Source organism: Drosophila montana, unplaced genomic scaffold (assembly GCF_035044405.1).
Source record: "Drosophila montana isolate Dmon_TW-CO22-7 unplaced genomic scaffold, ASM3504440v1 contig_3218_1, whole genome shotgun sequence".
In the NCBI taxonomy this organism is placed as follows: Eukaryota; Metazoa; Arthropoda; class Insecta; order Diptera; family Drosophilidae; genus Drosophila; species Drosophila montana.
Window position 1 is genome coordinate 113,753 of NW_026998098.1, and position 140,576 is coordinate 254,328.

At 39.0% G+C, this 140,576-nt stretch overlaps 15 protein-coding genes, 2 long non-coding RNA genes and 2 other non-coding genes across 24 annotated transcripts; 15 read left to right on the top strand and 4 right to left on the bottom strand.

Moving 5' to 3' along the window:
- Positions 1–25,376: 25,376 nt before the first annotated feature.
- On the top strand, positions 25,377–25,899 carry LOC135433597 (keratin-associated protein 19-2). The gene is made up of 2 exons (XM_064689748.1): positions 25,377–25,737; positions 25,826–25,899. The coding sequence occupies exons 1-2, from the start codon at positions 25,377–25,379 to the stop codon at positions 25,897–25,899; spliced, it is 435 nt and encodes a 144-aa protein (XP_064545818.1).
- Positions 25,900–26,606: 707 nt separating this feature from the next.
- P5CDh1 (delta-1-Pyrroline-5-carboxylate dehydrogenase 1) lies at positions 26,607–30,459 on the top strand. 2 transcript variants are annotated; one of them, XM_064689656.1, is made up of 8 exons: positions 26,607–26,738; positions 27,852–27,995; positions 28,059–28,520; positions 28,939–29,110; positions 29,170–29,357; positions 29,422–29,644; positions 29,710–30,077; positions 30,145–30,459. In XM_064689656.1, exons 2-8 carry the CDS (start codon positions 27,934–27,936, stop codon positions 30,377–30,379), a joined length of 1,710 nt encoding a protein of 569 aa, XP_064545726.1. In that variant the 5' UTR covers positions 26,607–26,738; positions 27,852–27,933; the 3' UTR covers positions 30,380–30,459. The 2 variants fall into 2 exon arrangements, with proteins under 2 accessions (XP_064545726.1, XP_064545725.1); XM_064689655.1 differs by lacking the exon at positions 26,607–26,738 and adding an exon at positions 27,356–27,774.
- Positions 30,460–31,361: 902 nt separating this feature from the next.
- Positions 31,362–32,206, top strand: LOC135433540 (uncharacterized). The gene is made up of 2 exons (XR_010437111.1): positions 31,362–31,635; positions 31,702–32,206. It is a non-coding gene; the product is annotated as an uncharacterized LOC135433540 (long non-coding RNA).
- Nopp140 lies at positions 31,876–36,262 on the bottom strand. Of its 3 annotated transcripts, none has more exons than XM_064689652.1 (4): positions 36,064–36,261; positions 34,414–35,817; positions 33,461–33,625; positions 31,876–32,486 (listed from the first exon to the last, which is right to left on the bottom strand). In XM_064689652.1, the coding sequence occupies exons 1-4, from the start codon at positions 36,160–36,162 to the stop codon at positions 32,334–32,336; spliced, it is 1,821 nt and encodes a 606-aa protein (XP_064545722.1). In that variant the 5' UTR covers positions 36,163–36,261; the 3' UTR covers positions 31,876–32,333. The 3 variants fall into 3 exon arrangements, with proteins under 3 accessions (XP_064545722.1, XP_064545723.1, XP_064545721.1); XM_064689653.1 differs by having other exon boundaries at positions 32,360–33,177; positions 36,064–36,262; XM_064689651.1 differs by lacking the exon at positions 33,461–33,625 and having other exon boundaries at positions 32,360–33,177; positions 36,064–36,260.
- Positions 36,263–36,556: 294 nt separating this feature from the next.
- On the top strand, positions 36,557–38,878 carry LOC135433538 (uncharacterized). The gene is made up of 4 exons (XM_064689657.1): positions 36,557–36,718; positions 36,770–37,361; positions 37,432–38,128; positions 38,181–38,878. Exons 2-4 carry the CDS (start codon positions 36,772–36,774, stop codon positions 38,295–38,297), a joined length of 1,404 nt encoding a protein of 467 aa, XP_064545727.1. The 5' UTR covers positions 36,557–36,718; positions 36,770–36,771; the 3' UTR covers positions 38,298–38,878.
- Positions 38,879–39,503: 625 nt separating this feature from the next.
- LOC135433539 (small integral membrane protein 8) lies at positions 39,504–40,030 on the top strand. The gene is made up of 2 exons (XM_064689658.1): positions 39,504–39,688; positions 39,754–40,030. Exons 1-2 carry the CDS (start codon positions 39,590–39,592, stop codon positions 39,910–39,912), a joined length of 258 nt encoding a protein of 85 aa, XP_064545728.1. The 5' UTR covers positions 39,504–39,589; the 3' UTR covers positions 39,913–40,030.
- A 127-nt stretch (positions 40,031–40,157) lies between these two features.
- Positions 40,158–43,593, bottom strand: eIF2A (eukaryotic translation initiation factor 2A). Of its 2 annotated transcripts, none has more exons than XM_064689650.1 (4): positions 43,343–43,592; positions 41,975–43,148; positions 41,639–41,913; positions 40,158–40,797 (listed from the first exon to the last, which is right to left on the bottom strand). In XM_064689650.1, the coding sequence occupies exons 1-4, from the start codon at positions 43,518–43,520 to the stop codon at positions 40,268–40,270; spliced, it is 2,157 nt and encodes a 718-aa protein (XP_064545720.1). In that variant the 5' UTR covers positions 43,521–43,592; the 3' UTR covers positions 40,158–40,267. The 2 variants fall into 2 exon arrangements, 1 of the variants encoding a protein (XP_064545720.1); XR_010437110.1 differs by having other exon boundaries at positions 40,752–40,797; positions 41,363–41,913; positions 43,343–43,593.
- Positions 43,594–45,828: 2,235 nt separating this feature from the next.
- LOC135433428 (uncharacterized) lies at positions 45,829–49,054 on the bottom strand. Its single transcript, XR_010437091.1, has 4 exons — positions 49,040–49,054; positions 46,595–47,626; positions 46,302–46,527; positions 45,829–46,235 (listed from the first exon to the last, which is right to left on the bottom strand). It is a non-coding gene; the product is annotated as an uncharacterized LOC135433428 (long non-coding RNA).
- On the top strand, positions 47,434–54,700 carry LOC135433427 (uncharacterized). Of its 2 annotated transcripts, none has more exons than XM_064689496.1 (5): positions 47,434–47,484; positions 53,083–53,279; positions 53,380–53,537; positions 53,627–53,810; positions 54,059–54,700. In XM_064689496.1, the coding sequence occupies exons 1-5, from the start codon at positions 47,452–47,454 to the stop codon at positions 54,240–54,242; spliced, it is 756 nt and encodes a 251-aa protein (XP_064545566.1). In that variant the 5' UTR covers positions 47,434–47,451; the 3' UTR covers positions 54,243–54,700. The 2 variants fall into 2 exon arrangements, with proteins under 2 accessions (XP_064545566.1, XP_064545565.1); XM_064689495.1 differs by lacking the exon at positions 47,434–47,484 and adding an exon at positions 47,771–47,821.
- Positions 54,701–54,921: 221 nt separating this feature from the next.
- On the top strand, positions 54,922–61,362 carry Srrm1 (Serine-arginine repetitive matrix 1). The gene is made up of 4 exons (XM_064689494.1): positions 54,922–55,369; positions 55,824–56,743; positions 57,380–57,829; positions 58,972–61,362. The coding sequence occupies exons 1-4, from the start codon at positions 55,358–55,360 to the stop codon at positions 60,770–60,772; spliced, it is 3,183 nt and encodes a 1,060-aa protein (XP_064545564.1). The 5' UTR covers positions 54,922–55,357; the 3' UTR covers positions 60,773–61,362.
- A 35-nt stretch (positions 61,363–61,397) lies between these two features.
- On the top strand, positions 61,398–63,209 carry RpS4 (ribosomal protein S4). Its single transcript, XM_064689491.1, has 5 exons — positions 61,398–61,530; positions 61,773–62,031; positions 62,094–62,191; positions 62,436–62,607; positions 62,836–63,209. Exons 1-5 carry the CDS (start codon positions 61,528–61,530, stop codon positions 63,087–63,089), a joined length of 786 nt encoding a protein of 261 aa, XP_064545561.1. The 5' UTR covers positions 61,398–61,527; the 3' UTR covers positions 63,090–63,209.
- LOC135433776 (small nucleolar RNA psi28S-3327) lies at positions 62,221–62,363 on the top strand. Its single transcript, XR_010437142.1, has one exon. It is a non-coding gene; the product is annotated as a small nucleolar RNA psi28S-3327 (small nucleolar RNA).
- On the top strand, positions 62,631–62,774 carry LOC135433777 (small nucleolar RNA psi28S-3327). Its single transcript, XR_010437143.1, has one exon. It is a non-coding gene; the product is annotated as a small nucleolar RNA psi28S-3327 (small nucleolar RNA).
- A 345-nt stretch (positions 63,210–63,554) lies between the features above and the next one.
- Syx13 (syntaxin 13) lies at positions 63,555–65,922 on the top strand. Its single transcript, XM_064689490.1, has 3 exons — positions 63,555–63,679; positions 64,019–64,847; positions 65,232–65,922. Exons 2-3 carry the CDS (start codon positions 64,187–64,189, stop codon positions 65,405–65,407), a joined length of 837 nt encoding a protein of 278 aa, XP_064545560.1. The 5' UTR covers positions 63,555–63,679; positions 64,019–64,186; the 3' UTR covers positions 65,408–65,922.
- Positions 65,923–66,164: 242 nt separating this feature from the next.
- Positions 66,165–80,767, top strand: LOC135433425 (uncharacterized). Its single transcript, XM_064689493.1, has 4 exons — positions 66,165–66,354; positions 66,608–67,027; positions 67,093–67,339; positions 80,309–80,767. Exons 2-3 carry the CDS (start codon positions 66,934–66,936, stop codon positions 67,320–67,322), a joined length of 324 nt encoding a protein of 107 aa, XP_064545563.1. The 5' UTR covers positions 66,165–66,354; positions 66,608–66,933; the 3' UTR covers positions 67,323–67,339; positions 80,309–80,767.
- Positions 80,768–84,364: 3,597 nt separating this feature from the next.
- LOC135433592 (uncharacterized) lies at positions 84,365–85,815 on the bottom strand. Its single transcript, XM_064689738.1, has 4 exons — positions 85,549–85,815; positions 85,372–85,491; positions 85,054–85,316; positions 84,365–84,973 (listed from the first exon to the last, which is right to left on the bottom strand). Exons 1-4 carry the CDS (start codon positions 85,663–85,665, stop codon positions 84,826–84,828), a joined length of 648 nt encoding a protein of 215 aa, XP_064545808.1. The 5' UTR covers positions 85,666–85,815; the 3' UTR covers positions 84,365–84,825.
- A 1,254-nt stretch (positions 85,816–87,069) lies between these two features.
- On the top strand, positions 87,070–88,010 carry LOC135433598 (uncharacterized). Its single transcript, XM_064689749.1, has 4 exons — positions 87,070–87,097; positions 87,149–87,240; positions 87,301–87,722; positions 87,780–88,010. The coding sequence occupies exons 1-4, from the start codon at positions 87,070–87,072 to the stop codon at positions 87,949–87,951; spliced, it is 714 nt and encodes a 237-aa protein (XP_064545819.1). The 3' UTR covers positions 87,952–88,010.
- Positions 88,011–88,625: 615 nt separating this feature from the next.
- LOC135433599 (uncharacterized) lies at positions 88,626–89,464 on the top strand. Its single transcript, XM_064689751.1, has 3 exons — positions 88,626–88,772; positions 88,828–89,231; positions 89,284–89,464. Exons 1-3 carry the CDS (start codon positions 88,626–88,628, stop codon positions 89,462–89,464), a joined length of 732 nt encoding a protein of 243 aa, XP_064545821.1.
- Positions 89,465–129,296: 39,832 nt separating this feature from the next.
- Positions 129,297–130,565, top strand: LOC135433513 (uncharacterized). The gene has a single exon (XM_064689627.1). The coding sequence runs from the start codon at positions 129,364–129,366 to the stop codon at positions 130,387–130,389; it is 1,026 nt and encodes a 341-aa protein (XP_064545697.1). The 5' UTR covers positions 129,297–129,363; the 3' UTR covers positions 130,390–130,565.
- Positions 130,566–140,576: the final 10,011 nt, after the last annotated feature.

Genomic DNA, 140,576 nt, shown 5'->3' on the forward strand with positions numbered 1-140,576 from the left:
AGAAATTATATATTTTAAACATTTTAAAGGTAGCTCAAGCAAAGAAAAAGCTGAAATAAAACAAATAAAAATGTCTTGACTAAAAAATACTCTCTAAAACAGAGATCTCCATTTAATCTGAGCCCTAAGCTAATTTTATATATACAATATATGAAATAATCCGCCTTTATTTTTATATATAATTTGTATGTATACTCTGTTCAGAAAGCAAAAAAGGTATGTCTGGTATTTGCTATTCGCCTTTCTGGTAGTACGAAGAAAATCTTAGGCTATTGCATAACTGAGAGGCAGAAGAAAAGCGATCGTAAGAGCGAGACAGTGAGAAGGAGAGAGAGAGAAGATAAAAGTGACTGAAGAGCGGAAAAAGCAATTTGCAGAACGGAAGAGAAAGAACAAAATAGAGAGAGAGAGCGAAATATAGAGAGAGAAAGAAATAGAGAGAGACAGAGACAGAGAAAGGACAAGAGAGTGACTGGCAGAATAAGCAATGGACAGAACGAGAAAAAGAGATAACTAGAGAGAGAGACAGAAAGAGAGGGAAATGGAGAGGGGTCGAGAAATCGAAACAGTAAATTGAAAGGCAGAAAAAACGATTGATGCAGAGAAAAAACGAGATAGAGAGAGAGAGAGAGAGAGAGAGAGAAAGAGAATCAGAGAGAGAGAGAGAAAGAGAGAGAGAGAGAAAGAGAGAGAGAGAGAGAGAGAGAGAGAGAGAGAAAGAGAGTCAGAGAGTGAGAGAGAATCAGAGTCAGCGAGTGAGTTAGATAGAGATTAATAGAGAAAGGAGAATTATTTATCAAAAATAATATAACTAATATATATATATAATCTAATATAACTTAAGAAAATAGATAATATAAATAACTAATACTACTTATACCTCATATTCTCACATACAACCTATATTTGAATATAAAATGTATGGATTAGCTTTCTCGGCGAAACAAAGTAAAGCCCAGAAACGGATTTCAGCCATGAGGATGTGTAGGCATATATCTGTTACGAGTTACCTGTGCTAACCCACGCCCAAATATTTTCAGCCCTAAAGCACTTTATGATTGCAGCGCATCATCAAACTCAATTTAGAGCCCCGCCCGACGCTTTCTAGACGCGCACAAACACACACAAACACACACACACACTAAACCACTTTACTGATATCGACTAAAAATCTCCACTGCGGAAATATTGAAATCTAAAAAGCAAATAATTTAATTCGCTTAAACTTTGGCGGCAGCCCGGGGTGGTACGGGGCACGAGTCCTTCATAGACAGAGAGAGAGCGGGAGAGCGGGAGAGAGTGAGAGAGAGGGAGAGAGAGTTGGGACACACGACATAGACAAACGCCAGGGAATTGGGAAAACTGGAACTGGTGGCAGGACGTGCGCTGTTCCATCCACATAGCCGCCGCCATCAAATTTGAATTCAGAAATGATGGGTCAAAGGGAGGGGCGGGGGTGGGAGTGTGGGGCGCTGCTCTGGTCTGGTCTGGTCTGGTCTGGGCCTGTCACGCATTACCAACCACTCGAAAAGCCAAGCCGAGACCGAGACCGAGGCCGACACTCGACACTCGGCGTTTTTAGCGCAAGCTGTCAGAGCTGGGAGCGGTGCGTTGGGAGGGGCTGGAAGAGAATGGTCTACGGTACGGTTCCTGGACCGGGACAGCACAGCGACATCCGTACGTCCCGGTGTCTGCATCCACATCCAGATTCGTCTCCTGCTACCGGGTCTCTCTGCTGTCTCATTTGCTTTCAATTTTTATTTGCCGTGTAACAACCGAACAACAACAACAGCAACAACAACGGCAACAACGGCAACAAAGTTGAAGTTGCCGTGAGGTATTTGACGCGTCGCCCACAGAGGTGGGCAGCAGGTGGAGGGGGCTATGTTTGTGGCGGGGGTTGGCACTGTCTGTGGCTGCGGCATTGTTAGCACTTTTGGACAGGCAAGCTCTGTACCTGCCTACCCCAGCCAGCTTCACTTGAGCAGATAATTTTCACTGTTCTGCTGATAATGATGATGTGCAAATTTCATAGCTTGGTTTCTCCTCAGATTGTTGCTGTTCTTCCTCTTAGGTAATTTAAATTTTTTCTCAGCATAGTTGCCACATGACATTCCTGGCTTAAGCTACGCCATCTCCTCGTGCTGGGCAATTAAAAATCGTCAAAGTTTGGCAAGGTCCTGAAGTCTGCAAGCTGTTTTGAATACGAATTAGGCAGTGGCACAGTTTTACGGTAGCTTCTTTTTTTCCAATGGACTTGCAGGTAAGAATTATATTGCTGAAAAGGCGAATTTTTGTTTCCTTAACTCAGATTTTTAAACTATTTCCTAGCGTCTGTAAATTTTCTATAGTCGGACCCAAGAAAAATATAACCAAAAAATTGGACCTAGCCCCGTTTGTCAATCGGATCCAGATTTACGCAAGTTCCAGTTCAGTGCGTTGGCAACTTGAAGGAATGTTCATAAAATGATATGGATTTTGGATTTCTAAATTTCAAATTTAGGTATTCTTGACCGATTTTGTATACCCTTGTAAAGTATATAAAGTCGATTTGATATATCCATGACCGTCTGTATGTTTCTATGCGAACTAGTCTCTCAATCTTACAGCTTTCCTTGAACCATTGCATAGGTCCGTCTTTATGTTGCACGCAGTACATATGTAAAAACAGGCCGGATCGGACCACTATATCATATATCTGCCATAGGAGCTATCGGTCGAATATTAAGCTATTTTTTGTTTATCTAGATATCATGGTTACATATGCGCTAAATCTTATCAAAATTGCACTACTATATTATAAAGCAGTATAAGAAGAATCGGTCGAAAAATGAATTTTTGTTGGGATATATATTTTGTTTCCGAAGAGTTTTTCACGAAACTGCAAAGCTTTAAATCAATTATATGGCTGTACTTTATCGTATATTTTTAAGCAGAGATGCTGCTCAGATAAAAGTAAGTATTAAGTATATTTAAACAAATCGAAGAAAATCTCGTGCATCTAAGCAAGAGCTGCTCTAAAACCTGAAAATCGATACTAATCGATTTCAGGGATATGAAGGAAGTTGAACGTTTGACAGACCCAACCCAGATGGGCTGTTGATGCTGATGAAGAATATATTGTTGTCGGAGATGTCTTCCTTTATCTGCTTCATCCTTTTGCCCAATTGCAACCAACGCTTTTTTACCCATTTTCAGTTGGGTACATGGTCTAATAATATCATATGGGTGGCAAACCAAGGATTAAAACGAAGCGAACTTCAAGTGAACATTTTTGTATGTCTATTACAGATGATAGATAAAATTCGTATTGTGTGTATACAAGTTATCCGCCACAATTGTCGCACAAGTTTTCAAGATAACAAAAGACACTCAACGAATACGCATCAAAAGACAAGTCGTATGTTTCCTTTGGGCAACATAAATAAAATTTGCAAGACATTTTGGTCGATTATTGCTTCACGAACAACCCTCGTTACCCACTTGTATACTAATAGTAGAATATCGTATTCTGTCAACTTGACTTTACGATTTGCCTATTCAAATTTTCTACGCGTTGACAGCAGCTGACATTTTCCATCGCTTCAAAATTGTTAACACCACCCACACACACACACAGTCTCAGTGTCCATTTGCCTACGTCTCTGACTTTATCCGCCCAAGAATCTGTTTACATGCCATCACGTCTTTTGGGCGGATACGGGGGGTATATGATGGGGCTCGGGATGTCCAAATGTTATGCCCTCGGCGATGGCCACCGCTTGCTGCATTTGAAATCAGTTTAGTTTGCACGTCCTTTGGCGCATAACAAAAAAGAAATTGAATTTGGGTTGTTTGGCAAAACGAGACCGACGAGCACACTTTGAAGTCCCTTTTTCCAAGAAACAAGCAAGCACAAAAAATAAACAAACAAAACAAGAGAATACTCCAAAGTCGCTTAAGGACGCCTATCGGATCCGTATCAATTGGGTATTGCTTAAGATTTCTGATTTTCTCCATTTGATTGACTGACCAAATGATTCGGTTAGTTGCCCGCTGATTGACTGACAACTAACCGAATCGTTCGGTCAGTCAATCCCTCCCTCAGCCAAGAAGGCAAATATGAATATATATATTTTCATCTGGACAAGTTAAAAGCTTTTCTGATAATCATAGTAATTGGTTTAGTTTAATACCTTATCTTTAGTTTCAGTTCGCGCACCTGATTTTCCACATTCATTATTCCAGCCTTTATACCAGCAATAATTCGGCACATATTTATTATGTTTATGTAAAAGGCTTTAATTTCTTATCGGGATTTACATATTTTCATTACCTAAAGTTAGTTTGTCTTAATAAAAAGTCATTATGCATCTAATAATAATAAATAAGATATGTCATGTGACTTATTTTGATTGGCTTTCAATTAACATAAAAATGTAATTGATGTAATTTTAAGCAAATATAAATGCTTTGTATACTATAAGAAGGAGAGGAATTACCCAGCAGTATATTCATTTTTTGCTTTTGTCTTTTTTTTAATTTTTATTTAAATAAATAAAATGTTCATCTCATTTGTTCTACTGAGGATAATCGATAAGGGCTCATTCAACACACACGCGCTATTATTTCTTGTCGCCTAAAAGTTTCCACGTTTTTATACTCTGTTCCCAAAAAAATGGGTAAAAAGCGTATTAGGATCTAGCCTTGTCCGTTTGTCTGAATATCCATCCACTTCCGCTTCTATCTTAAAGTCTAAAGGAGCTAGAGACTTGAAATTCGAATCTAATGCCATTTCCCCCATTTGCATGAAATCGCTTGATCGCCCATATCAGCTAAAGACACTTTTCACCTTATACCTCAATGCCCGCGTTTGCACGAAATTCATTTATTGATATTAAATAGATTTGAGACTTTTTAGATACCTCCAGATACCTCCAGCTCTCTTGAGCTATATATTTATAGAAATATATACATATATATATATATTTAAGTTCTTTGTAGAAAGATCGGATTATAAACACCGATTTAATTGAAGAGTGCATTCCTCTTGTGAGACTGTGTGTTTTAGTTTGTGTATCTTTTAGTCAAATACTCCTTTAACATTATTTAATTATTGTTAATTTTTTTGTGCTTTTGCCTGGCTTATTTATAAAATAATACTTTTTGTAATCAGAAATAAATGCAGTGCCCAAAATATATGATGGCTTAGATTGGTTCAGAAAAGTTTGCCATTATCCATGCAATAGATTTTAAAGTCTAAATCTCAAAACTTAATTTCAAAAGCATTTCACTAATTAACGTAGTACTAGAAACTTGCTCATTACTTATTAAAAGTGCACTTAGCTTAATTTATTGTTTGCCCGGCGTCCAAAAACGCCCACGTCTAAATTGAAATAAAATTTAAATTTAACATGACGTTCGCTCAAATTGTATCCCTCTCCCTCGCACTTGCTCTCGCTCAGTCTCCCTCTCCTGCAGCACTTCAGCTCTCTAAGCGCGCTTAATATGCAAATTGCTTCGTTTCTAATTAAAATAACTGTGCAGTGCTTTTGGTTTTTAGCTCGTTTTAAAAACACACACATTTTTGGCTGACTTTTTGTAGCTGTTGGCCCCAACACACAGATACCCCAAAACGAGGCATCATTCATTTTCCCCAGTAAAACACAGGTGGGCAACCGGGCAGAGGGGAGTACAGTGAAATGATGGCCAGGGCCCATTGGGCTTTAGCTTTGGGATCTATTAGCGGCAACATTGCAGCTGCCTGCCGCTGACATTTTGGGCCAACATCTTTGCCGCAAAGGTGTGTGGCTTTATTTTTATTATTTTTTTTTTTGTGGGTCTAGCGCGCGTTTTGGATTACAAAATATTTTTCATTAGAGCTGTTTTTAGCGACGATATGCGGCAATTATAAAGGGACTATGCGTGGCGTCGTGATTTCACCAAACAACTCTCCAGTATTCTGCGCTTTAATGAGCTCGTAATGAGTTTGGGCCAATAAGGTGCTGTCCGTTGCTGCTGGACAGCGCGTGTAATTGTGATGAGGATTAAGAGCTCATTATGTATGCGAACAGGAGCGACTAGTGCAATGAAATCGCTCAACCGAACAATTGAGCATAATTGCAAGGGTGAAAGTTTGTAATTTATGAGAGGAAGCAATTGCGAGGGCAAGCTAGAGAGCACAAAGAGAAAGCAAGACAACATAGACAAACTGTAAGTTGCATATATCTCTATGTATACAATCAACATAAATGTTTAATAAGTAGTAAAGGAAATTGGAAAAAGGCGTGGGTCGTCTTTTACGTGCCGGAATAGAATATCTCGTGCGTGTTTCATTTATCAACACACAGAGCACGATCTCTAAAGTCAAGCTGCAAAGCACTATCTCGTGCGTGTTTCATTTATCAGCACGAAGAACACGATTCCTAAAGTCAGACTATATCAAAAACAATCTTCGGGTAACTTTTCGATTCAAACTCAGCTGAAAGTTCAACTTTTTCGACTATTCCGATTGAAACGGATCAAAAAAAGAGAATTGGAGTGAACAATAAACGAAACTTCTCTCTCATCTTCAAAAAAATTATTTTAAAACTTCTCTATTCTCGACCGTGTTGGGCTGGGCTAGTCCGTGATATATTAATCCCATGAGCGTCTAAAATGTGTCTTTTCATGTGTGTTTTGTACTATGCCATTAAAACGCTTTTCTTTTTTGGTGTGCATATATTTGTATTAGCTATGCAGTCTGTGCAAATTTTGCATTCCCAGACTTAAAAAAGGAAGTAAGCTGGCTGCGCTTTTCAATTTCCAATATTTGCTAATTTTTTGCAATCAAAGGGCACATATTGGCTTTGAGCGAAATGAAATTCGTTGCGTTGATATTTACGTTTTTATCCAACGCAAAGCGATTAGAATAAACATTAATCGAAGCTTAAATTCCCATTTGAACTATGGAGCGTAATTAAAATTGCAATCTATAGTTTGCAGTTGGTGGACTGAAAAGCAAAATAAAATAAAATCCACCCCGAACTTTTCAATTAATCTAAGTAATTAAAGTTTAAGACCAAATGCGAGCAGAGCGACCACATGCCTGGCAATGTCTGACAAAAGCTGCAAAAGCCCAAACATCTGCAACAAATCAATTTGCAAGAACTTTTCCATTGTGTTTGCAACTATTTTTATTGGTCGCTTTAGTTTGGCTATGCTATTTGGCCAGAAGTCTGCTCATGTTGGCTTTTTCACAAAAATATACACACACACACACACACACAGAGAGAGAGAAGGACAGCCCTATATCGATTTACTTTTCCGATAAATTGACAATAGGTTTACACAAAATGGTTCCAGCAGGCGGCAGGCGCTGGTGAGGTGGTGAGGAGGCAAGCTGAAGTGGTCGCCTAACCATGTGGCGACCCAAGTGTATGGTGTCTTGTGTCGGATATCAAAGGACTTTAAATCAAAATTCAATTACACTTTTCACTGATGCTCTTAGGACTTAGGGCGGGCACGTCCGCCCGCTGTGAAAGGCAACCAGCACGAGCCCTTCACCTGTTCGTGATAGTGAAAATCAACAGCAGGCAGCTGAAAATTAAGCATCAATTGCAGCTAACCGAATATGAGATGCTCTTTTGACAGCGTAATTTGATAACCGAAAATAAATTGCACCTAACCGATTGTATGAGATGCCCTTCTGACAGTTGCAAAACAAAAAATTTATTTAAAAAATTTAGTTTTCAATAACTTTCTAAGTTTCGTAAAATTATAATATATATAAAAAAATGAAAATATTAGAGATTCATGGAGTTAATTAAATGAATAATTAACTGAAGCTATTCTTTGTATATATAAAATAATAATAATAATAAAATATAATTATAAAAATGCAAGTAAATTTACAATTGCGAATTAAACTGAATTGACTGAATATTTGGTCGAAAATAAAAGTCGAATTTAAATTAAACATAAACTGCCAACTTACCTGAGTTTTTATAATTATATTTAAATGTAATTTAATAAAGCAAAAATCAAATTCAATATAAATTTAAAAATTCAAGTATAAACATAATTATAAACATTCAACGAGAGTTCAGAATTGAGCTGAATATTTCTTCAAAAATAAAAGCTAAAATTATATTTAATATACATATAAATAAAATAAAAGTAAATTTTTCAGATATTTCCTGAGTGCAACTTTAACAGTCTACAATTCGTTTGATAACCTGTAAGCTATCTATATTTTAATGATAAATAAAATGTATATTTAAGCCAAAAAGCCAATAAATTTTCATCCCACAATATATATATTTTATATGATAATATATATATATATGTATATTTACACGCAACTTGCTTGCCCGGGTGTAAACAAAAAGCGTGTCAAGTGTTCGACCTGCTGGCATTGAGCTGAGCCTTTCGGTTGTCAGAGTTTTCAGGTTTTCGAGTGCTTTTGTGTTTGCTGTGGTCGTCAACAGGACACTGTCGGTATGCTAACTCTCTGGCACACCTGGACACGCGCCCAAAATGTAGCATTCGCAGCTTGCCGTCAATTTGTTTGATATGCAAACAAGAAAATCACCGACATGTCACCATTTGCATTTTAAAGCGCCAACAAGAATACATCTATCGATATATAGACATATATATATGTATATATGGTATATATATTGGATCGCAACGTCATTGCGAAAATTAGCCTCATGTGCGGAGCTCAGTTGAGGTTTTCGATTTGTTCCCGGGGGCAGCTTATGGCACAAATTTCAATTATGTTGCACATCGTATATATATAGAGGAGGGGCTTTCACGAGAGCCAATGCAATGGCGAGCACTTACAACAACTTATAAATAGCCTCAGTCTGTGCAAATTTTCACATTAATTAAATTTTAGCGACGACGACGGACATACACACACAGATCCCAAACAAAAAAAAAAGAAGAAGAAGAAATAATGTAGAGACCTGCGACGTCGTTGACATATTGAAGGAAAACGACAGATTTAGTACATAATATATAGACAACATATAAGCGCAGCAGCCATAGACACAAGTGCTGCCGTGCAGTAGGGTTGCATTAAACGCAGATACTTAGAACAGGGCATGCAACATTATGGGAGCAAATTCTTATTACACTTATCCTCACTTTGTACAAATTTGAAGATAAATGTGTGCTAAGTTAATGCACTTTTTAAAAATACTTTGCTTATTCTATTCGCCTTTACTTATATATACTTATTTTTTGCTTTTATTTGCTTGCAAAAAATATTTAAATAAAATAGAGACTTCCTTAAAAGCGAGAATAATCATAAAAATGAATGTTATATTATTAAAATAATATAAAATTGCAAGAATAACCCTAATAAAACATAAATTAATAAACCGTTAAACAAATATTTTTAAATAATACAATTAGCTTAAAATAAAACCTATAAGACTTTTAAATAAACACTTAAATAAATATTGTAATAAGTATAATAAAATTAGCTGATACAACAATTTTCATTGAATGTGGAGCATCATTTGATGACTATAAACTACAAAAAAAAAAAAAAACACATAAATATATATTGTTAAGTAATACAATAACAGCTTAATAATCAATTTGTTAACAAATGTTGTTAAATAATAAAAATGATTTAAAGTCGAGCCTTATTTGATGACCATTAATTTCAAGGGTAAAGATTTTCTTTAAGTTTTTATTTGATTATCATTCGATGCGTATAAATTTGATTAGTTCATATTTTCTTCAAGTTTTTCTAAACCAAAAAAGCCTATTCTTTCAAACACAAATCTAAACTATTTTAAATGTAAATATTGTTATTTCAATATAAATATTACTTACAATTTGCAAGTTTTACAAATACTTTGAACTTGTTAAAGCTGCTTGCACTTATATAAAAAAAAAACTTATTCTTTGAAAACTTTAACGATTTTCTACTTTTACACGCACTCAATATTTTGGCCAAGTAATATATTTATTAAGTAGTTTATGCATTGAAGAAGAGTCATAAAATTCATGTTAAACGAATAATAAATCATTCAGAGAACTTTCGACAATGTGCTTTAAAAACAAAAAACCCCCGTCTAAATAATAAAATAAACAACTAACCGAAAAAACATTGTTTAACATTGAGAGTATTGAATTGTTTCAATAAGTTGTTTGCATTCATAGCGTTATTTTTGCACTAATGAGTCGCTCTAAGCCGATTTTGAAATATTAAATATTTATTCATTGATCCCAGCTCTACTGCTTGAGTTCCATAAACATTTGAGCCGAGTGCGGACACTCGAGGAGACGAAAAGTTTTCAAGTTTTGTTCTTCGTTTTTTTTTGCCCGCACCAGCCCTGTGACATCTTGAGTGCCCTTGCCTCCGTCTCCCGGCGGCTGCATTTGGCAATGCGATGCGAATCTGTTGGCCGAGCCACTCGTCCCGTACCCAGCCGATGAGGAGGCACTTACCAGTGCCAACGTTGTCTCCGCCACTCGTCGCCGCTGACGTCGTCTAAATTTAGCTGCACTTTTTGCCTCTATTCTGCTGCAGTTGCTGCAACGCTTACAATGCTACGCAAAAATATGCGAAATTGCCAGAACAAAACCAACAACAACAACTACATTAAGAACAAGTGCAAAATATTTGCTGTAATTATTTTTGATTTTGCAAATGTGCTTCGAAGAGCATTTAGAAATGCATAAAAGCTTGTTAATTTAATTGTACAGGGACAGCTAACAATAATATGTATCCTATATGTAAAAAGCATGTCTCGAGTCTTGGCTGGCTAATTGGGCATTGGACTATGCCCGACAACAGATCTTGGGAATTATGTCACTTATTCATTATTCAATTAATTGCATTTAAATCATATTTGATTCGATTTCCTGTGTGCCTGTGCTTAAACAGTTTAATAATAAATTGTGAATGCAGTATTGCGCAACATTTTAACATGTTGACTATTTGTGATCCACAAACAACTCTGGACTGCTCCGATTTGGCACTTCCATTGCCGTATAATTTAATTGCTGTTGTTCGTTTGTTTAACTGGAAGTTTAGTTAGAAATTCCAAGGATTATAGCGCTCAATTAGCGACCACCTTTAAAAATCATTCCTTTAAAATCATTTTCAGTCTTTAGTCTTAGTCTTAGTCTGTTAACTAGACAAAATGTAGCTTTTTTATCTTCAGCCCTGTCTTATCTATAGCTCAACAATTACAACAGCTAATTCAATTATCTGGGCGTCCACCTGGACAGTAGGCTCATCTGGGAGTCCCTCAACACAGTAACAGTCGCTTGGCTGGCTATTAAAACCCCAAAACAAGCTACACATCTCCACGAACACCCTGCCCATCGAAACGATGCTGGCGCCCATCTGAAACTACGTTCAAGTCTGAGGCAAAGTGTTAGCACACCAGCTCCACCGCAAAGGAAGAGTACAAGCCAAGGCAGCACCCAAGTTGGCCGGCTTCCCAATATACGTGACAAATGACGCCATCGAATGCGATCCCCGCCTAACAAAGGTCAGAGACCAAATAAATTTCTTTAGCAGACGCTATGACAGCAAACTGCGGCGGCACCCGAACGCGGTTGCCTGGGTCTTGGCTGAACCCATCACCGGGAGACGCCTCTAGAGGTCACACGCCTGCGACCAACCTACAAGATTCACATGAATACTTCGCCTTAGTAAGCTTTGTCCTCAATCCCTTTCCCTGCAAATATCCCATGTAAATACCAAAAAAACTACCAGAAGTTGTAACTATAACGTGTTTCGCTTGGTAAAGATCAGAAGGTATTGATCGAATGCAGAGCTAGCTAAAATATATAAAAAAGACTATTTATATTTATACCATTTAAAAGGATAGAGTTCTTTCTGCTTTACATACAATTGATCCTAAGGTATAAATATCTAACATATTTAAAAACCTATATAAATATAAATCAAAATCTTCTGCATGCTTAATAGAAATGTTATTTCGTGTTAGATATATTCGTTAAATAAATAAATAGGTAAAAGTTCAGCTAAGCGATTCATTGGTTACCGATTCATGAGTTCACACTACATATTCCATCATAAATCATAGCATAGCTACAGTTCATCCTATTCGTATGCCCAATGCAAGTTGTCGACCTCAGTTTAAATGAAATGCTGCGGTTAGTTTACCTCCAGCTGTAGCTCTGGCTCGGCGGAGACCACAACCAATCGCTGGCTTCAAAACTTTTAATGAAGCCCGCCTGGTAACGATTGCCAGACACCAATCTGAAATGGCAAAAGAAGGTGCGATGGCAGCTACTGCTGCTGCAACTGCTGTGTGGGTTTTGGGGTATATTGCTCAACGCTAATCAAATTAGAATACCCCAGCAGGCACACACACACCTTCGAGTGGATATTGTCAGCGAGCTGCCTTTTGCGGTCAGCGAAAGTTCGTGGAAAGGCAACGTCTTGCATATTACTTATCATTAATTATTTGCCGCCCCAGAGTTGAGCATAATATTTATTTCAAATTTTAATGAGCAGGCGACAGCAGTCAAAATGGGTTTCAAGCAGCAGCTACAGTTTCTGCGGTTGCCTTGACAAATCGCAGATATGGCGGCAGGCATGCCACAATATATTGCCAACTTCTGCGGTATGCAGCAGCAGCAGCAGCAGCAGCAGCACCAGCAACAATAAATTCCACAGAGGCAACTAAAACGCACGCAGCAGCAGCTACTTAAGTGCAAAAGTGTAGCATACTTTTCTGCTGCACTTGCAGCAAAGACGGCACGTGATTGATGTGGCATGAACAGCCAGAGAGAGGGTTGGCAGAGGAAGGAGAGGAGTTAAGGAGGTAAAGTACGCAGAAGAGCAGCCAAAAAAAAAAAAATAACATTTACTTCAGTGTAGCGTAGCTTACATGCTCTTTACATGGCCATTAGATATTTTATACGAGCATATCTCAAAAATAAAAAATAGCTCAACGATAAAAGTTTTCGTTTCAAGAAAAAAACAATGTCTCTGTCACTTGATTCCTTGGATTTTGATATGATAAATTGAACGCGTAGCTTTACCTTGCTTTTGATTGCACGAATGATAATGTGTTGGAATATGGCGAATACTAAAGTTCACAACATTAAATATCTTTAGTCAAATATAATCTATCAATCAATTCCAATTAAAAAGTAGACTGTCAAAGAAATATTTCACAAAATCAATTAATTTTGGTGAATATATTCAAATATACTTGATTTCACAAAATAAAATATCTTTAGTTGAGTTTAATCTAGCATTCAAAAAAAAACCTGCCAAAGAAAAATGTTACAAAATAAATATAAAAATTAATTTAATATACATATAAATATATATAATATAAAAGTAATAACTTTAGTAAACCCTAAAATAATAAAAAAAATTAAATATCTGTTATATATTATCTATTGCAAATTAAAAAGTAATTAATATACTATACTAACAAAGCAAAATAATTATATTATATATTATTTAATTATATATTTTAATTTTTTTTATCAGATTTAGGATTTTGATCAAATTTGTTTTCTCATTTCGTTATTAATATTAAAATTATAATAACCATTATTTTTGCTGTAATGGAATTCGTATTTTTATAAAATTCGACTAATCCTTTCACTATTAAAATAAAAGTTAATAAATATATAAATATACTATGCCAACTCATAATATTTTTGCTTTAATAGAATTCGTTTTCTACCTTCATTATCACTAACTGTACTAACTACAAATTATATTTGCGTTAACAGATTTAGGATTTTTATCAATTTCGGTTTCCCCTTTCACTAAAATAGAATACAATAAATATATATATAAAAATATACTATGCCAACTACAAATTATAATTGCTTTAATAGAATTTGAATTTTTATCAAATTCGTTTTCTGCTTTCACTATTTTTTTTTTTTTTGATCTATTTTATTTCCGTCTAAAGCGCATTTAATTGGCATTATTTTTTTTGCTTATATATTTTGCATTGTCATTAGCTGGAATTTTAATTTTCCAGCATTTTTGGCATGGCAACGACTGCCAAAGATTTTGGGGAGCTGCATATATTTGTGCAATTGCGGAAGGTCGTCGACGGCTGTCAAAGAAATAACAAATAAAATAAAAGAAGGGAAACCAACAAAGTGCGCAAGTTGCAAATCAAAAGATGTACATGCCAAAAATAAGGGCGAAAGGAGAGAGAGAGAGGAATAGAGAGAGAGAGGGAACATCAGATAAATGAAAAGAAAAGCATTTGGTGCAGGAAACGATATGCAATTCTTTTTTCCTCTTCGACGCGGCAGCGGCGAGTGGCTGGGGCCTGTCAGGGACAGCACGAAATTGGCCAATTTACATGCGTTTGTGTTTTTTAGCCAAGAAGAAAAAGAGGATTGAACTTCAATTCAAACTTTGTGTGTGTGTGTGTGTGTGTTTGTGTGGTTGAAGGATACGAATATAAAGTGGCTTTGCAAATATTGCAGCTCCTTTAACTGTGCAGCTGCTGCTGCGTTCAAATGCCAGCAAAGAGTTTAAGCCCAGCCAAGCGGTGCACTCAACCGGCATTAAGAGATAGAGAGAAATGTAGAGAGAGAGAGAGAGAGCGAGAAAGCTGAGCACGACAGAAAGAGTTGATTCAGACAACGATTTAAAGCAGCTTCAACTATGTGGAGAGCCAGCAGAGCAGGTGCAAGATCTCGATGGCTTATTTACAATTTAAAGGCATTTTGTCGATGTCATACGCGGCGTATGCGTAATGCCACTTAACAGACATTATAGCTTACATACGGCTAATAAGCTTATCAAATGCTACGAACTGTAACGAATGACGACTTGCGCTCAAAAATATTTAATATCTGTTCGTTACAGTTGATGGGCTTAAGCACCATAGCAACAACGGGTCGTATGTGTAATGCGAATTTACTTATGGAAATATAACAATCGAACTTCAAGTCTTTCTGAAAAAGCCCATTGATGTAAAGCTGAATGCAGCATAAAACTTTTGTGCTGTTGTAAATAATAGCAAAACTTATGACTAATTCGCAGAAAGGATGGAAATGTAAACTACGCACCTAGTTCATAAATTCTCTGAAATCAATCTAAAAACGACCTTTAATATAAATAACAAGTAAGAGGTTCTAGTCGGGAGCTCCCGACTAGGGGATACCCTGAACCCTCTTCTTTCAACAGGCGATAGGTATGTAATGAAAGATACTTGATATATATATACTATTCTAGACAGACAAACATGGCTAGATCGACTTGGCTGTTGATGCTGATCGAGAATATATATACTTTATGGGGTCGGAGATGCTTCCTTCTGCCTGTTACATACATTTGCACAAATACATTATACCCTTTTTACCCATTTTCAATGGGTTCAGGGTATAAAAATATAGCCACACAGATTCAGTAGCTGTTAACTGATGTAACAAGACTTCACAATAAATTTGCATTTTTTATCTTTTTTTTTAGTTTCAATAGAAAGAACACTTTTCAGTTGAACTACATAAAAAACTCTTCCATCGAAATGATAACATTTTGCTAATTACATGTCGTGTACGTAACAAATAATTTAAAAGTTACACAAAAAGTGAAAACCACACACTTGTCACATAAACTGTGCATAGAGAGAAAAAAAAATACCGGAAAATCAAGGAAACAAATAAAAGGACATGTCAACGACAGGCAGGATGGGAACACTTCGCTCTGAGCGAAAAAGCATTTAACTATTTTGCTGGAACAATATTCAATTTCCGTCTGTCTAATAAGTTTTTGGCTAGCACCACACACACACACACACACACTCTCACACTCACCAGTGTTTTGGAGCCGTGGCATGTAATAAGCCAAGTCCAACTGGCATTCCTGTCCCGCTGCCTGCCCGTGTCCCGACTGCGTATCTTTTCAGGCAAGTTCTGTAAAGCCCGACAAAGTTCCATTACTCAAACTCGTACAGCGACGCACATTTTCCTTTAATTTCCTTTTTAGTTTTCAACGCCAACTAGCTCGTCACAAAAATGCCATCTCCTCTGCTCTGCTCTGCTTTCGTTTTTTTTTATTCTAGCCCGATGGTATTTCGAAATTGTCAGCTTTAAGCATCGATGCATATCCTCAAACTTTAATGAATACCCGCGAGGCTATGCAAACAAAATGGCAACAGCCAAAGGGCCATATAAAATGCATTCGGGTTACCAAGTTTAAGCACAACGAACGCGTTCATTTGGCAACCAAATGGATGCCAAACCCCACCCACAGAGGCAGGTGCAGACTTTTCTACAGCTGCGGCAAAATATTGTTGAAGGATTGTCAATGTTTCAAACAACTCGGTACGGTTAAGAAAACTTTTATTAACACAAGTTCATGCGCAGAGCAAAATCTAGATATGCAGATTGTGAAGCAAATTAAGCGCGGGCTAAGACTTAATTATAAAGCACAAAAATAGAAACATATTTGTATTTGTGATCTGTTATTGACCTTTGGTCTAGGTTTGACTTATCGAAAAAATAAATATTAAACTAATGTTTTAGATAATTCAAAATAAAAGTAAATGTATATTGGGTAAGCAGCGAGTGGAGGGAGAGAAAGGATGTATATCTATCTATCTATATAGATATATACTTGTATATCAAATTGTAAATATTTTCATATACAATATTTATCTATTTTATCCTGCTGTCTCTCTTTCTATTTCTCTCGGTTTCTGTCCCTCTCTCGGTCTGCATCTCTTTCCCTGTCTCTGTCTCTCTCTCTCTCTCTCTCTCTCTCTCTCTCTTTTCATCTCAATACATATTTCTAACTCTATATCTTTATACCACTCTTGACAGTTTCAATTCTTTCCACCTTTCGTTTTACAACACTGCTTTTCACGACATCCTGAAACATATTATTATCACTTTCACATGGCAATTAAATTGTCATTTAAGAAAATTTTGTAAATTTAATGCGTTTTACAATAGATTAATATTTTTACAGCTCATTCTATTTCTTTCGAATAAGAGTCCGCGGTTGATGGTTTATCGAAGTGGTCACTTAGGCAATTAAAAAAAAGGAGGATGCTGGTTCGAATCTCAGAGTAATACTAATATAATTAAGTTAAAGAGTTCGCAATATAAGTAGTTGCAAATAATATTACCAGTTTTTTTTAGTTCTTTGAAAGGTGATTAAAGTTTATTTTGTTTGCAGAAGAAACTATTAAAATAGTCAGCACAGTCTTCCAAAATCAAGCGTATACGCATATATCGAAGTGTACAGAAAGTTGGCGCATAAACGTATTTGCTTTATGATTGCCTTTAGAAATAGAGTGAGATGGTGCTGCCTGCCCACGTTCTGCAGTAGTCAACGCCCACGCGACGGTAATGCAAATAGTTAGGCCCAGACTTGGTTGACAATCGGTTGGTTTACAGTTGGAACTGGGATTGGAAATGGTGGATGGGTTACTGGGTACCCCCACGAAAGCCATGGAAATGACAGACGATGTAAAAGAGTTCATTAATATTGCAAGGTGGACGGGCGACAACGACACCGCCAACACAAACACCAAGAGCAAGAGGAACAACAGCAACAGCAGCAACAACAACAGCAACAACAGGAACGAGGACAACATTTTGACTGTGTGCGCACAATTATTTTGTAATTTGTCATATTTTGTAGGGCTGAGCGTGAGTAGCGAAAGGCCGCCTACACCGAGGCGCCTTTGTCCAAAATTTTCAAGTAGCAAAGTCTCGGGCTCAAGTGGCTCGACGGCCTACTAAATAGGAAATGCGGGCTCGTTGGTCCGCGTTGCGGATGGCAGGCAGAGGGACAGAGGGGAGCGGGAACGGGGGCGCGGGGCCGGGGTTTTTTTTTTTTTTGTATCCTAGCAGCCAGCTGCATAATTGTTTGTATTTTACGCTTTACATGAAAGCTAAGCAAATCTTTTGTTATACACTGTCTACGGCAACAAGGCTGCGCCTCCTTTAAAAAGAAAGAAAAATATCACCTCCCTCTAATATCATCTCTGGTAACCCTTCTTGGCGCTTTTGTTGGCCTTACGCTTTGTATGCATATTCTAAACATGGCAGCGCTCGGCGGCTACCTCAACCTACTTTCGGGGCCAGACTGCCAGATGCGTCGTCGCCGTTGTTAAGACCTCGACGTTGCCTGCCTAACCAGCAAACCCAATGCAGCAAAGCCAATCTGCTCGCCCAGTCCAGCGGCAAGAACCACCCACATAAGTCCCCAACGTGCAGCAAGTCAACAGTGAGGCAGTCAGTCAGTCAGTTTTGTTGTTGTGCATATTTACCTAGCGCGCTCTTCATCGTTCACATCATCTGCAGCATTAACTACCAGAGTGTGGGTATAATGACTACATCATTAGACTGGAAGACTACAAGGTGGCAAGCTCTAGAGCTGTTAGTCTAAGATTGTCTCCCTTGACTTGGCACAGTTCGTATACATGCTAATTTGTTTTTCAATTATGTTTAAAGTCTTTTCGGGGTCTCGAATCCCAAACTTCGTGACTGATTGTATATATTTGGCATATACCTCTTAAACAAAAACATAAGCCTAGGCACAATTAGAACGCCTTCTCCTTTGTAGAAAGAGTATTGAAATCTCGGTGTGTTTTCGTTTATTTATCATTCGTCATAATTTTCATATGCAGCAGTTGGTCCACGCAATTCCTCGCCTCCCAAACGACCACAGACTCTTGTCCGTTTCTTTGGCTCGCTTTCGCTATATTTTTTTATGCATATATTTTTTTTGTTTTTTTGTTAAATTACATGCACATATACACAGTCAAATATTTATTTAAAACTTATGCCCGAGGCCTTTCATTACTGTGCACGTAAAAATATATATATTCTGTTCTGTGCTCTGTAGTTTCCTTCTTTTCTTTTCTTTTATATTTTATTTGATTTTTTATGTTTTTATGTTTTACTTTTGATATTTTGCCTGTGCAAATGTACAGCATGTTTCTTTGTTTGACCGGTTCGTCTCTTTTAGTGGCAACCGTTCCATGATATTGAGTAAACTTTATTTTTTAATATTTTTTGTACATTTTTTTTTCAAATGCATTCCGTTACTTCCTGTTTAAATCGGAGCGTAGTTCGTTTACTTTGCCGTCCCGCTAAGTTCATTATTTCCTCATTTCCATATTTTCTAGTGTCTAGCAGAGTTATAATTAGTCGTCCTTGTTGTGCATGTCCTTGTATGCGCCCATTGCCCTGCCCGGAGAACAATGCTTTATGGCATAGTGAAGCCAGAGCAAAGTTGTTGAACATTTAATGGGATTTACCCACCGAATTGTTCTAAATTACTCTTTGCCCAGAAGCAGAAGGCAGACCAGCAAAGGCAAAAAATGAAAGCAGCTTCAAGTGTCGACTAGACGAAGAGTTAAAGAGCCAGCAAACTGACAACCGTTGAGATGTTAATTAAAATTATGCAGAGTATGGAGCTAATAGATTTTCTTAGGAATCAATCAAATGCAACTGTCGGTTGGTAATTGATATTTGCTTTGACAATGTTATAAAAAAAAGGCAATAGGAACAAGAGCTTGACTATGGGAGGGAAAAATAAAAAGAAGCATAGCTCGGTATATGAATAGAAATCAAAATAGAATTAGAAAAAAATTATCATAAATATCGCTGGAAATTCTATTCTTGTTCAATTAACAAGCAAACTGCGTCGATAGAGATGGAAATAGAAAATAAACGAACATTTATTCAAATAACATTTATTTAAAAGAATAAAATAGAAATGAAAAAAAGTCCTTTTGAAATGATTAAATTTACTTTTGGACTATTTCTGTTCAAAAATTAGTATTATAAAATCTTTTAGTTATATTTTCCGAGGTTCTTTTGTGAGCGAAATGCAAATGTGACATATTTATGTTTTAAGAAGAAGTCCATGAAATATCCAGCCAGAAAGCACGCAGACATAGAGTGCAGTGCAGTCCTCAGCTATTCAGTCTAGTTTCAATCTCAGGCCAGGACACTTGAACTCCTACGAAGGATAAGGAGGAGACAATCATTTGCGACTGTTCTACACCTTTTCGAAGGTGAAATGATTATTACTAAGGCGACACTGGAGTGTCTGGCCCCATTCGTGTACTCAACGCGGTCTCATTAAATAAATTGGAATACTTTCCAAGACATATTTAATCACACCCAAAAGGATTGCCCAAGTCGACACTAACTTTACAAATGTCTATCAGTTGAAAGTAAGTAAGAATATCTATCGCACGTTACGAATAGTGAAGCCCGTAAATGAATAATGAAAATATCTAGGAAAACAGAATATTTTGCCAAATAAATATGCATCTTTCGAGTGATTCTTCTCATAGCTCTATATAATATAGTAGTAATGCGATATTGATTAACCAATAAAGGACAAGTTTTGTCAAGATTTCTTGATAAGCAAAAAAGCTGCTCACACAATAACTTAATTTTTCACCGATCGTTCCTATAGCAGCCATATGATATTGTAGTCCGATGTTGATAAGTTTTTGCATGTATATGAGAAGCATAATGAAACTTATAAATGTCGAGTTTGGTCAAAATATCTTGACAAGGAAAAGTTTTACAAGAACCTACATTTCGAGCGATCGTTTCTATATGATATAATGCTCCGATCCGGTTCGGACATACATATGTACTACCTGCAACAGATGGACGGACCTTTGCAAGTTTCAAGAAGATAGCTTAACGAATTTAAAGACTAGTTCCCATAGAAACAGACGGACATGGAGATATCAGCTGGGCTGTTAATGCTGATCTAGAATATATATACTCGATGGGTTCGGAGATGTCTTTTCTGAGCGGCACATATTTCATTACTAAATTACAAGGGTTTAAACGATCTTGTATACACAGAGGTTATTTACAGTAATCGTTAACGCAAATTTATCGATTCATATTATTCATAATCAAATCATGGATATAAATAAATAAAAACTATATAGAATTTCAACACCGAAAACTCACCTGTTAAAATGATTTTTGGATTTATTCAGTTATGTGTATTTTTCTGTAATTGTTGACGCTAATCGAATTAACGAGTTTTGCGTTTAATTATAAATTCTTTGGTTTAGTTCACTGATTGGTTTTTGTTTACTGTTAATTGATTTCGTTATTATCCCGTTTTGATAATTTGGGCGCCAAAGTACAGTCAGAAAACACGCACTCACACACATATATGCATATGGTCACACTGACACTCGCTGCCTCTTTCTTTCACTCTTCGTCTGTCTCTGTCTCTCTCTCTCTCACTGTCTCTCTATCTCTCTCTCTCTCTGTCAAACAGTGTTCGCTTTTGGGTGCGTGTTTATTATGACGTTTGTTGCGGTGTCGGCGGCGTCTGTCGATTGCCTCTGGGGCTGGTAGTTAATGCAGTTTGTTTGTTTGGCGACGTTTATTAGATTGAGCGAGGTGCAGTGTGAGCATGCACAGGCGTTGGGCAGACTGGATATTTGGCTGTGTGGCCAGACTCCAATTTGGTTGGCGGTTTAACGGTTGTTTTTGGTTTGTTGGCGATGTGTGAAGCGCACAGAGGACATACACAACTTGACTGAGCGAAACTGCACAAATAACTGAATTGAAATTTCGCCGCACCAAACACTGTGTAAGGGCAAATTGTAGGAGAGCGCATCTGTGCGGGCGAGCTAAAGGAGGTGCAGCGGGGGGAGGCATTTAGGGGTTATGCAGCAACAATTTTGCCTATAGCTTATTTTCGGCAGCGCACACGCTAAAAACAGCAAACACGAAATTTCTTACAGCAGAGAAATGCACTCGAGTGCATTTTAATTGATTTTTTTTCCGCATGCACATTTGCAAGAGCGTGCGAGCGTGCGAGCGAAAGAGATAGAGAGAGAGAGAGAGAGAGAGAGAGAGGGACGAAAAGAGAGAGAGCGAGAGCGTAATCTTACTCGTTTGTTATACGCGGCGTATGCGTAACATTTACAGTTGCATTTCGCACGCACCTTATTTTGAGTGAGTTTTTCTTTTGGTTTTGAGTGAGTTTTTCAACCATTTGCGATCTCCTCAGCGCCCGTTCTAGGTCAATTAATGTTGTCCGTCTCATATTTTTCAAGTTTTAATTACCCTTTTTATTTACAATTTCAACAGCCGGGCAAAGCGAAACAAAACCAAAAACAAAAAAACGAGAGAAAAAATGAATAAACTTGTTGTGGCAACACATTTTTAATTAATTACATGCAAAAATCCAAACCAAAATGAGTAGCCGACGCTTGAGTGTCGAGCTGGTCAAACAATTAGCATTTTTTTTTGCGCCAGTTTAATGAAGTTCCTGCGCCTTGTTGCCCGAGTTTCTCCGTTGCCATATAGAAAAAGTTTTTAATATGTAAAGTGTTTTAAAAAGGGCGTGCAATGTTTGAAAGGTGAGCATCTCGGCAGGCAGAAGTGAGTAGAAAACAAAAACATTTAAGCTGAAATTTCCATTCAGATAGATAAAATTTGTGTCAGCTTTTGACAGCTCACGTAGATTCTTTGGGACTTACAGCATGGAGGTCCTTTAGACTTGAAATGTACAAAAACTTTGTCAAACTTCTGAAATATCAGACAAAAGTAATTGTTTTAAAACACCTGTCATTTCAATTATTATTATTTGTTCTGTTGACCTGTTCTTATATCTTTTTCTTGAGACCTATTACACCAAGAGGATTGGTGATTTCAAGTAACCTACTGGCTTTTATCAACAGGACGGTATATATTTTAATGGAATGTGCAACGTCTCTCCGTATCTCTTTCTCGATTTCACACTCTTGGCCTGTATCTCATCCGCTCTCACTCTCTCAATCAATTACTATCTTTCTCCCTCTCTGTGTCTTAAATATCGCCTCTCTATTCGATTCTCATATATTCATGTAATGTTTGAAGAAGGTTGATTTGGTAAATGCCGAAACTAAGCAGATAATTTATAAATATCGAAACTAGTTAATTTAATAAAATACTGCGCAATACATGGTCCAACATATGAGTTGAAGACAGCATAACAATTTTTTAAATACTGAAAATCGCATAGAACGGCGATTTTTAAGACATAAAAGAGAACTTTTGATTCTTTCAAACTCTCTTTTACTATCTCTTTATATTTCTCTCCCTCTCTCTCTCTCTCTCTCTCTCTCTCTCGCTCTCGCTCTCTCTTTCTCTCCCAATCTGAAATATCGCCTTTCTATTCGATTCTCATACATTCAAGTAAGGTTTGAAAAAGAACTATTTGGCTATTGTCGAAACCAAACAGAGATTTTACAAATATCGAAACTAATCAATTAATTTATTAAATAAAATACAGATTAATACATGGCTTGCTGTTGGAGAAAATAACAATTGAGTTGAGACATGCGCAAAGGAACAGCAACTCAAAGGAAACTCACTCAAAATCCGCAGCGACAACGACATGCAATAAAGCACCTGAAGCCAAGTAATGCAATCGCAGACAGGCAAGCCGAAAAAGAAGGTACAAAAAATACAAATAAAAACCGTCAGTTGCACACAATACAACCTAAGGTACAAAATGGCATTGGAGTGATATGCTAACGAACAACAACAACAGCAAAAAGCAGAAGACAAAGTTTAAAATTGTTGGCTTATAGCACAAAGCTTCACATGAGCTGGACTTAAAAAAAATGTTAATTTCATTTCTATTTTTCTATTCGTAGTTATAAGTTTGAAAGTTTCTACCGCGACCTCAAAATGTTGAAGAGATATTTTGAGGATTAGGCTAAATTGTGAATAAATTTTAGGGAGAACATTTGAAAAGCACTTCGGGCACGCTAAAGGTGAAGATTCAGGTAGAAATAATATTCAATACTGTCACAGTCAGCGAAAGAGCAAAACTCCAGCACGCAATAAAATTGATGATAATCTAGGGCAAATGACTGTGCAAATTGGCTTTGTAATGGATATCAATTACAAGCCCAATAACTTTAAATGGTTAAGTACCGGGATTGCCGGAAATTCTATGGAATAGGTAATGGATTTATAAATATAATTCCGATTGCAAATATAAAATCTTAAAATCTGAGCTGCACTATAAATTACATTTCTATTATTTGAAATAGCTCAGTGATATAATCTTTTTTGCCTTAACGTAACGAACTTAAGCATTTCCCCAAATAGTAAAGTAGAAGTAGCCTTGTATAATTATCTTTTCAATATCAGAACTATGTCATTAGTTTTATGACTCAACCAATCAAAATTAACCGAGGTAGCAAATAATAATTATGCACAAATATTATTTTCAAACATGTGCGACGATCGAACTCAGACAATTCAAATAAAATCCTTCACAATGAACTTTTATTGCGTTGAAAACCCCGAGAAAAACATTTGTAATTACATACTAAATGGCCATAGTGTGGGTAAGTAATAATTGCCCATAACTGACCTCATTTGAAGGGCGTTGATGAGCATTGACCAGTCGGACCATTGAACCTCGAAGAGTTGGAGATATGAAAAGCCAAAAAAAAAACCACAAAAAAAAATCACTACAGTTTATATTTTTAATGTCATGTCATCAAATTTTAAGGTTAATGACTGTGTTTATGCATGGAACCAGAAGTTGATTCTGGTGAATCCCTGACAAGAAAAAAAATATTATTTTAAATGCCTATTAAGTAAGCAGAACAGTTCTGAGTCATATGATTATATACTTATTTAAGTATATTAGCGTATAATTCATTGCACAGAAGATTTATCCGATTGTTTATATTTTACGAAGTGAACAAAACTCTTATGAATCATATGATTATATACTTATTACACATATTTATATGTTTTCTCTACAAATATTATAATATTTATTAACATAGAGATGTTCTTCCCAATTTCGATTGACCATAATGCAAATCAATCAATCAATCATTCAATTTTTAATGCAAAATTGAAATTTGTAGCCTTTTTTTCAGACAGTTTATATAAATTTGGTACTTATATATGTTTAATTATTCAAAAACTACTTACGACTATTCGTAAAAACTCTTTCCCATAATATTGTTGTAGGTTTTCTTTATTAACAGGGTATCTTCGTACTCAGCACTCTTTTGAAAAATAATTCATGGCATTTAATCTATTTGCATGTATTCCGATTTCATTTTGTTTCTCCTTTTTTTTCGGTCCATCAAATTATAATAATCTGATGAAAATGTAATGAAGGTGTTTACATGTGTAAAAATTGCGCATACGCAATGTTGTGCACGCTCCAATGAGCAAACAATTCGTAAACCAAATAAAAAAAATAAAACCAAAACAAAACAACGATGATGAGCAATTGATGGGCAATGGTGAACGATTAGGCGCCATTAAAAATCGTTTCATAGCCAAAATTATGTTTATTATATTTATGGCGTATATAAAAGCAAACGCTCTAAATTTTCCAAACAGTGTTCACGAGAATGTCAGTTGGATTCAACGCGCGAAATACTTTTGGAAATATGTCATACCAACAGATAACCGCAGGTCGCAGTTTTTGGCTTTACTTGGCTTTGGCAGCTGCACTGCTGCAGAGCCAACTGGTAAAATCTCAATACAGTGGCTTTCCGTACTACGGTGGAGCAGCCGCAAGTGCAGGGTCTGGATATGGGGGCGGCATGTACGGCAATGGATATGGTTATGGATACGGCTATCCACAGTACTATACATATCCCGGCTACGGGTACACATATCCCGGCTACGGGTACGGTAGCGGAGTCGGAGGTGGGGTTGGAGGTGGTGTCGGAGGTGGAGGCGGAGGCTATGGTTACCCAAGCTATGGGTATCCTGGCTATGGTTATGGTTATCCTTATGCGGGCACGAGTAAGTAGAACTTAACTGAAGTCTGCAAGACTCTGCGTATGCATTGTATATATATGTATTAGTGTTCTGGACTTGTTTTCTATTATAGACACAGCCTATGCGAGCAGCAGCGGAGGCTTCGCCAGCGCAAGTGTGGGCACCGGCGGTGGTTACTACGGTTAACTAAGGCACTGAACAAATATTTAAGCTAATTAGTCCCGATGTGTACATATTGATTAAGTATCGTATTTAAGTTGATCGTGTTGTAGTATTAAATTCATTCGTTTTACTTAAAATATAAGCAACACTATGGTTTTTGTTATTAAAAAAAAACCGAAGAGCTTGAAACAAATATCTTTCAGACCAATGACTTTTTGCCGCCAAAAAAAAGTAAACCGATAACAAATGGCAGTGCTGCAAAATGTTTTACCAAGTGGTGGACAGATTTTGCGATAAAATAAATAAAATTATATCGCATGCCAATACATCGATATATTTGTGAGATTTTTTATTTTTTTGAGAAATTTACCAATTCTATGTGATGAATTACGTAAAAAGTGGTAATTTTTCACAAATCTTGCGATATCTTCAAGAGCACATTTAAATACATCGAATATTCATCGATGCCGCAAAACTATCGTTACTCGTGACGGCAGCGCGTTACCGGGAATTTTGATTTTGAACATTCAATTATTTACATGGTCATGTTACTTTCAGGCGCTGAAATCGATTTATCGTTAACCCTCGCTTTGGTCGTTTTTTGTTTAAGATAACGTGAACGAGGAATTACCCCAAATAAATGGTACAAAATTATGCACATTTATGCAATCTAGAGACTAGATACTAGTGGCAAAACTATCGATGTGTATCAGCTGTTCAAAGAGATTAAAATTTAAAAATGAGCACACATACACACACAAACAACCAATTCTAACGGATGGATACATAGGTAGTCTCGTAAAGGCCAAACAAATACAGACTTCGCGTGCATTTTGTCCACACCGTTCGCAAAAGCACACAAAGTAAGCGATATTTTGATTGCTTTAAAATTGCAACACAATTTAAAATAAATAATAACAATAAAATTTAAGTCTCAGTGCCAAATGGAAAATCGTACAAATGCATAAAAAGTGAATGTCAGTGCAAAAAAACATAACATTGCGTAATGGGGGCACATACAACAAAACAAGTGCATTTAAATTGCGGTTGTGTTAGCGTACATGTATGTGTGTTGATGTCTTTCTACTGTGACTGTATATCTAGCTTGCAACTGAGCATCGTTTCAGTTGTGCGCATGTTTTAGTTGGCCTCAAAAAATTGTGACCGTTTGTGACGGTACATACGTACAAACATAAGTATGTATATTAAATATGCACTTAAGCTGCCGACAGCTCATTGTTAAAAATCAATTAGTATAAACTACATAAGAAAAAGACAAACACACGCACAAAAATATATTTGCATACATATACATAGTTAAGCCCAGGCATACATCTACCAGGTTCTTTACAACAAAAGTAATGGAAATTGCTGTCTCCACATTTTTATGGACACTTCTAGGGTGCTTTTTATGAGCTCTCTCACTCTCATTTTCGTTCTCTGTCACACGCTCGGCTTACCCTACTATTAAATTTAAAAGCAACAATAAGAACTCTCGACGCACACTGTTCTCCTACCCCTTCTAGTGGACAAGTTTCGGCAATCGGAAATTTCCATAGCCGCAACACTGAAAAAACAGCTGATGCTTGTCAAAAATTGCCGCTACCTTCGTATTTGTGCGCACGTATTCGCGAATACATGCACATTTACATAAGTGTGTGTGTGTGTGTGTCTTCAGAGCTTTAAAAGAAATTCGACGTTTACACAACACTTGCCCAGTTGGCATTGCTTGCGCACGAGACATTAAAAAATTTTACGTTAATGTAAATTTCATTTGTTTTGGTATTTTATTATCTTCAACGTTGAAAGTGGGTGTGTCTCACGTTTGGCTGCTTATCAAGTGTAATCACGCGTCGTTTCGCATGCTGCCAGAGTCAGACCCCCAATGAACATTTCAAGGTTGCTGATAAACGGTGCTGTTCTATAAATGGAATTAATGAAACTTTTTGCTTGTGTTCTTTTTCGTTATCTCACAGAGCAACAAAATTTTGGTTTTTACATAACAAGGTGACAAGTGAGACAAGCCCCAGACGAACCTAAACCATTCCCAGCTACAAGATGTTGCGTTTCATGCGTAATCTGTCCCCCAGTTCCGCTGTACCACAAACCGTCGTTAGAAGGTGCGATTATATCTACGATTTAAGTAACTTCCTTAACACTCCAATTTCAATGCCGCTTCGCAGCCTGGGCAGCGTCGTCATACAACCAAAACTGAAAGATTTCACTATTTCCAACGAGCCAATCTTGACCTATCGCAAGGACTCGCCGGAGCGCAAGGCACTAAAGCAGGCGCTGGAAAGCACCGCCGCAACATGTGAGGAGGTGCCCATTGTTATTGGCGGCAAGGAGTACAAAACAGATAAGGTGATGCATCAGGTGATGCCGCATAACCACGCACACAAGCTGGCGAAGTTCTACTACGCTGATAAGAAGCTCTTGGAGAAGGCTATCAAAACGGCAGTGGAAGCACAGGTCAAATGGGATCGTGTTCCGCTAGAAGAACGCTTCGCGATTTGGGAGCATGCTGCGGATTTAATTGCGGGCAAATATCGGCAGGAGTTGAATGCAGCAACCATGTTAGGACAGGCCAAAACAGTCATACAAGCGGAAATTGACGCGGCATGCGAGCTAGTCGATTTTATACGGTGAGAAAATGGATTTTCTATAATATTTGTCCAAACTTTTTTTCTGTTTCAATAATCAATAACTCTTCTATATATATTTGTATACCCTTGGTGAGGGCATTTAAATTTAGTTGTAAGATGTGTAAAGAAGAGAATGTGACATATCCGACCACACTATGTTTTTGCGTGCTCAGTATATTCCGTCGACTCGTCCGTCTGCCGGAAAAATCGTATCAACTTTAGCTTATCATACTATACAGCTCCAATAGGAACGAAGGAAATATATTTTTATCATTAGCATTTTATCTTTTATGTCCATAATGTCCTATGTAAAAATATGTATGAAAAGTTATTTATAGCTGATTAATCTCCTTTTTTTATTAATCTATAGAGGCCATGTTAACAGACTAAAATAACCTCGTTTTTGTTAAATCCACAGAATTCACGCCTTTTTTCTCAAGGAGTGCGTCAAATATCAACCCATTAGCGAGGACTTGAAGGTCACGAAGAACTCGTTACGTTATCGTGGCATTGATGGCTTTATAGCCGCAGTCAGTCCATTCAACTTTACCGCCATTGGCGGCAACTTGGCCTACACGCCCGCATTGATGGTATATTCTTGAATATTCTTTCAACGACTTGTTTCATTGTCTATTTCTGTGTGCTGCAGGGCAACGCTGTGCTGTGGAAGCCCTCGGACACGGCTCTCCTGTCCAATTGGCGTATATTCAATATTATGCGCGAAGCTGGCGTGCCCGATGGTGTGGTCAACTTTGTGCCTGCGGATGGGCCAGTCTTTGGGGATACTATAACCGCCTCACCCCACCTTGCGGGTATCAATTTCACCGGCTCAGTGCCGTAAGTACTCTTTTGTGTGATACATTTTATTGATTTTCATAACTGAAATCGTTTCAATACACAGCACATTCAATCGACTGTGGAAGCAGGTCGGTGAAAACCTCGATAAATATGTTAACTTTCCGCGCCTTATTGGCGAATGTGGTGGCAAAAATTTCCACTTTGTGCACTCGTCAGCGGATGTGCAGTCGGTTGTTACAACCACATTACGTTCAGCCTTCGAGTATAGCGGTCAGAAGTGTTCAGCCTGTTCGCGCATGTATGTGCCGGAGTCGTTATGGCCGGATGTAAGCATTTGGAGTATAATTTCCATAAATGCTCGGTATAATATTGATTTTATTTGTGCTTGCAGATCAAAGCGGGACTGTTGTGCGAAGTGAAGAAACTCAAGATCGATGATGTGCAGGACATGAGCACCTTCACATCGGCTGTTATTGATGACAAAGCATTTAAACGCATTACAGGCTACATTGAGCATGCCAAAAAGAGTCCTAATTTGGAGATCATTGCTGGTGGCACTTATTCCGACGACAAGGGCTACTTTATAGATCCAACCATAGTCGTATCCAAGGATCCCAAGGATCGCATTATGACTGAGGAAATCTTTGGACCCCTGGTTACTATTTATGTGTATAAGGATTCCGATTTGTACGATACCATGAAACTGGTGCATACCACAACACAATTTGCACTGACCGGCGCTGTGTTTGGACAGGACGAGTAAGTGTGAACATCCTACAAAAAGTTAACTTATCATTCTTAACATATATACAATTCCAATTTGTAGAAGCTTTATCAAGTGTGCTTTGGAGGAATTCAAAATGTCGGCTGGAAATTTCTATATCAATGATAAATCCACTGGAGCCGTAGTGGGTCAGCAGCCATTTGGCGGCGGCCGCAAATCGGGCACCAATGACAAAGCAGGTGGACCACATTATATACTCCGCTTTACGTCGCCTCAGTCGATTAAAGAGACATTTGTGCCACTGCGTGACATAAATTATCCGTACATGTGCGATTAAGATAGAAGAGACAAAAAATTAGAAAACGACAGGAATCTCATTTTAACTACTAACTCATTTATAAATATAAAGGAAATGTATATGTATTTTGTTGAATTATTTTTAACACGTACCTTCCTACCAAACAGCCCCTAGTTAACCGATACATTTGTATGTAGTTAAATGTTATATCAAATCTCTGCTGTATTTTTCTCGCCTCGAACAACCGAATGCCGAAAGAAGTTGTAAAATTGATATGCTGATTACATTAAAAACTCACACATAGAAACCTAATGTAACTCGAATTATAAAATATCTTTTTAATTACAAAGTAAAGTTTTTAAAATGATTGTGATTATTTAATTATATAATTTCATAATTATTTGATTTGAATCTGCTTTGTTGTCATAGCCAACGCAATAAAGTTACACGTAGTTACTATTGCTATATACCTATTTATACAACATAATGTATTTATAGCAAAGTATGCATACACTATACATACAAGCAAACTACTTGACAATACCACTTGAATACTAAATGTGAACAAACAAATATGAAAAATACAAAGTTACATAAACACAAAATTGAAGTTCATTCAAATAAATATAGAAATTCAAAATTATTGTTAAATTTATAATTGCATTGCCCGAAGGTGAGTGCAATTGAAGAAGCCGATTTTAAGCTTGTTAATAGTGTGATTTATTTTAAAATTTAGCTGTGTGTGTGACTATTGACGTTAATATTTTATTTAGCGAGGAATGTCATTTAAGCACAAATACTCGGTTCGAAGTTCGAACTTAGTCTAGCGATTCATGAAGCTGGGTTTCCGCACGAATAAACCCAGATTTTAATGATTTGAAATTAACTTTCTACGATTATTTGGTTTGGTTTGGTTCCAAGCCGCTCAGATTTTAACACCATGTCCTTACCCGAAAATTTTTTAATTTTGTCACCCCACTTGGAAGCTTGCAAGATGACTTCCATATATGAAGCGTTTTCTTTTTTTTGTAGCAGGCGTTCAGTTTGATATTTTAAGCATATTCAAGTTACATGAGAAATTTAATAATTAGTTTTATTTGCAATACATAATGGCTGCTCCACACCATCCACGTTCGCCTTTTACTCCCTGCTCCACATCGATTGCTACACAAACTGATAGCTTCCCGGATTTGTTCGAAATGTTATATTGCGACGATAAAATGGGCTGGGAGACAACGTTCAACGGGGCTGCTGAATATAAACCCGCCATTCCCCCAAAGATTGATAACCATGTCGTTAGTACAATCCCATTGAAATATTGTAAATACATCAAATGTTATTAATATTTATTTGTATTGTAGAGGTGTCGAAGGAGTCCTGTTTTGGTCAAAGATCCATTGAATCCCATGAGAGCAGCATCACGACTCGCACACAAATCCCAAATTTTACAGTACTATCCAGTAATTATAGTTGTGGCTATAGTCACCGTTGTCGTCAATTGGATTGCCGACGCATTGTAAATACTACACACACAATTGTTGTTTCATACGTTTATTACACATAATTCACGTTTTCACTCTATCAACTAAATTTGTAGTTGTTTTTAGCTTTTGATTTACAAATATTATAAGTTTTATGTAGCAGAGCAACTTTTTATAATAATTATGTTAAGTTTTATGCATTTTTTATGCACCGATGTTCAGCAAAGCAAACAAATAATCGAATTTTCAAAGTAAATGAAAAGATTTTGCAGCGAAATTCAATTGGAACATGAAACATAGTATTTATATAGGTTTGCTGAACACCGGTTCATAAGATAGTCAAGTCCAAATACTAACGATAATAAACATAATATTTAAAACTTGACGATGGGTTGTAAACCAAGTTGTGCTTTACACATCTGATTGGTTGTTGGGTTGGTTTGGCTTTTTACAAACTAAATATTGTTAAGTTTATGTATTAAAATATGTATATGTTATGTGGTAACATAAATCTAGTCAAATTTGATTGAATTGACGCCCGTGTCAATTTGACCGCCCCGATAGCTGCCGCGCTTCTTTTTGGTCTTTTCATGTTTGAAGGATTTGCCGCGCGTGAATTTTAGATCCTTATTGGCGCGCTCTCCCCAAGAACCGGCAGCATTTTTCTATATTTTTTTAAATATATATTATATATTATATAAAAATTTGAATTATTATTTTGTATACAACAAATATTTTGTTTTGCGAGTGTTTGTGTGTGCATGTGTGTGTATGTTGTAGACTCCATTCAACACCAAATCCAGAAATTACGTTATAAAATAATGGTATTGAACTATTGTCAAAATTATTGGAACGCTATTCCACATTATTTGTATCCTATTATGGGTTGGGTTTCTGGCGACGTGTGCTTTGTAAATGCCTTAACTAGTTTAGATATTAATTATCAAAAGTAATTTTCTTATTTTGTTTTGACGACGAATCGAAAGACTTGTTGCCAAATCCACCGCCGCGTCCGCCGCCACCACGACCAAATCCACCGCGTCCACCACGATCGCCGCCACCGCGTCCAAATCCACCGCGTCCACCACGATCGCCGCCACCGCGTCCAAATCCGCCGCGACCACCGCGATCGCCGCCACCGCCGCGACCGAAACCACCACGACCGCCGCCACCACCGCGTCCACCGCGCTGTCCATCAAAGGACTTGCGCTCAAAACCGCCGAAGCTCTTGCGCTCGCCGCCTTCCTCGCCGTTTTGCTTATTGTTGTCCCACTTGCTACGATCCGGACGGCCGGCAAAGCCAGAGCCTCCGCGTCCACGTGGTCCATTACTAAACTTCTTGAAGCCACCGCCGTCCTAGAATAAAGCACCACAAAATGGTTAAACACAAATTAGCCAAGCCCTGCAGCAAATGGCAAATGCAAATACGAATTCAGATAAGGAAAAGGCAAGTGCCACAAAATGATTTGAGTTTCGAAGGTGCTTTTGCTAATTTGTGTGTAACCCCCCCTGCCACTGCCTAACGAAACCTACCCGTCCACACAACGAGACGTTGTCTGTATGTTTGTACCCCATAAATACACACACACACAGCACCAACAAACAGCGCGCCACACTCAAATGCATTTGTGGCACTTACCTTTGCCTCAAAGGACATGTCCTGAACGCGTGAATCCACGAGAACCTCCTCGGTCCGTACACGCCGGAAAGGCGATCTACGACGTCCGCCACTGCTGTTGTTCAACTGTTTGTTGCTGTTGTTGTTAGCATTGTTGGGCGTGGAGGTGAAACCATTGTGCTGTTGCTATGTTTGCCAAATAGTTAACATGGTTAATTGAGTTCCAAATACGTTTAAGGTTTCCTTTTAGTGTTCCAATGGGCGGTCCCTCAAGGAATTAAATCCATGTATATATACAAATGATTGTCCACAAGACTGTCTAATCACAATATTTTAACCTGGTCCCTTTGGAGAATGTTCAGTTCACCTTCAATTGTTATTATTCCCTTTTTTGAATGATCCTTAAATTCAGATGGAACTTGCTCCTCCTCATGTCCAAGCGATCGTTGTATATCGAACGCGAAGTAAAAGAACGTGTACAGAATAAGCCTATCTACTTGCTAGTTGGTAGATTAAGTAAAAAGAGAGAAGACAACGAACTGATAATGATCCGAGGATCATCCTTGAAATCATTACGAGAGACCGAAAATTGTTTACTGTTTAATTTGCTTGGTTCGAAACTCATCCTATGGGCTACAATCCCATTTTTATGTGAGCACAATTTCGAATAAGTATTAGTCCAGGGATTCAATCACAGTCGGATAAGATTTATTATATTCCCATATTACGACAGCCCATGAGACTATTGGCCTGGGGAGAAACTATTTTCAATATTTCATACTCTGCAAGAAGTTTAGAAGTCGAAATCTTCAACAAAAATGACTTCCAACATCATCAATAAATCTAATATAACCCACTCAATCATTTTTTGTATAACTATTAAAACTATTTTAGCAAGAGATTTCAGTTGCTAAATTCAAACTCAAATATTTGCATTTGTTCTGCCCATTCCCTTAGATGTTGTTGTAACTCACCTGTTGTTCGCCAGACTTGACAAAGTTGTTGTACTTTTTGTTGGGTGTTGCTTCGTCCGCATCACCGCCGCTGAACTTGCGCTTCTTGCCGGCACCATTGGCCGCTGGCTGTTGCTTATTGGGCTTGACCTCGCCCGATTCTTCGCTGTCGCTGTCGCTATCACTGCTCTCCTGCTTCTTGGCCGGTGCAGGTTTTTTCTTAGCTGCCGGCTCATCGTCTTCGGAAGAGGAGCTATCCGAACTGTCATTCTTCTTGGCCGCCGCCTTTGCAGCTGGCTTGGCTGCTGGTTTGGCTGGCTCCTCGTCATCGGAATCATCTTCGGATGAAGAGTCCTCTTTTTTAGCTGGTGCAGCGCTCTTCTTGACAGCGGGCTTGACTGCAGCCTTTTCATCTTCAGAGCTACTGTCCTCGGATGAGTCCTCAGAATCAGCCTTGTCCGCGGTTTTTTTAGCTGGCGTCACGGGAGCCTTTACTGCCGCCTTCTTGGGCGGCGCTTCTTCTTCTGAGGAAGATTCAGAGCTGGAGTCTGCTGCTTTCTTGGCCGGCGCGGCCTTAATGGGTGAAGCCTTTGGCGCTTTCTCCTCATCGGAAGACTCATCACTGCTGGACGCGGCTGCCTTCTTGGCAGGAGTCGGCTTTACCGGTGTCTTAGCAGACGCTGCTGGCTTCTTTTGCTCCTCTTCAGAGTCACTGCTTTCGCTACTGCTGGATGCAGCCTTTTTAGCTACTGGCTTAGCAGGTGCTGCTGGTGCCTTCTTTTGCGGCTCTCCCTCACTTGAACTGTCTTCCTCGCTGCTAGATTCTGCTGCCTTCTTAAGCGTGGGTTTGGCAGCTGGCTTAACGGCAGCAGCGCTTTTAGCGGGCTCCTCATCGGAGGAGTCATCGCTGCTAGAGGATGCAGCGGCTTTCTTGGGCTGAGCTGCCTTTCCTGGCGACTTTGCAGGAGCAGCCGCTGGTTTCGTCTGTTTCTTCTTCTTATTTTCTTCCTCCTCATCAGAGTCACTGCCTTCGCTGCTGGTATATGTGGGCTTAGGTGCCTCGGCAGCCGTTTTCTTAGCAGCAGCAGGAGCTGCTTTTTTGGCCGGCTCCTCGTCGCTAGAACTGTCCCCACTGCTTGAAGATGCAGCCGCTTTCTTTGCAGGCACAGCCTTCACTGGTGACTTTTTGACAGGCTTCTCTTCCTCGGAGTCTTCTTCACTGCTAGAGGAGGCAGCATTTTTAGCAGAATTACCATTTGTGTTTCCGTTGGCTGTCGGCTTTTTGACCTCGACTTCATCTTCGTCGCTATCGCTGTCGTCACTGTCCGATTTAGTTTTTTTCACAGGCGGTATCTTTTGTGAGGTTTTGCTTTGATAAAAAGCCAAGATTTCTGTCAACGATGGCGTATTCTTTCCCACAGTGGGCTATAAATGCAAAAAGAAAAGCATTACTGACAAGTTGTTGGGTTATGAGAACACGTGCTTTCAGCATGGCGCATTGAAAGGTGCCCAACCATTTAGTAGGCGGCATTTGCTTCCTAATAGAAATTACAATTTATCGATTGCACACATTTGATATTGGCCGAATATGTAGTCTCGTGCGCACGCATGCACACAAAATGCATTGCAGGAAAAAAAAATAAATAAAAAGGCGTATGTTTTAAAACTTACCACTTTTGCTTTCTGCTCGAACACTTTTGCTAGGTTCTTGTCTTTTGTCTTCAGATACTCATGCACTATGGCATCGGTCAATTTTTGTAATTCTGTCATTTTAGTGACTATTTCACGATTTCTTTATTATTTTTCACAAAAATCTAGCAACGACTAACTCGTTGCAGTCACAATAAAAGGCATGGAATTGGACAACGCACACACACGTGTTGTTTCGATATATTCGACACATTCGATACATTCTCTGTAATGCGACTCTTAATTTCACAACACCGGCAAAATAGTGCTGTTAAATGCAGCCTGTATTGCGCATTCCAGATTTATTATAACATGCTCAGTATATCATTCATTAAGTGTATTATTCATTCGCTTCACTTATTATTAACATTTCATAACATGAAAATAGTAGTGATATGCCATAATAAATATTTAATTAACCAAACCAGCAAATACTAAAGACAGTTCATATTTTACTAGTTCGCTCCGAACATAGCTTCACAACTCTATTGTTCAACACTGCTTGCAAACAGCTGTCGTACATTTTGTTTGTTATGAGGCGACTTTTTATAAACTTTGTTTCGTCTTAGCCAGAACAAACAGGTATAAACTCGCACTAATTAAAATAGTAAGCGGTTGAGGCGAAAAGCGTTATTGGGTATGTGCAATTATTTAAACAAAATTTAAATGCTAATACCAAAATTTACAGTCATGGCCGATGAGCCGTCAAATTCGATTGCCACGCCCCCGACGCCCAGCGAACAAACGCCCTATATATTTAAGCTTAACAATGATTGCCTGGAATGTATCTTTGAGCGGCTGCAGGATCTTCGCAGCGAGGTAGCATTTGCCAGAGTTTGCCAACGATTTCAATGGATATGCTTAAACCGATGGCGCGGCTCACATGCTTACGATCAGCTCGATATGGAGAAGTGGCGCGAATTGTTGCCAAACTATGAGGATCTGTGCTATTTTATTAAACAAATGCGTCCTTTTATAAGGCACATGACTGTGTCGAGCTGCCTGTGCACGTTGTTAAAGGACTTGGACGAAATGCAAATTTATGTGCTGCCCAATGTAACCAGCTTCTATTATGATCCAGAAGATATGGACTGTTATCCATCGGATCGTAGCATATGCAAAATGGCTAAAATGATGCCGAATTTGCTACGACTGCGTCTAACGACACCTATTCAGGGGCGTTATCTGTCCAACTTTCGACATCTGCAGGAGCTACATTTGTACGAAGACCAGCATAAGGCATATGAATTGCAGCAGGAATATCTGGATGAGATTTGCAGGTAAGCAAAAGCCATTCTAAACCACCAAGTGAATAACCTTATAACAATACCTTTATTTCGATAAACGCAGTCAATTGCTTAATCTGCAAGTGCTGGACATACGAATGTATGATGTTATAAGCAAACTGCGTCTCAATAATTGCGTGGACTACCTCCAGAATCTCAGCATCTTAAAACTTAACTTGGCCACATTAAAATCGGTTTTAACAGAAGTGCTAAAGCTACCAGCCCTCAAGCAGTTGGTGGTTCTGCTGGACACCGAGTGGTGCATACCACCAATGGCAAGTGTAGACAGTTACGATCACAAAATTCGCGAAGTACGAGAATTCTATGATATAATGGAGCGCAAGGCACCGGATATTATAGGCGTTGCGGTCGATGGTTATTACATGCCTCTGGAGCCTGGCTGGGATGCGGATTTATCCATTTGGTCTCATCGGAAGCTACAGCGTCTGGCAATTTGTAGCTGGACACATTCCGTTGACTTTCTGGAGCGATATACCTGCATGACAAATCTTCAGCTGCTCTGCCTGCGCAACTGGACATATTTGTGCGATGATATTCTACTCAAATTCATCGAACTGTGTCCACATCTTCATCATCTTGATGTGTCCTATTGTCGGGAACTGACACCCAATTTTCTGCAACGCGCACTCAACATCTTGAAGCAGCGCGAGCCAAACAAACAGCATAATAAATTCACGCGCACACAACCACTACTAATCTATTATGTTCTATGTGGTTTCGAAGATTATGTTGATGTGAAGGTGGGTATTGGTTAAATGTTAGAGCTTTATTAAAAAATAAATTTCATTGCAGGAGCTTAAACATTCACCAGAATACAAGGAATACATAATGTTTATGGACGCCTTTCCTGTTAGCTCTGAACGGGGCCTCAGTTTCGTAGATCGCGGATATCAGTTTGACTTTGAGTAAAAAGGCCGGCAGCCAAATTCTTTTGTACATAACAAACAACTCATCAGTTATTGTAAATTCTCTAGTTTCGTGACATACATATATTGTAAATTTATGTTTTGTGTTAAGCAACAGACAAACAACAAACAAATTGCAGACACAGCATTATTAATTATGTACATAAAGTTCTATGTACAATTTATTAAAGTTCACTTAAATGCAAGCATTGAAACTGTATTACGTTATTGTTAATATTTTTAGTTGATCGCACTGTCGGCTTAGGGAAAATCATTGGCTAACGCATTTTTAAGGGTACGCCCATGCGCAAAGATCAAATTTGTATGTGGTGTGTAGTGGAATCCGGGTATTTGAATTTGCTCGATTTTGTGTTGAGTTATCGATAAATATACAACTCTGGCTAAGGGCTGTTTCGATAGAAAATACTTGTCAAATTCATATTATACTCATTATTCCAAAGGCTTTCAAAAATTGTGAGCTTTTCGTTTTAAATTATGGGCGAAAAGCAAGTTAGAAATCCCTTAGGGGGAATGGGCAGTACAAATATCTTAAAATTCCTCAACGCTGAACTTAATACCCCACAGGTAAGTACGCAAATATGATTTGTATAAATATTAAAAAATCCTGTTTTTTAGAACAAAGTCTTATTGGGCATGGGAGTAGTCGCGGCCGCTGGGGCTTTTGGATATATAACATACGTGCGCCACAAGTACGAGCGTCTCGGTTATTACATGGCTTTAAAAGAGGATGGACGCACTGAGTTCATTAAAAGGACATCCAATTGGGAAACGTGAAAGCCACTTGCATTTTTCTTTACTTCAATCAAAATTTTAAAAGGATTCTTTGTATTGCATCCCAAACTGTGAAATTACTTTAGAATATTCTTTAAAAAGGTTTTCCTTGATTATATATAAATATATAGACCAACAAATCATATAAATTATAAAAATCTTGAAAGAATTAAATATAATTTTCCTTACTCTGGGCCGCAATGGATGCGGCATTTTTGCTGCGGTCCCTGTAAAATTTGAATTATTTAATATTAAACTGGTTAATTTGTTGACTTTAAATCGTAAGACTTACCAGTAAGTTAGAATGTCAAAAAAGTCGCTATATCGCGCTGTTTCATAGATATTCATCGGATGTTTTGCTGCTCGACTGCGCCTATCGATAGACGATATTCATCGGACGTTTTGCTGCGCGACTGCGCCTATCGATAGACCGCACATGTATTGTTTACTAGAGCATTGTGCAATGTGCCTCAGAATTGTTGAAAATTAAATTGATACATAACTATGAGCGAGAAACAACCACAAAAGCCCGGCGATGGCATACGCTCCATGCGAAGCACAGGTGTTTTCAGATTAATTAACTTTGAGCTTTATACAAAGCCGGTACGTACACCAGCAACATTGAACTGTCGCAATAATTAATATAAATGTTTACTATGAAATTATAGAACAAAGTCATAATGGGCCTAGGCCTGGCGGCAATAACAGGAGTATTTGGATATATTGCGTATATGCGTTACAAGTACGAGAATCTCGGTTATTATGTTGCCGTTAGGGAAGATGGTCGCGAGGAGTTTGTCAAAAAGAAATCCAATTGGGAAACATAAATGGGGTTTTATCTGGAAACTATTTATTACTGTGTAGCACAATTTGGTACATTCAAGAGTTTGATGTTATTGTTGTGGTTGCCAAAATATATATTCAAAAATCACGATAGTAGAAAAATGTTTTTTAAACTTTGAAAAATTTGCGCACGTAAAGAAAACAGCATTAACATTATTCCATTTCAAATCAAATACAGGAAGCTCGAAAGTACATAATTAGGGGGCCCCGAAAAACTAAAACTTGAGTGTTTCGTCTTGTTGCTGTTCGTGCAGTAAACTCCTTGTTATCCATTGTTTTTGTTTTTTTTTTGTTTGTTTTTTTGTTGTATCACACATTTAACAGTTGATGGCATGTCACTTAAACAGATAATTTGAGCGCCTTGAGCTCCTCCAAATAACTTGCCTCCATTTCAATTTTGTTCAACTGATTCAATTCCAGAGTTTCGCCTTGACTTTGACGCGACTTGAGCTTCTTAATGTCCGATAGTTTTTTGGCCACACTACGTATCTTGCGATCCTTGTCGCTATTGTTGTTGCTGCTGCTGCTATTGTTGGCATTGTTATTCTGTGCAACATTGCCATTGGCATGATGACGCGGTGTGCCCAGCTCAGCCGTTTTTTGCTGCTCCTGCTGTTGATGATAATGCTGCTGCTGCTGCTGCCTGGGCAGCGGGCGCTGCTTTTGCGCAGGTCTGCGCGGTGATTCACCAATAGTTACTGCTGATCCTGTTGCAATCTCCTGCTGCTGTTCCAGGCCTTCAATTGGAGCTACTGTAGTTGCAGCTGCATCTGGCGGCGTGGCATCGCCAGCCTCACGCTTGTTGTTGATGTTATTGTTGCCCTTTGCTTTGCTGCTGTTGGTATTCCTTTTCTTATTCTTGCCCATACCTGTAAAGAGAATGTTTCAAAGCAATTAGCGATTGCAAATTAAAATATTTATAGTTAACAACAAATTTGGATGATCTACAACAAAAAACCTAAGCGGCATATTTTAAAACATTTATCTTTATACTGATTATTTTATTTGTTTAAAAACATTCCAAAAGTTTTTGAACATTTGAGTAACAAGTATTGAAATGTTGAATACAGACTGTTACATTTAATATATATAAGTAATATATTTTGCACACTCCCTTAATCTTCATCATTATTTATTCAAGCCACCCAGACGCTAAAATCTTATATAATGAAAGGACCTTTCGCTGCATGACTCTTCCATAGCTAATATACCTATTGTCTAAACTTGCGAAACTCTTATCAGTGCCAAATAATTGGAATAGAAAGTATAAAATCTTCTAAAATTATGATATTATGACAGTTGTAGTTTTGTTAAAAAGTTTCAATGGCGTTTGACCAAATATTGAGAGTATAGGAAAGGAAGGATTATTTAGGTGCTTAATATTTGACCTAAATAACCATAGAAATTTTTTAGGCAATGTACTTGTTTACTTACAGCCACGTGCTCTAAAATCCTACACAATGCATTTTGGGGTTTGTATGAGTGGAATGGAATGATGAATCTTTACAATTTAGTAGCGCTTATGCTGGTAGGGTCGGTAGCGTCGATTGGGTCGCGTAGAGCTCGCACTTGAGCTGCTGTGGTTGCTGTTGACCACGCTCGTTACCAGCTGGCCCTGGCCCTGTTGCTGTTCGCCTGAGCCCTGGCATCGCCGCATTATCGGATTATCCAAGTCATATTGTCTATGCCAAATTTTCCTGCTGCTATTACCTGGTGGTGCTGCTGGAAGTCCCGGCACCGTCGGCTGCGGCAGATACTTTTCCGGATTCTTGCCCTCCTTTAGCAAACGCAAATGGGGCGGTGTGTAGGCCTTCTTGCTGGCCTCTGGCTGACTGGACTTGATGCCCTCATGCTTGGCCTTCGTAATTTTTGGCTCGGCATACGTATTATCCGCACACTGTTGCCACTCAATGCCGAGCAGTTCCTGACCCTGTGGCCATAATGTTTCATGTAGCAATGCGCCCGAATAATGATACACCTTGAACCTAATAAAAAAAAATCCAATTTATATAACAGGATTATTAATCTATCGAATCGTTCGCTTACCCATTGCTAATGCGCAGCCGGGGTGCGGTGGTGGCAGTGACGAACCACTCTCCATTTGGATGCCATTCAAAGTATGTAGTATCCGCGCATTTAATATTGGCGATCCTTTCCCGTTTGACAACATCCCAGACTTCAACAGCGCCGGGCAGGTTGCCAAAACCGGCAAGCACAATCAGGTTGCCGAATGGATTAAAGTAGGCGCAGTTGCGCGGACCCTCGCCAAAATCAAAGATGACATCGCATTTAAGATTGTAGAGTGCCGCCTTGGACGGCATAAAGCCATATACGACAACGAATTCATTAGCCTTGGGGCTCCATTTGACGCTATGCACGGGCCCCTCCTTGGATAATGGCACAGAGCATGTATCGCCCTTGGTGGCCATAAAATGCACTGCTTGATTTCCATAGTAGGAGGCACCGCTCTTGTCCACCTCTGTGCTGGTTAAAAGCAGAAGGCCGCTGCCCCGCTTATTCCACAGCATCTCGACGCGATCAGCTTGAAAGAAGCTCTTGCAGGCAACAGTTTGATTCTGACCCAAAGCCGGATACTTGTAGAGCTTACACATGGATGGTGCGCCCTTTGCTCCAGGAATATAAAACGCCAGATATGGCGGACTATTGCCCGGACCAAGGGATAACATACCGCCACGACTGCCGCCAATCTTGCGTGATGTGCTGGCAAATCCTTCAACTGGACCAGCTGCCAGATCATAAAAAAGGGCCTCCCCGCCTACGACCAAGGCGAAGATTGATTCGTCCGATGACCACGAGGGCTGCCAATCAGTTTGATTTTTTTGCACAATGGCAAAGACCTCAGTGCCAGTGGCAACATCATAAACAAGCAAATTTGCAGCACCTTCGGGACGATCCTTCGTAATGGCATAGTGCTCCCAGGTGCAAAGATAATTGCCACGCGGTGAGAACTTGAGATAGAAGGCCTTTGGACGCGGCAGCGTGCACTGTACCGGCCAGCAACCAGCGTTGCCAGTGTTGGAAGTGGGCACGTGTAGCACCTTCACCTCGACACCATTCGAGTATGCGAAGTAGCGACCATCTGGACTGAAGCAGATCGAACGCGAACTTTTCGTCTCCTCTCGCGGCAAATTGGGCTTGTGCTCGTATGGCTGTTTTGCACCAGCTGACGACCACAGCTCAACAGCCACGCTAGAGCGAACTGCAAATAGGCGGGCGAGAAAAAGTTAGTAGCCAACACCACATACACGCGGTTTGGGGGACGGTCAGAAAAAATGCTTATTTTATATGTATTGACTGCGGCCCCAAGGGTCGCAAACTATTCAATTGTGAGGTGAATCTTTATAGCTATCATGTGGTATGCAATTAGATGGATATTATTTGTTGTATATTTACTTGCAAGGGTAGGAACAACACCGTCCACAGCCGCAGCCATTGTCTTCAATCTCTCACACACACACACACGGTCACTGGCAGCAGTGTTGGTCAACAGTTGTTTGTGTACGCACGGTTGTATTGTGTTGTAATCGATAACGCTAAAGCAACATGCATTGGGCGCGCTTAAAACGAACATCAACCAAACGTATTCAAAAACTGCAACAAAATTTTATGCTCTACGTGAATTTCAAAACATTTTTAGACTAAAGAATTTTGTTACTTTGAAGCATCAAGGCAAACTTGGTGCACAGTACAAATTTGATGGCAGGAGGCGCTTCTACTTTCTCTGTATCTCAAATTCTATACACAACGTCAGAGTTTTCATTTCTTTTGGCAAACTATTACGACAGTTAATGTTTAGTTGTTAAGCACAACAAAATAAAAGTACCGCACAATTGGCATTGGAACTCGTTCAGTTACTTTCGCTGAAAATTGTGACCAAACAACGACCCATGCACAGTGGTCAAATGTTTAATATATCGCAATTATAGACATTAAGATATACGTTTTGTTCTTTATTTATTCATTCTTTATTTTGAAAAATGGTATAAAATGCATATATATATTTTTAATGTAATTATAATTGCAATACAAAAAAGAATGCAACTTTTATATTATGATACATTTTTAAGGAATCAAATTGAGAGAATTAGTAGATTCTTATTTTGGTGAATGACCTGTGAACCGTAAACTTTGCCCCACTGTGTGCGACGCGTCGATGACACCTGTGTGTGGACAGACAGTGGACACATCAAACATGTAATGGCCATTCATGTTTCAGTTTGACAATGTTTTCATTGTTGCGGGCCGCGAGTGCGACATTTGTTTCAATTGTTAGTTACTATTAATTTTATTTTATTTATACTCGTATACTTAGCCAACAGTCGAACACTTTTTCTGCACGGCGACTGCGACGACAATTGACTTTAAATTTCTGGCATTTACCAAAGAGAAATGTTAACACAACCTCAACTTTGAAAGTTTTGTAACTGAGTGTGCGTGCGTGTGCGTGTGTGTGTGTGTGTGTGTGCGTACATTTTTTATTCCATCTTTTGATAATAACCATCACAAATTGAAACTAATATAGCTCGGCGACGGCAACTTTCCCAAAATGAAAAGCGCCTTTGGCATGGACGTACGCATTTATCTACAGATATTTACAGAATATGCTGTTATGCAATAATATTAATTGTAATTCAATTAAATGCAGTGCATGGCTCAGCCATTTCGTAATGCTTTCGGTTTTTTTTGTTTTTTTATTTATGCAGGTGAAAATTCCAATCACATTTACACTCATCTATGATATCTGACATTTGTAAATATTATAGATTTTGTTAGATCACAGGATACGTATGGGACAAGGTTAAAAGTTGACTCTGGTGCGGATGCTAAGTCACATAAAACGCACTCGTATACACATCCATATATCCATAGAGGTTTATCTTTATGTACATACATATGTATATATGATTGCATATATATGTATATGCATTCTTAGATCACACCCGATGTGTAGCTTCTTGCTTGTTTGATTTGAAACTCAACATGAATAATCCTCTTCAGTCAAGCAGGCGCAGATGGCGACACAAGGAACGCAAATTACAAATAACAAACAAAAAGAGCAACATAATATTCCCAGTGCTACAGCAGCTATTACTGCCAGGTAAAAGTTTCCAGACTTTTTATCCAGTACCTTCATTTTTTAGAAGTCGCTAATAATTTTGAGGTGTTGTTTTTTTTTATAACAGTTAAGTAAAGGCATGTGTTTATTTTACGATCTTCAAACATTCACTCAGTCAAACAAATATATTCGTTCATTATTTATTTTCCATTTAATATCCTTAAACAAATAGATTGTTAAAACTAGTGTATACTTTCAGATAATAGAAACAAGTAAGAGGTTCTAGTCGGGAGCTCCCGACTATAGGGATACCCTGAACCCTCTTCTTCCGACAGACGATAGGTATAAAATGAAAAATACTTGATATATATATACTATTCTAGAAGCTAAATGTCAAGTATGGTGACTCTAGCTCTTATTATTTGCCGAATTTGCTCAAAAGCCAGGATTTCGATATCGATTTGTATCGATTATTTGGAAACGGGGCAAGTTATCGAATATCGGAAACAAACTCGATCTGCGCGGGCACTAGGAGCCAAATTGCAAGTCTCTAGTTCTTATAGGTTCTGAGATCCTTGTGTTAATATGTACATACGGACAGACGGACATGGCTAGATCGACTCGGCTGTTGATGCTGATCAAGAATGTATATACTTTAAGGGGTCGGAGATGCTTGCTTCTGCCTGTTACATACATTTGCACAAATACATTATACCCTTTTTATCCAGTTTTAATGGATTCAGGGTATAAAAATCAAGAAGTTATGCATAATTATTCATAAATAAATATTCATAAATATGCTAATAACAATAAAAAATATCAATGATTTTTAATTTTAATATATTTGCTTTAACTTTCCAATTAACTAACGTTTATTACAATAAATTTGGACTGCAATATTTCAATTGAATTTGGTTTATGTACAGTGTGGCCAGACTTCTTGTTGCTTGCTTGCTTGTTTGAATCAGTATCCGAACGTGTTGCAGCTTCTGAGGCTCAGCGATTTATTCCTCGTAACCCTCATCTCCAGAACAACAGAGGCCACAACAACCCATTATGGCTAGACAGGGGCAGCAGAGTATCATAATAACACAGCAACAGCATAAAAATAATATTAACATAATAATCCCGATAATTATAAAAATAATAGAGGGGCTCTTCTTCTTTCTCGGGTCGCGTGCTGTCTCTTTTATGACTGCCTTTACGGTTGTTCTTGGTATATCCATTGTACTTTGAAAAATTAAATTTTAATAACTAAATGTAACAGTTTGTCTTATAACCATAGAGTAAACATACACTCTTCAGCAAGTTATTCTCTTCTAGCGAATGCCTTTTATAACAATCCAGCACTTTAGTTAATTAAGCCTGCAAAGGTCTGTCCTTATCCTTTTGGAATTGGAATATTTCCTCTAGGGGATGGGTTCCTTTCATGTGCACATATAAATCAATTAGATTGACTTCATCGATTGTTTGCAGATCTCAGTAGCCGTAGCAACAGGAAAACAAAATTGTATGTATTTATCTGTTCAAAATTGGAGCAATATCAAAATGTTCGAATGTTTTTACTATGGTAGTTGATTTTTACACACCTTTCGTTGTATGTTGTATAATTGCATTGGTTATGGTACTTTTGATGTTGATTCTTTGTTTACTTGGTTCCTGCTGTGGTCTAAATTGCTGTCAAGGCATATGACAGGGAGTTTTTAAATTACAAATATGAACATATGATTATAAAAAAATTATGCAGCATACAAAACTTGGATACGAGTTTGTTTTTAGTTCAGGTAAGTCTAGAAAGTTTGTAAGTCAACCAATGAATATTGCTTAATTCAGCCCAACTTGCAAATTTCTATTCTCTTTCATGTGCAATCCTTGAGCCTTTCAAAATTGACGTTCTTCGGGAAAAAGTTGAGATGATAAATGTTGATCAAATGCGTCGGAAATTATTTCGTAGCTCTTAAAAATCCTATATTGAATGGCCAATTTGTAAGTGAAAACCATTTGAAACAAGACTTTTCGATATTTATTTAAACAATTTTGTATAAACTGGTGTACATGTTTTTAAATTAAATTGAATTACGTTGCAGTTTCTGGTACAATATTTGGATAAATTTGCATGCTACGCCTGCATTGACGACCGACAGCTGACAAGATATTTTCAGATTTTAAATAACTTTAAATTTGTAATACGGAATATATACGCATTTTGTATCAGACTTATGCGTCGCTTATGCACGCTGGTTCAACTTTATTGGTGCTGTTTTGGGCGTTCATCATTCGCATTAGCTGCAGTTTTCCGCGGCCCAGACGACGACCAATCCCGATTCCAGTGTCAACAACAGGTTACGACCAATGCGTCGCAGTCGTTGCGCAGTCGGTGCGCAGTCGCAGTCGCAGTCGCAGCGGCAGCAGCTAACAGCCAACCGAGCGGCCAAGTGCTTAAGGAATGGTAAACGTTACCTGTGCACGTCAGTCCAAGGTGAGCGCTCGTGCTGTTCGGTTTGCTTTGGTTTGGTTTGGTTTGGTTTGTTGTTGGGCCGCGTTGTTCCACTCCTCAAAGACCAAGACGCTGAGCTTGAAATTGAAATTCTTTTGTGCTGGCCCTGTGGCTCGTGTGGTCTCTGTTACGTGTTTCGATCAAGTGCGGTGCGGAAAGCAAATCAAATTTGTATACATAAAAAACGTTAAACCAAAACGAAGCTGCTTCCAAGTACAGCAAACCAACACACACACCCAAACACACATACAAACAAACACACACACACACACACAGTTTTAAAATGGAATACCGGTGCTTAAGTAGAAGTTCTGTCAAAGTAAGTGACCCCAATAAGCCAAAAAAAAAAAAAAAGAGTTACAACTAACAGTTCCTTGGGCGACTAGAAAATACTCTGTACAAAGCTCTTGATTAAATTGTGAGTTTATCTGAATATAAGCTCTGCTTATTAAGTGTAAATTAACAAAATGTGTTGTCCTTTTTGTCAAGTCAAGTTTGGATTTTCAAGTGCTGACACACTTGTGTGTACAATTAGTATATGCCGTTTTGTGCATTTCGTGAGTACAGGGTATAAAGAGCGCAGCCAGCCAATAAAGTGCCCACAAGGAAGCTCAAGTTGTCTCTCCAACTCTCCGGCTCTTTACATTGAACTTGGCATTGTTCTCAGTTGCCGCTGTCGTCGTTGTGTCTGTATTCCTTTTGACGCTGCAAACCAGTATGCCATAAAAACTCTGTATATGTATATATATTATATATATTCAGGTGCAAGCAGCATAGGTGTGTATGTGCACACAAATGCAGCCTGGCTGGCCCAACCCAACTGGCAGCCGAGTCACCGGAACACCTTGGTGGTCCATTAGAGATTAAGCGACATTTGGGTTCGGCTTGGCTAGGCTTGCCTGGATTCTTTAGGAATTTCCGCTGGCTGCCTGCTGGATTGGACAAAACCACGACCTATTTCTGCTGTCAGCCAATCACTTGCTAAAATTATCACCTTTCTTTGACTTTCTTTTTGCCCGCTGTGTGCCCCACACACAGTCGCAGCCTTAACGAATTTTTAATGAATTTGCTTTGCCCAAATAACTTTTACTAGCTGCTTTTTATTACCCATGTCACGTTGAAAATATGCATATACATATGTATATGGCTTATGGGTTTTCCTTAAATGGGTTTTACCAATTGCCAAATGCGGGTGGAGAAGTTCTCGAGATTTTGTAAACTGCTTGGGCAAGATTTTGCATTTAGGAGGTCCTTTGTATTAGATGATTAATGTTAATTTGGTAAAGATATATCAGAGGGATATAAGCAAAAATATTGCAAGTGGGAATTGCTAAAATTTAAATGTATTATATTAATTCAAAAATGTCTAATGTCCATGTCCTAAATAATCAAAATGAGAAAAATTATGCTTAAGTGAGAGTTTTTTTAATTGGTCTCAAACCATCCCATTATCCCACGAACATTGACGTTTTCTCTCTACGTCTAATCTATTGCTTATTTAAAATGCCAGATTCGACATTTTTATGCTCTTACTCACGTTTTGTAGTTTAATACGTTCAGGCTCATCAATCTGCAAACCTTTTGCCTTATACCATTTTATCCATGCTTTTGCCATACCCGTTCGCTGGGCCAAAACGTGCTGCTCAGTTGCCGTGTTGAAGATGATTCAAAATAAATTCCGAGACTGATTCAAAGAGACGCGGTCAGTTGGCCCAAAGCGAAATACAATTTTTTTTGAAAAGTAGGCTAAACATATTCATACTTTGATTTTATGGTATCCCGTGAATGTTTTTTTTTTTTCATTTTTTCACTGCTTGGAGCCGGTCTTGACACACGCACCCAACTCTTCTACCTTCTGAGCGTGAAAATCTCATTCATGCGTGCCAGCTTCAAGCCAATGGGAGTTTTGTTGTTGTTCTCATTTGACTTCTTGACTGTGACGAAGCTGAACCCAACCTTTAAAACCATTTGAATATTTGCAAAACGATGCATGAGCGGAATTAAAAACTGTAAAACAAAGAGGTATTCAGTTTTTAGGTCAGAATGTTGCCATTCTGTTCATTCTGATTGACGTTTGCGTATGAAATACATAGTAAAAATACCAAATGTTTGTGGAAATTCACATTTTCATAAATGTGTGTTAATTGGTATATTTAATGTAGCGCCAAGAACTAACAGTACTTGTTTAGCACATAATTGATGAGAAGTGTTTGCCTTAGGCATAACTATAAAATTTTTTTTTGTAGAATTGCTTAGAGAAATCTTGGGCTGCCCTCCACTCTCCCCGCTAAACGAAAAAAATAAAGCGTAATGAGTAAAAGTGTCAGCGACTGTAGCTAATTATTATTATTTTTATTGTTATCATTATTTCGGTTCTACTTGGGGGCAGCGAAATTTTTGTTTTATTTGCTCTTAACCTCGTTTCCACGCACGATCGCGAACCGCCAGCTCTAGCCGGACAATGGCCAAAGTACGCACGCAGCATGCGAAGTAGCCCAAAATGAAAGCTGTTGTCATCGTGTGGGAGGCAGAGAGAGGTAGCAATGGCAGCCGCAGCCATTGCACTTGTCTGTGTCTTTCTCTGTCACACCGCTTGCCAGCTGCTTCTAACTGTATTTCGAGCTTCAAGATACAAAAGCAGTGTTGTTGTGGTTTCTGAGTCTGAGAAAACGTGCTTTGCATGCCTAGAGAGCGAAAAAAAAAACCGCATTGAAAGTTTTGTCGCTCGGGGTTATCACGCCAAAGCGTAGAATCATGTTGTTGTCTTGGCAGCTGCATGTTAAATAAAAAAAAAACGGTCTAATGGGCAACGGTTAACAAATCAAAGAAATGCTAAGAACTGTTTAAGTTGCGGCCTTTTGCAGCACTGCATTTTATACATATATCGTCATCGTAATCGATTGACAATGTAAAACAAGCACAAACTGACAACAACAGGTGGCCTGTAATCGATCCTGCACGAGATGTTTTGGCCAGCACAAAGGCCTTGAAAATTGTGCCAAGCAAACAACGCAAACAAATAACAATTTATTTCATTTAATAGAGATTACCGGTGACTGCCATCGAGAATATGGAACTCTCTGCATGCCGACAGCTGCCAGCGCTTATCAATAAACCAGTTTCGAGTTGTTTGCTATTTGTTTGCTGTCAATAATCTGTCGTCGCCCCATTGCGCTGCCATGCTCTATAAAACCAATTTTCACTTGAACTTGTAGCTTGTATGGAGCTAAAAGCAGGCGGCACAGCGCCCATATTGTTTGAGCCAATTTGTGCTTTGTATTAGAATTAAATATTGTTTATTAAATGTTTATGCTTTCCCAAAAGCTGCCATCGGCTAATAGGCGACGATTCAAGAGCGCGACATGTGAGTGATGGAGAGAGAGAGAGAGAGAGACAGAGAGGGAGATGAATGTAGGTCGTTAACCTCGTTATAACGGCACCTTATATGTATGTAAGAGCTCTCATATGTGCGTACATACATATATGTACATGCTGTATGTATGTGCATATGTGTGCTCTTGATAGTTTTGCTGTTTCTTTTGCTGTAGTTTTAATTCTTATTCTTTCTAACCTGCCTACCTTGCGAGTTAAGTCACCAACAACAACAACAACAGACACACACACAACATTTAGTGCGTTGCCGCTGCTGTTTTAAGTTGTTGCTGTGTTTTTTGTTGCTGTTATGTAAGCGCTCTTTTGTCGCCGCCTAATGACTGCGCATTAGTCCAAAAAGTTGAAATCGTCGCCGCGGGCGCCTTCAATGTCTTTTTGATTAATGCATGATTTTACAATTTCTAACCCAATTATGAGATGAGAAAAAAGAAACGGCTTATCATAATTATAATTATTTGCATGTTTTGCTGTTCGTCCAGTCATTGGCGCGACAATTTCAATGAACCCAACAATGACGGTCCCTCATTAGGCTGCGTCTTTTCACCCAAATCGCCTGGCTGGCAAACCAATTGCTATTGTCCGCAACCAATCCGCTGATTGAGCTACGGAAAGACTGAAAATCGGTTTCAGACATGGTTCAAATGGCAACGTTATGCGTAAATGTGAAATTAGTTAGTTAAGAGTAGGGACTATGTGTTTATTACGATTATTAAACGAAATTGTTAGGGGGGCCTTAAAAACAAGAAAGTTAAAAAACCGGCATTGACAATAGCGCCATTAATGACGACCACAGAAGAATTTGACAAAAGGGCCAGCCAGAGTTCAGGTGAGAGTGGTCCCAGGCACTGTGAAACCTGCGGTCTGGCCAGAGTGTGCGACTTGAGGAGCCAACAACAGCTTTGTCGACAGTCGACAGTCGCAGCGCAAGTTCATTAATTTCTTGTAATGAATGTGAAAAGAATTAAATAATAGAATTTCGCTTTCATTTACTTCCCACAAGCGAGCACACGCAATGGGCCGTAATGAGTCCGGTCCGGTTGGCACTTCAAACATTTCGTCAAATGTGCAATTGAAAAGAAAGTTTAGTTTTGTTTTTGTGCTTTCGCACGCAAAGTAATACAAAGCAGCCCGTGGGCCACAATAATAGGCATGTGCAAAGTATATAATAAAAGAAATGTTTAAATCAATTTAAAAATTGCAATTATTTTTTATTGATAAACATCAAACATGGTAGTGAGGACATTGCACGATACAACTTGTCGGAGACAGCGTTAGCCGCGCCTGAGCTTATTATCTTTTTAGCATGACATACGTGAAATGATTTTCTCAGCGGGCATCTTAGTTTTCGTTTTTTTTTTTTTGTGAAAAAAGCAAATTATGTGCTGCTGCAATTTGATTCAATCGAAACTGGTTTTTCGGCGTTGGCCTCTTGCCTTTTTTATATTTATTTTTTTGGTCAGGCCAACACTTGATCAACAAAAATCTGCACAGAGAAAGTGAAAGAAAATACCAAACAAGAAAAAAAAAACAAAACAAGACAACGATACATAAAACTACAAGAAGTGGTAATAAAAAGTTCAGACCGTATTAGAAGCCAACTTTGCATGTTGTTGAAAAATGTATTAACATTTTTCTTGTTGTTGTTATTGCTGCTTGCTTTTGGCCCCGCCAATTGGAATTTCTTCTTTTGTTTTTACTTTCACGTACGGTTTATGGGGGCGATTGCGGTTGCCGTGATTATTTATGAATCCTACTAATTTGCTTAGTATCCACAAAAGTTGAAGCGGGTCAAGACTGGCATTGCCTGCCTTCGTTTTCGAGAAAATAGAAATTTTTTTTATTGAGCTTCAGGAATGTTAATAAGAAAACTAACGAGCTTATTGCATATGTGTTCGTATTCGTGTAAATACTATAATTTGAAATGTTATAATCAGCACTAGACAAAAAGCATTTAATATTTGTATGCCAATAAACAGGTGTAGTGATCGTTGGTCATGCTGAATTGATTACAGGGCATATTTTAGTCGAGCACTTCTGAGTATTGTGCTAATGCTGCATGACGAAGCAATTTTTAGCCTAACACTTATTGGCATGTTCGCTGTAACTGTTATAAGTACAGGCTTCTCTCCTAAAATATCGATAATATTTTGAATATGCATTCAATTGTATGTGTTTTTCTCTTCCCAGCATCTAACGGCACTCTGCGTCATCAGCATTGCACTCACATGCGCCAATGCGGCGTTGTGGCCCAGCTTCAGCAGCAGCAGCGCAGATGATGCGCCGCCAAGCAAATGCTCCGGTGCGCGTGGATTGAAATATTTGTCTGGTGATGCGTTGACAGATTCACTAGACTGCCTGGGTCCAAATAATGCGCCATATCCCAGGTATGTACGTGTGTGTGTGTGTGTGTGTCTGTGACTCATTACGCTTTGACACAATGCTAAACTTTCTTTTCTAACGCCTCTGCTTGTCTATCGATTGCAGCGCGGCCGTTGCGCGCACATTCTCCAATTGGAACGGAAATTCGCGACGTGGACGTCAAAGCAAATTGCCCAGCACACTGGATCCAGCAATAACCACAAGTGCATTGTTGAGGGCCTACGATGAGGTGAACAATGAGGCTATCGGAAGCAATCGTTATGGTAAGTCGGTCAGCAGCAAATGCTAATGATGGTGTGGCCGTAATTGATTGAATGATTGATTGATTGCTTGACTCTCCGTTGATTCGCAGGTCGTTCATTAAAGAATGGTACGCCGGCGCAACAGTGCAAGAGCGATACGCCGGCGCGACTTTGCAAGACGCGCTACAATACAACTGCGCCCATGTATGGCGTTAGCTTGACCTCGGGTCAGCCCGTGACCATTGTGCAAAAGTTTCCCGATCTATTGCAACAGGTGGTTTTTGAGGTGTGCGAGTGAGTATTCTAAACCTAACAACGTGTTTACAATGTATGTACACATGTATGTATGTGTCGCTATGAGCTGCCAAAATTATTATTCGGTGCTGCCAGACTGACGAATTTTGATGTCATTTTTATAGCACGCTAAAATAGTTCATTAGAGCTTTTGGTGAGCTTGTAAACGTACATATTACATATATTAGAAGCTGCTAAGCCCGAATACATATTATCTGATTAATCAATAATGTTAAATTTTGGTACAGATCCTCAGAATGCGATGTGGTGCGTGGCGAGTGCACGCAAACGTATGTGCCTTATTTGTTCCTGGTTATACCTCTGGGCCCAGTAACGCTTACTGGCCAGGATTATGTGCTCGTTGAGAGCGGCTGTGTCTGCAAGCCAAAATATTCGACGGGTGCCGCTCAAGAGCCTAACATGATACCGTAAATGCATGAAAGTGTGATCACACTGGTATACAACAGCAACCAAAAGAACTGAGCGAGTTTATAGGGTGGAGCGGCAAAATTTACTTAAATCTGGAATTATTTTTTGTAGCAAAATCATATTTTTAATGTTATTTATTCGCTTTTCGTTTGCCTCTATTTATCTCTCCCTATCGCTGTTTAAATGAAATAGGCTTTTGCTCGAAAAATAATGCTAAAATTAAGTTTTTAATTAAAATAATGCATTTAAATTAATTAACATTAATATCATGGAACATCAGCTGCCGAACAAATTATAAGATTTGTGGTATGAAAGAAACAAATGACAAACACGCACATGGCAAAACAAATTTAGTTATATTTACATATAATGATTTAATTATAACAAGCCTTTTTAACGTTTTGTTAAAATTTATGTGTATGTACTAATTTTAAAAGAAATAAATTATTTTAAATAAACAATCGCTTATGCATCATCGATTTTTATTCAGTTCGATAAGCAAATATCGATGACCACCGTGTTGTGCAATTTTTACAATTACAATATAAAATACAATCGAGTGCGGTATATTTGGCAATTCTAAAAACGGTTTTCTTGTAAAAAGAATCGCTTGCAAAAAACATGGCTATCGATACGATTTGTGTAAAGTGAATGCGCTGCCGCTACAACTATCGTCTCATCACTTGCTTGCCGTGTATCGTTTTCTGTCGTGCCAGCTCTAGCTACACGCATAAATTTTTAGCGAAAATTTAGAAAACGAGCAATTAAAAATCGGCAAAAGAGCAGCAAGTGTAATTTCGCGCATAGTTAAATAGTTGCATTGTGTAATTACACTTATTACAAAGGTGTTTTTCGTGCATTTAGCGCCGCATACTTCGTCGCTTCGCACTCGCACTAACACAAACGCGCTGAGTGTTTTGCGTGTGTGTGCATGTGTGTGTTGAGTGTGTATAGGTGACAATTTTGTTGCGTGGTGCCGGGTTACAGTTAAATATTACAGAACTTTGTTGATCAGCGAGCGCGCGCATTAATTGTGGCATGAAATAAAAACAACGCAAATAAGCCGGCCCAGTTGAAACCACGTAACGCTAGCGACTGCAAAAGCGTTCATCTTCAAAATGATGTTCACGGTACGTTGTTGTTACGCCTTATGCGCTGCGGGTTGCTTATAATGCGGCCAACGGACAATCGATAAACGGCGCTGCAAAACTGCACACCAAGAGAGCTAGCTGAACAAACATGAGAGTCTGTTTTCATGATCAGCAGCAGCGGTGTTGCGTTGGTTATGTTGTTCTATGCAATATTTCCGCTCTTTGCGTCTCCTTTTACTCAAGCAAGGCTTTGCCAAATTCCCGGGGGCACGCGCATGTATGTGTAAAGCATTCCCTTTAATAAGCAGTACTAAGTTGAGCATAATTTTGTTCTCTTTATAATCTCTCGTGCAAAGCTCACCTCAATGGTGCCCAAAATACATCACAATTGCTCCCCAAAATGTTTGAATTCGTAAAACAATTAAAAATGTGTGATTCATTTAAGCAAACTAAGTTTCGTGTCCTTATGTTATCTATTTGTTTTTGTTTTTAGGGCACCAACCAGCAGCAGGACACGCGCTTTAGCGACAAGGAAAAGAAGCTAATGAAGCAAATGAAATTCGGTGATTGCCTCAACAAGCGCGTGGACATGTCCAAAGTGAAGCTGGACGTGCTGCGACCTTGGATAAGTAAAAAAATAACTGACATCCTACACATTGAGGACGATGTCGTCGTTGAGTTTGTATACAATCAGCTGGAGGAGGAGAAATATCCCTGTCCCAAAAAAATGCAAATTAATATGACCGGCTTTCTTAACGGACGCAATGCGCGCCAATTTATGGGTGAACTTTGGGCGCTGCTGCTCTCGGCACAGGAGAGCGACAGCGGCATACCCGCAGAATTTATACAGCAGAAAAAGGACGAGATACTCAAGCGCGAGGAGGAGCAACAAAAGCAGCGCCAGCAGCAGCGTCAACGTGATTTATCACGTTCTCGTTCCCGCTCACGATCCCCGTCGCGCTCACGGGACAAGCAGCGACGTCACGACAGATCCAAGTCGCGTTCCCGCAGTCGTTCAGCCCCCAAAATGGTAGCAACGTCCAACAATGGCAGCGCCGTGGGGCCCATCAACAGTGCAGCACGCGAAGCGGCCGCAAATGCAGCGGCGCGCCTTCGCAAACGCGGTGGTGGCTCACCCGGTGCTGCAGGCGGGACATCAAACGCAGCGGGATCGGCGGGCGGTGGACGCGGCGCGTCCAGAGAACGTCGTACAAGTCGCCGCCGCTCACATTCCCGCTCACGTTCCAACCGCTCAGCGCAACGAGCTGCCTCAACGGATGCTGCTGGCACTACCAAAACTCTAAATGGACGTCACTCTGTACAGAAGTCGTCGCCTGCAGCAGCGCCCAAATCCAAATCGAAGGCCAAATCACGCTCACGTTCGCATTCGCGTTCATCGCGCAGTCGCTCCAGGTATTAAATCACAATCAAACCTACAAAGGGATGTTGATATCTTGCAGTTGGCGTTTAAATTCGTTTTATTTACAAACTAGGATTATCAAAGATAAGCATATATTTTCAGAAAGCAAATCATATCTGGGCTAGTTGAGGCATTAAGATATATGTGAACGAATTGTAGACCTGTTTCTATGAGGATATATTAAGCTTGCAAAAGGCATTTAAATGTCCAACAGCTGTCCATCTGATCCTATAAGCTATAAGTTATCTTTATACTTTAATACTGAAGGTAACTTGGACGTTGTTGAACACGTTTCTATTTTTTATAGTCCAAGCGAAGAATGTTGGCAATATTCTTGCATACATATGTATAATATATAATGCACGATAAATACGTTCCATTTTAATACGTTTTTAGCCAAATCCTACAATCATATTTATATTTGTAAGTCTTGGTTAACTTGAATAATAGATGAGATATTAATTCTAAAATTGAAATATTGTTCCTATGATAGCTTAAAGAAACCTATTTCATTTAATATTATCATTGCTTAAATTCGATTTTGCAGTCAGGGATTTACTTAGATATCAACATCCTAGTAATTCCTTGTCAACGATAACAATAACAAATGATGGCTTTTGCTTTTCCAGATCCCGCAGCGGCGGTAAAGGCTCGCCAGCGGCGCGTTCTCGTTCGCGCAGCTCCTCGCGCTCGTCGGCTCGCAGCAATCGACGTCGGCGTAGCTCACGTTCTCGGGCCAGTAGCATCTCCCTGTCCCCAGAACGCCAGCAGGATCAACAGTTTGAGCATCGACGCAACAAGAACAGCGTTCAGAATAAGCGACAATATCGCAATAATCGTGACGGTTCCGCCAGCTCCATTGAGCGTGGCGATGGTCGCGCCCGGCAATTCGGTGGCAGTGGCGGTGGACGACGACCACCGCCTCATGGCAGACGCTTTTCGCCGCGCGGACGCAGTCCAATGCGTCAGGATAATGGCGGCGGTGGTGGCGGACGCTTTCAGCGTTCCAATTCCCGCCGTCGCTCGCGCTCCCGCATGCTCTCCAGATCGCCCATGCGCTACTCCAGATCACCCAGGCGGTAAGAATATCTCTTAAATGTTATATGATTGCAAATAGAAAATACTCAACTCTGTTGTGGGGTTAAGCTCCTGATCTGCATCTGTATAAACGTTTCGATTTTAGAGACAATTAGAATCAAATAATACAAATTTTCTATGAGCAACAGTTTTCAAGTAAATCTCATTATCGTGAACTGGAACACATTTGTTATAGATCTCATTCTAATAAATATTCTATTCGGATAGGTAAAGATTTTTCATACGAAAATTAAAAATTAATGCATATATATTAGATAATTATTCACAGGACAATTTCTTAGGGATATATTAATAATGCGTTATTTAAAACTGGGGATCAATTAAAAATCAGGAAAGAACAGCTAAATTTCGGAATACATAAGATCATGCAGTCTTTTCTGCTTTATTCCTACGGATAAGCTAATCTGCATGCAATCCTTGGTAGCCTCCTTTTAAATCCTTGTAGATGACATTTTATCATCAAACATCAGTACTAACAACCGTCTATATGTCAATATATATAGATCCGTCTAAATATTCCTAGCTCACAGTTGCATTTGTTACATATGACGGAACTGGCCCGATCGAATCACAATATAATATAGCTGCACATAGATGAAACTCTGCTTATAATCCTTGGTAGCCGAAAATACTTGTATTTTAAATCCTTGGAAAGGGCGTTTGTCATGAAATTTGTTGCAGGCAGTACGTATCAACAGTTTGAGGGCTGTATATAATAAAGATAGGTTGAAATTTATTTAAAAAACGTAAATTATGGATTTTAAGATATCTTGACCAAGCACAGCATTTATTAGATTTACTAAGAATCCAATACTCCTCGTGATATCCTTATGTCCACAAGGGTAATCTTCGGCGTACGCTTTTTTTGTTCCTTGTTAAGCTCTCAACAAGCAAGTATCGAATAGAGAAGCCTTGAAGACTATTTCGACTGGTTAAATATAACTTTTGACATCGTTGTCATTAAGTATGTCGCCTTGTCAAAGTGTCTACTCAGAAAAAGACAAGATATACATATGTACTCGATACTGCCTACTGTCTAGTTGTGACAAATAAATATACATCTTTTCTTGATATTTTGCAATTGTTACTAAATGAATTGTTATTCGCAATTTCCTTCAAACAGTTTTAACAATCGCCGTCGCTCGCCGCAGATGCATTTCCGCGGGGGCGGTGGTGGTCGCGGGCGCGGTGGCGGCAACCATCGCAACATGTGGCAGCAACAATATCGCGGAGGCAGTCCCAATCAGCGGGGCGGCGGACGCATACACTGGCAGGCCAGGCACAACAGTCCCAATGGCGGACGACGCTTTGATCGACGCCAGTCGCCGCCGGGTGGCGGTCAACATCGTTACTCCCGCGATCGCCGTGGATCGCCTGGCGCTCAGGGCAATCAGCAGCAGGGACAACAGTTCCGCAAGCAGTTCTCGCCGGGACGTCGCTTCGACCGACGCGGCTCGCCGCAGGGCAACTTTAATCGCTGGGATCAGAATCATCCCGACCAGCGTCAGCCGATGGCGGCGATGCGCAATCAACAGCAGCAGCAACGCGTACGACGCTCCAGTTCCGGCAGTGCTAGTCCGGCCGCGCGTCGTCAGCAGCAGCGCAGTGCTAGTCCATTGCCCAGGAATCGCAGTCGCAGCCGCAGTCGCTCCAGCGCACGTCCAACGAAACGCAGTCGCAGCCGTAGTCGCAGTCCGCATAGTCGCAGTCGTTCCAACTCGCGACAGCGGCAGCAGCAGCAGCGCCGACGTGCAAGTCCCGCTGCAGTGCGTCGGTCCGTTGAGTTTGCCGGTCCCTCGGTCAACACCATTGATCTCTGCCGCGAAGAGCCGCCGCCGACTCTGCCGCCCACAGAGCAGCAGCCGCCGCAGCGCAAATCGGAGTCACAGCAACCGCTGCTGCCGCAACCGCCGCAGTCGCTGTCGCAGCCGCCGTCGTCACAGCAGCTATCGCAGCCAGCGCGCCGTAGTTTTGCCAGCCTTTCGCGCACCCCATCGCCGTTCCTTAAATCGCATGAGCGCAGCGTCGTTAGCGCTGGCGCTGCCGCAGCACCAAAGAAAGCTCGCGACAATAGTCAAAGCAGCAGCTCGGATAGCAGCGCCGAGGACAGCGATGACAGCGATAATGAGGATCAGCAGCTGCCGAAGAAGCGTCATCAATCGCGTCGCTCGGCGCCGGGCGGCAAGAGCCAAAAGGCTAAAGCCTCAGCGACGGAGCCAAGAGCCAAGAGCTCTAGCAAGGCCAAAGTGTCGCGCAGCTCGGCCAGCAGCAGCAGCAGTGAGCACAGCGACGACAGCAGCGATGAGAGGCACAAGAAGAAGTCGCAGCTTAAGCGCAAAGACGAAACGACTGCAAGCAGGGGAGAGAAGGAAAAGCAGCGTCGAAGCGGGGACAAGAAACTGCAGCGCAGCACGTCCAGCGAGGTGGTGCCGCCAGAGGCATTGGTGGAGAAGCAAAGAAGCTTGGACCGGAGCCGCAAGCGAAGTCATAAAAAGTCGCGCAGAGATGGCAGCGGCGGTGGTGGCGGCGCCGGCGGCGGCGGGGATGCAAGCGAGTCTGAGGAAGAACGTCTGCCCAAAAAGAAACGCAAGAAGTCAAAGAAAGCAGCAGCAGATACTAGCGACAGCGACTCTGCATCGGAGGCTGAGTCGTCGTCCAAGAAGAAGAAACACAAGAAACACAAGAAGCATAGCAAGAAAAGCAAGAAGCATAAGAAGCATAAGCGAAAGAGCAGCAGCAGCGCCAAGCATCGGCAAGAGAGCAGCTCCCAGAGCAGCGCTGATGACGATGCAGAGCTCTCAACGAGGGCTGGCAAGCGGAATGGAAAGCTGCCGCTGATGCTCACTGGCGGCCCTGGCATCAATGAGGATTTGGAGAAACAGCTGCGCGAGCGGGCATTGAAATCCATGAAAAAGTTGGACTGAGCAACAGCAAACGGCTACAATAAACTGACTAAATTAAACAGGAGAAGAAGAAAGAATATAAACGTTAACACAATGCGATCCCTCATACAAATAAAAAATACATATGCATACGACACCCTGACATTCAGACAGACATGCGTAGCCATTTAATCACTAACATAACATTCATATTTGCATACATTAATTAATATTTCTAACAATTTATTTCATACGTTTAAGTCACATTGCGCGTCGAAACCTATTATAACAAGAATTCGTGCATGATAAATACAATTTGTATTATGTACAAAAACAAGAAATTTCTCAAAAAAAAAAAAAACAAAAATATTACAATAACAAATAAAAAGCCATTGTGCTTTTACAAAAAAAAAAACCCTTTAAAAAAAAAAAATCAAACTAAAGAAAAGTTTGATAATGTGCATGTTGCTACAGTTATTAGGCAACAATGTTTGCTTAGAACACTACCGTTTAATGTCTAAGTAGGTTTTACAGAATGTAATTAATGATACCTAAAACGAATATTATGTGCGTTTGAGAGCATTATTGATTAATATATATATAAAGAAAAAAAATAAACAATTGTAAAAGTAGTAATTATGTATTTTGAATTTCAACCCTAAGCAGATAAACATTTCACAGCACTATTTTGTGGTGTATCGGTCACACTTAAATAACCAAGCTGGCAACGCTGCGAGCAGCTGTCAAATGCTTTGACAGCTCACCAACTTCCTTTCCTTTTTTACGTATCGTACGAGATGGTAAGGCTGAAAATATAAATGGAATATAAATACACTGCCATCGACGCGCAATACAAACAAAAATCCAGTGAAATGTAATGCAAATTACGCTATAAACTGTGCAATTGTTGATTCTGTGAGCATTTATGTAAACGTGCGTGTGTTTAAATGAAAAACTTTGGAGTTTTTGTTTGTTGTTGCAGTCGTTTGCTTGAAATCCGTTGAATTGATTGTTAACTGGTTTTTGTACATCGTTTTTGTAGGCTCGTGGACCTAAGAAACATTTGAAGCGTTTAGCCGCACCAAAGGCATGGATGTTGGACAAATTGGGCGGCGTTTTCGCCCCACGTCCCTCAACCGGTCCACACAAGCTGCGCGAGTCGCTGCCGCTGTTGATCTTCCTGAGAAATCGTCTTAAGTACGCTCTCAACGGCGCCGAGGTGACCAAAATTGTCATGCAGCGCCTGATCAAGGTTGATGGCAAGGTGCGCACGGATCCCACCTACCCAGCCGGCTTCATGGGTAAGTTGACTCGCACTCGGAACAACGTTTCAGTTTTTAATCGTTTATAATTTATATGATAGATGTCATCACCATTGAGAAGACTGGTGAGTTCTTCCGTCTGGTCTATGATGTGAAGGGACGTTTCACCATTCATCGCATTTCCGCTGAGGAGGCCAAGGTAAGTTCAATGAAAGATGGGTCCGCATACGGCGGGCTTTATCGAAGACCGTTTAGCGTTTTCCAGTACGCCAATTGGTTCAAAATGAAGCCCATAGCAATTTTTGATACGACGGTCTCTGAACTGTGCATTTTACCAGCCGTTTCAGTAACTTTTACGTGCAATTACAAATCAACCAAGATATTATTAGCTTGGATCCACATTTAGAACTTTATATTCTAAATTCATATTCTTTTTATTGCAGTACAAGCTGTGCAAGGTGCGCAAGACACAATTGGGTGCCAAGGGCGTGCCATTCCTGGTGACGCACGATGGCCGCACCATCCGCTATCCCGATCCTCTGGTGCATGCCAACGATACCGTGCAGGTGGACATTGCTACCGGCAAGATCACCGACTACATCAAGTTCGATTCGGGTAGGTGCATCATTTAAACGTTAAACTTGGCTGGTTCGAAGACCACAAAACGCTTTCTATTAAGTTGCGTGGTTCAAATACAAAGCCAATAGCAATTTTTGATACGACGGTCTCTGATTTTTGCATTTTGCCAGCAATTTCAGTAACTTTTACGTGCAATTACATTTACAATATCCAAGTTAATATCAAGCTATGAGTATAACAAAACTTTCATATTCCGATTCACAGGCAACCTCTGCATGATCACTGGAGGCAGGAATTTGGGACGTGTTGGCACCGTTGTCAACCGTGAGCGTCATCCCGGCTCCTTCGATATTGTGCACATTAAGGATTCGCAGGGTCATGTGTTTGCCACTCGTTTGACCAACGTGTTCATCATTGGCAAGGGCAACAAGCCTTACATCTCGCTGCCAAAGGGCAAGGGTGTTAAGCTGAGCATCTCGGAAGAGCGCGACAAGCGTTTGGCCGCCAAGACCCACTAAATAACATGCCAGCCGGACAGCAGCAGCAGCAGATTAGGGGACAAGAGTAATGAGGATTTTTACCTTTTAGCATAACTCTGTACGTTAGAGCTACGGAATTACAAAACAACGTAAACAAAATCATTCGTTTTTTTATACCCCACGTGTGGCGTTTAACATGGATAAGAGATTCCAATATGAACCTGCCGTGGTATGTGGTTTATTTAAGTGGGCATGAGAAATCGTTATCGATATATGGTGAAAGAGCCGGACGGATCGCCCAACTTCTTGGACCACCTCATATTTAAGTCCAAAACATTAGTTTCATTGGAGCCATTTACAAATTGGGCTTAAATTGAGAAAATTTAAGGAATACCATTAGCTATAAGGAGGGGGTAAGTTTCGCGCGCCAATTTTTGCTTATCAATGTTCAGTGCTGTCTAATTTTGTCTGCGTGCAGGGCTGCAAAGCTACGATAAATGCGCTAATGCGTATCGCAATTATCGATAACAAGTTCTGTCCTTGTGTGTAATGCAGTGAAAGGCTTGCGCACTGGGCAAATTAGTTGAAAAGAAACTGGAAATCAACTCGCCCACTGAAGTAAATCCTAGGTAACTTATACTAATAATTGGAAGCCATATAGCTGCTGGCAGCCAAAGCCAAAGTCATACCATCTGTACGAGTGTAAACTGTGTGTGCGTGTGTTTGTGTTTTGGTGTTGATGTGAGCCCGCATACACATACATGCCTTCATATATACACACTAGTACATATGTTTGTGTGCATGTTGGTCATATGTTAGCATGTCTGATAAACTCTCTGTTGAAGTGAATCATTTGTTTGGCTCCAGTTCGAGTTTGTTTGTTTGTGTAATGCGAAGCGCATTAGTTTGTAGATAGTTGCGGTCTTTGTGCCCTCACATAGCTAAAGTAAAGCACTCTACATTCGCAGACAGTCGCGTCATAGAACCCAACGACCACGCACCACCCACAAAAAACAACGAAGCAACACCAAAGACAGTTTTGTACAACCGACACAGAGAACTAGAGTGACCAGGCTAACACACACATACACACCGACATACACACATAGTACAAGAGTGACCAGACACCAATAATCATGGCGCAGGCATTGAACAATCCAGCCGGTGGCACGCATCGCGATTATGGTGCTACATCCAGTGCCACGCCCGAGGTGAGCTTTGCCGCTGCCTCCAGTGGCAATTCCGGCTTCAGTCCCACAGAGTTCGTGTCGCTGAGCGAGGATATTGGCCACAATATCACATCGATACACAGCAGCACCAAGCAGCTGGAGAAGCAGCTAAAACTCATAGGCACTGCCAAGGATTTGTCGGCATTGCGCGAGAAGATACACAGCATTAATACGAAGAGCAATGCGCGCGTCCAGACCACCAGTCAGGATTTGCAGCGGCTGCAGGCGGTGGTGCGCCATGGTGATCGCCAGCAGAAGCTGCAGCTGGACAAGCTCACCCAAGGATTTCAAGACGTTGTCGAGAAATACTCAATGCTGCAGAAGCGCATATCGCAGGCAACGCGACAAAGCTATCAGATGGCCGCCGAGGCTGAGCGTGAGTCTGTCATGTCGGCCAGAACGGAGCTGCTGCAGCTGCAGCGTCAGGATCAAGCCGAACTGGAGCAGCAGCATTCTATGCTCGTCGAGCGTCAGCGCCAGGTCGAACAAATTGAGGCCGATATACTCGATGTTAATGTTATTATGAACAAGATAAGTACTATGGTGGTCGAGCAGCGGGAGGTGGTGGGTGAGTACACTTTGGCAGTCGCTAACAAATTGCATTACCTTTAAAATACGACATTGATAATAAAGCTCAATATCGTATATTGGCAAAATTTAAATAATTTTCGATAACAGTTGTGCAGCTGATCGATCAGCTGTCGATAATTTTGCCTAAATCAAATAGAGGAATATCATTATCGTATCGAAACATCATAAAAAATTTAATTACCTTTAAAATACGATATTGATAATGGAGCTCAATATCGTATCTTGGCAAAATTGAAATAATTTTCGTTAACAGTTGTGCAGCTGATCGATCAGCTGTCGATAATTTTGCCTAAATCAAATAGAAACATCATAAATAGAGATTTAAAATATTGACACAATTTAATATCATTCCATATCGCAGATAACATGGAAACGCTTATTGATCGAACGGCCGCTGACGTGGAGGAGGGACGCAGTGAGCTTCAGAAGGCGGCTGCCAGTCGTAATAGCCACCGCCGTAAGATACTGATACTTTTAGTGATTGCTGTGATAATAGGATTAGTTGTAACTGGCATTATAGTCGGAAAATTGAGTTAATTGTTTAATATATATATATTATATCTATATGTGTGTGTATATATCTATATACATATATATACACATTGCGTACATACACATAAAATAATTAACTAAAGTTTTGTAAAACTATTTTTATAAAAAATAATGCATTAATCACAAAGTGAGTAAACGCGCGCGCCAAGCGAGCAAAGACAAAACAGCAAAAATTAAATACAAATACGAGTTTAAATCCGAAACGCGTTGTAGATTGTAGTTATGTGTATGAACAAAAAATTAAAAATATAAATTTAAATATATGTAAAAGAAAAGAAACAGTTTAAAATAACACAATAACAATTTAAAATATTCAACGCTTTTAAATGTTAAATTATTTCCTGTTAAACAAAATATCAAAACAATAATTTGCGTATTGCATTGAATGTACAATTTGTTTTTGTAGTTAAGCGAGTAAATAATATACGTTGAATAAACTCGGTTGATTGCTTATCGGTCTGTATGCTTAAGACATTAAAAGATACATTTATATAATCTGATTGACTTTATACATAAATTTAATTAACCAAAGCCATTTAACTTGTAGTCCGAATTTAAATAAAAGCGGCATGATTCAAAACAATGTTATGAGCTTAAATGAGGAGCACTGTGGAGTAAATTTACTCAAGTGTTGATGTTATTAGGTTACAGGCCTTCTTTTGCCATAACAGTCCAATAAGACCAACTATTCGCCGACCTCCACCAATTATCGGGCATCTGCTGGTAGAATTTTCTGCATCGTGTTTTATTTGCAAGAATTTTAATTGCGTTCATTTGGTTTATTTGCGCTGTAAAAATGCCACAAAGTAAATTTAAAAAAGATAAATTACCTGCTGCCATACAGAACAAGAATAAACAGGCAGCGTTCAGACGCAGAGCAAGTGAGTGGCGCAGTTTGGCAAAGCGCGGGAATAGTCTTATATGAAAAACAGGTATGTTAACCTCTTATCAGCTAAAGGCTATTAATATTCATTCTAACCAGACTTGACCTATAAAGCCAGTCGGTCGTATGTCTGCTATGAAAACTACATCCTCACGAATCTTTGCAAATGTCTGTCTATATAGTTGCTATTCAAAAATTATTGAAAATTCAGCACTGTATGGAGAATATTTTTGTTTCTCAAGATATCTTGACCACACTTAGTGTAACTATTTTCTATCATATTTTATCTTATATCTTCGAAGATCGGGCTACTACATCAGATGACTACTGAAGAACTAACAAACGTTTGAAAATAGAGCGCATTTTTTAAACAATTGTAAACCTTACGTTTACTGATTTAATTAGAAATTATTTGCTGAGCTTAAATCAGGAGCACTACTGAGGGTTAAAGGAATATAACAGTTGATGTTATTACGTTAACATGCTCATTTTTGCGTTAACAGACGAATCAGACAAACTATTGACCGACCTCCACAACATATCGGGCATCAGCTGGTAGAAATTTCCTAAACGTGCTTTTTGTGCAAGAACTTAAATTGCTTATATTTAGTTTATTATAACTATAAAAATGCCTCAAGGTAAATTTAAAAAAGCCAAATTACCTGCTGCCATACAGAACAAGAAGAAGCAGCAGAAACAAGCAGCGTTCACACGCAGAGCAAGTGAGTAGCGCACTTCGGCAACAGGTTGCAATTGCTAACATGCGGTATTTTCATATGTTTTGCAGATGCTCCTATACAAGCCAAGAAGGGAAAATTTAATGAAACGCAAAAAATCAAGGCGGTCATTTCCAAATCTGTTAACAAAAGCGTCGAAAGCGAGCTGCGTTCGCGTGCACATGAAGGATATATACAGCTAAGCAAAGCCCAAGAAGCGGTCGCTAAGCATCATTCGACGCAGGCCGCAGCAGCGGCAGCGATAGCCGCAGCCGCCAGCACAGACAAAGCGCGGGAATAGTCTTATAGGAAAAACAGGTATGTTTAACTCTTATTAGCTAAAGGATGTTAATATTCATTCTATAGCCCGAGTTGAACGATAAGGCCAGTCGGTCCGAATGTTAGGTTCGTCTTCTTGCAAAAAACTATATCATATTAGGGGCCATTCAAAATTTAATTTCTTTTATGGAAACGTTTTTATGTTTTAAGATATATTGACCAAAGCGTTATTCTTTTAGACTATTATTATCATCGGACTACTATATCGTAGGAGAGAAATCGAATCAAAATTGAATTTGCTTGTGTTATGTTTTGATTAATCCTAACTAAACCTAGCATTTACAAGCTTTCCTATACTTTTTGGATGAGAGATTGCCATCAGACTAGCTTTATTGCAAAAGTCGGTCGAAAAATGATATGTTTATAGACACCTTTTTTGTTTCCGAAGATATCTTGAGCAAACTTAGCAATTATGAGTTTCAATATTTTCCAACATATCTGATAAATTTCTAATATCGGACTACTACATCAGCTGGCTCAGAAAGTACAAATAATTGCTTATAAAAACTGAGTAATTTTAAACTGAATTATAAGCCATATGTTAACTGAGTATTTACTGTTTCGAGTGTTGTCTTCTTTCATAGGAACGAGGTTTGTCCGTTTATTATCCGTTCCAGGCAGATATGGGTGCTTTAAAGGGCTGCTGTTTTATAGGCCAAATTGTTTTATACTCTTTCTATACTCATTTCCAATGGGGTGCAGAATGCAAAGAGGAATGCAGTGGGCTGCATCCCATCAAACTCCATTGCAAACACCGAGTGGTGTTGTAATTGCAGGCTGAGTGCAGTTCATTTGCATGCTGTTGAATATGCAAAGGACACTCCAATTTTCGCAGCATAAAACTAAAAACGTAAAACGTTCAAAAACCCACCGCATCCATATTGCGCACCTGGTCCGCACACCTGGACGCTGTCGCCGTGTGAGCGAGCGCTCATTTGCATGCGATTGACTGGGTGGAGTGGAAGAGCGTGAGCGACGGAATCAAAGTGCAATACGAATCAGCATAGAAAAACAAAGACAACAACCAATTGACAGCGGATTTTTGCGTTATTCCATGCGGGGAGAGGGCTAATTAAAAGCGCATCAAAAGCGCCAAATTTTTGCATAGCAAACGAAACGAAACGTTGCAAAAATTAAATAAAAATTTGTTAGTTTCTCATTTTACGTTGTTTTTTTTTTCGCTTCTCTTTTACTTTTCACTTTTCATTCTGCCAATGCCGAAAAAGTTTGCTTTGATGAGCTAAGGACGGGTGTGGAGTGTGGGGCAAGCAACACGCCCAATAAATGTCAGCGCACAAAACTTTGTTTGCCAAACTATTTTTATAATTAAACAAACACAAACTAATTGCGATAAGTAGCAAAATGACTTGGCAATTTGTGAAACATTCCTACTGCAGCCTGCGGCCCATAAATTACCCAAATGTCAGTGTTGCATGTTGCAGACGCATGTTGTTGCTGTTGCAAGTTCCCCAAAACCAAAATTAAAATATATTTTTTAAAAATGTTTGGTTTTTTAGTAAATTTGAACAACATCTTTATATTGATATCCTTGCGCAAACTAAACTTGCATCAGTATCTCGATATCCGACAAAGTCGGTCCGGTCTATATGTCTTGACATAGGACTTATAGTTAAAAAATAAAGTTATAATTTCTTTCAGTTACAATTTATTGTAGAAACACATCCGCATAAATGAAATGTACAAACATTTATTTTATGTATGATGAAAAATGTACTGTCTAATCAAATCAGACGCTGGTGACGATGCGAAAATTTCATTTATTACTCCCCTCCAAAAGGTTTCTGTTAATTCCTTGCGTAACTTGAAGATGTCTCCAAGTGTTTCCCATATTAGTGCACGATTTTGCTGGTGTTGTAGCTCCACAATAGTCTCAATTTTTTCACATTTATTCATTATTTCATTTAACTTGGGGAAGTCCTTGTTTTCGTATAGGCAACCACATTTAATTTCCTTAGAGATGATAACCCCAAGTCTATAGGCACTCGTCCGTATTGCTGCTGTTGGTTCATTTGGATTGTCTTGGAGATACAGTGGAGCCTCCCATGCTGATCTTATTTTCTCCTTATAGTCCTTGGTAAACTCATTGTTTTTGTCTTCTAAGATTGCCCATGTGATTTTGAAGAGGAAAATACTGGGATATTTCAGGTCAATTGGATTATCTTTCATATTGCAGACAAAAGGTATTGATTTAGAACAATGCTCCAGACATGTCTCAACTACATCTCCTTTCGCTGTGTTAGGTTTGTTCAAATTTTGGCCAGTAATTGACGCATCAATTTTCTCAACAACAGCACGTATAAATTGTATCTTTTCATCTGTCTTAACATTTACTAGATTGTCTGGAATTTTCAGTTTTTTGAGAAAGAGTTTGAGAAAATATATGTATATGTGCATGTGAGGTTTTACATATCGATATTGTTCTTAAGATCTAGTTCTACTTATCGATACTAGGGTTGCCACACGGTTGACATTAAGGAATTGTTTATTAAAATGCAACATATCCATCAAAATTATATATATATAAATATAGCTGTCATAGAAATGATTAATCAGAAATAAAGTTCCTCTATGCACAACATTTCCGTTTGACAAGATATCTCGAATTAACTTGGCATTTAAGTGCTTCACTATGCTTTTTGTTATAGGCAAAATCTAATATTTATCAGTCCTCTATATCATATAACTGTTTAAATTGTTAATATAATTCTTAATAACGAGTTTGCCCATCCTCCCCACTTATCATATATGTGTATATAATCGGACTGTTATCATTTATGGCTCCTATGAGTCGCGAACAAAGCTTTTGTTTAAAAGTACTTCAAAGCTAACATTGGCTATATGTGTAAATCCAATTAGGAATCACTTTTAGTCAGGAAGTGAGCTCAGAAACAGAGATATTATATAGGTCATAGATGCTACATAAAACTGCAGTTTGCATATCTGAAGGAAAAGGGAAAGCTTTTGCAAACCAAACACATCAAATTTATCAGATGGAAAACGCTTATGGAACAAATTGGGAAATTTCTAACAAATTGAATGCCTGACGCACTTGATTATCTTCCAGAAAATTTAATTGACATTTTGCAACTGCATTTGGGTAGCTGTTTGATTGATTTACTTCTGCTGTGCTCTCTCACAAGGCTTAAGGTCAGCACTCTAAAATAATAGGACACCCATCCACACAGCTGTGTCCAGGCGTTTGTCACACATCAGGACAAAGGATAATGAGCATTACAAAAGCGGAAATCACACGACCAAACATCCTTTACAAGTTTTTTTCATTTAATATATATTTGCCCGCTACGCTTAATGCCCGAATGTGTGCCTTGAGCAGGCAGCGCAACAACAACAACAAAAAATGAAATGGAATAAGAGTGGGAAAAAAAACTATTTGAATATCGACGTGTGGCCATTGTCCACTGTGCCCGGCCTGGAATGTACAGCCGGGCCTACCTGCGGCTGCCTCTTTGTGTGCGAGGCGCGCATGTAAATTTGTCCAACTGGATGCAAAGACAAACACTTGGAACGTTGAAAGGACAAATGGACAAATGGACAAACGGCCGCCAGTTTGTGGCCACCTGCGGCATTTATTATTATTTTTTTTTTGTTCTCTTTCTGTTTTTTGCATACAATCGCGACTGGGCCAAGAAATACGTGTGTCTGTGTGTGTGTGTTGGAAATTTGATTTATTTGACAATGGCAACGGCATTTAAATGCAGTTTTTCGGTTAAGGCCAACATTAAATTTGTACTTTTTCCTATTTAATGTAAATGTGTGGCCCGAAAATAAGTTGTCAGACGGACTCGAGCATAAAAGTGAAGCGATCGAGAAGGGATTGACTTAAAAAGTGCCTATGGAAAAGATTTCGAATTGGGCTGCAGTTGGTTGTTTTGTTTTTGAGATATCTATTTAAAATGATATTCACATTTTGTTTATTTTCACACATTTAGAATTCACACTCCAATACAATTTGGCTTAAATGGAAGAATTTTTCTTGCTTCAGTTTAAATTGTTCGTTTTAATTACTTTCACATTGGTCCTTTCTGTGAAATGTATATACCAAGGCATTTAAAATGCACGTTTAGCCATTGTTTAATTTTGAATACATATATGTTTTATGTAGCTCAACGGCGTTGATATCAAATTGTATCTACAACTTCAATTTAATTATAAGCCACGCACGGCTCATCAAAAAATTCTGCAGCAACCGTGTTGCAGGTGCAAATGCAGAACTTTACAGTCCGCATCGTCGTCGTCGTCGTCGTCGCCACTCGCTAGCCGTCAGTCCTGAGCGATCCCAGCACATTTTCGGTTCCACATTATTATTATCCACGCTTTGTGGCCCGGTCCCGGTCCCGGTCCCCGTCTCCATTCCCCTCCCGCTTTGGTCTGGTCAGGCTGGTCGACTTTGCCGCTTATTGAACGGCTCGACCGCGCTACAATTCATTTGCAAAGCGTATCCAAAAATGTTGATGGGATTATTATATGTTGCTGTTGAATGTTGGACTGCAGGTGGAATCCCAATATACCTGTGTCCGTGTGTGTGTGCAGGTCTTTATCTTTTTAATGTCGTGGATTGCTTTGTGTTTTGCTTAAAGCATTAATTTATGTATTAAAAGTTAGAAATCCGTGTGGACAGGTGAATTTTAGTGCCCCTGCGTATTGGATACATGCATATTTCTGTGGCAGTCATGCTACAAATATATAATTTGGTATTGCTGCCAGTGAAATTGTTGATTATGCATGGAGTTGGTAATTTAAGGACAGGTGAGGCAAGTTCAAGCGAATGACGCCTGGGCATTACCAAAGCGCGACTGTGGGAAATAATCTTAGAAATTCTTGTTATGGTATTACAGGAACTTCAGTCAATAAAATTGATTTTTAAATAACTTCACATATATTGTGTTGAATCTTTTAAACTTTTGGTCTATAAATTGTATCTATTCTCGACCAAGCACAGATATTACTTCATGATATCTTTTGGTTGTTCCTTCTAAACATAAATAAGCTCACAGTTTTCTAAATTTGCGTTGCCTAAACAAATCAGTAAACTCTAGTATTAAAGAACTCGGATATATGTTTTTAACTTCCGCCGGCTGCAAATTTAAACAAAAAATCGGAAGAAAAAAAATCTGCTGTAAAAAGCGCGCACCGGATGTAAATGGGGCCCAGCTGCATGCCACAAACTGCAATTGTCATCAATACGACAGCAACAACAATAACAGCAAGGACTACAAAGCCAATTCATAAAACAAAGGCGACCGACAACAACAACAACAACAAAGGGCAAAAAAGCGAATTTCAATAACGGATGTAAATAAACCACAAAAGATCGATTACCTCCCCAGCGTGCGAGCAGCGGCAGGACTCGCCTCACCTCACCTCACCTGCTGTCAGGATAACAGATGCGCGCACAGGTACAGCACACACAACTTTTATCTGGCATGCAAAAATATCAGTTAACTGCATAAACAACGCGAACGCGAATAAGCTACAAGAAAAAAAAAACACAATATTCAACTAAGAATTTAACATAAATGATGTGGAACCGAATAAATGTGAAGCTCAATGTGCTTGACTATGAAATACCCTGCAGTTTGTACTAAATCAGAGATTGCTTTACTTTTGGGGCTCGATTATATTTATGTCGAATTTGAAATTGGTTCTGCCAATATGTACATACTTTGAGTATAATCTTTTTGTATTCAAATTATTTTTTCTTATTTATTTTTTAATTTGACTTTTATGTTGCCTTAACCTTTGCCTACTTTACCTGATGTGAATTATTTGCGAAATATATTCTGTTTTTCTATTTGTTAGCTTGTGGGATAATCCGTTTTGTTATGGTGACTGGGATATTTATAGATTTCTTTCCTTTTTGGGCTCTCTCTCCTTTTTTCCTCTAAGTCTGAAAAGGTGCTTTGTGGGGCTGTCGGTCGCTTCAAAATATATTTCTTTTGAAAAACATATTGCAAATTATTATGTCTCAAGTTTTAATAAGAGCTGAGAATATGGAGTGCTTAACTGCATAAGGAAATCAAATAAATCTTGGGTATACCTAGTCTAATCAAAATGGAACAGGGTATTAGCAGCTTTCCCGCTAACAGCTAATAATAAAATATGAAGATATGGACTGCCTTATATTAAGGAAATCAAATAAACCCTTGTGCATACCCAATCTAATCAAATTGGAACAGGGTATAAACAGCTGTCCCGCCGACAAAAAATCCTGCGTGTTGCTTACAAAAAAGTGCCAAGTTGAAATTTATTTAAGCTGCAGCCACGTTTGCGTTACAGAAAAAAAATAAAACGCAGCAGCCGCAGGCGCAGACAGCGTCGGCCACTCGTTAAGCTGGACAACAACAACAACAAAAGCTCATTAAGGTATTGCACCTGGTGCATGTGGAAGAAGAGAGCTAAAACTGAAATTGAAACTGAAACTGGTCGCGGGTTGTGCGCCTGCGCAGAGATCGGCTGCTTTGGCGCTTGGGGGCAATAATATGGATATATATGTATGTATATATATGAGATAAAACTGCGGGTAGGGAGCATCCAGCATAAATGTGTTGATATTATTACGGTAAACAGTCTGATGCATTTTAAATTGAATTTAAGATCAACTCTGCACTCTCTCTAATTGGGCCCGGAAAGTGGTCCATAATGGGACGCACTGTGTCGTCATCAAGCTGATGACCCAGCGATTTAGCTGAAATGGTTTATTGAAAAGCCATCAGCTTTGAATGGGTAAAAGTTTGCACAGCGTTGATTATAATACTTCAACTTGTATGTGACCCATTTTCTGGCTGGCCAATTGTTGTAAAGGGCCAATTCCTGGGAACAACAACAATAACTCAAAAGTCAGCACTGTGCCTCATTGTAAACGCATTAACTCAAAAGAAGCAGCCGTCTCAAGGTGTAAAGAAAAAAGGTGCTGTGCCGACAAAGCGACCAGCTCAGAACGCCTACAGATGCACAATGCCTCAATAGAAACACAGTTGCACACAAAACCAAATTGCCAGCATTGTAGCAAGGACGAAGCGCATTAATCATGAAACAAAAATGTTGCTCCGGCATACCCTATATAACATACATATAGTATATGACCAGGGCCATAAATGTCTCCAATGCTTTAATAAAGTAAGCAATGCGAATGTTTCATTGCATGCAGCTGAAAAATACAAAACCAAAAACAATAACACATTTACGGGCAGCATCCGAGCTGGCGGAGTCCTTGCGGTCAAGATTGGGCAACAATGGTCGAGGGTCGAGGCAAAAGTCATTTGAGATTCGTTAAAGAAAAATTACACGACGTTTTGTGGAGCAATTACCAGGTGTAAAAATGCTCAAGGGCGTGGACTAATTGTTCGACTCGGCTCAACTTGCGAATTGCCCCATGCAGGACTCTCTCTGGGCGCATGCATGACAAATGCAAGGGGCCGGACTCGGCCCATGGACGTAGTTTCACTTTGGTTCCTCGTAATCAAATCCAGACTCTCAACGTGCGCTGTAATTTTGTGCGTCTTTTGTCCGTTTGTTGGCCAATTGTTGTGCAGCCTTTGTCGGAAGTTTTTATTGAAAAGCATCGACTATTGGTTTTGTTCTGATTCTGTTTCCTTCGGTCGAGCTCGACGTATTGTCAATTGTGCGGCGCTACTGAAGCGTTATTAATGTTGGTCGGCCACTGGCCAAAAGTGGATTTCAAGTACTGTGCCGCCTGATTTGTGCGGCGCGGTCTGATTTGACAGCTGAAAATACGTGGAAAACTATTGGAGGTGGGAGACTCTTGGTCTGATGATTAATTAGCAGCCGGTAAGGCATGCTGTGAAGGTTAACATGTGAATTATTCAAAATGAAAAAAGAATTAAATATAAATTTTGATATCTATATCTGGTATAATCTATATCGAAAATCCAAGAGTTACCTTTAAGCAATCCCAGCAATATCAGACTAAGATTTGATATTGTGTCCTCAATTAAAGGGACCTCATTTTTAAATAATTAATTTTATAAAAATATTTAAGTTTGACAAATATATCTTTATTTCATTTATAATTTATTATTTTAACTTTGAGTCCTGTTTGCGTCTAACTAGGTTAGGTACAAAAAAGTAATTATATTATATTTGATATATTTTTAAAATCCATTTATATTGATTTTTAATATTTCAAGTTTTCTTAAAACTTGTCTTTTAAATGCTGTCAACATCGTTCATGCACAATTACATTATAGGGGATGTGCATAAATATTTGATAGATATTTTGAATATTTGTATACCCTGTATCCATTGAAAACTGGCAAAAGGGTATACTTGTTTTGTGCAAATTTATGTGACAGAAAAATGCGTGCTTCTCTTAATCCAGAAAGTAAATATATATATATTTGGGATTATCATGCGTTTGTCCGTCTGGAGTTGCGTATATTTCAAGTACAATATAGTTTACCCAATTACCCGATATATTTTGATATATATCGATGTTAATTAACTGTTTTCTGAGCATATCTTGTAGATTGGCTTTAAGGCATAAAAGGCTTGAGGCACCACAAATATTTCTCCGTATTTCTCCCAGCTAAAGTTCTTATCTTTGTTACCGCAACTGATTAGAGGATATCAGCTAGTCGGGCACACACTCGTTTCAGGTTAATATTACTCTTTACCTGACCTCAACACGCTTCCTTGTCGATTATTATCTACGCAAATGATTCCTAGGCTAAGGCCTGATGCCCGCATGCACTCAATTTACCTTTTGCCTTTGACAAATATCGACGAATCGCTTATAATCGTTTTGCCTGGCATAAACTTATCGAGAATCCATCTAAATTTTGCACATGCCAAAGGTGCTTTGTGCATGGCAAATGCAAAACACTTAACTGGGCCCAGACCACCGACTATTAGGGACTGCCACATCAGCAGGCAGCTCGAAGGCAGCTCGGAGGCAGCTATGGGCCATTTCCGAAACTAAGTGTTGGGTTGTTCCTGTCTTTTGGGCCGCCACTTCCTTGGCATTGTGGTTGAGCACGGGAGGTGTATTCAATATATATATGTATACATATTTTTTTATTTATTTTGGCAAGCGTCTCATGTGACACCGCGTTGCACAGAGGAAATAGGTGTATATGTTGTGGTTGATTCAGGTTGCCTGCCATAAACAGGATACCTGTACCTTGGAGTGGGAGGCGAGGGATGCTGTTGCTGCTGTAAGCTGATACGAGCACGTTGGGAGCGCGCAATTTTGGCATTAGTCTAAAATGCGGTCTGGCATTTAATTTCTATTTCAACATTTCATTGAAATTTGAGCGTTTACCACAGGTGTGCACGGCAACAGGGGATACGGTAACCTCTGGAAATAGCACGGAGAGAGAGCGAGCTGAGAACTGGGACTTGGCAGCGCCGTTGCAGGTTTTTCCTTGCATTTGTTTGCCCTTCCTTGGCCATGCTGCTATTCAGTTATGTGTATTTACTGTTAGTCCATCGCTTATATATTTATTTTACCTTTGAGAATTTCAACTCAAATTGTGCGTGCTATACACACAGTTGACATGTCAAGTCGGGGCAGGGCTTCGACTTCTGGGGCTCACCTGTGGGCCACTCGCTCTTGGCGCTCCTTAAAATGTCAAATGTCCTGGCAGCGGGAACGTCACATGTGGCGCTTGCTGCTAATGGAAATTGTGGCAAGCAACTGACGCACGACGACTTCCTGCCGTGTAACTGGAAATTTATGCTAAAAAGCTGTTACTTAGGCGTTCCTTGTGGGAGAATGTGGGTGGGCATTGCGGGTGTTATTATCAGACATTTTTTGGAGGCCTTTTGGCTTCTCGTTATTTGTGTGAAAAAACAAATTTTTGTTATTTTACTCGAGCAACATGCAATTTTCTCCCAGTTGCCGATTTATGCGAAGGGTATAATTACTTTGTTTGAATGATTGGGACTTCAAGGAAATATACTTTCCTGCGTAATTTTAAACGATTATTTATTTATTTTTTTGATAAGATTTTTAAATGCGTACTTTGAAAGATGTATGTTAAAGTTTCCCACTAAATAACTAAAATATTCATTAATACAAATAATCTTTAAGCGTTGCGTTTGCATTATTCTGGTCGATCCCTCAACAGAAAGTTCATATTATGATTAAGAGAAATAGTCTACGATTAAGAGAAATATTGTAGTATATTACGATCCTAGACTTGACTACTCGACTTTTTGGCCAATCCTATATAAGATATTTTAAGTTAAATCCATTTAAAAACTACACTGCTTTGCTTTTATTATTTACCCTGAAAGATCGAATCAAGAGTATATGTAACATTATCTGAAACAACATTGTATCTGAAACTAGATAGCTTCCGATTTTAATTTTGTTACTTATTTTAGTGAAACAGCTTTTCAACTAAATTTAATCTCTTCCATAATAAAACACTTACGCACAATGTAAGCGTATTAAAGTTTCGTTTTGGCGATGGAAATGTGTCTGTTTTTCCTTGGTGAATCCCAGCTCGTGTATGCGCTGTGCGTCCTATTCTGTTGGGCTGCGGCACGTGGCATGATTTTGCCTCAAGTTCACACTTAACAAATAACTGTACAGAATGCTGGGGGGCCCTTTAGCCTATTTGTTGGTTTGCTTTTTGTCTGTTCGAGTCTCCATCGCATAATTTTTCACTTGTATCCTTTTGTGTATGTCTTCCTTGGTGTTGCACACATGCAAAGCACAAGGCTTTTATATTTTTATGTGCCTTTATTTTGTGTGTGTGTGTTTTTTTTTTGCTTTGTACACACCCACACGGGCCTTTCCATTTCAATCCTTAAGTGTGTGTGTGTGTCCGTTTCGACTGTTGATAAATTTGCTTAGATTATTATCCTGGTGCGGTCTGCTTTCTGCTGTTATCTTGTGCAGTAATTAGTCTCGAGCTTGTTTGCGCCGCATTTACACAAAATGTTTTTTACGGCGCCACACGCACAGGACTCCACATACAAAACAGGAAGTTAGACGGGGTCTGTCTGATAATGTACAATAGAGCTGAGAATACATTTATTCTTGTTGGACTTTCGTGTGAGTCGGGTTGGAGCTAGGCTAAGCAAATTGCTTTCCATGTGAGGATTGCTTGAGTAATACATAAATGCAAGCCGCTTGCTGAATCAAAAGTTAGATAAGTGTAAATTGACTCGTTATATTTAAAACTAGTTTCTGAAATGTTTATTGTGAAATCTTATTACAGTAAGAGTTTTACATTACCTCTGATTTAATTTAGATAATTTTAGTTATTAAAGAAATTATCCAAAAAAATAAGTATATTAAGTAAATAAAAACAGACGGAGTTGAACCGGCGACTTCTCCCTTGTTGGCGCGATACTTAGACCCTTGGCTGTATTGTTTTCGATGTTTTTCCTACAAACTTTAACTACGACTTTCTCCTTGGCCGTTGATTTTTCCGAAAGCTTCAGGAATACGTTCAGCTGTCTGGCTCCTGCGCTTTGGGCCTTGCATTGACCACCAATCCGTCAGGACAATCAATTTTTAATATTGCTTAAAAGGTTTTTCTTGAACAAATAGAAATACATTTCAATTTAGCACGATGTATAATTTGAGTATAGGTACTCAGCATGAGTTTTAATGAGAATTAGCTGTGCCCCTGCGGAAGTTAACAGAAAAATGGGCGGCTAAGGTAATAGTTGCTATGATAATCCAACTACAAACATGTATATTTTGTCTTAACAACTCCCGCTCTTATTTCTAAAGAACTCTGCCGTCAAAGGAATTGTCCTGCCATAGATCATTGTAGAACCGCCTCTACGCAACCGAATTCGCATACAAAGGGCGGCAACCTCAAAATATTTGCTATGCTGCCCAGCAGTATAATAACTAAATCTTTGTTAGGTCCTAGTAAACATGTTGCAACATGCGTTAATACGCTTAAGCCCAGCTCGTTGTGCCTAAGCCGTGGGATTAAATTGGATCAAGGAGTTGCCGAAAATGTGCCTTAAAGGTAAAAGGTGAAATTTTGTGCTAGGACGTTTTTTTTCGGGAATTGATCCCTTTTTTGCCGTTGGCTGTAGGTGTGCACCGCATAATTTTGCAGTCAATAGTAAATAGAAACCTCAAACCAAAGCAGGCGAGTTTTTTTTCGTCGCCCTGGCTAAGTCCATCAATCATTTCTTAGCCGGCCGTCAGAGCAGCCAGGCACATTAGCATTTATGAAGTTTGCCCGGTGAATTTTTTCGGTTTTAGACGAACAAAAGGCTCGTTCAGTGTTCGCCTGGCTGGTTGACTTTAATAAGATTTTCATAATTTCATGCGCTTGTGCATATTTGGAGTCAATTAATGTCAAAGTAGTTTGGAAGCGCTGCGCAATCGATCAAATTATAAATGCACTGCGTCGGCAGGAGGGAGGGGGGAGGCGTTTAAATGTCTGCCGGGTTTTGTTGGTGCAATGAAATTATGGGGCAGTTTTTATATGCCATACATGAATATGAATGATGATGATTTGGGCCAATGTTATATGACCTTTTCCCTTGCATTATGCAAAGAAAATGATGACTTTTCTTGGGTGTTGATGTTGGCGATAAGGTGGAAGGAAGGCTTTGTGGGAACAGTGACAACAGCTAATGATTAGACACTGCTGCATTTCTCATCAATTTGATACGCTCACGCTTAGTTACTTAGATAGTTAAGATTCTTGGATAAGAAAGTCGAAATACGTCAGTCAAATGAAACTAATCGAAAAGTCCATGGGAGAAAAGTTCGTTAAAGACTTTTGATGAACTTGGCTATCGAGTAAGTATGTAAAGAATTTATTTAATAATAATCCAACTACTATGCTCTTGTTTTTTATTCGACTTTATCATATTGTAATTGTCTCATAAATTAATTTTCATTCGTTACTTTTGAATTATAAATGCTATTAACTGATAATAATTATTTATTTATATTTACAGCTCTCACAATTGGTTGGCATTATACTTTTTGGTTAACCCAACCATTTAAATCCCGAACACAAAACATTTCATTAACTAAATTAAAATAAAACCGGAATAACCGACAAACAGTCAAACGGATTTTGTTGGTATGTGTTTTTATATTAAAAGCGCCATTTTAAATGCCATTTCATGTTATGCACTTAATCCAATTGTTGAGGCGTGTAAAAACGTCACGTTATCAAGTTAAACAATGATAAAAATAAAAAAAATAAAACAGAATAACAATAATAATAACCGACATGGTAATTAGTTAATTTATAATTTAATAAAAACTGCTCATTTGTGAATTCAATTAATGTTTATATGCGCGTGTCAAAGTGGATTAAGGTCTAATTTAATAACTGACTAGTGAAATTGTGGAAAAACTCATCATGTATTTTATATAAATTCAATAAACGAAAGCATTATAAACAATTAGAGACAGCGACAGCGATAAACTAAAAAGCGTTGAAATGTAGCTGCTAATGCACTTTTCCTGCCCTGATTTATGACACGAACTGCGCACAACTGTCGACTGTCGGGGATTGTATGGCTGGCTGCATATGATATGTTATGGATACTTAGACGGTCCAACATTTGTTGACACATGCTGATGATGATACTCGGGTAAACCACAGCAGCTTCAGCAAGTCACAAGAACGCCCACAGATGTCATTGAGAGCCGACTACTTTAAGGAACTGTCAATTTCTTAGGATATTACTAAGGATAATGCATTCCTTGAATGTAATTTATGCATGTCAGCGTTCAAGTGGATATGTTGTTCGTTGAGCCGCATCCACGCCTGCGCACAGCTGTGGCCGCGTGGCTGGCTTGTAACCTTAGACAACTCCCAATGCTCAGAGTAGGCTGTGCCTGGTCGGCCACGCCAAATGCCAAGTTAATCATATTGTTGACTGCAACTGCAACTAATTACAAATCAATTTGTATCAGCCCCGCTTAAGAAACGAAACCAAAGCAAAGCAATTCCCCACAGGAAATGAATGCGGCCTGGCCCGCCACAACCACCTGCCGTTTTATGTGGTCGCCACTTTGACAAGTCTATTAAATGTTATAGTATGTGTGTTTTAGTATATATAGAATACTACTAATTTAAAGTGTAATTCAAAACAGCAAATGGAACCTATCCGCCATAAATCAGCGAGACGACTTTCATGTGCAGTAACATAATAAACTCACAAACAGAGAAGTATCCATTTGAAGTGCGACTTTTATGTGCCTCCAAGTTGTAAAGAATGTCAGGATCGAGTCGATGTTTGCTCACACCAAAATCAGCTCACACCCGGCAATCACTAGATGGCTTGGCAACATGGTCTGCTGCTCTGCAAACTTAGGGAAGGCTACAATTGGCACTCCCCAGGAGGAGTTTCTCAATTGTGGATACATGATTATTGCAGGACAAGCTGGTTCTCATGATAACGGCTAAATTTTTACCCACAATCTGTGAGACTCTTGGACTCTGCTCATGGCTGTATCCTGCAGTAGGCACAGTAAATTGGTCTGTGTGGCAATTCACAAAAGACCAAACTGATTTTCCTTACAAGAAGACACGAAGTACCCTAATTCAAAATGTGGACTCAAAACATTTTTAGAAGAGGAAAGAATGAGAAAGACAATACGGCTCCTTTTGCATCTGCAAACGTTAATTTTGTTAGGAGATTCACATTCACATTCATTCACATTCATTCAAAACTGCCAACATCATAATGACCAAAATGCTGCCTGCCTTAGTGTAATATAAACTACATCTTGGATTTGGCTTTAATAGGCATTTACCTCATGCATGCGGCAACTAGAAGGGCAATCAAACCCCGGGAATTGCAACTTCTTCAGCCACAGCCGGATAGGTGATAGCTGTGTGGAAGGAAAAACTTGGAGCGGAAACCCCCCTTGCGGAGGAACGAGCTCTTCATTTTCTGGGTCGAAAACGGAAGATAGAACAGGGGCCGGCGTCTTTTCGAAGGAGCTGGCAACATAACTATCTTACCGTCGACTGGACTAGTGTAGAGTTTTAAGCAGAGATCTAAGCTGTCTCGTAAACGGCTCATACTCATCAGCATTCTGGGGGAGACCCCAAGGAACATATCATTAATAGCATCAATCATCTCACACTGCCAAAAGCAAACTCTTTCACAACACATATTTCGAACCAAGTCCAAAATTCATCAATCGCCATTGCTTGGGTATCTGGCCATTCCGGGTGCAATAAGCAGCTAGATGGCGGACAAGTGCGCTAGGATTGGATTGTCAACGTCCCTTGTAGCCGGTATCTACAGACTCGAAAAGTAAACTTTATATTGATTAACAGAGGGACAGTGTGCCTCTGAGCCTAACTATCAAATATCAGTTATACTCTGGTCAAAACACATTATTTAGTGGACATCCAAACCCTACACTTTAACAAGAACAGGATAAGGATAATGCTAGGAGTCATAACGGGGCACTGGGCCATCGCCCGTATATAACAAAGGCTTCCGATACTGGGGAAGATAAAGAGGAGACGGATTTAATATTCTCCTATGTGACTGTCTCCTGTAATAAAATGAGGATTGAGAAAAAAAAAAAGTTAAAAATGAGTGAAAACAGTTGATGTTGGTTAAAAGGAATTTCTTGAATTTCTTGCTTAAAGGCTCAAATATTTTAGACTGTCAGTATTTATAACAAGAGTTTAACTTGAAGTCTAAATAATATCTTAAGCAAGACTATTATTTCAACTTCAAGTTTATCTTAAGTAAAGCTTCATTTTCATAAATAGCCGCTAATTCAATTTCAGAAACCATTCAATATATATATTTTTGTAGGTTTCATATATATTTTTCATTTACATTTTCACTTGGAATTATGCCATTGATATTCCTAAAAGATAAAAAGTTCTAAAATTTGATAGATTTTATTACGCACATTTAAAAGGTTCGCCTATATCACAGTTTATATAATCTTATATTATTTACGTGTTAATTCCCAAAGGCTGTTACCAGTTGTATAAAATAGCTTCTTCAACTTTTACCTCAAGAATGCTCCCTTGCCTTTATTAGCACTTAAGTTTTAAGAATCCTTTGCTCAACATTACGACGCAAATAAGCACTTCAGCTTCGCTGCCTGGCCATTGTGCCCGGAGAACTGAAGGCATTTGTCTTCTAATTATGATTTCAATAGGTTGTGCAAAATCAAAGAAGGCGTAATTCGCTCTCACCAGTCCGTCAAAGGGCGAAGAGCGTCTTATAAACAATACCAAAGTCCCTTTAAGGCGGCAAATCAAATCAAAGAAATAACAAACAGCCAAAAAAATAATAATAAATAAAAAGGAGTACAAAATCTGGCCCTGAAACTACAAAAAATATGTGTATCTGTGTGTGTAGTGTGTGTGGACATATGTATGCCATTGTTGACAGGCTCAGACCGCAGACAAAAGGAGCTCTCTTTTTGTGTTGGCCCACAAAAGAAGCGGAAAAAGCGATCAAAGAGGCAAGGAGCTGCTAAAAAAAAACAACAACAATAAATAATTGAAAGAAAGAACGCTGAACTCTGCGCCTTGTTCTTGAACAAAACGCGAGCCGTCAACACACATCCCCATCCCCTTGTAGCCAGCGTGTGTACATACATGTGTGTTTGCGGATTCATTTTGCGGCCAGCTTAGGACCGTACTCATCACCATCATCTGCTTTGGTTGCTAGGACGAGGCGGTGTCTTAAGCGCTTTAAGTGAAATTAAAACATTTCACACAGCAGGCGAGCGACTTTAGTTGGCTGCTTGTTATGCAAACATTGCCACAGATTTTCGCATTTATTTTTGTAAACTACACTGGAACAAATTTTTAGGTGGTTTTAAAACAAATTTAAATTAGAGCTGTGCATGGGCAAGAAATTCCGATACCCGACCCGCCCCAAACAGATACATATCCAGTCCCGTTCCGAAGTTTCTAAATTTATCCCGTCCGTTCGAAATTTCTTTTTTTCAATGCGTCCTTACTTTCTAAAGAAACTCTTTCAATATTAATAAATAAATGTATTATAAACTTATTTATTAAAATACAACTTTTATTTCATAAAACATTCTGACTTACATAATATTTTAAAATTTTCAATCTAAACCCAATACTTTGTCAATGTTTGGAAATATATGATCGGTATTATACAAAAAGTCCCCCGATTTCGCATATTTTAACATTTTTCTCGTCCGTCCATCCACACGGGTTCCCCTTGGGATTCCTTTCCCGATCCAATCTCAACTTGAATCCAGAAATTTGGGTCTTATTAAAGGAAACCCTTGCAAGTCGTATATGATAAATGTATATATGCAGTATATTTATTTGAAAGAAATGTTTTAAGAGATTCTTGAAACTTGTAACCCCTCATGTGGTAGCTTACGGGATTTAAGTTTTTTCAAGGATTATGTTTTGCTAAGCACTTGGCTAATTTATTTAGGAGCCATTTGCTGTTGTATGCATTCTTTGAGTGCACTCACGCACACTTGAGATTTAGAGCATAACGCTTATCATGTCCAGCATACTGTGTGCACAACCGGCCACGTAATCAGCACAGTTTAAGGCGCGCGTGCCCATCTCTGTAGCCTCATAGAGGCTATCCACGTGCTGCAGTCGCTGCTCGGCGGCGCTTGTCGTTGGCCTGTGTGAAAGGCGTGAGGCCACTAATTAGATCTGAAAATTTGTCCAGGCATGGGGTCACACACAATAACCCCAACTTACATGAATAGAATTTTGAATATGCTGCCCAACACGCCGTTGTGTGCATCCAGTGGGGCAGCGGTCACCTCGCAGATGGTGCGCAGCAAACAGGCGCTGCCATTGTAGCCATACTGACCCAAATAGCTAACAATCGCTCTATAGAAGTCGTGACGTGTAAAACGGGGCGGTGTCGAAATCGAACGTTTCTCCAGCTTATCGTCATTGCGTCCATCTATGGGCGTCACATCGCTCCCAATGCCAAGAAAGCCCTCGTCCAGATCCCACTTTAAGTAAGAGCATTATTTGTGCACAGCGGGAGCTCAAGATCTGTTCACTTACCCTATCAATCCACTGATTGTAAGAGTCATTCGCAGGCAAACCATAGTTGGACTCAAAGTTGAAGGCCATGTACACATTGCGATATGTAAGATCCAATGGAATGGCCACTGCAGCTAGTAGCTGGAATGCACAAGTAATTAAATCAGATTTGGTTGAAGATTTTTCTTCTTCGCTTACACCTATGGAACCGCCACGTGGAAAGAAGAGCACTGCACTGCTCAGCTTGACAGTCAGTACAATAAGAATGAGTCCAGCTAGGAGGTAGCTACAATAATGCCAGCGATTGGAACTCATCGCGAACAATGCGCTAAGTGAACTGTTTGCAGTTTTCAGTTGCAAGTTCCATATAAGTTGTAGAAAATTGCAAGTGGAAGGTGCAATAGAAATGCTAACAAAAGAAGAAATGGCATCAGTCAAGTACAGGGTGTGATTTTTTGACTAAAATGCGAGTGGCTAACTCAAAAGACTGCTCTTGCACAGATTTCCATTCGATTGAACTGGTTCCCTTTGGTTTGCTAACAAAAGTTCATTATTGAAGCTGGTTCAAATCAAGCTTTATTCTTATACATAACAAAATTCGTATTAACAATTTAAATGGGTTCAAAACAAACTTTGGTTGTACGTACAAAAGAAAAATATTGTCAAAAATTGAACTGGTTCATAATATTTTTTGATTTTACATACAAGTAATTCCTAATACAAAAATAATAGCAAATTTTACTAAAGGTTTAGGTAAACTAGTAATATTAAATAAACGTATTCAAAATGTAAACGGGTTTAATATACAGTAAAATGATTGTTATAAATTTGAACTGAATTAAACCAAGGTTAGGCTCCTAATAAAGGGACTATAATAAAAGGCAAAAAAGTCGTATAATTAATTAGATTCTTTTTTTTTGTTGAATATCATTATTGAAATTCGCTAAATACATGAAAGTTAAATAGTTTATATAGCTGAACTGCGCATTAAAATAAATAAAGACTTACAAAACTTTACGATTTGAACTGGCTTAAATACGAAGCTCATGCTGAATTGAAATCTTAAGAATGTAACGTGTATATGAGTATTACTTCCGTTTTGGCTGACGGGAAATCAAAATCGAACTATAAAAGTTGTATATAAGATCGCTTGATGTGTCGGATGCCTTTTCAATTGGCAAGTCGTCCCAATACAATAGTTAATAAATTACATTGCATACGCAAATAATTTACGTTCCGAATTCCCTGCACAAGACATTTGCTTAACCCTGTCAAAGCATCAAATTATGAATGAATTTCCAATGGAATTCATTTGCCATCCAACTAAACCGACGAGATCTTAGCTTGTGTCTGACAGATATAACTGGAATATGCAAGTTTTACACAGTTTCCGCATGAACTAACTAAGTAACTTGGCCAGCCATCCAGCAAGAAGCATGTGGCAAGCGTCAATTGGTTGGTGATAATTAAAAGAATTTGTAACATTTCTATTCCCAAAGAGTTGCAGCCAGAAAGTAGAATCTATTCTATCTAAATAATTTCAATATGCCGTCGCTCAGTTCGGCAATAAATGCGTTAGCTAGAACTTTGAGAAGGTTTTTTTTTTTTTTCTCAGGCTGTGATATTCAGTAACGCGCTGCTGGGCAAAGCATTGACAACGTGCGCATCGTGTGTTGATTTATTATCAAAATACCCAAATATAAATAGAACATATCGAATATGAAAGCGAGAATATTGCTGACCATAGGTAGTTGTCTCTATATAAGCATACTAAGTAATTCGTTTTCAAGTGCGACAGCTACTCTCGGTAGTCTATCGAAACATGAGCGTACCAAACGAACGCCCATACCGTGGCTCGTCTTTCCAACGACCTCACCCACTCGCGTTATGGTGAGTAGAAGTGTGAACGTGATTTAGTGATTGTTTAAAGGAAACCACATATACAATTAGTTCATTGGCGGCATTGGTATACCGCTGGAGGATCTTGAATATGAGGCTGTGACAACAGGCTATGTTCTAAAGGCGGAGTACTGGCTGCCCGAAACGCCGGATTCATTGCGTACGCCCACAGCTTTGCCACTTTACCAGGTGCCCACGTTGGGATCTGTTGGTGCGCGCCGACGTCGACCTATGTTTGAGAACTTTCTGGTTGACGCCAATGAATTGGGCAAGAGCACAAGGAAGCTGCTGACGAGAACTAACAAAGTGTTGAGCAGTTATCGTTGGACGATGTACAAGGCCTTAGAGGGTTTGGCTAAACGCCTGGGCTATCAGGGGCGCATTTGTGTGCTGAAAAGCATTTGCGAGGCAGCCGAGGAGCCTTTTCATATTGCAAACGGCCTCATTGCCGACCTTTTGCATATCCTGCTGACGTAAGTAGAGCTGCGGTTTAATGCACAACATAGCCCTTAGACTTGATCTGTTAATAGACCCTCTTCATCGGTGGATAAGCTGTCAGAGCATGCGGATAATGAGTATTACTATGCCGAGAAGGTGGGCCAATCGGGCGCTGGCTGTGACCGAGTGTTCAAGGAATGTCATCGCAGTTTGTTGCAACACTTTAGCGAACTACATGACAATCTGGACAAATTAATGTATTAGTTAAAAATTAAATTTTAAATTAAAACAAAACAAAAAAAAAAATACCACTCGCGAGTGTTCTTATATAGAGGGCCAAACAAAGTAACAATAACTACCAAATAAATGTTTTAATATTTTCTCAATATCTCATATTTAGTATTAAGCTAACTGTAAATACTTGGTACACTTTAAATAATTACTTTAAAAATTTTGTTTTGAGGACTCTTACAACAATATTATAAAAATATTTATCATTATTTAAGAAACTGGGTTAACTTTCAGCTGTTATACTTTTGAATATAAATCACGCCTAGTGTACTTCATGGAATTAATAGACCGTTTAGGTGTTAATTAATAGAACGCGAAGTCTACTGTTTTTAGAAAACTCACACATTCCCAGAGCGATAAGTTAAATGGGCACACAGTACCATCAGAAATATTTAGCATGGCTCTTAAGTTTCAACGGACTCGAGCCAAATTTGTTTTATCAGTTGGCACTTTCGGTTTTTTTTTTTGTTTTTTATTATATGTATAGTTTTCAATAGAAGAAAGTAAGATGCTTTCTTTTTCAAAGCTCTTTGTCATAGTTAAGCGTTAACACTGAAACTGTGCGGTTTGGCAGTAGTCGAGAGCAGCGTGGCAAGGATACAAAGGAAGACAATAATATGATCATTATTTTACATCTGAAATGGTTTATGGCGCTTTGCTGGGCTTATTTTGCTGTTGTTTTAGCTAACAATCAAAACTTTAGCCATGAGCTACATGATGAAAGTGATCTGTTGGTGCGAAAGGCGCGCTGGTTGCCACTGATCTGGCCACCTACCCATGCCGCCAGATTCAAAGTCGGTACACACTTTTGACTAGGATCTTTATAATGCTAATATGTTTCCACTGCAGTTTCTGGCGGGCTTTGGTATACCCGTGCAAGATCTTAAATATGAGACCGTTACCACGGGCTATGTGCTCAAGGCGAGCTATTATTTGCCCAACTCAGCCAAGCAAATACGCACAAAGGACGTGCACGACATAACCGAACGGAAGCTTATGGACAATGCAACCATATTTCAGCGGGCCATGCAAAAGACCGACGAGGAAGTGGGTCTGACCACAAGAGTTATCGAAGAGACATCGCAGGCGCTCAGTGACTATCGCTGGGCTGTTTACAAGAGTTTTGAGGCTATGGCCATACGCATGCAACTGAATGGACGGCAGTGTATTTTGAAGAGCATCTGCGAGAGTGCCGCTTCGCCGTTTGATGAGCGCAACGGACTGCTGGGAGAGCTCCTGCACATATTGCTGACGTGAGTTAAGTGCGACGCGTTTATAATTCACCAATTAACCGGATCTTAAAAGTCCTTCCAGCTCAATAGATGCCCTGTCAGAGCACACGGATAACGATTATCTACACGCCGAACGTTTGGGGCATGCGGGTGCCGATTGTGATAAGGTCTATGCAAAATGTGAGAAATCACTTTTGGAGCACTTTTCAGATGTGCATCATTTGGGCAGTGAATTTCTCAATATATTGGGCTAAACATTTTGAAAATGAAAAATTGTCCGAAAAATCACAGTATAGGTGGGAAATTCAACTATTTCTTTACCAAATCAACAAATAGTTGAGCATCAATTAATCTGGTGATACACTTAGTATTGCAATTTAAGCAAAGATTTCGTGTTATTGTATTAAAAATACTATAAGTATTACAAAAGCTATTTTCTGAATTATCAGAGCTCTCTTTTTAGCTAAACATAAAAGTTCCTAATATCTGTATTACCCTACATTTATTAAAAATATTTAAGATTTTTTTACCACTTGCTACTTTAATCCTTTTATTTGGGTACCCCGAAAATATATATATTATAATAAGGTACATATTCTGGATCAGCATCAACAATGGAGTCGGTGTAGGCATGTCTGTCCGTTCGTCCATCTGTCCGTATGTACGAATGTGTTGGCTTAGGAACGGACTTTGGGAGACTTCAAATTTGACTCTAAGCTCCCCCATGATCCGCAGATCAATCTAATGGCCACTTCAATAATTATCGATTTTCAGATTAAGCTTTTTGACCGTATACGATAAAGAGACAGCAAATCTGGCATGTGGATTCTTGTTAGCATACAAATCTGGCACTTCAGACTAAAGCAATCTGACTTAGGTTTCAAACTCGAAATCCATTCATTCGTAAAAAGGGTATATTGCCTTTGGGTAAAATGTACGTAACAAGCAAAAGGAAGCATCTACCATATCGACCCCATATAGTGCAATAACTCTTGGCCAGCATCAATAGGCGAAGGGCGTTCTTGACATGTCCGTCTGTCTGTCCATCCATCTGTCTTTCCATCCGACCGTCCTTCCGTCCGTCTGTCCGTCCGTCCGTCCGTCCGTATGTATGAACGTATGTACCTAAGTCCTGCTTGTCCGCGCGCAGTATGATTTTGTTTCAAAGCATCGATAACATGCACCGTTTCCAAGCAATCGATACAAATCGATATGAAATTATGATTTTTTTAGGAAAATCTCTTCTAGGTTTTAAGAGCTAGGGTCAAAATCAAATTTGGCATGTATATGGCAGGTATATATCTTAGCTTCTTAGCTTTGTTCAAGCTAATTTTTATTTAATTATCCGGATAATAATATCATATAAATAGTGTACTTCCTAAAGATTTGCTCGAAACTAAGAGACAGCATAGACTCCGAAACTTGACTACCGTTTTGTTAAATTCAATTTAGGTATTAGTAATGAAAAATGACTTCCCTGTTCTGGACACCCACATTGAACAGCAAACAGTGATTAAGAAATTAGTTTTCCATACTTTGAATACTTTGAAAATGCCTGTGAAAACAACGTTTCTGGCATTCTAACAACATCCTCTCTGCATCATTTCACTGTCAAGCGTGAAATTTATGCAAATTTGTACATAATAACTCTTTTTGTTTTCTATTTATGGCTTGGCTTCAACTTGAACTTGATATCCATCTCGCTGCAACCATTTTCCAGCTCTTTCTCCACGCTCGGGTGGTCGCTTTTTCAACCAAACAAAACGTACGCATCTTGCAGGTCTTTAGCCGATGCCAGGGCAAACGCATTGTCTTTTAATTTAATAATTATAGTTGGGGTCATGGATAGCATTAGCTACTGGGTCTTAAGACCCACCACCGATGATTGTACTGCCCTTTGTTTCTGGCCTGGCCAACAAATAGGCGTTTAAATGCAAATGTCGGCGCTGTAATTAATACGCATAATACGCGTATTATGCTAATACCAATGCTATAATGACTTGGCCCAAAACTTGGTCGTGGAAAGACAAAAAAATATGCTTTTGACACTTGAAATGCAGTCGACGCGATCATATATTCGTCACTGCGATCCATTGTTAATGCCTTTACGTACTAATTAGCTTTGACAAAAAACACAAAACAACACAGCTACTAAAAAATTAGTAGGCAAAGGGTCTGACTGTGAGGCTGGCTCTGACTCTAGGTTATAGCTTTGGGGTTTTTTTTTTTTTTTTGGATCTGCGGGTCATCGTCTGTGACTTTCTCTAATGAAGTTCCCAGCGAGTGGCTTTTAATTTGTTGTTGTCTGGTTCTGGTACACTTGTGCATCATTTCGAATGATGACAACATGTGATAAGAGCTGCATATTTGACAGGAGTCCCCAATCCACAAGACCAAGGCCAATGAATGTGTCTGCAGTCTCTGGGATCGTAGGATCCGCCATAAACTAGAATCTCTGGTCGAGATAATCACAGCGCGATGATGCTGTTGCAGTTGGTTATTTTTTTATATTTATTTATTTAGTGTAGCTTAATAGCTTACAGTCACCTTTCACAAGTTTCATGTTGTTGTGGTTACCTTTAACCCTTGCCTGTTTGTTTTGGGGCAATAATTTTTATTTCCATTGCCTTTCTTTGGAAACAATTTGTACCAACATGCAACTTAACGAAGTAATCAGAGAGACTATGTGTGTGTGAGTGTGTGTGTGTGTGTTTGGAACTGCAGGCCACAGGAAGAGTCTGGGGCAGAGTCAGATGCTTATCCCGCCAGGTTGCGACAACTATTTTATGACCTTATATGCGAGTGGGGGGAGGTGCTTGCTGTCTGCTCAGTGCTTCTTTATATGGCTGCATGGCTATTTTTGGTAACCCCTTTTATTTGCCTTTGGCGAAAGTAGGTCCCCGTCGCGGTGGCAGGGTTTTGTTTCGTTTTTGCCCCAAGTTGGCAACTGGCGTTATAATTTTGTGCGCCAGAGCTAAAATGTAACAAATAGCTCTAGGTCGAGGTCGGGGCTGGAGGTGGGCAGTATTTCTCTTTCTCTACTTCTCTGTTTCTTTATTTTATGGAGTACGAATTTTAGTTATGGCAAGTTAACAACTGCCTCCATGGCCATGCTAATTATGTGGGCATGAGCTGTTTTTTGCATCTGGCAAGACTGTTGCTCGGTGTGAAAAAAAGATAATAAAGTTAAAGTTGTTGCAATGCGGATAAGTAGAACTTATATATACGGTTTAAAATTATAAAAAAAAGATTTATCTCATATATTTTTTCTTGAGAAATATATCCAAATCTCAAATAACTTTATTTATATAATATCTTTGTTCATATATATTATTTAATCAAAACTTCAATTGTAGGAGTTTTCTCCATTTTAAATATATAAATATTTTTTATATATATTTTTTTTAATTTTTTAGAGTTTTTGTTTTATATAATTTAATAATAATTTCAGATTGTTTAATCTCATGGTTGATTTAATGGAATTTGCAAAATTGATAGAAGGAGTAAATTTCTGTTAAATGCAAACTCGTAAGGTGCTCAAAAAACTATCTAAAAATTAGAAAAAAATGCACTGTAAAATAGAAAAAAGTTAAGAAACAGACAAAGGGAAGATTTCCAAAGTTTATTAGGAATAAAATGGTTTTCTTGTATTAATCTTGATTAAATCATTAGCTATCGCACATTGTTTGTCTTCCTATTTTACACAATTTCTGAAAATATCTTAAGAACTTTATGTGTATAATTAAACCATAAAGAATCGCACATATATACGAGTTGTTGTGATTGCAGCCTCGGACTATTCGCTTTTTTATGGCGCGATGCTGCAGCATAAATTGATGCATATCTCGATTCGCCTTTAACGGTTAATCAAACTCATTTTCTCATTCAAACTTTTGATTGCAGTCATTAAATTACACATCTTATCGATAATGTCGTGTATTTGTGTATATTTCATGCTAATTAGAAGTCAAAGATATTCACTTGGCGATATGAAATAATTAATTGCGTATAATTTTTTTTTATCGCTGAACCTGAATACACGGTCGCTTATCCAACTGTCCCCCAACACACTTAACGTCTCACTGATTAAGTTGTATCAGTTGTGGCATCAGTTTTCCAGTGTGAGAGATCCCCCCCTTTTTGACCAAGCCACATGTCGTATGTGCATTGTCATCATAACTTTGCCATTGTCCGGGAATCTGATGATGATATTTTTGCATAATTTCGTGGTTGGGGGTGTTTGTGATGCAGTTTATTATTTAAACAACGTGACTAAATTTACGTAGTGCCGCAGGGTAAGCAAACGAGAAATAACAATAGGAAATGCAAGAAAAGCGGACAGTTAAATAATAATAGCCGACGTTGGTTTGCATATGCAAAGTGAGACCAGACAATTTTCGCATGATAAATCGTTAAAAGAATATGAAAAAGCGCGAATTGTAACTGAAATAACACACACAGGGAGAGAGAGTTAGTGAGAAGGAAGGGCGGCCCAGGTGCTGCTCACCTGCCCCTTTTGTTTATGCAAAAAAGCTTCGCAAAATTGGCGCTACGTACGTGCCAAAGAATTTCATGGTCTGGCAACTTAATACAGGCGCTTCTGTATCTGTATCTTCTATCCAAAAATGCCCAAGCAGCAGTAGACCCCGTGCCGTTCAGGGTTCCATTTTCATGCACATATGTGAATGTTCCATTCATCTTGTGTGTGGTGTGTGTTTGTGTATGTGTGTTTGTTTTTGGACTGGCGCTCACGTGTAAATTTTCTCAAATAAATCATTAAAAGCTGCGCCACAGCCGAGCCGAGCAGAGCAAAGCCAGCACATTGACATTGTCGGAGCGCCTCCGCTCTTTTGAAATGGGCGCCTTTAATAATAATCAACGCGGGAGTGCTTATTGTAAGTGCTCAGGCGAGCCTGAGGCGCCCTCTCCCTCTCTCTCTCTCTTCCTCACTTGCTCTCTCTCTCTCTCTGGGGGCAACCTCTCTATTCATAGAATTGCACTTTGTATGCGCTATTCATAAAGCATACGCCCAGGCGCCTCGTCGTGCCATTGCACTCGACTTTGTATGCACGCGTGTGTGTGTGTGTGTGTGTGTGTGTGCGTGTGTTTTTGTATGGGTTAGTTAGTGGCACTTTATGCGCTAAAGTTTATACATAAATTTGTCATTGGCATTCAGTTACCTGGCTGTGCATACTTCAGCGCATTTTCTAAGCACATGCAAACATTTGTCTACGCTCTTCTTTAGTTCTTCACTCATTCATATTCATCTATGTTTGAGTTTCTCATATTCACTTTTCAGCTTATTTCTTTGACTTTTCTATATTCAGCATCAGCTTGAATGTGTCTTTTTTTCGGTTTTTAATGTAATCTGCGAACTTTATATAGCATTTTTACACCAGCAGCCGTTCAGGTTTAGAAAAAAGAAATTGCTTGGCCATGGGCTGTTTTTTAAATAAAAGTCTGGATGTAGAGCTAAGCTTAGCTTAGGAATATTCTGCAGTCATCGGGAGCGGCTTTTTATAAGCCATTATTTATTCTGTTAACTGAACAACGAGTATTCGAACACGAAACCAGAGAGCCGGGTAGTTTACTGTAGTTGTCTTCCCTTATTTTTAGAGCTCTAAAAAATGAAACTTTAATGAATATGTATTTCAATGATTTTGTAAGATTTACGCCTAAGGTCGGAAAATGCGCGGAAAACTAAAACTATTTTGTTTGGCATCCGATCTGGTCAAATTAATTTTTATCTACGTAAAATATCTCACCTGTTCTCTACTTCTTTTGCCCTTCTAGTGTTGTGTTTATATTCAAATCTTATTGCATCGTACTAATAGATGGCAATATGTATGTGGATTTTTTGGTAAGTACCTTTTTGAATATATTTTGTATTTATATTTAAGATTTTATTACTTGACTAGTGCAAGGATTATTTAATTTTCAAAGATATAGTAACAATTCAATACATTTGGCTGTTGGTTCAGAATGTTTAGAACCCAATCTACTAAATGCCATTAAATATTGGTTAAAACGCAAATTTCATGCACATGTATTTATCAGGCAGAATAAAACATCTGTGACTGCAAATGTATATATATTTTTGATCAAAATGATGATACAGCCAAATGCGACTGTCTGTCCATATGTCTGTGTGTATGAATGTGTCTGTATCGGAAACTTGAGTATAGCTCTTGCGACTACATTATTTAAGAACGAATTTCTTATAGTAAATGAAGAAGAAGCATGTCAGCTTAATGCGAGCATGCTTGTGTGTGTGTGTGTATATATAAATATGGAAGAAAGTTCGAATGTCTATCACATCAGCTCGGCGCTAGGTACAGGGTATCTCCTATTTACTCAGCATCTTCATATAACTAAGTCTCTTTTAAAACTCCTAAGAACTGTTGTTATACATTAATTTCGCAGTTTATAAATATCTTTAAACTTACACCCCAGGAGTGAGCCTTTCTTTGGTTTTAGTCAATGTAAAGATTAGCGGGCTTAAGATCCGTAGCTAAAAAGGCTTATCAAACAGGAAATGGGCTTCCTTCAAAATTTTATGCAGTTCCCAAAGAGGATTTTCTCAACTGCAAGCTACTGTCAATATAGTTTCCCATGAGCAAACCTTTTGTAAACTGCAAACGCCTTATACGGGGCGTGAATAGAGTCGAACAAAAAGAAAACACTTTTGGACATTTGCGCTAAAAGGATGTTAATAATCGACATACATTTAAAATTCGATTCAAAATATGAGAGAGAAAGGGATGGGCACACAAAACGGCGGCGTTATCACCTTTTAGGGACAAACAACACAGGAGGTCCTGGCGCAGGCAGTCAAGGGAATGCATGCCTAAATCCATGGATTCTGTGGGCTCGTTAAAATTTCATTCGTTTGCCTTTCATTAGCAAAGCTGTGATAATTTTCCTCAGAAGCAGCTCAGCCCAAGCCGCTCCTCAATGGCTGTTTCCCAGTCCCAGCGGCAAACGTCGGCGGCATTGGAACTGATCTGGTTTAAATATAACAGTGGCTGCGGCAGTTCAAAAGGATCTGTGCGGCGAGCACAACAACACAATTTGATTAAGCATGAAGTCGTGTCGACGCCGCCGCCGCCGCCGGATCAAGTCCCTTTGTTTTTTCTCCGCATTAAAATTCTTAATTTATATCTGTTGCAGCCAGACAGTCAGCCAACCAGCCAGCCAGGCAGAAGCGTAAAGCGTAGTCATCATCAGCTGGAACTTGGGCAAACAGAGCTCAAGTGCAAGCGCATTAGGCACAGTCATTCCCATTGAATCATTCCCGAATAGTTCCCTGATCTATGCCCAAACTCTTCTCTATTTGTGGACCGGGTGTGAAGTGCCGCACATTTTCCACAGAAAGGTGGGCGATCTCACCGATTCCAATTCGATACTGTGCTACATACATACATATATTTATATATTATGTGCATGTGTGTGTGCGTGAAGTGGGTGTGAACGGCCCTGGCATTGGCATTGCCCTTCACATTTGAGGCGCCTCGAGTACAACACTTGTGCCCTGATTGTGCAATAAAATTTTTGTTGGTCGGGTCGAGAGGGCAGGGGGCGTGGCGCGAGGCATTGCAAATTGCTCGTCTGCGTTTGACTGCCTCGACGCCGGCCACAGCTGCGCCACATTCGCTGCGCTTTTCATTTCGTTTATTTATGTTCATGTCGCGATGCGGTTTTCGAGAAGGTGCCAACTCATCTACGGAGCATATGCATCCTGCTCCGGGTGGCCAAAGATCTCAATTTGTTAAGCAGCTGATGCCAGATGGCGCTACAGTTGAAGGCATCACGTTAATAAGACTATAACAGATTTCATATAAATTATGTTGAAATTTATGGCGAGGGTGTAGATACAATTCATATAAAAACAACGACATATTTACAAGAAATGTGTTAAGGGTGTGACAGGGAGAACAATGCCCGAACTCCGGGGAAGATGTTATATTAAGAAATAGGTCAAAAATATGTAGGATAAGGAAATTTTATCGAAAGGAATTTATAATATCTTTAAAAATAAATGAGAATGTATACCATATATATATGGTATGCCTAAGTGCCAAGTGAAGCTTTCAAATGCATTTAAAAATTATGAAAAACTTATTATATTTCTTGGAATTTTGAAAAAAGGATTAGCCAATTCATAGGAAAAGTATATCTATAATGAAAGTAACTGATTAAGCTTATTAATATGAACTAAACAATTTCGAGGTTTGAATACAAGGCATATTTAAATAAGAAAAAAGATGTACACGGCAATTGCCAAAGAAAGTTAGGAAACACTTAGACACACAGAATATTGGAATATGGAAAATTAAAGACAACAATACATAGAGTATATAAATATAATTAAAATAATGAATTAAGCTTATTAATAGTAGTTAAGCAATCTACAAGCTGAAATTTGATCTGGTTTATAGCGCATCTGGCAGACAATTCAAGCTTCTTATTTGATTCGATTGAAACTGATGCCTTTGAACAGCCTCAAAGATTCACGTAACTTTATGAGTTTTTAAGCCTGATCTTATGTCACCCATACCACACCCATCTAACTTGGTTATCTGATGTCGTATTAGCTCGCGCTGTGCAGCCATTCGGCTGGCTCACTTTTAACCCACAATTTCATGGGCATATATCAAGCGTGCCTGTTAAAGTTTTCATTCCACACACACACCCACACCCACACCCGCACACACACATTCATCAGCATCAAGTAGAATCATTACCGGCATGTGTTACTTGAAACTTATCGCTGGCTGCGCAATGTCAATGTCAGCTATTATATATTTCACTCGCGTCGCACAGACAGAAATTATCACTTGGGATTAGCCTGAATTGCGGCAGAGGCAAACTTCGAATGCGCTGTTTGTCATAGCGCAACTAGCCCAAAAATCCCCGACAAACATTTGTACAACACCTACGCGTGGAAGACAAGAAAACAACAGACAGAGAGAGAGCTACACATGTCGCGTCGGGTTTTTGCTTTCATTTTTCTAGCTCGCTTGATATATATTTAAAGTGTGATTATTTGTGCGACGATAAGGAACTTCCTGCCCCAACTGATTGATGCTGTACGCGGAGCTGGGTCGCTGGGTCGGGGGCTGTGCTGAGTCCTGGGCCCCCAGATAAGCGACGTTTGCACAAACGCCCGAGGTGTTAGTTTCCACACCCGGCGCAGCGTTTTGTTGCGGTTCCAACTGGGGTGTGATATTTGACAGTTGCCTTTCATTTAAGTGATAAGAATTATTTACATTTCTTTCACGTCTTTTTTTTCTCTCCCTCCCTCTCTCATATTTTTTGTTGCGTTCATTTTTCTCATTAAAAAGTTGAGGACCAGCCGGAAAATGATTGCCATGTGCAGGCGGGTTTTTTCTCTCTACATTTTGAATTTTTTTGTTTGCAAATAATTACCTCGAAATTCACATGCCGACGGGCCGCCGCTTAAACCACTCAGCCAAGCGTTATGGCAGAAATTCATAAAAACCGCTTCCACCAGTGACGCGCGGCCTGCACAACAAAAAGTAAAGTGTAGCAAAGGATGTGCTTGCCGGTCGGTCATTGTTTGTCCCTGGCAATGAGCCGCACATTAAACCGTACATAATTAAGCTGTCGGGATTATTTTGATGTGTCACACGGCGACAGGCAGCTGATAGCCCGGCTCTGGGCATTAATTTAAGCCAACTTTTGTTTTGAATTCCAGTTGTTTGCATTTCCCTGCACTGTGAGAGTTCAAGCAGCCGGATCTTCTGGTAACTGTCGGGCATGTTGGGGAAAATCAACAGGCTCCAGGCTTCGAATTTTACGGAAACGGAGAGAGCTCAAGAAGCATGGCAAAATAACATAATTTTTTAATTTTAATTGCTTTTAATAGTGGTATTCGTATGCAGCTACATGTGTGGATTAGTTTGTGCGGATTTCGGGAAAAACAACAATTCTTGTCTTTCAATCTTTCATATTTTAAAGTTTTTTTTTGGGCAGAGTCCTTGTATTGGTTTTGGCAGCATGTATTTATTCCATTAAACGATTTTATTATAATTTTTCAAGGGGCAAAAATATGAAGATTAGTGTTCTAATAAATTTGATCGAAATTTATTGGGTCGGGCAATGCTGGGTTATAACTGCAGTATAAAATATTTAAATAAATAAATAAATAACTTTATTCATATAGTAGCTATATTTACTCCCTATTTCTTTAAACAAATGAACTGCATGTTCGTTTAAGATTTAATTATTTTTTAAATTAATTAATAGTACATAAGTATATATATATTTTTTTTAATAGGGAATATCTTTAGTATATAAGTTTAACCAAGTTAATAAAGTACAAAATCTATTTTGCCAAATTATTAAAATACCAATAAAAATTTCAACAACAATTACATGATTAACCATGACAATTAACCATGATATGGCAGATATGTTTCAACATTGTTTAATTATTTGATTTCAATAAGAAGAATAATCCATAAACATATAAACAATATAACTGACGAAAATTGTTTTTTTCCTTACATTTATTTATTTATCATACGGCTTGTAAAATTCCATGCACAAAACACGGCATTTTACTTAAAAACATCGAAAAAAATCTCTTGATTTCCGACACAAGACGAGTCTTATCTCTTTATGGGCGCCGGAAATCGTATAGTGCACATTTGAGTTTAATTTATGCAACTGACACTAGAGGGCGCTGCTTAGCATTTAAATGGCCGTCACATTTCCGCTCTGGTTTGAAGCGTCGTCTCATTGTCTGAACAATCAAAGACCGTAGGTAAACACTTTTGGCAGCGAGCAAATGGTAAAAGGCCCCAAAGAGTTGGCAGAGTTGGCAGAGTACTTATTAACATTTAATTGGAAATCAAAGCGAGTGTAGGAGCCGCAAAGGGCCATTAGAAATGCGCGTGCATCGTCCTGCATTTGTCTTCGGATGGCGGCTAAAGTGACAAAAGTCGCAGGCAGGTGCCAGGCATGTGCATTTGCCTTTCGCTCGGCTGCGATTTCTATTAGCATTCGTAAGCATTTTGGGCCTCAGGTCAACGGTAGTGGAGACCGATGAATTTTAAATTACCTTTGAGCCTCCACCGGGCTCCGCTCTCGGCTTGGGTTCAATAGGTCGTCACAAAGTCTGCGGCTCTGTCCATTTCTTTATGGTAATCTAAAGGGTGCAGCTTGAGGCCTCCCGCTGTCGCAGTGGCTCACAAGTTTTATTTTGTGTTATGTAAATTTTTCCATTCTGATGCGAACAAAGAAATTATTTAATTTACGCGTCACTCAAAGGCTTAGACATGAAAATCCAAAGGGTGGGGCGGGCCTCTTTACTTATTCGCATTTATTTACACGCATGTTGGGCCCTATCAGAGTTTTCGGCTTTCTTCATTTTCTTTATGGCATTTTTTTTGTGGTTTTTACATAAATGCCGACATAAATATCATTTAGGACTCCTTTGTGTGACATTATAAAAGGCAGTCGCTTGTTGGTTGTTCATTATTATTGTTGTTGCCGTTGTTGTTGTTGTTGGGTGTGAAGAAGTTTTCTTAAAGTTGTGAAAAATTGTTATTGATTTCGTGCCTATAGACAAATATTTCTGTTTGGCTTTGGCTTTGGCCATAAAAAGAAGCTGTCAAATGACCGCGGCAACAGTAGTCGGCCCTGTTTTACGAGTATTAACACAGTTTTTCTTCTTTTTAAGCCTAAAAATTTTCTAACAAATTTTAGCAGCTTAACAACTTAGCACGACATGAAGAACACACCATAAGATATTCTCTGTTCTTGAAACAAAGCTTCTTTTATTGAGGGGACAAATTATTCTCGGGCATTTTCTGTAGAAAACGAACAGCTATGAGGGAATTAATATGTTATTAAAAGTTAATATACGTTAATACTTTTTCGAAGCGTTCTAACTCTCAAGTTTTTCAGTTCGTTTTCCCAAATTTTCGTTAGGTTATATATAAATCTTGTTCTAGTCTATATTTCTATTTTCTAAATTATCCTCCCATTCGTGCTCTAGAGAAACCCTGCTAAACGCATTCACTTAACAGCTCGACAATTATTTTGAGCCTCCCATTGACAGCTACTCATCATTGGAAAATTGTAACAATGAGTGAAGAATCACTGCAATTATGAGCACAATTTTCTCAAACAGAGCCCAAAACAATCACCTGCACTTAACTGGGCCAACTGCAAACAGCACTAAAACCTGTCTCTGCCCCGTATTTTGCTTTAATTAATACATTTCTTTCAGCGAACGTCCAACATCGACGTCAGAGACAACGTCGAATCATTTTTAATGGCTAGGCGAGACAGGTAGTAAAGTCTGCTTACCTTCAAGGATAAAAAAGAAAAAATGGTGCGGAGTTACGCCTATAAATTAAAAAGTGGCTGACCGTTATTAAATACGGGTTTTAATGCTGCTGCGCACACGCAAGCGCTGGTACAAATTATAGGCTCCATATGTAGGATAGTCAGAAAGAGAAGGGACAAGTGAAACGTAGTCCTGGGTCCTTGTACACAGACACACACACAGGAGCCAGGATAATGCGTGAAGGCATTTCCAGATCCCTATCCCCATGACGCTGAGACGTGTGCAGGTGCATTTCAACGAATGGGAAAGTGTTTTTCCCCGCTTTCGCAATTAACCAGAGCAATGTTTGTACAACTTGTGCACGTTTCCAGCCAGCGGGCAACGCTTATCGTTCGCTCAGCGCTCACTTTTCAAATTGACCCAAAGTGTATGAGGGTCATTTGGAAGTTGCAAAGCATTTTTAGCACCGAACTGGCCGTGTGCCAATCGGAAAAATCGAAAATTGAGAACAGAATAACGAAAACGAAAACGTAGGCAGCTCAAATAGTTGCAGTCGCCGGTACGTGGCACGCATTTCTTAGCCACGCTCGTGTGTTGGTCTCTGGCCACATTGGATACCAGTCCACCTGATAACGGCATGAATAATGTGCCGGTGCATTACTGCATTTGTCTTGGCCTCACGGACCTCGGCTGTTGGCCAGAGCGAGCCGAGAACGTAGAGAAGCGAACTGCGACCAGATACGGATGCGGGTCATTGGCACAGTCTCTCACGTCGATTGCTTTGCTTTTAATTAAAAGAAACTTCAGTTTAGATAAGTGCGACTAGATACGAGTGGTGCCCAAGTGGTGCCAAGCCTGACAATATCGGCATTTTGGAGCTCTGATTCTTTTTCATTTATTTTTTTATTTTTTTAAGTTCAGGTTGGGGGCATATACTTAATATACTTGTGTTATCATTGAAATACGACCGTATAATATCGACGGTTTGCCCAAATTCAGTTAGTCGAGACGCGAGCGACATTAATAATGTGATGTTTGATAGCAGGAACAGGTTGTGCTATCGACGGCTAAACATGAGCTTTCCATATTTAATTTATGTTGGGCGGCATGTTGGATTTTACTTTTTTTTGTTGTTGATAGCTTAAAACTGGCAATCAGATTGGTTATTTTGATGCTGAGTTACGAGAGGCGGAATTTTTGTTTGAATTTTCCTCTTAATTGTTGCTGCCGACGCCCACACACAGGCGCAAATACCTAGAGCTAGAGTCTATTTGCCAAAAACTAAATTTCACCTGCCCAAAATAGCTGCAATTAAACTAATTGAATACTCGCATTTGAATTTCAAATCACATGAAACATCTTTCGGCAATCATTTTTGATGGATGATGTTTTCCGAACGGCTGCACGTTCACAATGTCAAAGGATAACCAACAAGACGGAGAGTAATGCTCATGCACATATATCAAGCAAAAAACAATAACAAATATCGCTCTGGCCGTCTCTTGTCCGAGAAGAAAGACAGACAAAGATGCAGAACAAACGAACAAAATCCAGGTGCATTTACAAATTTGACGCCGCTGGCTTTCAAAAACCAAAACAGGCCGAATGAAACAAAAAGAATGAAAAGAAAGATGCACATTGCCAGATAAAATGATGATGATGATGTTGGTCGACCACGAATGCGGTTCCAGAATGCACCTTGCAGCCTATAACCAGAACCAGTACCCGAACCCGAACCCGGCTAATGATTTCAAATGCTAATCGTACGAGAGGTACGAGAGATACCTCAGGGCAAGGGCACGCGTTTTATACCTGCCTATAAAAGGTAGAGGCCGTAAGAGATACAGTTGCCGGATCGTTTGGCTGCTTCGCTTGAAAGGATGCAGGTGGAAACTGATTTTTAAGAAACAAACAAAAAGGAAAGGGTCTTTTATGTTTGCCAGAGGCGTGTGTTATACGAGCGCCAGGATAAGCGCTTGACCACATCGGATCTGGCTACAGCTATTCGCAAAAAGTTTTATATTCGGACTAAACATTTTTATTCATAAGCATACAAGTTTAAATCGATCCACATACAATTTCGGCCAACTGTACAGCACTAGCGTCAATAAAACGTTGATCAACACTCATTTTGTAATTGCATAAGTTTTCAGCATTTATTTCTAAACTCGAACTTTACTGATCTGCTGCTGCATTGGCCAGTTTGGTTAGTTTTCCAACACACATTTGATAATTTGACAACACAGCTGAAAGCCTTCACGAATTCACTTCACATTTCAATTGCAGCTTTCGGCGGGCATTTTTAATGTCATTTGCATGAATTTATGCATAAAATATGAATATGTCTCGGCGAAAAGTTTATTGAAAACGTGTTTCCATTACCCCAGCAGCAGTTACAGTCCTCAGACTCTGGCAGTACTCAGTCCGCCCAAGTCTATGCCGTTTTCGCATGCGTTATAAATCACGCAAAGTTTTTGAAAAGAGCCGCGGCTAACTTTACCCAGTGGCTGCATAAGTTTTATGTCATCAAGTTTGGCAAGAGAAAAAGACTTTTAACTTTAATTTTTGGAAGCGATCATAGTTCAATGAGCAAATTGCACGTTGATTTGTTAGACTCGAATGCATGCGACTCGCTCTGATATTTGCCCGGCTCTAAACTTCCACATTTCCGTGGCTAGGTCCCTTTGTGCCGTGTGATTAATGAGCTAAGACCGCTAGAACTTTACCTTAAGCGCATAAAAAAAAAATAAGAGAAAACCGTTCGCTAACTTTGAGTTTTGGTTTTTTGCGTTCTGTTCAAAGTTATTAAAATCAACGAACCGTTGTCCTGAACCATTCAAAACTCCGGGCATAATTAAGCAGCAGGCAAATAATTCTAAAGAAGTTCAATAAGAAATCAAATTTAATAGGCGTCTGCATTTGAAAACGAAAGCCTCGCGTGACAAATGTCATTTGAATTTGGATTCCCTCAAATGCCAACCAGAGCGAGCACTCCAAATGTTATTGGGAATTTACTGGGCCTGCTTGGTAAACGTATAATTTTCCAGCACGCAGCTCATTTTGTGGGGCCGTCCTAATCGGCGCTGAGAAGTACACAACCAACTGACAATTGTTTGTAATTATGGGCTTTAGGTAAAGAAATCAAATAGCATTTCATGGCATTTAAATATAATTTGAGTTTGATTCGCCTGCCAAGAACAGTGATTAACTATCTGAAGCGAAACTATGTAGTTTTCATCTGTATTCATAATTTGAACAAAATTGCTGAAATTTGTTGTAAAGAAATGCTGATTGCCTGGTTTCGGGAATTTGTTAATAACTTGAATTGAAGGTTAAAACCTTTTTTTTTATTTGTTGGTCTAAAATTTAGTTTTTGCTTTAGTTGAAATAAACTATTTGGATTAAGGGCATTTTAGTGAGCTGAGTAAACCTGATATAAAAAGCTAAGCTAAAAATCTTAAATTTTGTAATTTATTGTTTTTATAGAAAGCAATTTTGTAGTTTTAAAGTAATAATCAGTAGTAATCATTAATTTATATTTTAAAATTTTAAATTGAATTTTACTTCGATCTTTATTCTGAAACAAAATGTTTGGGCTTACCCCCAATTTTACTTTCATGCTCAGTTTATGCTTATGTATAGATTGGTATTAATTTTGCGATTACTTTTGGGAAATACGTTGAGTCCTTAATTATACAAATTGTTATTTTTTATAAAAATGTTATAACGATCATACAATAGCCATTACCTCAACGTTTCGGTTCTATCATCAGCAAAATTTGTCGCCTTTAGACCTTGTCAGCCTTGTAAAGCTTTTACTTGTTGCGAATTGTAAGCGTTAATTAATGATAAAAGTACAGTCTGCAGGCCGAAGCATATTTTCTGCGCGTCTTATCTTGTTATAGTTCGTTTCACACGTAATAATTTTAGGTAAATTTAAAAGCTGGTTCTTAAAAATGTACTTTAACTGATGGAGCACCAAATTTCAATTACTATCAGCAGTAACCGAGTTAGTTAGCTGCAAGTTAAGGATACAGCACCTCGAATTTCAGCAGCTGCTGGTAGGTGAAATTGGCAGCACTTCCTGCTAATGGAGCAACAAACTACGTAATAATAATTGTCAATTGCCGACACGTACGATGATTACACATGTTCAGATGGCAGCTGGAAGTGCAGGCGGCCAGAGTGCGAGCCACAGCCAGAGCCATTTCAGGGCAGGGCAGCAACTAATGTAATATGTGTAATATGTGAGACAGTCCCTAAGTAGCCTTAAGGCTGGATAACAGGCATTATATGTGACACAGACACACACAGACATTCGCACGCACACACACATGCACACCTACCAAGTGTTAGCGCTCCATGTTGTCGTAATCCTCAATTAAATTTTATTCTAAAGCAATTTCGCAAAGTAGTTTTTCTTTTCGTTGTCGCTTAAGATAACCAAACAGTGGCCAGAAAAGGAAATTTTGTAATGGCATTTTGGTTATACGAAATTCGTATTCTTAAACGTATTCGTTGTCGATATCTTTGGTTATTGTTCAAATTGTCAGAGGGCACGCTGTAAATAGCCCCGTAAACATGAGGATTAGCCAGGGAATTTTGCTTTGTATTCAGCCGCATCGCCCTCGCCCAGAATCCTGGCTAAAAGTGTCACTCACTCAAAGACAAATATTGCACAACGGTCGACGAAACAAGGAAACGGAAATGCCGCAAGATTGGCCAGGCCCAATGCAGGGAGGTGGGTACGAGCCCGAATCACAGACTGTCTTTGCTTGTGTATGTGTGTGTGTAATCCTTGCCCTGCTACATCTTGGCCTTTGTGCCAATATTTATGTGTCATTCACAATTGTATGCATGACATTGATGACTGACAGCAACAGCAACAACAGCAACAAATCCAATTGCGCAGCTGTTTCGGGGTTCCTTTTGCTCTTAAGTAAATATGAAACAAATGTACACTGTGACTTTGCTGCTTGTTTTCTTTTGGCTATCCTGTCCGGAATTTCCCATATCCATCGATCGGCTGCTGAAAAATTGTCATGAAATTGGCCAACAATGGGCAATGCATTGTGTCATGCGTTTGCAATTGCTACGGCTTGCCATACAAAATGCATTTGTGGCACTATCTTGGTTAGATGTTGCCACCTTTCTGGCTACAGGTAGTTATTGCTAATAGGCGTATCTAATGTCTTGCGGAAGACATTTGTGCGCAGCAGACACAGGAAGTGGGCAAGGGATGTACGTAAGGAAGTAGCCATGTCAGAGGGGACACAAGTTGAAAGGTATCTAAAAAGATGCCAAGCATAGTAAAACTCTGTAGATCGTCTGAAAAGAGTAAGATATTAGATGCTTAGGCTGTACAGTAAGTAGCTATATATCGAAAAATACTTGGTTGACGGTTTGATCCAACTCCGGGTTTTGAGCTGGGGCTTCCCACATCCATCTGCGCAATCCTTTTCAATCCTTGGGATACAGCCAAAACTTACTTGCAGCCGAAACAAAGGATGAAGGAAATTCTTTAATTTTAACATTTTTTAAATAACTTTTGTGATCAATATTTTCTATAAGTTTGATTACACTGGCTGCAACAGAAAGAGAAAGCTAAGCGAGATTAGTTTAAAATAAGTTTGAAAATTTAAAAAGGCTAGATTGTAGATAGAGAGTCAAACTGATAGCCATATATAAGTTTATCGACATGGCTGTTAACACTGATCAAGAATTAGCAACTTGACTTTATTGGTCCACATTATTTATACCCTAGTGAAAATACAAATTTATGGCTCTTACAGAACCAACAGGACATTCACAGTTGTCTATAGGGCAAACAAATTTTTTCAAAACACTTTATAGCTAACACAATGCTGTAGTTTCTTTTTCTAAAATATACTATATGTTGCTATATTTTTGCTTTATAACAGTCAACCTTCGACATTCGTTTGAAACGTTGTGAGTGAAATTTGTGTTGACTCTGCGACAAATCGTTGCCAGCTCGAGCGACACCCCAAAGCAAACATGGTCAAAAAAAACAACAAAAGGAATCAGAAGTTCTCATAGTTGCAGTGGACTGGACGCATTTCATTGACGTTAATAAATGACCGGAAGGACATTGTATGGCATTGCCATGGCGTGGCAATAAACAAACGAAACAACAGCAGCAGCAGCGGCAGCAGCAGCAGCGTCGCATCGGCAAAAACAAAAAAATGCATGTCCTGTATAGGAGTCGATGGACCAGGTCCAGGTCCTCGGACCAGGTCCTGTTGCATTTTTGGTCAGCCGGAAGTTTACTGCAGCATCGCACCCTTTTTGCTTCGGCTCGCTTGCTTTTCGCTTTTTATTTGTTTTTCGTTTTTCTTATACCCTGTATGCATAAAATATTTGTAGAAAATGGTATAATGGTTTTGTGCAAAGTTATGTAACAGGCAGAAGGCATCTATAAATGTTTCTTCGCTTATATGAGCTCAAGATCTTAGATCGGGAATGTGAGATATCCTATTGCACACGCAAATGGAATTTATATGAAAATCGATAAGTATCGATCATAAGATTAATCTTTTAGAGCATATCTTATAGCTGAGAGAGCTAGAAACCGCCGGTCAATAGGTTCTCGCATAGCATACAGAGATCAAGAATATTTGTTAGTTGTTTATTACATCAAATTGTCGCTATGTATAGGGTATCTTTTAGCTGGGCTCGCTCAACCAGAGTACTGTTGTTTTTTGTTCCTTTTGTTTTTGGTTGTTGGCAAATTTTTCACCGACTTGCGCGCAGCAGCAGCTGGCAAGGATGTGCCCAGGACTCGAGTGTGGGAACTAAATTCTCGACTGGCAAAAAATCAATCGTAGTTAACGAAAAAGTCGGAAGTGCCTTGCATTTGCGTTAACTTGTGCTTTGATTAATTGCTAAAGATTTGTATTGCGCTTGGCATTCAAATATGTGTGCATAGCTGGAAATTACTCAGAGCACAAGCTTTTCCAAATTATTTTAGCTAATGCATTTGTCTGCTCAAAGCCTGAACTAATTCCCACAACAGGCAACAACCACTTGCCAAATTCCAGGCAAGCCTTGATATAATTACAAAAAGCCTCAAAGGCTACCATGCCACCGAGCTGGATTCACATCTAGTTGAAAGTGCGACAAGTTCTGCGCACTTTGCCACCCACAAACAACACACACGAGTTCACAATATACAAACTCGCAATTTACACTCCGAAAAAATTCGTCTAATATTTAGAAATTCATCTCTGAAAATGTGTCTACGACGATTCCTTTAATTTTTTTTGGTTGGCAAATTTCTATAATTTGTACTTTACCAAAAAGTAAAAAAAAAGTTTTTAAGTAGAACGTTTTTTCCAAAATAGGCCAAAAACTTTTCTTTGAAAAATTGGAATACATATTCTAAATAAATTAAATATCTAGTCATTTTTTCTAGATATGAGAAATTTTTTTTTTTTAAACATTGAGTAATGACAAAAAATGTCCTTAAAAATAATAAGGCAAAATTTGTTTTAAGTGTGAAAGTTGCACAAGAGATGCATACTTGACGGCGAGTAGAAGGCACAGCTTGCAGTCAACATGCGAGTACTCATGTCAATTTTGCATTAAATAACTAAATCAAGCTTAAACAAGACGCCCACGTGGACGTGCACATAGATTAAGTGGAAAGATGCCCGGTTCGAAATGTTTGCCCGGCTACGCGTCGCTGGTGCTGCAAATGCAGCTGGTGGGCAAACAAATACGCGTAGTGGCAACCAAAGTGGATGCCAAATAACCATAATGGTGTTTATCCACAAGTTCATTTCGCTGTTTAAACATGCCTCCGAATTTACCGACACAATAAACAACGTCCAATGCAGGCGCCCAGTTTTGTTTTGTTTTTTTGTTTTTTGTTTTTTCACTCCACTTCAGTGTCTCTTTGGGGCCGCCGCGGGCCATAGACGGCTGGCTGTGACCGGGCTTGGAACTGGGCATCGGTCCTCGGTCCTCGGGGGTATCGTCATCAGCAACGGTAGCCACTCGCCGTCGTCAACAAAATCGAAGTGCATTGCGCTGTTATTTTAACGATTATGCTGATGAGCATCGAGCATTGAGCATCCAGGCAACGACGACCACGACTGCGACGACGACGACGACGACGCGGGCGATGATCCATCAGAACTCTAGACATGGAAATGCAATTTGTGTAATTTATGCGGATGATGCCCGAGCGCAAGCCCCGGTCCGTGAGCTCAGTGATATGTTCGATTAGCCGCGCGATCCGTCAGATACAAAATGCTGATTATCAGATGGAGACCACAGCGGCACTTGTCTTGGACACAGCTCTCGACTGCAGCACATTTTGATTTATGATTTCAACGGCTGAGCGTACAAATTAAAAGCATTCCAGGGTTAGGCAACGATTTAGCAGGCGTATTTTTTTTATTCTTTTATTTTATTTTTATTTTTTTGGTTCTATTTCTTGACCTGCAGCAAATGTTGTCATCATTGTCTAGACTTATAAATGCGATAGCTGGCATTCATCAATTAATGAAATGAAGAACGAAACTCAGAACTAAGCAGCCTCATACAATTTCGGGCACGTCAATCAGCTTATCATAGCGCAGACAGCAATTTAAATGTCAATTAAAGGCAGGAAAAGTGCATCATTAAATATAAATTATGAGGGTATTAGCCCAATGCTGAGCTTTAAGACGGTAGCCAACAGTTCACAGGTGGGTCACAGACATTTTTTGAAGACCCTATTCAAATTTGACAAGCCACGCAAAGAGTTTATGCCAGAATGCTACTTTATATAATATACGTAAAAATCTAGTAATCGATTAAGCATAAGTACTTGAAGGCTTAAGCATGCATAAAATAAATCAAGGAGTGTTTTAGTAGGGAGTGCCCAACTAGGAGATACCCTGAAACCAGCGGCGAGCTATCTTCAAGTATTCTAGTTGCACAGAAATATTCTAGCTGTGCAGAAGTACATACTTAAAAACACACACTTCTCCCTTCCTCGGCCCAACTCTATAGGAAATGCGCACTTGCTTTTCGGTGCTTATTGTCCGATCTACTAATATGAAAAAATGCAGACCAAACAAAAAAAAAAAATATGAAAAAATTATAAACTTGTTTTGCCCATGTTAATACGAGAATATATATTTTATATTGACAGTCTTTAGCTTTTGTAACTTTCGACGGACAGGCAGACTAGCTGTTTAAGAATATATATATATATATATTTATGGCTACTTCTGCCTGTTACATACATATGTACAGAACCCTTTTACTCATTTATTATATGCTCAGGTTAAAGTCGTATTCATACCCATCATAATCTTTTACTATATAATGCAATGCCACACACACACAGATATAGCACCTGGATCAAGTCTTAAAGAGATGCGAGTTGGAGATAGCTAGATAATGATAGATGTAGAGAAATTCACAAAGATAGAGAGATGCACACACACACATACACACACAGAGGCACCGGACATTGTTGAGTGCTCACAAAAGGCAACTTGCAATGCATGCAAGGATAATACATAGGTAATTTATTAGCCATCGACCAGCATCCACTGGCAGCCAACGCTGACTGGCGTATTGGCCGACTTGTGCTGGCGCGTATGACAACTGCAGCCAGGCGCAGCTGAGGATACTTGCGGATAAGGAGGATATGGCTGTGACTGCTGCGATGCGGGCTGCAAAACAAGCAAACAAAGGGCGCAAATGTTTAAACTAAACACAAAGGCGACCATAATACAATCATAATTGCATTTTTACAACAGCCAAGGGTATCCAAGGCACCAATTCTTTTATTGGCATTTCACACCAAGGACATACATATATAAATCCCAAGTCAACGGAGGATAAAATCAACAAAGAAAAAAAACAAAATTAAATTTTTATCTAATATAAACGCGCAGCAGGCAACAGTCCTTTGGACCACTCGCACAAAGTGTGTCTCTGTGTGCGTGTGTGTGATATTTTTCCTTTTTTTTTGCAAGGCAATATGAGCTAAAGGACCTTCCAAGAAGCGTGTATACACGCACACACATTGTCACTTTTCACACCAATTGCCAACAGGCCATGTCCTTGGTCCAGTCGAGCATTAATTTGACTTATCCCAGCTGAACAAGTAGTCGCTGCACAAGGACACACGCACTCAGCTGTAAAAGTGCAATTAATGTCAAACAATGGCGACTTTCAGGACACACACGAATACACGCGACCCAAAATTGACCCAAGGATAAACAGACCTTGCGCATAATTAACCCAAAATGGGTTAGACAAGCGAACGCGTGTGTCCTTCAAAAATGCCCGCTGTACGAGTCAAGGTCTCGAAATGCAGTCTCGGGCCATTATAGAGCATCCTGCGTCGTTATCCTTCGCCGCTTGACTTGCCCGTTGCTTTTAACACGCGCCGCGCATGCGCAAAGACCTTGCATAAGGCAAGCCCCGGGCGTGTGCTGATAATAAACTCACAACACACTCTTCGAGGTCAAACTAAATAGCCTTGAAAGTTATAATACTTTTACGCTAATATCTTAATGTTGTCTTTTTGTTATCAACAAAATAGAGCTGTTATGGGCTGCGCTGAGTGCGCAGAGAGCATGCGGAGTTCTCCAGAATATTTGCCATAAACTTATCTAAAGCAGATAATTCATTGAGCGACTATTCAAGGTTGAAGTAAATCCGTATAGCACTCGGCATTTGAATGAGTGAAATTTTGCAAATTGGGGTTTTTTTTATTCGTTTATGTGGTGTATAGAATTTTTATGGCACTCGAGTGTGTTCACTGATAATTAATGTATTCAGAGAACGCTTTTAAAGAAATGCGAGCCTGTGAAGATTCAACGAGCAAATGCTGTGAAAAGTATAAAATGTGTGCCACATTGCGAGGGTATGCTCATACTTGAGAGTTGGCAGAGGGCTGGTTTATCATTATAGGGAATTTGCTATAAATAGGACTAATATCTAAAACAAACAGAACTGAAACGATTCTCCGCTTAAAGATTAAATACTATGCCCATTAAAATAAGCGTGAAAAAGCGTGGCACGTTTAAAGTTACAGAATTTTATAGATCTACCTATGGTTTGCTCAAAATATCGATTTTAAAATAGTTCTCAAATTTCTCACAGAGCTTAGCTACCGCATGTCTAACAAAGGGCTGTCCCTAGCTACCCATAAATCAAAATATTTCAACATGCTGACAAACCCATTAACGATCCACCCAAAAGAACCCCAGTCAAAAATTGAAACGAACGCCCGATAATTATGTAGAACGTCTCTAATGATAATTACTTGATTTGCACAACGTGTGTTGATGTTTTCATAATGGATGCGAGCATTCTCCTGGCATAAATTACAAATACATAATGGACCGCCAAAGGGTCTCTCGCCATGTGGCACGCAAATGTTCGGGCCCAGAGTCGAGTGCCAGATAAAGTGGCAGATTGATAAGCGAACACACGCGGAATTAACACATTTGCGTGTGCGTCTAGGCAAAAAAAAAAAAAAGAAAAACCCAAGAGTTGAAGCAGGATAATGATGCTGTTGGGTTGCCTGCCAGGGCCAGGCTAGTTGCCCCAGGGTGGATGTTTCCACATTAGGGTGTGCCACGGCAGCAGCTGCCGCTGCGCAAATGCCGCAACTGCGGCGCATGCGTCAAGCTGCATTAAATGCGCTTTAATAATTTTTCACTTTTCATTGCGCACTTTTCCAATTGCGTATCGTAAAGTACTCGAAATGTCAGTTTATGTGTCCCGCATGGAGGCACTTATCGATTTCACTCACATTCGGTCAGTTCCAATTTTGTTTTGTTTTCAAGTGCACTCGAGCAAATTTATGAGCTCGCCGTCTGGCATTAATTTGCAGCAAAACATTAGCCATGTCCATTTTTGTAACATTTGCAATTATTTTTGTGTTTCGATATTCGAAAATGTTGGGCACTTTAGGTTGATTCTTTCCCCTTATGGGGGTTAATTGTCTTCCAGCAGAAGCCGAGGGTCAGTTGTGCTACGATTTGGTCGATTTGTTCAGCATTTCCTGGCTCGATAATGTCTCCAAGTAGTGTATTTTTCGAATTTTTTATTTTATCTATTTTTAGAGCAAAGGTAGATCTCGACTTTTGTTTGTTCTTTTTTCGACACATTTAACATAAAATTAAAATAATAATAAACATTTTTTGGAATATACGAAATATCCATTGTTATCCTAATTTTTATAATTTAACATATTATATTCTTAACCTTATACGAAGAAGTTGTATATATCTTTACACACACACATATAAGACACTTGTGCCCATTGGATAAGTTAAGCGCTTTATTTGCCTCATCCATTGCATATAAAATACAAGCTTTAAATAAGTATAACTCCTCTGATAAGTGCATTGATTCACGAAATATAATTACTTTGCCACGACTAAATCATTTATAATTCCTCACAAGCTGCGATTTAATAGGTATTCCCGACACCTTTTGCTTTACGCTGACTTTTCCAAATTATTTTTTAACATGCTTTCGAGTCGCCAGCAACTCTTTTGCACTGCTCCATGGCACCATGGCTGTGGCTGCCATAGCCAGAGCCGAGACTATCAACAAAGGCTAAAAACTACTAAGACCTAAGCTTACTTAATGTGACCACTTTGAGCGGTGTCAACACCGAGTTGGCTGCCATTCCGGCGACCAGAGACAGAGAGCCCGGCAAATGTTGCTACTTAGTGCAACGATGGCGACTACAGGCCACTGACTGCTGGACGGAGGACTGCCTCGTAATCGGCTTAGAGCAATAAATTTTTCATGGCACGGCCGTGGACGAGCATCGCCGTTCGCTGGCAACTATGTTTGACAAAATGACCAACAAAATGCAACATTTTCGAGCAAATGGAACCGCTGGCAACAGTTGCCACACGTTGCAGCAGCTAGGACAGACAACAACAGCCCCTATTTTGCTATTTTTACAATATTCCCTTCTTTCGTTTTTTCTAACTATTGGGTTTTTCAATTTACCACAATGATTAATCACCGATTGCCGCCTGCAAAGAACGCGCCCATTTTCTCTCCTATTTCATTTTTTGTAACACACTTCCGGAGAGGGTTGCCAAGCCCAAAGCAATATAATATTTGTCATAGTTCATAATTTAGATATTTTTGCCCTGGCTCAGGCAAAAATTTGCCACACTTTGCAAAAAAAAAAGCGTAAGAGAAGAAAAACTAAATAAAATGGGCACTGCATATGTTACGAACAGTTCAAGTGCATTTTGGGGGTTGTGTTTGTTTTTGTTGCTCTCGTGTAGTTGTTGTTTTTGTTGTTTTATTCTGGAATGTCATGATACGCTTGTTTGTTTGTTTAGCGTTGTTTTTGGAGGGTCTGAGCTCTATTTGATTTTGGGGTAGCTTCTGATAGTCCCAGCTGCAGCAGATACTTATGTAACGTGCGGGTAGGTCAGTTAGTAGGTGTTGATGTGGTTGTGGTTCTGTGGTTCTGTGGAGGGCGCTAACAAAAAGGGTTTACGCTACAGCCAGGATTATGAACAACAATTTATTTCGCATTTGTATTATGTTAATCCCTCTGAATATTATATACAAAAATTCTTGAAATTAAATGTTATTTAATTATTTCAGTTTAGATAGAGATAGAATTATATATTATGTTACCAATTAATTTAATGCAATACTTATCATTATATAATTCGCTAAGAACGAACGTTTTAAGCTACTTATTTAATTAGATTATGTTTTATAAAGCCGTTATTTATTTTATATATTATATATATATTTATTTATTTATATTATATATTAGATAATATATATTTATTTTAAAATTGTAACTGTTTTTACTTATCTTCATTTTATTTGAATATTATTTTACTTATTATATTATTTATGAGATGTTCTTTTTTTTATCATTGGTTTTCATATATTTCCATATGTCTCCTTAAAAATATGCTTAGAAATACATTTAATATAAAATGCTGGTTTTGGAAACCTTTCCATTTTTCAAATATTTTTTTAGCTGGCTAGAGGTACGGGGTTAAGATATTTATATAAAATTATTAATTGAATAGATGAATTATTAGTTATAGACTTTTCTTGAATTAAATTAGTTAAACATATTTTGTATCCTGAATATTCGCCATTAATCTCATGACTTGTTCGATCCTGCTGGGCTTAAAAGGTTATAATTTTCAATATGTTTGTACATAAATATTATGCCAAATCTTTTTAAATTTGGTATTTTCTTGAATGCGCTTTGTTTTTTCCAATTGTATTTGAAGTTTCTCGTTTAATTTAATCATATAATGAATTAATTTCGAAATATTTTTCTTTAAGATCAGTTAGAGAGAGTTTAGAGAGAAAACATTCTGCTCTCTTAGGCTGGCCAGTGTATTTATCAAATTTATCAAATGCTCATAATTCTCACCCAACATCCTTCATCATTCAAATGCTCATTGGAACCTTTTTATTTATAATAAGTCCAGCGTACAGGTGGGATTATTGCCCGGGCAATTTGCCAAACAATTCCTTTGATGTTGTTCGCGCGGTCAAATGTCACAACACCTACAGGGAAAATATGTTTGGCAGCAAAAAAAAAATGTTGAGGGCAAATCTTGTGAGTGTATGCAAAGAAGAGGACAGTGTCAAATGAAAGGAAAATAACACGAGGCCTGTGAAAAGAGAAGAAAAGCAAAACGTAGCTGATTCTGACAACTTAAGTTGGCCGTAAGAAGTACGGTGGAGTGGAGTTGAGGTGGTTGGCAAATGCCTCAAGTGTTGCACACAAACCCGAAACACATTCAACATGAGTCACATTTTCTTTTATATTTTGTTATATGTATATTTTTGTTTTGTTTTTGTATTTGTTTATGCTGCGTGGCTGTCGGCAATTGGCTCTGGTGCTCCGGCATTCCCAGAGCGCTCGGCGTTATCCTTAAAGGATCAAAGCTGAAATTTATACATACAAATGTCACACCTACAGGATTATGTTGAACAAAACAAATGCGGCATGTTTTGGCATTGACTTGAAGAATTCTTTTTCCTCTTATTTTTTTTTTACACATTCTGCTCCTGTTGTTGTCACATGTGTCATATCCACAAACATACGCACACTCACAAATTGTTAACAAGATTATGTTGCGCTAGGCGCAAAAAATGTTGCTTTTCATTCGGTGTCGCCGCCACTCGCTGGTTTTTTATTTTTATTTTGGCAACGACTTTCAATGCCATGTTTGTGGCATGTTTTTGGTATTATTTTTTGTTTGTGTTTTTCTTGTTGTTATTGGTGAATATTACGACATGTAACAGTTATGCGCATGCTTTGCCCCAAGCTAATCTCCCGCCCCATTTCCCAGTCTTGTCGCACTTGCTGCCCTAAAAAACATGGACACAAAAGGCAACGGCGTTGAAAGTGGGCTGGACGAGTGTTAAACTTTTTGGTTTTTTAAAGCATACTTGAAGGCGTCGAACAAGTTTGTTGCCGCTGGGAATGAGGCTTTTGTGCAAAAAGTTGCGTTCATAATGTTTCAGACGCAACATGATCTTTCAAGTACTTAAAACACTTTAATTAAATATTGCTTCAATATTTTAAGTCTACAATTTACTCACTATTTTATTTATTTAATTTAAATAGTTGGCCAAAGTCTGTAAAAAGCATAAAGTTTAATCATGAGCGCCAACGCATTCTTACTTTTTTACTAAAGACAATTATGACCATATATAGGAAGAAAAAGCCTTAATTGGCATTAAAAATTTATTATGTTAAAAAAATAAACAATAAAATAATCATATATCTACTCTTTTTATTTACGTAAATACATATTTGTTGCATTGAAGAAAGTTTAAATGACATATTGTCAAAAATCGATGTAAATTTCCTTATATATTTCCACTTTACCCTACAATTCAATCAATTGTTGTATTCTATAAGTATTTCTCAGCATGGTAAAAAACTTATCAGGGAATAATATCCAACTACATTCAGGCAGACCTTCCCAAATTGTATTGAATCCCTTCCTTTCTTATCCCTTCAAAGCTTGAACTAATCAAATAATAGACAATTCACGTGTATTCTAATTAATTTTTATTTACACTACTTGATTAAATGGCTAATCATTTCAATGCCCAGTTTATGTCTTAGTCATAATTAATATTTTCATTTAATTAGCTAAGGCCTCGTCGCTTGTCAACAGTTTTGTGCTAAACCAAACAGCAAGTACTTATAGGAACTGCTGGCCTAGTTTTTGGACACTGGGACTGACAGACACCGGGACGGACAGACAACTAGGCAGGCAGGCATATCCCAAAGATACACAGTCATATACAATGAACGTCAGAATTGGCAGCTGTGCCAAGAAACGACAAAAAGAAAAGATTGTTAGGCGCTGCGCAAACGACTGAAAGCGACTGAAAACTACTGCTAATTATGTGTATTTTAACTTTTGGGCATCGCATCTTTAGTAGATGAAATGAAAAGACTTAGTGCCCAGACTAACAATCTGAGTACGATGACGACGTCGACGAGTTGCATAATTAAAACTTTGCATTTCGCTATTTAACTTGCCGTGTGCAAAGAATCAGATACAGCATCATTTTCTTTTCTTTTGTATGCCTTACTTTTGCCCAACATAGTTCTTTTTTATTCGTGCTGGACAAATAAGTGTGCAGCAGTTCCTTTTGGGTGGCGGCATCTTTAAGTTCGCACAGAGCGGGTAAATACTGGCCAGAAACGAGTAGAGTTGAGGCCTGGCCACAAAGGACCTTTTAAGATAGGCGCTGCTGCTGGTGCTGCTGGTGCTGCACAGACAAATGCAGGAAACAGGATATTGGATCATTTAGCATTAAGGCAGCGCGTTCTTTCGCCAAGGTTCTGGCCTCCTGGCACGCTCCACACAATGCGAAACAAGTTAAGCGCAGCGCGAACAATAAAACGGGGGCGACGACAACGATGATGCCAGCGCCGACGACGACGACGACGACAATGAGGCAAGGAACGTAACGTTACGCTTTAATAACTTGCCGCAGGATTAAGTCCTGTGCAATGAGATGATAATGCGCCCAGGCTTTGGCCCCGCAGGAGGGCGCGCGCCTCAGCGCTTTGTAGGCGGTTTGCGGTTTTTGGATAATGTTGATTATGCCCGGGCGCCCATAAAAGTGTATCCCCAACAACAACAACACAAATTATATTACAAAATGATTTCAGTGGCTAACCCCCCTCCATTCCCCCCGCATTCCATGTCAACCTACTGCATATTTGTCGTATCGTAAATATAAACATCATCAACGCATCATGAAAATAATTTTGGCTGGCTTTCTTTCGTTTTTTTTGCTTAGGATTTTCGTGTGGCTCGACGCAGCTTATTATTTCTTTTATTTACATAATATATATTTATACTTATGTATGTGCGAGGTATATTGGTTCAGTAGGCCCCATTTCTGTTTGCCCTGCTTCGACACTCTTGTGTGCAATTTACATAACACAGCTAACAAATTCTCTCAATTTTTTTTCTTTGGCCTCTGCTGATCAGCGGAATGAGTTTTTGGCATTTGGTGGGGGCGTGGGGGTGTGGTTTATGTGTGCTTTGTCTTATTTGTCATGTGGGCGTTTTTTTATGTGCTGTGGGAGGTGTGCGAATCTCTCTCCCTCTCTACTATATGTGTGTGTGTGTGTGTGTGTGTGTGGGTTTGATTGGCCTGGTAGCTGTTTGTTGGCGTTGGTTGATGTGATGGCCATAAAATTAGTTGTCTGCTGAGAAGGAACTTCGAGTTAGCATAGACTAGTTGTGCTTATTAATAGCTTAGGGGCTTTGAAAGCTTAATGGCTTATGTAGTTGGGATTAGAAGTTTATGTATATTTCCCTAAGTGCAGCAAAACAAATGTCAGCTGGAAGTTGAAGCATGCTTATCAAAGGAGATAGGAAATAAAGTTATACTGCTTCTGCTAATTCTAATCGCAATTTTGCTTAATCTGTCCTTTAATTTCTTAGTAAAAGTCAAGAAATTAAAAGAAATAAAAGGAAAAGGAATAAAATTAATACAACACATATTTGTTTCCTTTTTTTCTTGAGTCAATATAGAAATTCAGAGTTTGTTTATTAATTAAAAAAAAAAAAGAAAATGCAATTACGCCCCTGCCAACTCTCTTAGAGCACTCTTCATAATTGTTGTAGAGCATTGCATTGCATTAATTTCCTACCTCATTATTGAGCCACAAAGCAAACCCATTTGCCTAGAAATAATATCCAGCAAAAGCAGCTGCATTCTCTAGACTAGTTTGTGGGCAGCACATCCTAAGTACCTTGAACATTCAACACTGAATAGTTCTCTCCGAACGGGCCATAATCATAACAAACAGTCCCACAGACAGGCAGACAGACAATATATTGTTCAGAGGCTGAGAGGTGTCTGGTATTTGGCTAATCTTAGCCCAAAAAGCCATTGGACAGGGGCAGTGAAAACTATTTGCCATACAAACTGGTCGGTAGATAAAATTTCTGTATATTTATTATTGTTTAGCATGTTGTTGGGTAAAGGATTTATTAATGTGACCAGAGCAACGAGGACTCAGACACGGAGTCGGAGAGGAAAACAAAAACAGGATTTGTGTATTGTGGCTCAAATTGGATTTGTTTGTTTGGGTGCCGGGGGGTGACTGCAATTTGGTCGAGTTACGTTGTCTGCGGGTTGCGGGGCGAGGAGCGCGGGGCGCTTATGCACGCTCCACCGGACAATGCAGCCTTGACATCTCAGCAGGCCCGGTCGGAACGGGTGCGACACTCATCCAGCGTTTGTTTGCAGCCGGGCTTTATCTGCGGCTGTATCTATATCTCAATATCTGTATAGCTCAGTATCTGTATCTATATCGCTTTCGTGCATTTGACAAGGTCCTTGTTGTGCCTTGTTGTGATTATTTGCCAGAATAACATCAACAGCCATGCTGAACGTGAGTGTGCCAATGTGTGTGTGAGTGTGTGTGTGTGTATAGTAAAACAGAATTCGAGTTGAGTCACAGCTGTCTCGTCCTGTGCTCTTGGTTTTCATTGCGTTTTGATTGGATTTTTCTGTAGCTACTGCAGCTTCAATTAAGCATCAGCCTATACAGACGTTCCATGTTATGCGTATACCCTAACTTTATGTACATTCAGCCTGTCAACCATTGTGTAACACTGTTTTATATAAAAAACTATTGATTGATTGACTGACTGACTGATTTCTGACAATCGCACAGCCCAAATCGTAAGTTAGAAGTTACATTTTTACTCTAGTTAACATAGACGAGGTTTTATTTGATTTAATTTCACCTGCTGTTGTGGAAAATGGGTGAATAAAACTTTTTTGTTTACTAAATATAAAATTTCACTATTTGTGTTTATATTTTTTACAGTGATTTGTGATATATATATATATAAGTCTGACTTATTCTACCAATGAATATCAGTAAGAATACATATTATTATGTATATTAATAAGAATCTAAAATATGTTAACTGTTTAACAATGTTTTGGTCATGTACAATATTTTAACTGTAAGGGCATTAAATGTTCGTTCAGCTATATACAGCTTAAATTTTTTCTTGTTGTGTGATATTTTATTGCTGTCGCAATGTTTGTTATTTTTGACACCGCCGCGGACAACTGCACTGCGATTTCGGTTCGGTTTGGTCCATGGACGATGTTTTGGACTTGGAACCACCCCATAAAGTGGGTCGTGTGCTGCCTTTTGTCTGGCTGTCAATATGTCAATTTTGGCTGCTCCTTTGCGGGCACTTTCTATGGCAGAAATTAAGTTGTCATTGTTCGCATTCGTTGCGTTTCGCATTCATTTCGATTTCATTTTCATTTTGATTTCTGCGATTTTGATGGCTTTCGAGTGCGGATACATTATATTTTTATTAAAAGCAATCAGCGTTGGCTCGTCCCGTGCTCCGTTCTTTTGTCAACATTTGTTCAGTTTGATTTCCGCGCCTTGATTAGGATTATTTAGGCAATTAAATTCATATGTCGTTTTTGCGCAATTTTTCTATTTTTTTTTGGGCATATATATATACTTTTTTTTTTCTTTTTATGTGTGCGGGCTGCATTATAATGGTGGAAGCTGTGGGTACAGTTGGTTTTATGGATTTGTTTAATGACCTGTTCTAGGGGGTAGCTAATAAGCCGCCATTGATAGAGGATTATTTGGAAATCAGGAAACAATTTAGCCTATGCTGGGGCTCAATGGGTGAAAGTCCAAACTTGTTCCCAAAATGGAATTCATTTAATGAACGCTGTTTAAAATCTCATTACATGGTATCAGAGAGTGCAAGTAGTTTGATTTGGCTATGGATTTTGGTCAAGAATATTTAAATATTCATTAGTTAAAATCAATATTTACAAACAATTTTTCATTGCAATGATGTCTAATCTTTCTTTATCTGAATCTGAATATATAAAGTATAAATTTCTTGAAAATCAAATTCAAATTTGTAGATATTTTGTTTTCAAGCATTTATCCTTACCATTTTCAAAGTCCATCAACAATTTATAAAAATCTTACCCAGCTCAACTGAGTATATATCAAAGTCTGACGCCTTAAAGACTGCCCAAATCTTCTCTCAATATCCTTCTGCTTCTGTTGTTATTTATATAAAATAAACTTGTGGCAAATACGCTGATACCAGACACGCGATTAATCTACTAATATATGTCGAGCAATTTCGCAGGGCGTGTGCTTTGGCCGCGTTTAATGAAAACCCGAGCAGAGCCATGCAAAATGGCAGCTGGCAGCTCTGGTGTCGTAATTCAAAGTCCGACCCACTGGCATACAATGACAATTTGTCTAAGCCCCTCAGCAGCTAAAAATGTGTCCTTGCGCATGTAATTCACACATTTTGTAGCCAATTGCAATTGCAAATTGAAAGCTAAAGCCAAAAATTGCTGAAGCGAATGCGGAGCGCGACAAAAACCGCGCGAAACGCAGCTGAGGAAGCTGAAACCAACAGATTGGCCTGACTTAAACGGTGGCGAAGCATAAATCCTTGAGAGCAGCGGTCGCAAGTCATGTGCTTTTTCCAGATGCAGAGGTGCAGCACGGGGCAGCTGGCGGGGGGGGGCTTGGGGTAACGGACCAGTAGCCGAGGGCTGCGTTTGCCACAATTTCCGTTTTCCGGCTGCAGCTCAGATTCACTTTTTGCGCTGCATACTGTGTATGCATATTGCTTCGGCTGGGGACCCTGTAAACAGCAGCGGCAACAACAACAACAACAACAACAACAACAATGGCAAATGCAAAACGAACATTTTGCGGTTATTCCCCGCAAACCATTTCTCACCCCGCCTACCGCCCACCGCTCTTTCTCACTGCAGGCAGTGTCTCCGGCTACCGCAACGCATGCATAAATTATTATTGTTCTCGTCGTTCGCCACTTGCTGCCAAATGTTGCTGCAACATTTTGCATGGGCCTTGGTAGAGGTACATTAGCTATGTGATTATTTTTGTGTACAGTATAACCTACTTTAACTACATCTCATACCACTACTACTACTTCTTATACAGTATAACCTACTTAAACTACTATCTTAGATATTTTAGAGTTAGTTTCGCTTGATGTTGTTTTATGATTTACTATTGAATCTAGTAGAATTAGTATATTAAGAAATGTATATTATATTATACTCATTAGCTTTGATTATATTTTAATATTTATTTTTTTATTTCATTTATTTTCTTTAAGAAATATAAGTTGAACCTTAATAGTTATTTAATTTTGGTTTTTAAAGGTTAATATAACAAATAAATATAGTTAAAGGATAATTGGATTTAGATTTTATTTATGACATTTTTTCTTTATTTTTTATTAATATTTTATTTAAATATTATTTAAATATTTTTTATCAATATATATAACATTCCAATAAGTGCTTAAGGGTTATTAAATTTATTTATATTTAGCAATAAAGCTATAAGTTGTAAAGATTATTTATAAAGTCGAAAACCAAATTGATATAAGCTTATAATCACAATATTCTCGGTTCCACCGAAATATCCACATAGATAATACCTAACAGAGATATTTCTACACATTTAATATATTCAATGAGATATCCAAAAGTTTCTTGTTGCCGAATACAATGATTTTCCCCTTATTTATTTTATTAGAGTAGGGGAAATGCATTTTTATGGCTTTTGCAAAGATAATTTTCCGCTTTGTTAGGGTATTTAGCCAGGGTTATTTAGTGTCAGCCTTTCTCTTGACTTATTCTTGCTGTTGTTGTCTTTGTTGTCCAGTGCATCGGTACGTCATCGTTTTCCATGCGAATGACAGTTGGAAGTGGTTCGGTTGTTGTTCGTCGTCGTCGTCGTCTTTGGTTGCCGCTCTGGTTGCCACGCCCACGCGGGCCACAAAAAACATATTTGGCCGTTTTTGTTTTGCATTTTTATTATACTCACACACATACACAAGCGCAAGCATTCACTTACACACAAACATTTCGCTTTGCGGTTTTTATCAGACACCAGCGAACAGAGCAGAGCAGCCGCCATTCTCCACCAGCCGGAATCGGGCTCCACAAAGCTGCTTTAATTGGAGTCGATGGTGTTATTTATATAAATGTTTGTCATTTCTCTTCGTTCGCCCTGTTTGCATTTCATTTTTTTGGCAGTTTAAATTGTAGGCGTCATGTGATATATTGACCATATTGGACTTGGGCTTGGCCCGGCCCGGCCTGGCCCGGCCTGGCCTGGCCTGGTGCGCTCTGCTCTCAATCGGTCTATCGTGCTGGTTCTGCTCTGGTCTGGCTAACAGCTGACCTTGTTCTATATATACATATGTTTTTTTTTTGGACCGTGTGGAGCTTAAAGTTGAAAGCGTTGTTAAAGAAAATTGAAGTATCGTGTAGATATGCAAAAAATTTGACCCAGATAAGCAGAGAAAGGATTGAGAATGCGTTTTAAATCAAAGCAAAACAATCGAACAGCGCAATGGTTCTCAAGCAAGGTATTCAAAGGGGTTAACTAAATAAAGTCTCTTAGTTTAAGATCTAACTGGAAGAGCAGAATTGTGGGAATTATATATAATTTGTAATATTCTTTATCCTAAGATCAATTTCGATAATAGGCTGTTTATGCATTGAGGAATTTTCAAAGGTGTTAAGTTTATCTTTTCAAAGCGATTAAAAATGAAATTAAAAAATTCGTTTTCTATTAATGTGACATTAAACGACACACGTTTGCTGTCGAAGCTCCTTGGAATACCAATAAAAAAGAAAATAAGACCACCACGAAATCTTATCCAATGTCAAGTTCAAGTCAGCGCGTGTTTTTTCACTCCATGAACGCCATTAGCTTCAGGCAAGAAAGTGCCTGCCATAAAACCGTGAAATCACATACAAAATGCATTTAAACACACACACAAAAAAAAAACCAAATTCCAAACGCGGACAATAACATTTTGGTTTTAATTAAAGAACAGCCAAAAAAAAACAAAAACAAGAAAAAAACGTAACGCAACATATTTTAATTTAATGCCTGCGAGTGACTTTGTGGCAGGGAGTGGGAAGTAAGTACTTCCGTTTACAACACGACGTGCCCGGCTTCTAAGTAAAGTGGAGCTCCAATGCCAATGCCAATGCCACACGCACACATATGGCAGACAAACACACACACTTACACCAGGACAACAACAAACGCTCGACTCAATTTCAGAAAATAATTTAACGACTCCATTTAAGCATGAAATCGCAAGGTCTCCCCTCCTGCCCAACCATTTGTGTTGGGGCTTATTACGAGGGGGGGCCTGGGGAGTCTCTGGAAGTCGGTGTCCTAGAGACAATAGGCAACTGCCGGGCCATTCAACGGCAACTTTATCACTAAGTGGGAAAATCTGTAGAATTTTAAGTGCATGTGGAAACGCGTTGAATGAGTAGAAAAGAAGCCTACAGGAAGGCAGTTGTCTATTGTCCTATTGCGCTCTGAGACTCCTTTCGAGCTCAAGTTCAGTGCAGTTCTCTGTTGTTGTTGTTGTTATTGTTGTTGTGTAGGGAGCCTTTGTTGTTGTTTTCAAGGTGTGCTAAGAGGCGTAAGCACAAAACAATTTTCATTTATTTTTACGTTTTTAATCATGGTTAAAGGATATGTCAGCGATGCTCGTTATATATAGACATAGACAACAACAGGATACACAACAGCACAGAACGAGCCATTCGTCTGCAGGATGTCAACGCAAATTCAAGTGAAATGATGCACAGAAAGAATGAAAGAGAAGAAAAAAGGATTGCCACCGGATGAATGCACTTCATTTGAAGTAGAAGCCGGCAGCAGGCGAACCAGACAACAACTTGAAGAAAATAAAAAAAGTAAATATATATATGTGTGTGTGGAATGCAATGCTCATTGTTAGACATTGACAGGTAAGCAAAAGGCGGACCCACAGCTCAAGTCAAGCCCAAAGGATTAGGGGTGTGTGCTCTGTGTGTGTGTGTCTCTCTCTCTCAAGACATTCAAATGACAAATGCTGATGATCATGTTTTGGCATATTTGTGGTCGCAGTCAAAGGGCACAGCCCACAACAACAGCATTATACGGAAAACCCAATAGCGGTAAATCGGTAATCGCTATGGCAACTTTTCCAAGAAAATGAAACTTCCAGCTGCTCGAGAACTTCCCAGCTATGATTAAGTTGTAACACACACACACTCACACAACTTTGAAGCCGCCGACAAGTCATTAATTGTGTCTGCAGTTTAACACCCAAAGGAACTTTCAACATATCTTCGCTTGTCGCTGGCCGAGTTCACTTTTTTATTCTCATGGAAAACCCCCAAAAAGCGCGCGCGTGTGTGTGTGTGTACATGCATTTCTATCTAATTAAAACAGGTGTTTTAATTATTGTAGCCATTTAATTTTCCATTTTTTTTTTCTCGTTTTTTCTTATTCTTTGCCATCATAAACGCCGCCGTTGTTGCCCGGCCCACTTGGCACATTTTTATGAGATCATTAAAAACCGTTGCAGTTCCTTAGCCAAGAGCTGCTCATTAGGAGCCTCCATGCTCCAGATATGATGAATTTTGTTACAGTTTGCTTTATTTGGCTCGTAAAAATGGCCAACAGGCAGCGTGTTTATTACTTTCTGTGTGTGTGTGTGTGTTTTGTTTAACTATTTTTTATAGCAATTAGATGGTGCAGTTGGCATAAGGGCTACACAAAGAGGGAGCTCGTATGTGCACGTATTTATATATACATATATGTATTTTGGCATCCCACAACTTTTGCTGAGCTGTTAATTAGACGTAAAATGTGCTTTACAACTTTTTTTTATTGGTGTTAGAAGCTTCGAGTTTACAATTAGTGGGCAAAAAAAATAAGTAGAATACAAATTGGGACATATTTCAACGATTCGGGATAACTAGAGATCTAGCTGTTGGCAATAATTTATTAAAAATATTTTCAAAAAATAAACTATGATTTTAATAAATAAATAGATATTTTAAAATATTGATATTTCAAGTATTTTATTTATATTAAATTATATTTAAATAAAACGTTATTTAATTCTCTAAACTTAATTAAAGGATATTTTTTATTGTTTATTTTATTTTATTACTATTTTATATATATTTTATATATAAATAGGGTTACATTTATCTTTTACCATTGCAAAGTGCACTTTATTTAAATTAATAAAATGAAAACCTTTTACCTTTACCTACTTTAACCTAACAAATTAAGTTTCCTGTCAATTGTTTTCTCTCATGTTTCCTGCTGTTATAACAATACCCTCGCCTAGTCCATTCATGCAAGTGACATTTTGCCTGGTCAGCAGCTCCTTAGATCGACAGCTTTCCTAGTCTACTTTCTGTGTTAGGCTTCACATTCAGAGCGAGATTTAATACCCCAGTAAACGTAATTACATTGTTATTTAGCTCAGCAATTTTGTGTACCTTAACACTAATCAATTTTTAATGAAATAACATAAACCCTTTTCATTCGTGCATCGCCTTTCCATACTTAATCAGGCAATAATAACATAAATTAAATAAACAAAGTCACTTACAATCAACCAATAATACGCGCTGTAGAACTTTTATTTTCTTAGCGTTGGAAGAGAGAGAAGAGAAAAGCAAAAGATGAAATATGAGGAGCGAACGCGATGATGTGTGTTAAATTTCACGGGTACCTTGTGTCCCAGGTTATATACGAACGAGTCCAACAATAATAAGAGCAGCTGGTTCAGTTGTGGTCTGTTGTTTGGGAGAATATTGCAAGTTCATTATACAAACACCAATCAAACATCGCGGCTGGCTTCGGGACAGGTATGAAAATCCAATTAAAGCCGCGTAAAACGTAGCATCAGATGATGTTGATGATAATAATGATGATGGTGGCTCTCTGGATGTGTGATGGAAAACTGCAAGCTCACCACACTTCTCACTCAATTAGAACAGAAAATTCAAAGGAAACGTGTAAACAAAATAAATACGAAATCAAGCAACAGACTCGACTCGACCAGACTCGACTCGAGTCGACTTTAACTCCTGCCATGTCGATTTTTCCCGCCCTCAGTTTGTGTTGCCTCTCGTTGCGCTTTCCGTCTAAAAGGCTTGAGTTGATTTTGAAGTGGCCAACACGGCAGGTCGGGCCAACCGAACCGGGCAACAGAGGCACTTGAAACGCTTTTTGGCATTCTTCACCTGTCAACGCGGTAGTTTGGACTCTTGGATTCCGACACCGACTCTGACCACCGTCAGCTCGCAGCTCGCAGCTAGCAGCTCGCAGCGGCAAAGTGCAATAAGAACGTCTAAAACCTCACACTTCACAACTTTTGCCGAAACATCAAAGTTGACGTACACAATGGCCATTGATGTGATACAACTGAAGTGCAAAGAAAACAAAACACGAAACCTTAGCACTGACTCCAGGCCTCAGCTCTGCTCTTCTCTCTCTCCATAACAAGCAGCGCGTTCAGTCCAGCTCCAGCTCCAGCTCCAGCTACATCGACATAGACATCGACATCGCTGTCGTCTTCTTCGTTGGCGGTGGCTTCAACGTTGTCGTCAGCTTCAACAAGCGTAAAATATTCTTAGAATTGCAACAACTTTAGTTCAGGTTCAGCCTTTCGGGCAACATTTTGACAAACATTGGCCTCGCGCTGCCCGCAGACCAGGCGCGTTTCGTTATTAGTCGCCCAAATCGGGGCGCTGAAAAATCAACTTAAGTGTTTAGTTTAGTAAAATAACTGCCAATATTTTATTAGGCATATTTTCTTATTAATATTAATATTATAAATATTTTGATAATTTTAGTGCTGATAAAAATTATAATAAATATTCTTTACATGAAATAATTATTAATATTATTTTTAATATAATTATAATTATTTTAATTATTACAACTATTATTATAATTATCAATATTATTCTTGTTATATTATTATTATTCTTATTATTATTATTAATTATTATTATTATGGAAAAGATCCTTAAATTTTTGCGTTACTTTGAAAAATATTTGAACTTAACCCATTTATTTTGTAACTTATTTAATCTGAATACTTAGATTGTACTATTTTGCATCAGGTGTTTCCCCAAATTCGAACTCTTGGTTAATTAGTGTCTAAATTTTTTGCTGACTAGCAATTTTGTTATGAGAAAACCTTTTGAAATTGAATTCTTATTGCTCCTCTGATCAATATAAATTGTATTATTCGGCGAATGACATTCATTCTCCGTCCGGTTCATTGATTTAACTTTGAAGTTAATCAAAGTTCTAAAAATATATTTCGCTGGTTTCTTTCACCTTTCGCCTCGTTAAATTGAATCAGTAGTAGATGTATTTTTTGTCGGAACTAAATTTTGAAATTGTTGTAAAATATGGCACAACGAAACAGTGGCTCCATAGGCTCCAATCGTCCGCGAACGAGTGTAAAAAATGTGCAGACTGTGATGCCGCCAACAGCTGATCTTAATAAGATAATCAGTCAGCTGGCTACTTGTGATAATCCCAACCGGGGCGTTAATCTGCACGAGAGTCATGTACGATTTGTGTGCACGGAAGCGAGAGCAATCTTTCTGAGAGAGAAGTCGATGTTGGAGATTAAGCCGCCGGTGAAGATATGCGGCGATGTGCACGGTCAGTTTGGGGATCTGTTGCGGATTATGCAGTCGACCGGCTATCCGCCGGACACCAGATATCTGTTCCTGGGCGATTATGTGGACCGTGGCAAGCAGTCCATTGAGACGTTTACCCTGCTGCTGGCCTTTAAGGTGCGCTATCCGCAACAGATTTGGCTGCTACGCGGCAATCACGAGTGCGCCAGCATTAATCGCATCTATGGCTTCTACGATGAGTGCAAGCGTCGGTATTCGGTGAAGCTGTGGCGCTACTTTGTGGATACCTACGACTGTATGCCACTGGCGGCATTGGTGGGTGGCCGCATCTTTTGCGTCCATGGCGGTCTGAGTCCCAGTCTTAAGAGTTTTCAGGACATATTGGCCATCAAGCGGCCATGTGATATACCAGATCAGGGCCTTCTATGCGACCTGCTCTGGAGTGATCCGGATGAAAAGGTCCTCGGCTGGAGTGGCAATGATCGTGGTGTTAGCGTCACCTTTGGTGCTGATGTCGTTAAGAACTTCTGTTTTCGCATGGGCGTCGATGTTATTTGTCGTGCCCATCAGGTTGTCGAGGATGGCTACGAGTTCTTTGCCCGTCGTCAGCTAGTAACTGTCTTCTCAGCACCCAACTACTGCGGCATGTTCGACAATGCGGGCGCCGTTATGGTTGTCAATGATGATTTGATTGTCAGCTTTGTCATATTGCGTCCGACCTATTCGGTGCAAAACGCAATGGCCCATACACAGCCACTGCCGGCATTGGGCAAGAATCGAAACTTTTAGCCAATTATGAAAATTATGTCGCACTCTTGAGATGTTTTGAACTGAAATCAAGTATTCCGGTATCCCCTGGTGTGGTCTATCTTTTACATTTCGAAAATCTATAAAAATACAAGAATAATCATTTTATAAATTGTATGTTTGTGGCAGTCATACACAAATTATATAAAGACTTCTTTTTGCTAACTTACAACAACAACCTGTTTTATTCATTTAATTTTTATATGTTTAAGACTTATTGTACATATTTTAGTAGAATGATAGTTAAGAATTATTATAGTAGAATGAAAGTCAAGAACTATAGAAGATGCCGTTGTAGTACATATAATTATAGTAAAAAAAAAACGTTGGTTCGGTTCAGATGGTTATTTTTATGTTTCTTATATTATTCCCATAAATTGGAATTTCGGATTCGAGCCGATTCGGTTAACAGCTTTCAATACTGTCTTACTATACTGTTAAGCCGTACTGTCAAAAAATGTATATTTTTTCATAATTTCCATAATCACCTAATCCCTGATGCATAATGTGCCTGTATGTACGTCGATTTCAAGGAAATGCCATGAGCATTTTGTTTACAAAACAGTTTTGGGGCTTCCTTCAATCTAAGTACTTGTGTACATTTGGGCTGCCTTTCACTGCAGTCGAAACCCTTTCTAATTGTCGACCTCATTTTCACATGTGCCGCTACTGTTGCATTTGTGCAATTACCGAAAACTTCTGCCAGCATTAGAACAACAATGTTTGGGCCATTGGACGATGTGGCAGTGGCGACAGCCACATCCACAGCGACAACATCGACATGGACATTGACATAGACAGCACGACGTCTGCACTTAACAATTTTGGCAATGTTGCATGTTGCGTCGTGTGCTGAATGTTGCATAAATAAAGTGGAGATCACACGCAAACAAAGCTACGGCTTCAGCTGAAACTGAAGCTGAAGTTGTTGACCAACGTTGGCAGCGGTTTTAGCTGCTCGCTCAACTGCAGCACACGGACGGGACGACACGGACAACATCAAAGTGTTGACTTGACATTTTGAACGACATTTTAACCTGTTTAGCCGTTGCGGCCAAGCTAAACCAAACAAGCGTAGCCAAAGCCGAAGCCAAGCCAGCGTACCATGGCAGTGGCATCATTGGGGTCTGTTGTCAAGCCAGAGACTGAGCTAGAGCCAGATCCAGAAGTAGAGTCACAGTCTGAGCTGAGGGGCAAATGAAACCAGCGAAGCAAACAACATGCCATGCTGCAATACGAATGACTGCATGCCGTTGCAATACCCTAACTTAATTATGAAGCTATCAACGACTTAAGCAAACATGTCGTGTATTCTATGGATACTTCTATTTTGTCCATCAACTTACTGGAGCTGCTGTTTAAGTTTGGGAATTTAAATGTTAGCGCTGTTTTGAATCTGTTTTACTTTTCAAATTAAGCTATCATAGTTTATTTTTTAATTGTAATTTTTCTATTTCTGCAATTAGTTAAAAAAAATGGATTAAGTGGTATTCTAGATATGTAGTATTAATGTAAGCATTACTAACATTATTATTATTATTATTTTTATTACTATTATAACCATTATTATTATTATTTTTAATAATATTATTATCATTATTATTATTAGTATGGGATACAGCGAAAAGATGAACATCAAACAAACTTTTAAATTAGAACTGGTCTTGGGTTCAAATTCGCGATGTACTATAAATTTTATTAATATATGTATTTATATATATATATGTATCATCTTTTAGCTATATCCCATACTAATTAAATACAATAATAATAATGATCATAATGATAATGATAATAATAATAAAAATAATATTAATAATAATAATAATAATAATATTATTAATAATAATAATAATAATAATATTATTAATAATAATAATAATAATAACAATAATAATAATTATAATAATAATAATAATAATAAAAATAATAATAATAATAAAAATAATAATAATAATAATAATAATAATAATAATAATAATAATAATAATAATAAAATTAATATTAATAATTATAATTATAATAATAATAATACTAGTAATTATAAAAGTAATAGCAATAACCTTAATTATTATACCAAATGTTGCGCGTATAATGAGATACTAATCGATTATTATTCGAATCGCAAGCTGATATGCAACGTTTTAAGTTATTAAGCATAGTTAAGCTGGGCTTCGATTTAATATTAGTTTAATTGAAAAGGGAATCTGAAATTCGTGATGATTTATTGCATTCTCAAGTTATCGCTGTTTGGATTACTGCTGCTGTTGATGATGACGCTGATTCGTTTGGGCCGTAATGTTGACTCGACTGGTTGGTTGTTTGAGCTGTTGTTAATTTTCCTAAAATCAAAGCACAGAATTCACAGGAAATGTAAGCCCCGTTGCGGCAAACAGCAACAGCAACAGCAACAGCAATGGCAATGGCAATGGCAAGAGCCATGGCGTCGGTGTCCGTCTGCAACACAACCAGAACAAGAACTAAAACTGGAACAGAGTTTAACAAGAAATTGCATTTGCCTTTATGTTTACAAAGTCCCACTAGTAATACCCATTTGGTCGTTTAATGGCTCGTTTTATGTGTTCATCGGCCTGGCTCAAATTAAAATATTAAAATTTATGAACAAAAATTTTGAGTTGCTGCCCCGCATTGTTGGCCGGAGCTGTGCAAATGTTTGCGCGAATATTCTGGGCCTGATTATAGTCCACGAAAGGAATCTGGCAACGTGCATCTGAGCGTTTGCATGCGCTGTTTTTTATTTTATTTTTTTTGTATTTTGTTGAAGGCTGTTGCTTAAAACGAAACTTAGCCTCGCTCTGATGTGGCGCAGATGATAAATAATCCACGCAAAGACCGAGCCCGGACCAACAACTCTGCTCGCTTGGCCCATTGCTCATCCGGCAGGTGCAAATCGCATGTGACAGCCCAGACACTTAACTTTTGTGCGCGCCGAGTGGCCGAGAGTGTAGTCGAGTGCTGCGAGCCAAGTCGAGGGTCCCGCACTTGCAGTTGCAGTTCTGCTAATGCAAACACGTAAGCCAACTGACCAAGCAGCTCTGGCTCCCGAGCCAGCAGCCAGCAGCCAGCAGCCAACAGCGAACAGGGAACAGACAGCGTCCAGGTTCACGTCCAGCTTCAGTCAGTTGTCTGGCCTGGTATGGTGCCAGTTGCCCAGGGTAGTATGCAGCCTGGTCATTTTTTATCGCATGTTAATCACAACCTTGTGGAACTTTGTTTGCCTTGTTGCTGCTGCTGCTGCTGCTGTTGCTGCTGCAGCTTAAGCTGGATGGGGCCAGGCCGACTTTAAGCCCTTTTGTTGTATGGATTTTTTATGCACTTGCAAAGGGTATAATCACTTTGTAGCCAAGTTCGCCTTGCTTAGAAAAGCACCTGCCCAATTTACAGCGACAGATAAGCAAGCAGTCATTATTACAGCGCTTAAATTTGGAGTATATTTTCCTTGCTTCAGCCAAACGCAAATTTTTTATTTAACATTTTTTTTATGAAACAAATATATATACTTTATATAAATATTTATTTACATATACTTGTGTTTGCAGCTCAATTAACATTAAAAAGAAATTTTATAATTCTCGTTTTGGTCGACTATTATCTATTTCAAGTTTAGTTAAAATAATTTGTATCTAATTATACCTACATCTTTTATATAGAAAATATAATGTTAAATAGTCCCAACTTATATTATCCTAATTTTTATTTTCCGATAAAATTCTTATTCTCCTGATATTTAAATTTGGAGAGCCAATCAATAATACATTTCCTGGCTAATAAGTAATATTTCTTGTACTATTTTAATTTATTATACCCTTATTGCAACCATTTTCCAAGAGTCAGGGTAGGGTGTGAAAACTTTGAAAACTGCAGTGCAGCATTTTCCACCTTTGGTTTGGGCTTCCTTTATATTGTAGGTATGCATATTTTCACGGACTGGCTGTCCGTTGTCTGAGAGCTGTGGCTCTATTCCAAGACTGCCGAGTCGGGGCTTGGGCTGCCTGGGCTAAGTGAATGCAATTAAAATTGACGTTAATCTGCTGGAATTCTGATGTTTTGTCATGTTTGCGCGCTAAAGATGTTATTTTGTTTTGACATGCTCTTGGCCTGGCTGGCTGCTTTGTAACCAGCAGTCTCTCAGACTGCCAGCGTGGCAGCCTAACAGCCTGGCTCGGCCGTGGTGCTCCAGGACCGGGCCGTGTAAACACACAAACACAGCGCAAGCCTGTCTAAGCACAAAGGCAACAAGGAGCTGGAGTCAGGGCCAGAGCCACTTGGCCACGTTTGTTGTCGTGTACATGTAGATCAATCTATCTAACTAACGCGTTTGGTGTTTGCCTGCTCCATGCTTGTTATTTAAATTGTTATATTATTTGTGGCTGGCTGGCTAAGCTTGGGAACATGGGAACCTCAACAGCCCAGTGTCTATGGCTACTTGGCGTCTTGCCTTGTACTCGGGCTTAACTTTAATCGAATTGTCTGGGGGGAATCGTATGATGATGCCTTCGGTTAGCCGCCCAATTATGGCTGGTTTGTAGCATTTTAAAAAGTTTGCCAACAATGTTTTTGATTGCATTTTAAATCAGCTAATAAATTAATTCGAATAACAAGACCAGTTTTTATTCTTGTATGTACCTAAATGCATTCTCATTAAGGTGGAATAATAATATATATATTCTTGGCATCAGCAAAATTATAAAAATTGAAATCTAATTTGAATATCAGATATCTCTATAAGCGTCTAAGGCTTTACCTATAAGATCCATGAAACTCTCTCTTTCTCTTTCTCTCTCTCCTTTTCTCTAGTCTTATTTTAATCTTTGTATATACTGAAAATCATTCCTAGTTAGAGGGAATTAAAATATATTTTTATTTAATTTCAATTCAATTTAACTGTGAGATGTCTTCTTTAAACATCTAAAATTATATTACCCAAGTTACTCCGTCTCTCTCTCTCTCTCTTTATCTCTCTTTCGCTCTCCCGTTCTCTTTCTCTGTGTCATTTGACAAAACAAGTTTTGATCCTTTCATGTACCTAAAAGCATTCTTATTTAGATTGAATTAAATAATATATTTTAGGAATTAGTAAAATATAAAAATTTTAATTCAATTTAAATTCAGATATTTCCCCAGCTGTCTATATCTTATTGTTCAGGCAACTCTCTCCACACAATAGCTGAGTGGATTCATTTTAGATTTTCACCCTATTTGGACCACACATTTCTGGCCACTGACGTAGCTAATAAATCTTGAGCTACTATCTACAGCTCTATACACACTTTTAGCTATTATTACTGCAGCATTAAGACACCCAAATGGCCTGCTTTGTTGTCTGCACAGATCCTGATCCAGATGTCGGCCATAACTGCCATTAACATTGGCACTTAATTTACTTTTAGCCAAAAACCAAAACAAACACGCTGCCAGCCAGCTAGAGCCAGCCTTCGGCTATCTTATTATATTTGGTCAACAATGTGCGAGAGCCAATATAGGAGCCACAGAAAAAAATGAAATACAAGAAAAAAAGAAGAAAATTCAACAACAATTAAAACCATTTTCAGGCAAACAAACAGCAGCATTTCCCGTGCCCGCTGTCCAATGTCCAAGTCGCTGTGCTTATTTATTGGAGTCTTGCACATTGTTTGCGCTGCCAAAAAAAAAACAAAAAAAAACAAGAAGAAAATCCTGCGGCTGGGCAGGAGAAGCAGAAGAAAGTAAACCAGGCAAAAAGGCCAAGAATACACACAGATAGAAGAAAGTGGCTCGGTGTATGAATGTGGCGTATATTTTAACAATTTTCAATTTTAGCTTTTGTTCGCAGACAATAAAAAACGGGTGGGGGCAAAAGAAAACCAGAGAGAGTAGGAAAAAAATAACAAATACATTGACTGGGAATGCTGCCCCTCAACAACAAAGAGAACAACTAAATTTAAGTGCCTTCATCTTATCTGCCTTTTGAGCGCATTATCCTGGTGGTCCTTTGGCCTCGATGGCAAACGAGAAAAACAACATCGCTTCACTCTGCTTGTTGTTTGCTCGACCATAAATTGACTTTTATTTAATTTGATCACTTGCAACATTTTCAACAATTTTCACAATTTTCTTTATTCATTTAAAATGCATAACAATTCAATTTGAAAGTCGTTTAAATCGTTTCCAAAATTGCTCTGTGTGCCGCACACCGCACACCTTGACGAGCATCTGTTAAATATTTCGCCTCATAAATTTGACTAGGCTCCATCCACACTCGACTCCGGGACGGGGTGCTCCACTGTAGTCCACTGCGCAGGCGTGAATGCGCTGCGTGTGCTTACCCTTTCACCGAGCGGGGCAACCTTGATTATGCAATTGTTATTATTGTTGTTGTTGTTGTTGGAAAACCCCAAAAATGAAAACCTCATATTTTCTACAAAGTTGCCTTTGTTTGTGTGTGACAGCGGGGGAAATTGATTTCCGGCGCACTCGTCGCATTTGTCGCTCCTCGTTGCGCTTCGTCGCTGTCGCCAGGCGCTAATGAGCTGCAGCATTCGGCTGCGTATTGTTTTCGTCTAGTATCTGACAGATACTTTCAAGCTGCATGCGCGCCATGATTAAAATGTTTGTTATGCTTCAATGCTGGCGCAGTTATTTAAAAATACCCAAAAGAAGGAAAAAAAAACAATGTTTATATTTGCTTCCGTCTGCACTTGAAGAGGGCAGCGTATGTTTTAGAAGCTCGTTGAATTTAATTGTAATTTTTAATTAAAGCCAATTTATATTTATTGTTTTCAAGCATTGCCCATCAATAGACGTTTAAATGCGGCATAAGGCGTGAAATTGCTTAATTTCCTGTTCCCGAAAGTGGGCGGAGTTCTAAGACAGAGAATTTTAACTCAAAATATTAATCAAATTTGGAAATTTGGGGGAAAAAAGATTAGTACAAGAAAGAAAGAACATTTCAATAAATAAAATTTGAGATGCTCTAAAGAATCTCCGCAATAAAATTATCTCAAACTCAGACTAGTAAAAACACTAAGTAACTCTTGAATAAAAGAAAAAGATATCGAAAACATATTATTTTACTCAGAAGTAGGCAAAGGTAGTTATTTAATTAAATTAGGAAAAGCTAGAGAGTTAACTCAGATTAAATTTATATCAACAACCTGCCATTATCTTTTCTATATATGAATATGTCTGCACATATTTTCCCTTTGTCAACTATTCTCTGTCACAACCTTGCTGTCAGGTTGTTGGACACAATCATACATTTGCATACTAAATAGCCTAATGTCAGATCAAAACAAGCAGCCGATACATCAACTCGAGAACGATGTCGTCTGCAGGCAGCTACTTTTGAAATAAAACTTGACTGCACTTTATCTATTTGTCAGCTTGTTAAGACAGAGCCAAGATCCAGAGCTGGCTGCCATTTCCCAGGCCATTCAAGCATAAAACTTGACATTTGTTTTCTCGAACTGGCCGCACAGGAAACAAAGCCTGTGACTAGCTGACAGACAGAGATCGCCAGGTATTTTTATAACATGCCCAAATGTAGCGCCCCTCACTCTGTGCGCTCGGATATAATTAATCGTGTAGAAATGCGTCCAAGCTTAAGTCATCATAATGGCTTCATCAGACTCTCATGAGCGAACCGTCATCTGTCAGCGAGGCGGCCTAACTTGTCGCAGGCTGTCCGGATTGCTGGCTCCTAGGCACAGATACCAACTCGCAGCGAATGGAGTGCATTGTGCTCATAAATTACAATTTATTATGACATCATTTTTTACGGATTACCAAACAGCAATGCACTCGATGCCACATGTGCATGTCGATTTGAGGACATTTGCTTTTGCTTTTCATATTACCCATGCCACATTCCCCATGCCACATTCCCCATTCCTCTGTGCCCTCCGCTGTGTCCTCCTCTGTGCCCTCCTCCTCCTGTTATGCTGCATAAATTTTCATAGCCTGCATGGGCAGCGTATTACGAGTATTTCCTTATGGGCCTGCTCGCATTGAATTGTCAGCGCCTCTACCTAGTCATAATTTAGTGCGCGTATTCGACATCATCTTCGATTTCTACCCTCATCCTTGGTAGCTTTGTGTGCGCCATGTACCGCCCGACCTGTCAGCACTTCCGAGCTGCTATTTAATGCCTTGTATATCAGGCATGCGAGTCAATATAGTAGAATATTGGCTTTTGCCATTGCCTCTCTGCTCTGATTGTCGATTCCTTTTGAACTTCCAAGGCCTTACCGCTGCCAGCTGTGCGTATATCTCGTCTGCATATACTTTTAATATCATAAAACTATGATTTATTATGGGCCATTTAGCATGCTTTGCGGGGCAGGTTAACTTTGCATTGGTTTCGCCCATTTAACATGTTCTACTTTGCACACTATTTAGTATGAAAATTGAACTGTCAGCTGGCATATTACCAAAAGTCCTGTATATGCCACATAACATTTCAATTTTCATATGCACAAGTGTCTACAATGTTAATAAATTAAATAAAAATATATCATAAATATAAACAGAAAATATTTGAAAATGAATTTGACCTAAGATATGGTTTTCTTTTGTTTTGACAGTTTTCTGCTAATATTTTGCCAGACTCAGATGGGTTCTGCGATCAGGTTGCAATCTTTTCAGCAAGTGCTCTGTGAAGAGCTGCCCGAATTTTATCTGCGCCGCGATTGACAACAAGTTCGTGGGTCGCAAAAGTTTGTGGTATAGTTATATTCTCGGCAGAGACTGCACGCAGTATCAGAGCACAGTTTAATTTATCCACATATCCACATTTTTTATTTGATTTTTTATTGAAATTTTATATATTTAGGCTAAGTAGTTGCCACTGTTTACAGCTGTCAACTCCACAAGCTGGCTCCAGCTCGGACATAATCTTCTTGTCTTTGTTAGCCACTTGGCTCATTTTGGCTGCATCACTTTTAGAGGCGCCATCAAAAGGCACCTTCGTGATCTTAGAACTCTATTGCCTTTTAGCCTGTCACTTCAGCGACTCTAAAAAAATTAATTAAAATGCGGCTCTGTCGCACTAAAATGATGCCAAGGCGCAGATTACCAAATGTGGCACAAACACACACACTCCAACAAGATGTAGTTTAAAATAACTCATTACGCAATGGCAGGAAAACAACTTTATTACACTTAAAAGCATTTAAAAGTCATTTAGAACAAGCATTAAAAAATAAAGCAAAAGCAACGAGCTAAAAAGCCACAAAAAACAAACAAGAAGAGGACAGATGCAGACCCAAAAGATACACTAAATACTTGAAGTGCGCGGCAATTAACAAATTTGAAATTGAGATAAGAAAGAATCAAGTTGCTGCTGTTGCTGCCACACACCAAGGCTACATGGGGTGGGGCTGGGAGCACATGGACAGTCAGCTTTATGGGTCGATTAAGTCGTAGCGATAACAGTTTAATTTATAATGATATAACCAAGCGGACCTACAGCAAGGACACGCACACGGACGCAGACAGTGAACTAGTCCAGAACATGTCGCAGCATTTAGAAACAAATCTCAGGACATGCATAAAACTCCGATTTTGAGTCTGAGCATTTTTCATAGAATCACATCAAATGCATTTTTATGGGCCCAACATGGTTTTGTGCTGCAGTTCCCTGCATCAATTGGCTCAAAGACCAAAAACCCAAGGCAAAACCCAAAGATTGTGGTCATTGATTGGATGCCACACGTAGATTCTAATTTTCTAACGAAAGATAAATGTGGTTCTCGCTACCCTCAGATACAACGTTGTGACTTCTATAAATTTTCACTTGCCTGGGTGCGTTGAATGATCTTTCGTAGTCTACAGAAAGGAAACCCACTGCGTTGCACCTTTTGATTCCTTTTCTTTTATGTGCATTGTCAGCGTTTTTCTGATTACAATAAAAATCCAAATAAGTTGTAGTCCATTGGCGACAAGCCGACTGCAACCTACTGGGAATGCGACTGGAGTCTGGGGACACTTTTGGGTTTTCCATGGAAAGATCAGACTCTCATATGAATTACAGTTAGACAATATCGTAATATCTTTATATCTGAGCATCATCAATGCAGCAGCGCGTTTTGTTTTGATTGGAACAAATTTGTATTCAAATAATCGTAAAATTCTTCATTTATGCGAGTCACAAAAGCTGCCAATGATTTATT

Bases quoted from the DNA above. Each gene is read 5' to 3' on its own strand.
- LOC135433597 (XM_064689748.1), top strand. From the start codon at position 25,377: ATGTCATACCAACAGATAACCGCAGGTCGCAGTTTTTGGCTTTACTTG. The intron at 25,738-25,825 runs GTAAGTAGAACT...TTTCTATTATAG, and splicing joins TTATCCTTATGCGGGCACGA to ACACAGCCTATGCGAGCAGC.
- P5CDh1 (XM_064689656.1), top strand. From the start codon at position 27,934: ATGTTGCGTTTCATGCGTAATCTGTCCCCCAGTTCCGCTGTACCACAA. The intron at 27,996-28,058 runs GTGCGATTATAT...GCCGCTTCGCAG, and splicing joins CCACAAACCGTCGTTAGAAG to CCTGGGCAGCGTCGTCATAC. The intron at 30,078-30,144 runs GTAAGTGTGAAC...TCCAATTTGTAG, and splicing joins GCTGTGTTTGGACAGGACGA to AAGCTTTATCAAGTGTGCTT.
- Nopp140 (XM_064689653.1), bottom strand. From the start codon at position 36,162: ATGACAGAATTACAAAAATTGACCGATGCCATAGTGCATGAGTATCTG. The intron at 35,818-36,063 runs GTAAGTTTTAAA...TTGCATTTATAG, and splicing joins TCGAGCAGAAAGCAAAAGTG to CCCACTGTGGGAAAGAATAC. The intron at 33,626-34,413 runs GTGAGTTACAAC...TGGCAAACATAG, and splicing joins TCAAGTCTGGCGAACAACAG to CAACAGCACAATGGTTTCAC.
- LOC135433538 (XM_064689657.1), top strand. From the start codon at position 36,772: ATGGCCGATGAGCCGTCAAATTCGATTGCCACGCCCCCGACGCCCAGC. The intron at 37,362-37,431 runs GTAAGCAAAAGC...CGATAAACGCAG, and splicing joins TATCTGGATGAGATTTGCAG to TCAATTGCTTAATCTGCAAG. The intron at 38,129-38,180 runs GTGGGTATTGGT...ATTTCATTGCAG, and splicing joins AAGATTATGTTGATGTGAAG to GAGCTTAAACATTCACCAGA.
- LOC135433539 (XM_064689658.1), top strand. From the start codon at position 39,590: ATGAGCGAGAAACAACCACAAAAGCCCGGCGATGGCATACGCTCCATG. The intron at 39,689-39,753 runs GTACGTACACCA...ATGAAATTATAG, and splicing joins TTGAGCTTTATACAAAGCCG to AACAAAGTCATAATGGGCCT.
- eIF2A (XM_064689650.1), bottom strand. From the start codon at position 43,520: ATGTTCGTTTTAAGCGCGCCCAATGCATGTTGCTTTAGCGTTATCGAT. The intron at 43,149-43,342 runs GTAAATATACAA...GCCTATTTGCAG, and splicing joins TGTTGTTCCTACCCTTGCAA to TTCGCTCTAGCGTGGCTGTT. The intron at 40,798-41,638 runs GTAATAGCAGCA...TTCTCTTTACAG, and splicing joins ACTTCCAGCAGCACCACCAG to GTATGGGCAAGAATAAGAAA.
- LOC135433427 (XM_064689495.1), top strand. From the start codon at position 47,786: ATGGAATACCGGTGCTTAAGTAGAAGTTCTGTCAAA. The intron at 53,280-53,379 runs GTATGTACGTGT...TATCGATTGCAG, and splicing joins AATAATGCGCCATATCCCAG to CGCGGCCGTTGCGCGCACAT. The intron at 53,811-54,058 runs GTGAGTATTCTA...ATTTTGGTACAG, and splicing joins GTGGTTTTTGAGGTGTGCGA to ATCCTCAGAATGCGATGTGG.
- Srrm1 (XM_064689494.1), top strand. The intron at 56,744-57,379 runs GTATTAAATCAC...TTGCTTTTCCAG, and splicing joins TCATCGCGCAGTCGCTCCAG to ATCCCGCAGCGGCGGTAAAG. The intron at 57,830-58,971 runs GTAAGAATATCT...TCCTTCAAACAG, and splicing joins TACTCCAGATCACCCAGGCG to TTTTAACAATCGCCGTCGCT.
- RpS4 (XM_064689491.1), top strand. The intron at 62,032-62,093 runs GTAAGTTGACTC...TTTATATGATAG, and splicing joins CTACCCAGCCGGCTTCATGG to ATGTCATCACCATTGAGAAG. The intron at 62,192-62,435 runs GTAAGTTCAATG...TTTTTATTGCAG, and splicing joins TTTCCGCTGAGGAGGCCAAG to TACAAGCTGTGCAAGGTGCG.
- Syx13 (XM_064689490.1), top strand. From the start codon at position 64,187: ATGGCGCAGGCATTGAACAATCCAGCCGGTGGCACGCATCGCGATTAT. The intron at 64,848-65,231 runs GTGAGTACACTT...TCCATATCGCAG, and splicing joins CGAGCAGCGGGAGGTGGTGG to ATAACATGGAAACGCTTATT.
- LOC135433425 (XM_064689493.1), top strand. From the start codon at position 66,934: ATGCCTCAAGGTAAATTTAAAAAAGCCAAATTACCTGCTGCCATACAG. The intron at 67,028-67,092 runs GTGAGTAGCGCA...TATGTTTTGCAG, and splicing joins AGCGTTCACACGCAGAGCAA to ATGCTCCTATACAAGCCAAG.
- LOC135433592 (XM_064689738.1), bottom strand. From the start codon at position 85,665: ATGAGTTCCAATCGCTGGCATTATTGTAGCTACCTCCTAGCTGGACTC. The intron at 85,317-85,371 runs GTAAGTGAACAG...TCTTACTTAAAG, and splicing joins ACAATCAGTGGATTGATAGG to TGGGATCTGGACGAGGGCTT. The intron at 84,974-85,053 runs GTAAGTTGGGGT...CCTTTCACACAG, and splicing joins ATATTCAAAATTCTATTCAT to GCCAACGACAAGCGCCGCCG.
- LOC135433598 (XM_064689749.1), top strand. From the start codon at position 87,070: ATGAAAGCGAGAATATTGCTGACCATAG. The intron at 87,241-87,300 runs GTGAGTAGAAGT...ATATACAATTAG, and splicing joins CCTCACCCACTCGCGTTATG to TTCATTGGCGGCATTGGTAT. The intron at 87,723-87,779 runs GTAAGTAGAGCT...ATCTGTTAATAG, and splicing joins CTTTTGCATATCCTGCTGAC to ACCCTCTTCATCGGTGGATA.
- LOC135433599 (XM_064689751.1), top strand. From the start codon at position 88,626: ATGGCGCTTTGCTGGGCTTATTTTGCTGTTGTTTTAGCTAACAATCAA. The intron at 88,773-88,827 runs GTCGGTACACAC...TTTCCACTGCAG, and splicing joins CCCATGCCGCCAGATTCAAA to TTTCTGGCGGGCTTTGGTAT. The intron at 89,232-89,283 runs GTGAGTTAAGTG...GGATCTTAAAAG, and splicing joins CTCCTGCACATATTGCTGAC to TCCTTCCAGCTCAATAGATG.
- LOC135433513 (XM_064689627.1), top strand. From the start codon at position 129,364: ATGGCACAACGAAACAGTGGCTCCATAGGCTCCAATCGTCCGCGAACG.